General features: G+C 40.1%; 1 protein-coding gene, 3 long non-coding RNA genes and 1 pseudogene across 4 annotated transcripts; 3 read left to right on the top strand and 2 right to left on the bottom strand.

Annotated features, from left to right (window-relative positions):
* Positions 1 to 9,305: 9,305 nt before the first annotated feature.
* Positions 9,306 to 18,346, top strand: LOC132667210 (uncharacterized). Its single transcript, XR_009605045.3, has 4 exons — positions 9,306 to 9,516; positions 13,175 to 13,266; positions 14,826 to 14,909; positions 16,604 to 18,346. It is a non-coding gene; the product is annotated as an uncharacterized LOC132667210 (long non-coding RNA).
* A 5,440-nt stretch (positions 18,347 to 23,786) lies between these two features.
* On the top strand, positions 23,787 to 74,697 carry GCLC (glutamate-cysteine ligase catalytic subunit). Its single transcript, XM_060615760.3, has 16 exons — positions 23,787 to 24,421; positions 49,283 to 49,395; positions 50,256 to 50,438; positions 53,930 to 54,043; positions 55,672 to 55,730; positions 55,840 to 55,973; positions 60,250 to 60,324; positions 61,032 to 61,148; positions 62,171 to 62,309; positions 62,759 to 62,871; positions 63,596 to 63,688; positions 63,987 to 64,091; positions 71,165 to 71,246; positions 71,556 to 71,659; positions 71,736 to 71,856; positions 73,117 to 74,697. Exons 1-16 carry the CDS (start codon positions 24,272 to 24,274, stop codon positions 73,326 to 73,328), a joined length of 1,914 nt encoding a protein of 637 aa, XP_060471743.1. The 5' UTR covers positions 23,787 to 24,271; the 3' UTR covers positions 73,329 to 74,697.
* LOC132667208 (uncharacterized) lies at positions 45,966 to 47,983 on the top strand. The gene is made up of 4 exons (XR_013555656.2): positions 45,966 to 46,147; positions 46,501 to 46,612; positions 47,391 to 47,575; positions 47,789 to 47,983. It is a non-coding gene; the product is annotated as an uncharacterized LOC132667208 (long non-coding RNA).
* On the bottom strand, positions 61,142 to 91,855 carry LOC132667209 (uncharacterized). The gene is made up of 3 exons (XR_009605044.2): positions 91,771 to 91,855; positions 68,024 to 68,153; positions 61,142 to 61,843 (listed from the first exon to the last, which is right to left on the bottom strand). It is a non-coding gene; the product is annotated as an uncharacterized LOC132667209 (long non-coding RNA).
* Positions 89,273 to 91,123, bottom strand: LOC132667207 (tubulin alpha-1A chain-like; annotated as a pseudogene).
* Positions 91,856 to 121,896: the final 30,041 nt, after the last annotated feature.

The following is a 121,896-nucleotide window of genomic DNA, read 5'->3' as shown; positions in this document are numbered from 1 at the left end:
TCAGCTCTCCCATTCTCCTTCCTCCAAGCTTGCCCAACTGCCATTTTTCCCTTTAGAAAATGACTCCTTTCTTTCTCAGTCATATGCTCCTTTGGCCAAATTCATCCACTTCACAGCTCCACTGTCACCTCTAACCAGTCCAACTTCTCTGCTGGGATCCTGGACAACCTCTACAGTTCCCAAGAACTGCTTCCCGGGAAGAAGGGAGTGTGTTATGCTTTTCACCATCCCGTATGGTGGTTTCAAATCGAAAACTCTAAACTCATGTTTTATATAACAAACAGGGATACATACGTTTGTGTTTGCTCAAATAGTGTCCAGCTTACACTGCAAGTTTGGTAAACAAAACTATTCACTTGGATTCAACATGTGCTAAAAACCTAAAATGAACAAAACATTCTATTTGGTGGACATACAGGCAAAAGGACTGGTTTAGCTTAAAGAAAAGGCAAAGGAGTAGAAAGCAGTAAAGATTCAATAAATAATTTGGCACTGCTTTGAAACAACGCCAAAGTATGACCACAGAACATTGCACTGAAGGTTCTGGAAGTTACCCAGGCAGAAGGTTAACGAGCATAGGTTAAGAAGATGGTTTTGGAGATGATGGAAGGGAACCCAATTTGAGAACTGGTGTGCATAAAACAAGCGATGGGGTTTATGAAGCCCAGGATGTGAGGGATAAAGGACTAACTGAAGTCAAAACTTGGAAGATATGAGGGGGGGCCTGGGTGGCTCAGTCCGTTGAGCGTCTGAATTCAGCTCAGGTAAAGGATATCATAGTTTGTGGGTTCAAGCCCCACATTGGGCTCTGTGCTGACAACTCAGAGCCTGGAGCCTGCTTCTGATTCTATGTCTCCTCTCTCTCCCTCTCTCTCTTTCTCCCAAAAATAGATAAACATTAAAAAAAAAAAAAAAAACTTAGGAGATATGTTCCTTAGGAGGAACATCCATACCTTTGCCAGAAAAATGTGATTATGATTGAGGATTTTGGAATCGACTTTTGCTTTTTGCTTGATTATTGTTTGTTTGATTGTTTTAAGTAAATTATAAAAGATTATTCTTGGTAAGTAAAGTAGAACACCTAAACCATTCCTACATCTAACTAGGATCTAGGGAATATTTTTAAACCGGAAAATCATTATTCTAAAAGAAAAAGGTCTTATGAAAGGGCTTGTATGTGTTTTTATTTGGATAGTAAAACATTTGATGTAGCTTAACTATGCAGCATATTTTCAAAATTAGAGGTACTTCTTAATATACTAAATTTCTGATATTTTTTTCATCTTCACTCAATCATTTTATAATTCCCCAAACTACAACTTATCTTGACCATTTTTTTAAAGTTTTTATTTGCTTACTTTGAGAAAGAGAGAGAGAGAGAGTGAGCTGGGGAGGGGCAGAGAGAGAGGGGGGGAGAGAGAGAGAGTCCCAAGCAGGCTCCACACTGTCAGTGGAGAGCCTGATCCAGGACTGCAACTCACAAACCGTGAGATCATGACCTAAGTCGAAATCTAGAGTCGGACACTTAACTGACTGAGCCACCCAGGCGTCCATCAACCGTTTTTGTAAGTTTACAATCGATCATTGCTAACATGTCAGCCTCACAGATTTCGCAAGTCAGTTTATCTACTTATCTTCAAATTCGCCTCTGAGCTCAGGAGAGTACCACGCCCCATCCTCCAAGAACACCTTACCTTTATTCTGTAGTACTTTACTATTGTGAAAGCACTTTCACACACATTAAGTGATTTATTTCATCCTCACAACGACCCTGTGAGGAAAGGAAAAGAGACACTCCAATCCCCATTTTACAGGTAAGGAAATCGGGGCTCAGAAAAACTAAGCAAACGGTCTCAAGTCACAAGGCTATTAAGTCAAAAAATCCTTACTCTGAATTTTCTGATTTCTGGTCTTCTGCTGTTTTCACTGTCCCACTGTATCTGCTATCTTTCTGTGCACCCAATATCTGTACCTGGGCCAGAGTATGCCTGTCTCTATCAAATAATTATCAGCTGTGCCTTACCCATTCCCTTCAGGCTACTCTCATTTCCCATCATCGCCAGCCAAACTATCCAGACCTTATGCACACATAAAAAGTAGGAAAACAAAACACCATGAGCCAGTGACACAGAGATACTAAAAAATAGTCCAAAGTGTGTTCGTAGATAAATAAGTCAACATGTCTCCTTGCAACATCCCTGAACTTCCTCCCAACCGAGAATGATAGCTCTGGAGAGAACTGAATTTCAAGATCACTGTGCATTGTTTTATGCCTGATGAAAAGATGGGAAGCAATCTCCCTTTCCACACATCCCTTACTGAAGGAATGAAATAAATAGAAGGGACCCGCCCGCATGGGTCCCTGCCTCCCTATCCTGTGTTCCCTCTGCCCATAAAAATGTCCAAGGGTATGGGGTGCCTGGGTGGTTCAGTCAATAGACTGAGCATCTGACTCTTGATTTCAGCTCAGGTCATGATTTCATGGTTAGTGAGTTCAAGCCCTGTGTCTGGCTCTGTGCTGACAGCACGGAGCTTGCTTGGGATTCTCTCTCTTCCTCTCTCTCTGCCCCTCCCCTGCTTGTACTTGCTTGTTCTCTCTCTCTCTCTCTCTCTCTCTCAAAATAAATAAATAAACTTAAAAAAATAAAATAAAATAATTTTTTAAATGTCCAAGGGTATAAATATTTGTAATATTCTTAATACATATCGCAGAATCATGTTGTGAATCATGCTTTGATAGAAAGCTGATTCCTTGTATAAGGCCCATAACCTTTTTAAAAGGCATCTGAAACTTTTTCACTGTAAAACCCAAATATCTGAGAAAAACATAATAATAATGTTACCTATCTCTAGCTTAAGGATAAAATGTCAGGGGTAAAACTTTGAGGTATCTGGGTAAGGCAATTTAGGATGCCTAGGGCCATATATTACCCATTTCAGGTTTCTGTGTAGAAAGCCCCAAAGAGAGTCTCCTTTTATAATAGGTTACTTTTTCCTAAAAAAAAGAGAATCTGAGGGGTGCCTGGGTGGCTCAGTCAGTTAAGCATCTGACTCTTGATTTTGGTTCAGGTCATGATCTTATGGTTTGTGGGATGGAGCCTTACATCGGGCTCTGTGCTGACAGTGCAGAACCTGCTTGGGTTTCTCTCTCTCTGCCCCTTCCCTGCTCTCTCTCTCTCTCTCTGTCAAAATAAATAAATATTAAAAAAAAAAAAAAAGAATTTAAGTTCATTGAAATAGGCTTCTGAATTTCATTATTTCACATACTAGGTACACAAGTTCATCAATTTTATTGCATATAAGATTTTAAATAATGTAAGGTTTTATTTGCCGCTTTATCAGCAACATGTGCCCAGTTGTGTACCCACGTGCAGGGCCTTCCTCTAAAAAGAGGGAATTAAATCCTATTCTGGATAAGCTTCTTATGATTATGATGTTAGGTGGTTGACTATGGGCTGGAATGATGGAAGACAGTAATTCACAGATGGTGAGCTCTTCATGATGGCAAAGGCCCAAAGCATAACAGTGACATTGGATGGGAAGATAGGGTCAAGGAAAAGCTCATGGAAAATGAGGAGACCAAAGACTGAAGATGCCAGAGTGCCAGATGGTCATCCACGTGGATGCAGACGTCTCCTAGGGTGATGGCAGGGCGTAGGGTTGAAGCAAAGGCTGAGAGCCAGGTGCCCAAACTTTAGTGAATGAATAGAGAGACAAGGAGGTTGGTGGACAGCAATGTAAGAGGCAGATGGCATAGCCAGATAGCATTAACCTCAAAGGCACAAGAAATTTACATAAGGGTTGAGGAGTAAATGTCTGGAAGCTGCAGTGAAATGGGAAAAAGACTGCAAACTGGTGTCCAGATTCCAACACCCAGGGAATGTGGGAAAGCTAGCAGCCTGCATTTGAAAGGGCTGCAGGGAAGTACTGTCTTCAGAAACAAGTCAGTCTACAGGTAGGCAAGGAGACCAAGGGAAACAATGGTAGAAAGCCTGAGAGCATAGATGAAATTGTTAGTGAAGAACACTAGAGGAAACAACAGGAAAATGAGAGAGATGGAGGAGAGGAGAGAAGAGAAAGGGGAGATTGAACCAGAAGAGAGAATTCACAGCTGAACTAGTAAGAGTAAGGGAGAAGGTCAATAATGACTTGGGTTTTGCTGGTGACCAGAACCAATGAGCAAAACAATTTAAATGAAAATACCTTTATAAAACCTTAAGGTTAAAGGCTTGAATGGAAGTAGAACAGCAGCTATACGAGTTCCTCTGGATGCTGGTTGGAGAATGAGTATGTGGCAGTGCTTCTCAATGCTAAGGGTGCCTTAGAATCTCCCGAAGAAATTTATAAAACATAGATGTCCAGGCCCCACTCCCAACCAATTAAATCAAAATCCCTGAGAGTAGACCTCAACACTGGTATTTTTTGGCAGTAGTATTCCTTTTCTTGTTGTTTGTTAAGATTTTATTTTTAGGTAATCTCTACACCCAATGAGGGGCTCAAACTCTCAACCCCAAGACCAAGAGTCACCTGCTCTACCGACTGAGCCAGCCACGGCCCCTGGCAACAGTGTTCTTTTAAATATCTCCAGCTACATTACAGCCAGGATTGAGCTAATAGATGGCAGTGGTTCTTGAAGTTGGTCCTGGACTATAGGTGTCACTGTAACCTAGGAACTTGTTAAAAATGCAAGTTCTCAGGCATCACCCTAGACTTACTGAATCAGAATTCTGGGGTGGGGTCCAGCAATCCATGTTTTAACAAGCTGTCTGGGTGATTCTGATGCATGCTGAAGTTTAAGAGGCACTGGTATATGGGATGGGGTGGGGGTGGGGCTCTCCTGCTACACAGAGGCAGTTATAGCTATGTGTATAAGTATGGTCGGCAGTTACGTTCTCATCAGCATTTTATGAGACTTCTTACTGCCAAGATCTTTTTATATATAATTCTGGGGCAGTTTGATAGTCCAAAAACAAAAACAAAAACAAAACAAAAAATTGTTTGTCTGACTTAAAACTGAACATTTTTCATGTTTATCATTAACATAAATTTTTCATGCTGCTATTCAAACTAATTTCTTTTCTTTTCATCTAAAATAAAAATAGACCATTTTTTACTATTGAGTGGAAGGCCAAACACACTGAAAAGTTGCAAGGAGGTAAAAAATTCTCCATCTAGCCTGCTTTATGAAGAATCATAGCATAAAGATAGTGTCTTAATTGCTAACTTTCAACCCAAGAATATGAACATATACAATGACATCTGTTCATAGTCTCAATTTTTATGGAAAAAAAAAAAGGAAGGGAACGACTCTCAAAAAAAAAATTGAGGGAAAGAAAACTAAGAAGAGGAAATTCCTCAAATTAAACAAGTTTAAATATTGGCAGTGGGTGCAGTAAAACACACATAGAAATGTGGTATACGTTTCCTGAAAATGTTAGTTGTTAAATGGAAGGGATCGTGTTTCAGTATTTTCTTAAATAAAACTTAGCATATCCAGGGTGGTCCATAAGTTTTAAATAATAACAATTTGCTCTCCAATCTGGTCTCACTTAGCTTCCTTTTTCACTGTAACATCTTGAATTTCTCCCAGGGCTTAGTTTGCAATTCACTCAAATAAATAAATAAATAAATAAATAAATAAATAAATAAATAAAATGAAACAGCAGCTTCTTCAAGTTTGGGCTCAACTGACAAATCACTTACACAGAAAAAAATGTCTTTTCATTTCAACATACAAACTGTCAATTCAAACCTCATTACTGCTTACCTATACTAGTAATTGTTTGCTTCCTCCTTTTTTTTCACTTTGCTACCAGATTAATTTTCTTTTTTGTGTAAGTTTATTTATTTATTTTGAGAGAGAGAGAGAGAGAGTGTGTAGGGGGGGGGGAGGGGCAGAGAGAAGGAGAGAATCCCAAGTAGGCTCCTCACTGCCAGTGCGAAGCCGATGTGGGGTTCAAACCCACGAACTGTGAGATCATGACCTGAGCTGCAACCAAGAGCTGGATACTTAACCAATTGAGCCACCGGCATCCCAAGATTAATTTCCTTATAGCAAAATTCAAAATCTCTCAGGAACCTATCCCCCAGTGACAACCCATGAAATACAGACAAGATGTTTACCAGGCGCAGGCCACAGGGAATTAGCTCTGGGGAAACGACAGAAGAGACAGGAATGTATTGATCTTAAAAACTAAGAAATCCCTGGGGAGACTAAAGTCCATCATAAACCTTGGGTGAAGACGCATGCAGGTAAAGAGTAAAGAGAGCCCGGCCACATTCTGCTCTGCCTTTCTCTGATCCTTTGGATCCCTGCCTATCTCAGGACCGCCTTGAGTCAGAAGGCAGCAACAATAGCCCTCGTAAGGGTAAGGGGTGCGGGAGAGGCTGACCAGTGCCCTGAGCGCTCACTCACTCCTCACACATCCTCAGCAAGCCTGCCTAAGGGATAGTAGATCACATGTGAGATCATTGTCTTCTCCCTTTTAATACTTTAGAGGAGGATTCTGGCCAGAGGAATGCTTGTTGAAGGAGAACAGATGAGTGGTTAATCACAGTTCTGGTGTCCAGGGCTTTGTGCCTTGGGGCTCATCTTCTAACCACTCAAAATCACAAAAGAGCCTAAACTAAGGCCTGAGCCTTGGTAATACAGCTCACAGCCTGAAATACCTGAGGTTAGAACCACTACAGAGCGAAAAACCACAAACTGAACAATGTATATCGTATCAAGCAGAAAAACTGGAACAAGCAGAGTAAGAATGTAAAATAAGCACAACCAAAGTTAAGAAAAAGATATTGGTAATAAAGGGGCACCTAGGTGCCTCAGTCTGTTAAGCATCCAACTTCGGCTTATGTCCTGATCTTGTAGTTCGTAGGTTTGAGCCCCGCATCATGTTCTGCACTGACAGCCCAGAGCCTGGAGGCTGCTTCAGATTTCAGATTCTCTGTCTCCCTCTCTCTGCCTCTGCCTGCTTGCATTCTCTCTCAAAATAAATAAATAAACATTTAAAAAAAAAAAGATATTGGTAATATGAAGCAAGAAAAAGTCACAAAGAGATCCAAGTGAAAAGTACATATATATATATATACATATATATATATATATATATATATATATATATATATATATATCTTGAAAGAAAGAATAGTAGATGGAATAAATAGCAAGCTGAACATAGCCACAGAATAAATTGTAAAATTGCAAGAGCAGACTGAGGTAATCTCCCAGAAGGCAGACAAAAAATGGGATAAGAGATAATTATAGAAATAAATATAGAGATAAAAGTAGACAAGCTGACATATGGAAAATAGGAATCCAAAAGGAGAAAAAAATAAAGGGAGGGAAAAATGTTAAAGGAAATAAGAAAAATAAATATCCCTGAATTAAAGGGAGAAGAAAGAACTCAAATGCAAAGAATTGAGTGCCCAATAAGAAAAAGTAAGAACTCAGATACGGTCTTGGAAAATTTAAGCTCATGAAAGAGAAAGAGAAAATTCTGAAAACTTCCAGACAAAAAGAGCATATCTCCTACAAAGTTACAAAAATCAGACAGGCATCAGATTTTTTAACAGCAACACTGGATCCAAATATTTAAGGGTTTTCCAGATATCACTCTGTTACTGATTTCAAATTTAATTCCACTGTGGCCTGAAAACGCACTTTGTATGACTTGAATCCTTTTAAATTTATGGAGACTTGTCTTATGGCTCCAAATATGGTCTATCTTGAGCAGACACTTCACCAAAGAATATATATGGATGGCAAATAAGCACATGAAAAAGACGCTCAACACAATTAGTTATTAGGGAAATGCAAATTAAAACCATAATGAAATACCTCCAAACACTAACCATATGAAGTGTTGCCAAGAATTTAGAGGAACTAGAACTCCCCTATGCTTCTGATTGGGTTGTGAAGTGGTTCAACAACTTTGAGAACTAGCTTGGCTGTTTCTTTTTTTTTTTTTTTTAATTTTTTTTTTCAACGTTTTTTATTTATTTTTGGGACAGAGAGAGACAGAGCATGAATAGGGGAGGGGCAGAGAGAGAGGGAGACACAGAATCGGAAACAGGCTCCAGGCTCTGAGCCATCAGCCCAGAGCCCGACGCGGGGCTCGAACTCACGGACCGCGAGATCGTGACCTGGCTGAAGTCGGACGCTTAACCGACTGCGCCACCCAGGCGCCCCAGCTTGGCTGTTTCTTAAGAAGTTAAACATAAACCTACCATCTAACCAGCCATTCCACTCCAACACATTGTCCAAGGAAAAAGAAAGTTTACGTTCATTCAAAGACTTGTACCTGAGGGGCGCCTGGGTGGCTCAGTCGGTGAAGCATTGGACTCTTGACTTTGGTTCAGGTCATGATCTTGTGGTTTGTGAGTTCCAGCCCCACATCAGGCTCTGCTGTGACAGCCAGGAGCTTGCTTGGGATTCTCTGCCTCCTCTTTCTCTGCCCCTTCCTCACTGATGTGCACGCACCCCCATGCCCGCTCTCACTCTCTCTAAAAAACAAATAAACTTAAAAAACATTGCTCTTTATAAATAACAACAACAAAGACTTGTACTTGAACGTTCCTAGCAAATTTACTGGCAATAGCCCAAACTGGAAACAATCTAAATGTCCATTAACAGGTAAATGGATAAGTAAATTGCGGCACATTCATATAATGGAATACTAGTCAGACGCAATACAAAGGAATGAACTATTGATACATACAATAACATGAACAAGCTACAAACTAATAATGATAAACAAGACAAAATAAAAGAGTACATACTGTTTGACCCATTTATATAAAATTCTAGAAAGTGTAACTTATCTGTAGTGATAAGAAGCAGATCAGTGGTTGCCTAGAGATGGGGAAGAAAGGCAGGGAAGGGTGTGAGAGCATGATTACAAAAGAGCAAAAGAAAACTTTTGGAGGTGATAAATATGTTCATTATCTTCATTATAGTGGTGATTTCACAACTGTATGCATATACTAAAACTTATCAAAATGTACACTTTAAATATGTATAGTTTGTCATATGCCAGTGATACAGTGAGAAAGTTGTTAACTGAAAAAGTTGTCAAAAAAATTTTTTTGTCTGAAATAGATGAAATGCAGGTCCCCATTTTTTATTCAAAAAATAAACAGAGAAAAATTTAAAAATACAAATATATATATATATGTATATATATATATATATATATATATATATATATTTTGTTTAATAATGTAGAACTCAAACTCTAGATACTAACAACACAGTGGTGGAGAGAAGCCAGAAGGATAGGAAATGATGTGTATCAGTTGGAGTCCAGGCAAGAGGCAGAAACACACAGCTATTGTTGACAGAGAGGATTTAACATAATTAAGGAATAGCTAGCCAGGTTTTAAAGAACCGAAAAATTTAAAAGGGAAACATTACCAGCACACCAGCCCTCCTTTCTTCCAGTAGAAGCAGTCTGTTCCAGTGGCAACAGTTGATTCCAGTTTGCCATGTTCTGACATTCATGCAGCAGAAGAACTGTGGTAAGTTGGGTATTAAAATTGAATGGTATTTCATTTTGTATATAATCCAGATGGGTGAAGTCAAGACTTGCTTTTTGACATCAGTATGTATCTCACACTATATTTTGCCAGTTCTAAGATGCCATTAGTTGTAAGTTGCGCCATCGATTTAAATAAGTTTTCTTTTTTTCTTGGAAAAATACTTTTTTAACCCTACCTATAACATCGATCATATACAATGTGTAATAGGTCAACTTATAAGATATCAGAAAGCTTATTGTATATAAGTTCGGCTTAAACACACCTTTCATGAATAATTGAGACAAAAGCTTATGTAGTTCCCTATTAGGGTTATCGGAAATTACTAACTGCCCTATCTCACTTCTGTGACCTCGCCTGCTTACTAAACAGATAACTTAGGATGCAAAACGCTCCCCCACCCCCTCTACCAAGATCTGGGCTAGGCAAGACCAACATGTAAAAAGTCACGTACTCACTGCCCTACAGCATCTCAGGTGTCTAACTATGATTGGTCATTTTAAACCCTCTTAGGACAAAGACCTTTAAATTGATAGGTTCCCACCAAAACTAACGTCTTTATGTCACAATATAATTGGCTACCATGAAATGTTGTAAATTGTAATTGGTTAACTAAATAATGACGTATTCTGACTTGCTAAAATCCATATAAGCTCACTGCTACCTTTGTTCAGGGCCCTTCTCTGCACTTTTCTCCTTAAGATCAGGAGATCAGGTTTGGCCTGGCCGTGAATAAAATCTTGCCTCGCTTCTGTTCAGCGTCTGGTGGTTTTTTCGACAGCACCCTGTTTCAAATGATTATAAAATAAATCTTGAACTCAGAAATCATAAATTATAAAAAATAAGAATCAGAACTGAGGAAATTTGTTATTTATACTATTTAACAAACTTTCCTGTTACTCAGCAAGTAAATGCTTTTAATGCTTTGATGATGGTGAGATTCTTTACAAACATTACTTTTACATTTTGAAATAAACATGTATGGTTTTGCACAAAGTCGTTGCGTAGAGGTAAGGATGGATTGTAAAAGATTTTGATTAATAGTCTTTCCCACTAACTAAGATAACTTTTTTTTTTAACGTAAGCTATTTAAGCAGTAACTTTCAATAGAAAACAAGGCGAATAATTTATATCCCAAAAAGGGGGAAAATACATATTTTATTATATACTTTCTAAAAGCTTTCAAAGTGTTTTATTTGGTCACCATTAAAGGTTGCTAAAATTTCATCACTTTATTCTCTATGAAAATGTAGGTGTATCCTAAATAAGTATTTAAGTAACATTACACTGGGCACAAATCACTATGTGCTTACCTAAGACTTAAAAATGAGAGGTAGCCCACAAATTGTAGAATGTTAATATTAAAACAGACCTATTAAATGGAGAGAAAAGAATTTCTGTTACGTGTATAGAAAGGAGTAAACTTTGATTACTTGGGGGATATGAGGAAAAAAGAAATCCCTTCACAACACAATAGTTATTTTATCTGTAAAAATGGTGATTATTATGGTTTACTCCAGGAGATACAAAGACAATAATAGTTTGTGAAAATGTATAATTACGTCATAGTAGAAATACTTGCCACCAGCTGCAATTTACTTTTAAAAGTTGTAGACTGTACCTGGATGGCTCAGTTGGTTAAGTGTCCGACTTCAGCCTAGGTCATGACCTTGCTGATCCGGAGTTCCGGAGTTGAAGCCTCAAATCAGGCTCTGTGCTGACGGCTCAGAGCCTGGAGCCTGCTTCAGGTTCTGTGTCTCCCTTCTTTCTCTCTCTGCCCCGCCCGCACTTGTGCTCTCTCTCAAAAATAAATAAACATTTAAAATAAATAAATAAAAATAAATAAATAAAAGCTGTAGGAAAAGTTTGTGTGTGTAATAAAAGTAAAAGTATTCCCTACTATTACCTGTAACTTTCATCAGAGGTTAATAATTTTATTACTCTGAAATCCTCAACAATACAAGTATTTCAGTATTCAGTTGATAAACATGTTGTTTTAAATGTCACTTTCCCAGAGAGGCCTTTCCTGAAACAGCCACCCCCTGTCCCATCTAAACTATGTCCTCCTCCCCTTATTCTCTGTCATGACACTCTTTTACTGTCATAAAGCATAATAATTTTAAATTATGCATTAATTCATATGGCTCCTTATTTAACACCAGTCTCTTCCTACCCAGCATGGCTGTAAACTGTGAAGGAACTACCATGCCTTTTGCTCACCTTTTTGTCCAAGCACCTAGCACCATACCTGGCACCTAGTAGGCACTTAATAAATATTCATTAGATCTATTCATATTTCCTCAGTACCCTTACTTTACTACTTTACCTGCCTCTTTTTAGTGAACCCCCACCCTTCCCAGCTCCTCTGTTAATCCCCACAAAGTAGTCCCTGACTACCGGAACTAGACCATCACTGAGAAGCAGGAAACTGATGCAGAAACTGAAGCAACCAGATGGATGCCATCACCACAAGAAACGAGGAGGAAATGCCCACACTCTCCAGAAATGCTACAGAAAATGGGGAAGGGCTGGGGAAAGAAAGGTCCCTGACCTCAGTGTCCTCAGAACCAACAGCTGACTTTGCAGGAGGTCCCTGGGCCTGGGACCTCTGTTCTCCTACAGAATTGGGGAAGAGCAGGTGGCAGAGGGATGCCTAGAGAACTGAAAGGGAGAAGCAAGGTGGTGAACACCTGGATTTGAATTTAGATTCAGCCATTTACTAGCTATGTCACTTTACAAGTAGGCTTAAATCCTCAAATTTTTCAACTGGAGATACTGTCGCCCACCTCATATTGTTACAATTAAATGTTACAATTAAGGACACTTAAGAGTGTGCACATAGTGACCGACCCACACTATGGCCTCCGTCAGTGGAATGCAGCCTCCGTAATTATCTGATCCCGGCCTTGAGTTGGATGAATCAGCTGCCTTGATCTTTTCCTGTTTTGTAGAGTGAATCATCTACCCACTTTCTTCCCAAACAATAAGGTATCATATCTTAAATATGTAAAGCTATAGTGTGTTTTTTTTTTTAATTTTATTTTACCATAGGCCATTGAAGAGACATTGTTCTGTTCCTACCATACCCTCATACACTCAGCTTGAATATTGGACACTCTGCACGCTTTTCTCACAAGATAAAAGATGTCCACCTTACTGTCTGTACTTTGGGGCCTGAGTCCATCTGGAAGGCCACTTGCAAAACCTCCAACACAGTTTTAGATGGTGAATGGGCCTTTGCCTCTTATTAATAGTACCTATTGAGAATATTCTTCTATAGAGAATTTTTTCAAAGCACTTTCATATATGTTATATTGTTTACCCTCACAATGATGATGAACCAGGGCTGGAATTATGATCATTTCCACCAGTTTCTTCTCTTACTTTTTTTTTCTTTTAATGTTTATTTATTTATTTTTTTGAGAGAGAGACAGAGAGCATGAGCGGGAGAGAGGCAGAGAGAAAGAGGAGACAGAGAAAATCCCAAGCAGGCTCCACGCTCAGCGCAGAGCCCGGCACAGGGCTCATCCCGTGACTGTGAGATCATGACCTGAGCAGAAATCAAGAGTCGGAGGTTTAACCGAATGAGCCACCCAGGCACCCCCTCTTACTTTTTTTTCTTAATCTTTCTTTCTTCCAGAACCCAGGTGAAGAAATTAATTTATCTGCCCAAAGTAATATCACTATCACATGAATATTTGAAGGAATGAGTGAGTGAATCATAATGAGCTGGTACGTCAGGAATCTAAGACACTAACCCATGCTGTTCCTGTTTTCTTTCCTTTCCTTCTTATTATCATTTTCTTCTTTCTTTCATTTTTCCCTCTGTTCTTTCTTCCTCTCTCCCATTTTCTGGTAACTTCTCATAATCTGCATCAGCTTTTGTGTCCTTCCCCTGGGACTCGGGAATGCAATACTAATGACATTAATGAACTACAAGCCTCAGAGAAAATGAAACATAATAGCCATTGTTTTTTATTATTTCTGCAGTGTCCTAAGTACAATTAAAAGAAAGCCAGCTTTCATCAATCATGCAACAACACATTAGCTGAACTGAGCTGGTAACAGACTTTAAATGTTCAAGTAAATATTTGCTGGCTTACGTTGGCATGTTTTTGCCTTTTAAACAAACTACCATATAATCATCTGAATATAAAACAGCCAAAACTGTATAAACTAGCCATAACTTGAAAACTAAAACTTGGAAACCTCAAGTCATATTATTTTAGTTAAAATATTTTAGTTGAATCTCCTTTTTTACATCTAGAATTTTTTTTAAAGATTTTATTTTTTTAAGTAATTTCTACATCCAACATGGGGCTCAAGTTTACAACCCTGAGATCAAGAGTCAGGTGCTCTACTGACCGAGCCAGCCATGTGCCCCCCCCATCTAGAAAAATTTTAAATAGATAAAAGAGAGAAAACTCTTATTGAGGATGCCACCTTCAAGCAGAATTTATATTGTTTTCTTACAAGGAAAAAAAATAGGATTCATAAGCCACTTTGGATGTAATATACTGAGTATGGATTAGATTATTTATATCTTACAAATCTGACATTATCAAATGTACCAAATTTCTGAAAAATGTGATTATTTGCACTTTTCCTCTTTAGCTTTAAATACTAAAGCATTCCACCATCTGCACTAGGAACTTTTTATCAATATGGTCTGCCTGCAGAATAGTATCGTGTAATGTTAGCAAAGGCATGCTATCAATTATCATTTTCATCCCCAAGTAACGTTTGAAAAAATAAAACCCTAATCATGTAACAAGTCCAGTCAATTTAATTAACGTCAAATCAAATATTCCTTGACATTTTGACACAATTTTGACTTACTGAATAAATCCCATTATAAATCTCTCATAAACCCTTCAGATTTTACATACTGTTTTAAATATTATGCTTCTAAGGTCTGTAGATTCATAACAGAAACCAGAGACTATCAAAGGTTAACTAAAGCATCTATCTTTCAATAGCATTCCTCACTGATTACCTCATTTTGAAATCATCTAAGAAGTAAGCTGTATGCCCTACCTGAAGATAAAGGGGGAAAAATTCTTCAACTGAGAGATTTTATCCCCAGTCTGAGCAAAGGGAAATTCTCCAGGGCTGGTGTCTTTTTCAGGGTACAAATCACAGCACTCAGAGCTAAATCATTAGCAGAACTAACCAGTCTGACACACATAAATCATCACAAAAACAATAGGTGCTCTTTATTATTTTCTTCATAATGACACCTAAAATTACTGAGTTTATATTCTTGTTTATTGTCCGTCTTCTCACTCTAGAAAGAAAGCTCCATGAAAACAGAATGTTGCTCTTCCCTTTCACCCAGTATCTTCGGCACCAAGAACAGGACCCGTGCAGAGTGGGTACGTAGTACATATTTGTTAAATAAACACAAATTTAGTTCAACTGGCAGAGAATTGCCTTAGTTGTATAATCACAGAACTTTATATATTGTCCAAACTTCCAAAAGTTCTTTGTAGCCCAGATCAACACTGGTACTAATTTCACAGCTAGTTTATGGACATATTTCATCTGTGTTCTTAAGTATTAGAAGACATCTGTAAAAAACTGTCTTAGTTATTTGAAAACTAGAAGATAGTGCCTAACTCTAACTTCAATAATAATACTATCTCCAAGGACACGTTCTCACATTCAAGGTTTTAGCTGTTGTTTTGACCATTGCAATCTAATTACAACTTAGAAAACCTAGTGAATTTCCCCATCACACATTCCCTCAACTACAGGACTGTGCCCCTGACCTTGCTGAGGGCAAGGTGAACCCTGATTAGTTCCCTGTATGTGGAAACGATTCAGTATAGGTATAAGAGAAATGTTCATTCGTTTACCCCTCAACTCCCCATTTCTTCTGCCAAAGCACATCGCAAGCCATAAAGGCCTATTCAATCTGGAAAGCAGTGTGGAGGTTCCTCAGAAAATTAAAAATAGACCTACCCTATGACCCAGCAATAGCACTGCTAGGAATTTATCCAAGGGATACAGGAGTACTGATGCATAGGGGCACCTGTACCCCAATGTTTATAGCGGCACTCTCAACAATAGCCAAATTATGGAAAGAGCCTAAATGTCCATCAACTGATGAATGGATAAAGAAATTGTGGTTTATATACACAATGGAATACTACGTGGCAATGAGAAAAAATGAAATATGGCCTTTTGTAGCAACATGGATGGAACTGGAGAGTGTGATGCTAAGTGAAATAAGCCATACAGAGAAAGACAGATACCATATGGTTTCACTCTTATGTGGATCCTGAGAAACATAACAGAAACCCATGGGGGAGGGGAAGGAAAAAAAAAAAAAAAAAAAAAAAAAGAGGTTAGAGTGGGAGAGAGCCAAAGCATAAGAGACTGTTAAAAACTGAGAACAAACTGAGGGTTGATGGGGGGTGGGAGGGAGGGCAGGGTGGGTGATGGGAATTGAGGAGGGCACCTTTTGGGATGAGCACTGGGTGTTGTATGGAAACCAATTTGACAGTAAATTTCATATATTAAAAAAAAAAAAAAAAAAAAAAAAAAATTTAAGTATTACTGTTGATACATATGATTGAGTTTTGTTTTCAGCAGTGAGAGGGAAAGTGGAATGAATTTGGACTCTGAAGGCAAAGAGACCTGGAATCAAATCCAAGTTCTGCTGTTTACTTGCTATTTACAAGTCTCTGGCTAGCCTTTGAGTGTGCTTCCTAATCTGTGAGCCTCCACTTCCTCCTCTGTAAAATGGGCTAACACCTCATAGAAATCTTTCCTAACCTTTTTCACAACATTACACACCTTGAAACTGAGAATGTTTTTACTGTAAAGGATGTTGTTGTCCACAGTGAGATGTGACCAGACCAGAAGGCTCTGGCCACCCAAATCAGGTCCTGCTTTGCCATTGCAAGGGCTGAAGGGAATGTCATTTTGGTATCCCATTGCTAGTTAGGGCACATTAGTATTCCAAGCCATGCTTTTTGGGAAGCTCTGCCTTGTTTTGCAGGGGGGTGTGGGTGGGGGGATAAATGTGAATCTTCCTGATCACTAGTTCCCCTTCCTTCCCTAGATCAAGGATAAGCAAAACAACGTGTTTATCTGGTGCCCATCTCCCTGGCTGAACACTCCTCTGAAAGTGACCGTTGGACTGTGCCAGAGCAGAGCTGTCCACACCAAGTGATGCTTCATAGCAACTCTGTCTTTGGTGAACTTACTGGCATCCCCTTATATATAAGCTGTGGCCTGATAACCTTAAGCATAGTTCCATAAAGTTCCTACCCAAGGCCACGGAGTTGACTGCTGACTAGCAAGCTGTTCTCTACTTTGTACAGGTGTCTATTTGGGGAGGGAGAAGGTAGAAGAGCCAGTGAAGGTTTGCTTAAACTATTCTTACAGCGAAAACACTGGCTGTCATCACAAAATATTAAAAATTAAAGTGCCAGAGACGGTTTTTAGTGGCCCTGGCTTTTACAGGTGCTAAGCTTTTGAGTAATAGGGGAGTGTCTTTCCAGGAAACTGCAACCTTTTACCATTGCAACAGCGGAAAACATCTGTGGCAGGAAGATATTTTCTGAGCTTACTGCTACTTGAACGTAGTGATGTTGTGTCTCCTAAAATTCCTACCTTGCCTTAATTGATGAAAAAGAAGTACCATTCAGTGAGCCTCCCCCTCCTCACTATATGTGTCAGATATTCCGCATGTTATTTTCAGTCTTTACAAGCACTCATCAAAGTATCGCTTTCCCCCATTATACAAATGATGAAACTCAAGCACAGGAGTTTGCCCAAGGTCACAGAGCTAGAGGGGCCAGAGCTGGGATTCCAAATCAGTTCTAACACTCAAGCCAAGACTTTTCTGGTATGCCATATTCTCTGTCCAGTAGTAACAGAGCTTCTAAGACCTAATGAGTTTTTATTCTTTAAAACTGAATTTTTAAAAAATGTAAGCAGGGCACTAAGAACTCTGCAGCTTAATATTAATATTGGTGGGGCATCTGTGTGGCTCTGTTGGTTGAGCATCTGACTTCGGCTGAGGTCGTGATCTCATGGTTCGTGAGTTCAAGCCCCACACAGGGCTCTGCTCTGACAGCACCAGGCCTGCTTTGGATTCTCTCTCTCTCCCTCTCTGCCACCTCCCTGTTCATGGGCATGCACATGTGCATGTTTCTGTCTCTCTCTCTCACAAGTAAACATTAAAAAAATTTAATATTGATATTGATATATTACTGGTCTCACATGGACAAGAACTAAGACTAGGAGAGTAGACCAGGGCTAGATCAGGAAGTGGCCACAAGGAAAAGAGAAACAAGATAAAGAAGTGGTCTTACTCCCTCTTATCATGGGCCCCATCAACACACTGGAGACTAGTGGTATATTCAATAGCTACATATAAACAGTTATTTATTTTTGAGAAACAGAGTGTGAGCGGATGAGGGGCAGAGAGAGAAGAAGACACAGAATCCGAAAGTAGGTTCCACGCTCTGTCATTACAGAGCCTGATCGATGCGGGGCTCGAACCCACAAACCGTGAGATCATGACCTGAGCTGCTTAATCAACCGAGCCACCCAGGTGCCCGTTACAAATGTTTAAAGAAAGGCACCCATGTAATATTTAGAGTTAATCCTAATACATGTAGACCAAGGTTTCTCAACCTTCACACTGTTGACATTTTGAGTTGAATAGTTCTTTGTGTGGGGCTCTCCCGTGCATTGTAGGATAGGCAGTTTTTCCATGAGTTGATTTTTCCCTTCAAAATAACTATTAAATAACTAAGTACTAAAATAAGCAGCAGCAGGGGGTATCGTGTGTGAAAAATACCTCCCGGAAGTACAATTATGTTATTCCTTTGTTTTTGTTTTTGCTTTTTGGACATGTTTTATTGAAGCAAAATTGCTTGGTATCCAGTATAGTTGCCTTTCCACGTAGGTGTAATTATGATTGGCACTTTTTCACATTTCATCATCCACAAATTGCTGTGTGCCAAAGGTCAATTATTTGGTGTTATCTAATCTAGAATGAAGCTTACATCTATGTGAATAAAGGTGAGTGCAATGGGAAGAAAAAATAGGAATCTTCAAAAACATAAATACATGCCTTAAAGACCTTACTCATATTTGACAGTGGGCCTCCTTTGACAATAATAATTACCCATGCCAGCCACTGTGAAAGTTTATACCACATGTGACAAGTAGGGTTTTTTAGTTTTGTTTTCAAATGCAAGGTCACCCAATGTGGAACAATAGCTAGAAAAGTTGGAATAAAAACAATTGGATAACATCACCTGTCTCCAATTTTAGGATGAAGGAAATTGACTTCCAGTAAGGGATTAGCCTATTGCTTTCTCCTTTTCATCTTCCTGGATCATCCCTCAGTACCAATTGCTCAAATTGTCTTTTACATTTGTCACTTAAAGCTAACTACCTGAGATCAGATGCCAGTGAGATTTGCTTTAAATTAATGGGAGGGGGTGAATATCTGAGATGAGATTAGCTATGTGGTGATCCTGAAGATGGGTAATAGGTACATTACACTATGTCCTCTGTACTTTTCTGCTTGCTCGGAAATGTCTGCAATAAAAAATTGTGTTTCTTTAACCATACTCCAGTGAAGAGAGTGAATCTACTGGGCTGAGCTATTACCTTCCCTGTCCCAAACACATCAATCTTGGCCTCCTTATCTGCTTCCCTAGCATCTGATAAGATCGTGATACTGTTATGAAAAACCTCACCATTTCACATGTGTCCCGGATTCCATCATGTCTCCTGAGAGATCTTCTAAAGGCATCCTCTCTCATTCCCACATCTTTAATCTCACCCCATTGACTCCTATCCATCTTCTTTACACTCAAGCTTCCTCATCTTAATATAGGCCTCACTTGAGGGAGCAAACCTTTTGTGACTATATGAAAATAAGCACATTTTTATTTTTTAAAAATCCATATGAACTAAAAGTCGGCTTTAAAAATCAAGTTGATGGTGGTTCAGTGTTTTGTCGACTTAGAATGACAGTAACATATTTCAGCAACATGTGTTAGAAATACTACACAATACAAAAAAAAAAATTGCACTTTTTCAACTAACTTAGTGGTATTGACATCAGAGAATGTTTAGGCTGGGAGAGAAACCTCAGGTGAAGAAGGAAGTGTCCCTGATGATAACAAACACAACTTTGCTTAGAAGAACTGGGCACGCTCCCCTGAGCCAGGGTGAAGACCACAGTCTTTTGGGCACTGCTCTTCTGTGATAAAGCCCTGGGGTATTTCTTCAATGTAGTCAAATTCTAAGCACAATGCGATGGTAGGGAAAAAATCCTTCATGCATCTTTTGCATTTTGTACTGTATGCACTTGAGTTGAGAAACAACTAGTTGTTTCTACCAATAATTAAAACACAAAGCAAGAAAATCTTAAACACCTCACCGTCAGAACAGAGGTTTTTTGGGGGAAAGGGAATGTCAGAGGAGAGGAGGCCTTAGCGGAGGTGGCACCAAGAAGACAGGAGCCCCACAGAAGGAGGCCTTCAGCTCCACCCAGACTATGAGTTGTAATAGAAAGTGCACTGTAGTTCAGATCCCTGAGTAGCCACTACCTGTTACTATTACTGGATCTCAGTTGCCTTATCTATAAAACATGGCAACAACCAGGATTGTTCCATGGATTCTAGATCAAAGTGCTCGGCATAAAGCAGGTGCACCATGAAGAGTAAATTACTGCGACGGCCGGGATACCATCTAGAGGACGTTCAAGCCAAACAGAGCAGTAAGGGCTGGGGCGGGTGACCGCAAAGCGGCCTGAACCTGCAAATTTCTCCCTTAGAGACCCTTAGGCAAAAGTCCCTCTGCTTTCCTCGTTTGATCTTTGTGCGGTCAGCTCCAGGCTATCATCGGAAGCTGCTGACTCAGGGAAAATTGGAACTGGCATGACCACAGGGAAATAGACTTTTTTCCCTCCGTACTCAAGAGGCCCGAAAACCAATGAGTCTGAAATGGCTGCTGCAACACTTAGGAGCAGCAGCCGGGTGTGGGGGATGGGAGAGTGTCAGGAGTGGAGGGCCGAAACTTTGCCCCAAGCAGCATCCCGGCAGTGACCTCTAGCACAGAACAGGCACAAAGTGCTGAGTCACGGGGAGGCGGCACCGTGCGCCTGGAGGCGGGCCCGGCGCAGTCACGTGGCGAGGGCTGTATCACAACAACGACGCGGCGTGCAGCGCCGGCCGCCCGCGCCGCTTCCTCCCGCTATCCAGCCTCCCTCCGAGCATGCTCAGCTCGGCCCCGCGGTTGCTCCGGGTCCCCAGCTTCACTGCTCCGTGGTCCGAGTTTTCCAGGCGTCCCTGGAGGCGGGGCTTGCGACTGTCGGGGCTAGGAGGCGTGAAAGGTGAAAGCGTCGTCTTGATCGCCAGTAGCAACGGTTGGTTAGAGCCTACTGAGTCCGGGTTTTTTTCCGCGGAAGATGTGACCGGGAATCCGCTTTGAGCAAGGCCTGAAGAAGAGCTGACTATGGGCACCGTTTCCCGTTAGTGGTCATTAAAGCCCTGAACGATCTGTCTGGGGCTAGTCGCTGAAAACCTACTCGTAGAAGTACCGAAGAAGTAAACCTAAAAATGAAAAACACTGTCAAATAGAGGGGATTGACTGTTGACTGTAATTCCGTTGATCTGTGCTGGGGATTTTTTCTCCTTGTAACAGCAATTGATTAAGGCACTGTGGAGGCCACAGTTTACATTTGACATAACTGCCAAATAGTACCATCATGCTGCACCCCATTTGGGATCGTCCTGAGCCCAGGGGCTCTCGGGGGGGGGGGGGGGGGGGTGCTTGTTTAGAATTCGAATAAGAGAGGCCCCCTTCTGTGTCACCCGGAACCTGGGACTGAGTGACTCAAATTATAGCGCTCTCACTACATGCAGTGCTATCTAGAATTTTGGCTAGACTTGAACTTAAATCTCTTACTGAACCCCCCCCCCCCCCATACCTGTTTGTTCATTAAAATGAAACTGACACTCTCCCAAGAGTCCAGCTTCAGGTATTGTGAGGAAATGCAGCAGGTGTAGGAGAAGAGTGTGTGCTTTGCAAAGTGTAAATGTCTACACCTGTGCTGTTTCAATTAAGTGGAATGCGAGTCACAAAGATAATCTTAAATTTCCCATTAACCACCTTTAAAAACGGAAAAGAAACAGATGAATTAATTTAAGCACATACTGTATCTTAACATATTCAAAATACTGTTAGGGCAACATGTAATTGATATAAAATTATTAATGAGGTATCTACATGCTTATTTTTGTAAGGTCTTTGAATCTGGTATGTGTATTACACTCACAGTAGGTCTCTTAGGCCACTAAGTTTTCAATGGAAATACTTGATCTGTATTTCCATTTTATAAAATTAACAGGCAAAAAAGTAAATTCATATTCCCAACCTGCTCCAAATTTATGTAAAAGTTTTCCAGTAACCAAATGGAATTTCAAGTTTGAAATGTCTATTTCAGTGGATTAAAATAAAGCTGAAATTAGTTTTACAGTCAAATTAGCCATTCCTCAGATGCTCGGTAGCCACATGTAGTTGATGGCTATTGTATTGAACAATGCAGGCCCATGCAAATGCTAGATTTTGAGAATAAAAAATGATCTTTTAGATGTCTCACTTGCATGTGAAACATGAGCAACACTGCTCTCCTAGATCCCCACACTACCTGCCTTCCTTAGGAAGTAAGATACATAGGAAGCACTTTTCTAGAATCGAGGATATGAAAGGCATAAATTAACTCTATCCCAGAGGAAGTCAGTATAGAGATACTTTTAAAATTATTCTATCATAATGTAGAACTAGAGGCATGTACAAATGCAACCAAATTAAGGAGAGGCATAACTGGGACTGAGCAGATAAACAGGAATGTGTCAAGTGGAGATTTCCAAGCAGAAAAGTCAGTGGAAAGCCAGGACCAAACAAGCCTGGTGATGCTGGTGCAGAGGGTACAAAGAAGAGTAGATGCAGCAGCAGCTGAGGTCGAGTTGGCTGTGAACAAATTAGAATGAAGCTTGGTTTTTATCCTTGCTGTGTGCTGGGGATTGAAACCTCTCCTGAGCTTCAAACACCCCCACAAATCCACGCCCCCCCACACCCCACACACATACACACACTCCACTGTAGGATTATAACCAAACCTTGGGTTTCCATGTCCCCAAGCCCTAAGAGGGGCACATCCAATAGGATGGGTGTGGGAGAAGGGACTTCTGTCATATAGCCTCTCAGCAGTTAGTTAATAAGTGCTTAAGAAATGTTAACTTTGTAGTTCATGGAATACACTTTTGGCCTCATGTGTGTGATCTAGTTGCTGTCACTTTCTCCCTCGCTGACACATCAGCACTCTGTCAACACATATTTATTGAACAATAACTTGGGTCTGAGATACCGCCTTCCTTCTCTTTGCCACCAGGATAGGGTCAACCCCAGCTGCTTCTAAAATCCTCTACTCTTGTAAGCTCACATGAACATCATTTTAGTCACATAATGGATGAATATTAGGTTTGGATGAGGGATATGCTTTTGGAGAAGATTCCATCAATAAATCCATCTGTAGATGTTGACAGAGTCCCTCTTGTTGCAATGAATGGTGTCTGTGCAAAGAATATAGGTCAAATAATTACAGAATACAGAAATACTTGTCATATATATACATATGGTATAAATACACAAGCTTGTATTTCCTTAATAACCAGGTAATGTATTGGTCATCAACTCTATGCACGTCTGCATCGTGCACACTCTTACAACATAAAAGATAGAATTAATATAAGTTTACACGGGTGTAGAAATAACTTGCCCAAAGTCCCACAGTCAGTAAATAGTGGAAACGAGAATTGAGCAGGTGTTTTATCTGACTACCAAGCTACAGAGTCATTACCATACCTGGCTGCCCTCACCTGTTTTTTTTATAAGTGTGAGGGCTTTTCTCACCTCACAAAGAATATAGAGGGTTGTTCATTAATTCAAATGATCAAATTTCTTCTCCAACACCAAGTTTATCTCTTTGGATTAGAGAAAACGAGTTTCCACACGTTTCCTTTGCTTAAAGAGGGGCGAATCTCACTCTCCCGGCCCCCGGTGAGCTCCTCCCCTTCGACTCCGCCCCAACCACGCCTGCGCACGCCTCCTCCTCAGCCTCCTCAGTGTTTCTTTGGGCGCTTGGCCACGCTTCCTCTTCTGCACCGCCTTCTTTCCCCGCCCCTCGCCCGTAGTCTATAAAATCCGGAGCTACGGATCGCGCCTCGGAGCGGCGAGCGAGCAGATAGGAGGACTGGGCATGCTCGGTGGCGGCGCAGGTCTTGGTCACAAGTAGGAAGAAGCCAGTGCACGACACTGGCAAAGAGAAGCGGGAGCCGCTGCCGCACCGCGGCGGTGGGGTCTGTCGCCACCGCCTGGGAGCAGGAGCGGGGCGGGAGCCGGAGCGGGCGAGGCCGCCTGGCCGAGAGCCGCCCAGCCTGCCCTCCTGCCCTCTGCCTCTGTGCCCGTGCGGTGCGCCGGACCCCTGAGTCGGTCACCTGGGGGGCAAGGACCCGCGCGGGGGAGCGGGAGAGGAGCGGACCCTCCCTCTCTCCGCCGGCTGCGGCACGAGGGCGCCCCCGCGGGGCGGAGCAGCTGCTGCCTCCGGCGTCTTGTGCGGGCAGCTGAGTGTCCGTCTCGCGCCCAGCGCCCCGAGCGAGCGGCAGCCGTCAGCCCCGAGAAGGAGGAGGGGGCAGCCATGGGGCTGCTGTCCCAGGGCTCGCCGCTGAGCTGGGAGGAGACCAAGCGCCACGCCGACCACGTGCGGCGGCACGGGATCCTCCAGTTCCTGCACATCTACCACGCCGTCAAGGACCGGCACAAGGACGTGCTCAAGTGGGGCGACGAGGTGAGCGCCCACGGCCTCCGCCCCCGCCTGGCTCCCCTGTCAGGCCACCCCGCGCCTCCTTTGTTCTGCGAGGCGCGCCCCGGGGCCCCACGGTGGTCCGTGTCATCCGGTGTGCCTCTAGGGTCCTCGGACGAGCTGTCCCTGCCCTCGCCTGGCGCGCGTCCGGGGTGTGGGGCCCTGCCTGAGCCTTCTCACCAGACTTCTCCATCCCATTCATTCATTCTTAACGGGTTTCCCCCTTTATTCAAAAAAAACGGGGTAGGCGCTGGGAGGGCGCGAGCTTGAGCAGGTGTGACATTTGGTGCTTCTAGGAGTTCTCAGTCTGATACATGTGCCGGCCGCGTTTCGAGATCTACCGTCCCGTGTAAAAATGGGCTTTTGTGCTCAGTGAGAGAGGCACAAAGTTGTCCTAGAAGGCCCATTGCTGCTAGGAGTCAGGTTTTAAGGATGTTCGCTTCTGCCCCATCTCATGCAGATTACGTTTTAAACCTCCCAACTTCTCATCAGTCACCTCGCACCCTCTTCACCCTCCTCCCTCTTCTGCTGCACCACCTCTGTAGAAATTAAGGCTCGGGTTTCCTAAAGGGAAGGAAACTTCCTTGTCCTGTTTAATTCTAAATGGGAATTCTTGAAGCTTCACAGTTGGGATTTGTTAGTGGTTTTCCGTGGCCTGGATCCAATGTCTAAACTTTACAAATCAGTGCTTCAACATGTGTTCTGCCTAGAGGTGAAATGTTTTTGTATTCTCAGTATGTTGAACCATCGTTTATGGGAAAGATCTGGAAAGCATTGCCCCTTTGGATTTAGTTTTTTTTCTGCCAAAGCGTTTTGCGCTCTCCCTTCCGTTTTGAAAGTCGCATGTAGATACAATTCAAATAATTAAATGCTTTTTTTGAAAAGTGCGTCTGTTTTTACCATCTGTCTTCCATGGCTTGCTTAGGTGTAAGCTTATCTTTAGTCCATGTTATTACTCTTGACCTAAGCGTCAAGGTGCTGGTACGCCAATGCAGAATATCTGTGTCTCCTTGCAAAACTAGTTTGTCTGTTTCTAAGATTGGAAGATAATTCTGCTTTTTTACAGTTGAAGGAATTGTGCTGTTTTAAGTTAGAAAAGTATAATGATCAGTCATTCACATTTCTACTAGAAGGGGTTTGTCATACTTGGGACAGAAAAGGAGTGTACAGGATTGTGTTTACTGGTAATTCTTCAGTTTTATTCTGAAGTTCTTTGTTTCTTCACAGCATCTGATATTATACATGTTCATTTGTATATTGTGGGCATTTTACGATCTATCCTCTACTCTCCAGCCCCCTTGAAAATTCTGCTTCAATCATGTCTGGGCAGAGTATAGGGTTTTTAGGAAGAGTAAAATTCCTACCCTCAAGTTTTGACAGTCAAGTTAGAAATAGGCAGCCTGATGTAAGGAGAAGAAGTGAGATTGTGAAGAAGTGAGATTGTGAAGACTGCTCAGATGGTTAAGGTTGGGGGGGGACCCCACTCTTCTCCTGAAATGGCGCTTAAGTGAAACCTTAGTTCCCTGAAGTTGGTTCTCTCTTAGATCCTTGACCTGTGGTATTGCAGGCATGAATTCTCCATTGTGGTATCTCTGTTTGGGCAGATAGAGAGGGTGATGTTTTGAACGGGGGCGGGGAGGAGTCTCATGCCTAAACACTTGCTGGTGCTTCCTCCTAGTATCATGTCAAAGTAATTACTCATTTACGTTACAGAACATTACTACTTAAAAAATTTTTTTTTTAATGTTTATTTTTGAGAGCGAGCACGACAGAGTTCCAGCTGGGGAGTGACTGAGAGAGAGGGAGACACACAGTCTGAAGCAGGCTCTAGGCTCCAGGCTCTGAGCTGTCAGCACAGAGCCTGATGCAGGGCTTGAACTCAGGAACTGTGAGATCACGACCTGAGCCAAAGTTGGACGCTTAACTGACTGACCACCCAGGCGCCCCAGAACGTTACTATTACATGCAGGTCATGATCCATTAGTGGGTTGAGAAATAAATTTGGATTTCCCTAGATTTGTTTTCTTCTCTTCAGAACTTAAAAAAAAGAAAAAAATGGAATAAGATGAAGAGTACCAATTACCACAAACAGTATTAGGTCAAACTTTTGGGTTATTTGAGAGCATGTTGAGCAGGTATGTATTGAGTCACATGTAAATTATTTCTTAGTATGGTGGCCACTTAAGGAGTTTGAAAACCATACTGTCCTATTTATCACAGGAGGCTTCCTTGATGAGACGAGCCTTTGAAAAGAGCAGGAGAGCAGTCATCCACTCCAGTGTTAGCAGTTTTCCTTGCTCAGAGGGACTCACAGACCACATCCACCAAGTGAAGTCTGCAGTCAGGGTCAGACAGCAAGCAAGCCTGTTTGTATGCAGAAGCCTTGGGAATTAACAGAAACAGGCTGGGCAGATAAAAGTAGAGAAGGGTGTGGTGGGTGGTATGGCCCTGGAGATGAAGGATGGCCTTGCCAGACAGAAAATGGTGTTTGAGATGTGATATTTGGACTGTGTTGGTGTGATACCAAATTACTGCTCTTATTGGGAAATTTTGGTGTTGTACTCATAAGTCCTCTTCTCCACCCCACCCCCTCCAAAAAAAAAAAAAAAAAAGGCCTTCAAACCGTGGTTAGAAGGAGACCCTGCCGCTTTTGGAAATGCTCAGCCCTAGTTACTAGGACAGTATTTACACCTGACAGTGTTTATCAGAAGGAACCCTGGAGTTGTAGTTTCCTTATGTTGTAGTCCAAGGCCTGCCAAACTGCCTGTGTGATGGTGAGCCTCAGTTTTCTCTTTTGGAAAATGACAGGGTTGGAATCTCCCTTCTAACTTTTATAGTTTGAGTATAATTTGAATAAGATTTTTAAAAAGCAACGTACATAATTTCAAACCAGAATGTTATTCTTTGAAATTCACCTGGAGATAGATAATCTTCAGGCTGTTGAGGAAAGGAGAAGGCTGCCACCAGCCGCTGGGATAAAAATGGGTCGTACTGTAAAGGTGTGTGTATGCTGGCTTTTTGGAACTCCAAAGTATTCTCCTGTGACAACGTTATGCATGAGTAGATTCCCAGATCAGCTTACAGATGTATGTTTCACCTTTGGTTTAACCGGTCCTAACCCTAGCCACCATTTATTCTGTTTCTGTAGGAGATAGACGTTCTAACTCCTGGGTACCAGGAAAACACTTCATTTTGCCCCAGGATGGGGGCTTTGGGGGAGAGGTAAGATGGATGTTCCTGGGTGCTCTCCTGCCTGCTAAGCATTCTATGTATGCAAAAAAGAAAGCCCTTCCCTTTTCACAGCTGACACAACTTTTCAGGTACAGTTTTTGTTTATAACCAGAGTGTACTCATTAAAAGACCAACTTAGGAAATGTATGCTGCCAACGTGGCACTAAATACAACTTTTGATTTTTTCCTAATCACTCTCGTGTTAGTTACCTTCCTGGCCTTTCTGCTACTTAATAATGGCAGAGGCATTATCAGAGTTGAAATCTGTCTGACTCCAGGTCCATTTCTTAAACACCTTATACCAGGTTTTGGATTATTTACGATGTATGAGATTTCATCAAATCTCCTTTTACACAGTTCACACTACAGGTTGTAAAGGTGTCAGGAAACAACATTTGAAAGCAAACGTTTAATTTTTCTAATTTTTTTTAACCCAGTGTTGTGGCTGTCAAAGTTAAGAAGGTAATTGTCCTGTAGTATGCAGAAAAGTGCATGTGATCTTAGGAAAATATAATATGCCTTTAATACTTGAGTGTGTTCTTTGCATAAAGCCAGTAAAACTGGGGTGGGGTATATTCAGTGCTGATAGGTCTTTGAACTACAAATTTGCTTGTGTAGGGTAAGAATGCTTAAATGACTATTTAGAAAATGCATAGCTTGCTGATTAATAAGCTTATGATCCTGTAGGAAAAGTAACATAACCCTGAGCTATAAATCTAGAATGAATAAAAGCAGCCATTTGAGTGTAAATGAATGTGAAGCTTGGACAAATTGCTTAATCTCAACCTCAGTTTTATTATCTATAAAACAGGGATGATAATACCTCATAGGGTTATTAAGATTAAATAGGATAATGTTGATGAAATGGTGTACAAGGAAGTGCCTAACTTACTAAACAAAGACTCATAAATGGTAACTTAAAATGTTTACTTGGAAGAATTTTTTTTTTTTTTTTAATGTTTGAATGAGAGTATGTGAGCAAGAGCGTGAGTGGAAGAGGGGCAGAGAGAGGGAGAGAGAAGAGAGAATTGGAAGCAGGCTCCATGCTGTCAGTGCAGAGTGACACAACAGTGAGATCATGACCTGAGGGGAGATCAAGAGCCAGTCACTTAACCAACTGAGCTACCCAGGTGCCCCTACTTGGAAGTTTTAAAATATCTGCTATATCTCATCTAAATACTCATGGTCAAACTGATTCTCAGCTATAGAGAACAAACTGAGGGTTACTGGAGGGGAGGTGGACAGGGGGTGGATCAATAGGTGATGGCTATTAGGGCAATTGTGATGAGCACTGGGTATTGTATGTAAGTGATGAATCCCTAAATTCTACAACTAAAACTAATATTACACTGTATGGTAACTAGCTGGAATTTAAATATAAACTTGAAGAAAAAAAATAGCTATAGTCATTGGGGAATGAGGTAATCCCTGTATGTAGGGTTTATTTTTAAACTAACAAACTTATATTTGTTTATTCAGATATATATTTCATTAGCTTATTATTTTTGATGGTATTGATGGTAATTCTAGTATTTCTAAATTGCTTTTAACAATCTAAATTGTCTTAAAAATAATTACTAGACACTGATTTACTAGAATTAGATATTGAGCACAACTATTTCTTGATAGTCATTGTCAAGATTCAGGTTTCTTACATAGGTCATTGAGTGTTTTGTGACCTATAAAGCCAAGTTGTTTTATCTTTCTGCTGTCACTGTGTACATTGTTTTACAGCATTTATTCATATGTCTAAAGCACAGTGGTGAAATCAAGGAAAAAATGAATTTGTGCTTCTGAACATTTTATATACTCCAGCCATCTGAATGTGTTGTTAAATTTAGAAAACTGTATTTGGCGCATTACGGGTGCTGCTGGTATTGGATGGGAGTGTATTCTAATAAGCTTGCTAATCTCTGTTCGTTCATGATTGAACCAAGTTAGGTGGGTTTTTAAAAACATTTCAACACCTTTATTTAGATGTAACTGATATACATCAAACTGCACATATTTAAAATGTACAGTTTGATAAGTTTTGATATAGGTATACACCTGCGAAACTATCACTACAATCACAATAACATCCATCATTCTAAAAATGTTCTTGTGCCCCTTTGTAATACCCCCCTTTCCTCCCCACTTAACAGGCAACCAATGATCTCCTTTCTGTCACCATAGTAGAATTTGCATTTCCTAAGAGTTTTATATCTAGGAAACCTTATAGCATGTACTTTTTTGGTCTGGCTTTTTAAGCTGCATATACATTTTGAGGTTCATTCCTTTTGCTGCATGTATAAGTAGTTCATCCCTTTCATTGCTGAGTAGTATTCCATCGCATGGATATACTATGATTTGTTTATCCACTGTTTGGATTGTATCCAATTTTTAGCTTTTACAAACAAAATTTATATGAACATTATGTCTTTGTACTCAATGCTTTTATCTACCTTGATTATTCCCTAGGAGTGATGTGTTTAACTTTTTAAGGAAACTATAAAACTTTAAAAACATTTTCTTTTTAATGTTTATTTTGAGAGAAAGAGAAAGACTGTGAACAGGGAGGGGCAGAGAGAGAGAGGGAGACACAGAACCTGAAACAGGCTCCAGGGTCTGAGTTGCACAGAACCCGATGAGGGACTCGAACTCATGAACCGCGAGATCATGACCTGAGCCGAAGTTGGACGCTTAATCTACTGAGCCACTCAGGTGCCCCCTGAGTTGTTCTCTTGTTACCGAATTTGAGAATTCTTTATATATTTTGGATGTAATTCTTCCCAGATAATAGACATTCCCAGTCTTTTCATTGTCTCAAATGATGTCTTTTGAAGAACAGAGAAGTTGTTCATTTTAATGAAGTCCAGTTTGTCCACTTGTTCTTTTATACTTTTGGTGTGGTATCTAAGAAATCTTTCCTTAATCCAAGATCACAAAAGTTTGCTCCCTTATTTTCTTCTAGAAGTTTTATAATCTTAGGCTTTACATTTAGGTTTACGACCCATTTTGAGTTACTTTTGTCTGTGGTATAAGGTATGGATTGTTGCTTTTGGTTGCCCCAGCACAATTTGTTGAAAAGACTATCCTTTCTCCACTGCCAGAGGTACATGGCCTTTGTGGCTTGTCTAATACCAGTTGTCTGTGTGTGTGTGATTTTATTTCTGGATTCTTTGTATTTGATCTGTATGTCTATCTTTATGCCTGTACTACACTCTTTTTATTGCTGTAGCTTTATAATACATTGTGAGATCAGGCAGTGTTAGCTCTCCGGCTTTGTTCTTTTCCAGCAAAGTTTGGTTTGACTCTTCTGAGCCCTTTGAACTTCTACATGAATTTTAGAACCAGTTTGGCAATTTCTACCAAAAACAAACAAACCCTCCTGGGGTTTTGACTGCAATTGGATTGAATCCATAGATCAGTTTGGGAAGAATTGACATTTTAACCATAATGAGTCTTCTGACCCAAGAACAAGTACAGCTTTAATTTTTCTCATCATTGTTTTATAGTTTGTTTTTTTTTTTTAAGTTTATTTAGGGGGGGAGTGGAGAGAAAGAGGAATGGGGGAGGGGCAGACAGAGCAGGAGAGAGAATCCCAAGTAGGCTCCTGCACTGTCCCTGCAGAGCTTGATCTCAGGACCTGAGCCAAAATCAAGAGTTGAAGGCTTAACCTGAGCCACCCAGGCGCCCCAGTATTTCGTCATTCTTAATGTACAAGTCTTGCATATCTTTTGTTAGGTTTATCATGGTTTCATATTTTTTTCCTATTGTAAATGCTATTAAGTTTCAATTTCTGATTATTGATTGCTAATATATTGAAATAAAATTGGTTTTTGCATATTTATCTTATATTCTAACCTCATTTTTGAACATGTGGGGTACAGTTGTAATTAATAACTGTTTTAGTGTCTTTGCTAATACTTTCATCTTTGCTATTTAAGGTTAAGTTCAGTTTTAATTCTTTTAATTCTGAATATGCTTCACTGCTTCTTTGCATGCCTGGTAATCTTTTATTGGATTCTTTACCTTGTTGGGTGCTTGTTACTTGGGTTTTCCTGAGTATTCTTAAGCTTTGTTCTTGAATATAGTTAATTTGGAGATAGGTTAATCCTTTGAGGTCCTGATTTTGTAATTAGGCAGATCCAGAGAAGTCTCTAGTTTAGGGCTAATTCTTCTACTGAGGCAAGACCTTTATGAGCATTTTCCCCAGTGCCCCTGAATTAGAAGTTGTTCCTTTCTGACTTGTGGGAATACAATTCTGCCCTAGCTTTGGGTACTTGCCTCATGTATGGATTGACTTACTACTGAATTCCTAAGGAGGAGCCCTCTGCTGATCCTCTGGGTTTATCTGTGCACCTCTCTTTGGCACTTTGTGTCTTTGGCACCAGTGTCTTGAAAAAGCTGCTCTTTCATATACTCTGGTTTTGGTTGTTTCAGGAGGGAAGGTAAAATTGGTTGCTTTTACTCCATCTTGAGCAGAGGTCTTTTTCTCTTTATCTTTTTTTTTTTTTTTTTTTTTTTTTTTTTTAAGCTCTGCTCCTCCTTTGGAAACTTTGTCCAGAGGCTGTCTGCCCTTGTGGTTATAAAATACCTCCAGTAACCAAGATTTAGCCAACTTTTTAAAGTCAAGATTTTCTTTGCTTTTATGCTGTCATGTTCATCATTTTGCATCACTGTTGTCATCCTACAACTGGGTATTTGTTGAAAATACAGTCATTTTAAAAGTTTGCATACGTTTTATGAACGGACTTTAATTTGAAGATGCAAGTCTAAGCCTTGAATCTTCCTCCAAATAACTGTGTGATATTAGGTATAGAACTTAAGTTCTTTAGACCACAAATTTCTCATCTGTAAGACTAATAAAAAAAAGTCATATCATTTGGTTTTGAATTTCATGTTGACCTATATGTGTGTGTGTGTGTGTGTGTGTGTGTATAGTTTCTAATTGTGTCTTTTAACAATTTGTTTCAGAATACTTTAAATTCCATACAACTTACAAAAATCAGGAAATGTGTACAAGAAATGGTAGAATTTATTTCCTTACCCTGTCACCTTTTGGGTTTTAGCATTCATCTAAGATAAAGTACTTCACTGGCTACTGACAAAGTAATCTAATTATATAGTCATAGATATTAGGTTTCTAGAAATTTGTTTTTAACGTCTTAGGTGAGCCTATTTGAGCCTCACAACTTTTTTTAATTTTAGAGTGAGTGCAAGCGAGGGAGAGTGGCGGAAAGAGATACAAAATCTTAAGCAGGCTCCATGCTCAGGGCAGAGCCTGATGCAGGGTTGGATCCCATGACCCTGAGATCGTGACCTGAGCCGAAATCAAGATCTGGATGGACACTCAACCAGCTAAGCCACCCAGGCGTCCCACAACTTTTCTATTAAAATCACGATGGTATTGCAAAAATGTTTTCCTCAGAAAAGCTGATACTTAAGTTTTATTTACTTATGGCAAAACACTAAAGGCTATATTTCCATGATGGATAATTTTTTTAATTTATTTAAATTCAAGTTAGTTAACATAGAGTGGAATAATGGTTTCAGGAGTAGAACCCAGTGATTCATCACTTATTTATAACACCCAGTGTTCATCCCAACAAGTGCCCTCCTAATGCCCATCACCCATTTAGCCCATCCCCCCAACCACCTCCCCTCCAGCAACCCTTAGTTTGTTCTCTGTATTTAGTCTCTTATGGTTTGCCTTCCTCTGTTCTTATCTTACTTTTCCTTCCTTCCCTATGTTCATCTATTTTTGTTTCTTAAATTCCACATATGAGTGCAATCATATGATATTTGTCTTTCTCTGACTAATCTATTTGGCTTAGTATAATACAGTGTAGTTCCACATGATGGATAATTTTTTAAAAAATTTTTTAATGTTCATTTTTGAGAGAGAGCGCAAGTGGGGGAGGGACAGAGAGAGAGGGAGGGAGACACAGAATCTGAAGCAAGCTCCAAGTTATGAGTTGTCAGCACAGAACCCAATGCAGGGCTGGAACCTACGAACCGCAGTATCATGACCTGAGCTGAAGTTAGATGCTTAACCGACTAAGCCACCCAGGCGCCCCTGGATAATTTTTAAATTAAGTATTTGTTGTGTACTTCCTATATATCAAGGGCTTCCTGTGTTAGGTCATGGGGTTGAAGAGAGAAATCAAAAGCTGCTTTTGAACTCGAGTGGAAGGTGGGTGAACAAGGGGGAGGGAGGAGAGGAGGATATCTAGAGATCCTGGGGGTCTTAGGGATGGCGAGTGAACCTTTTGGTGGAACTCAAAGGGAGAAGGAGAAAGGCAAGGAAAGGGCATGTGCAAATGTGAGATTATGGAGGTGCCTGAAGTTGAGAGAGTACTGCTGTAACACAGGACCAAAGCAGAGGAAAAGGAATGGCTAGAAGTTGAGGCTAGAAAGGTGGGTTGGGTTCAATCTGTTGAAGGTCCTTGCTAGTAGGCCATGTCAGGAGACCTAATGTTGTAAGTCCAAGAATAGTACAAGGAAATGTCTTCTAGGTCCCTTTGGTCATAGTGTGACATAGGTTGGGAGGAATAACTGGAGACAAGGAGCCCACACTATGGAGGACATGTCATTGCTAGGAGACAGAAAAGAGTGTAGCCTAAGACTCAGGAGAGAAAGATTTTGTCTGTTAAAGGAGATACTTTAGAGAAGGAGTACAAGGACCTGGCATGTGAGCAGGTATGTCTCTCATCCTGGTTCCTAACTTAGATGACTAAGTGAATAAGATTCCCTGGAAGGATAGTTCCTCGGGGAACTGGTTTGGATATTCTGGTTTGGAACCCTTTAAGGGGCCTAGTACTCATTCAGTAGAAATACCAGGTAGACAGGAGAAAGCTGGAGCCACATCTGAGTTGCCCGAAGGGGGGGGGGGGGGGGAGACGCTCACCACAGGCCTAAAGATGGTGGTTAAAACCAAAGTGGAGAGCAAGATAGACCAGGGAGAGGAAACATTGGCAGCACCTCAGAACCCTGATGGATACACATTAAAAAAAAAAATTTTTTTTAATGTTTATTTTTGAAAGAGACCGAGCATGAACGGGGAAGGGGCAGAGAGAGAGGGAGACACAGAATCTGAAGCAGGCTCCAGGCTCTGAGCTGTCAGCACAGAGCCCCACGTGGGGCTCCAAGTCACCGTGAGATCATGACCTGAGCTTAAGTCAGACACTTAACTGACTGAGCCACCCCAGCGCCCCATGATGGATACACATTTTAAGGGACAGGGATAAAGTGTGGGATCCTAAGAGGGAACGGTGTGAGGGGTAGTAAGACTGCTGTGTGCAGGAAGAGGGCTCGCAGGCTTTTGAGAGGTGTGGAAGGATAAGAACTGAAAGGAAGCCACTGGATTTGCTGGTTAGGCAGGAACTGGAGGCTTTGGCAACAGCCTATCTCAGACATATTGAGAACTTGGGGGGAAAAAACAAAAATTGGTTTCTGGCCAAAATAAATGGCACAAAGCCCATGGATATCTTCACAGTTCATAGGGTCCTTGAAATCTTGATTATAATTTTAGCAAGAAACAGAATTGAACTATTTCAGTTGAACTGGATGGCGTGTGAGTTTGGGTATCACTTAATACCATTGTGGCTATTAAGTTGTCTCTGGAGTAGTATATTTAGAATGATTGTAATGGAGTGAGTATATTAGAATGATGATCCTGAATCTCCACTTAAAGGTTGGTGTTCTCAGACATTGTTTAAGAAGTTGGGGAAACATGATTAAGTCTCAGACTTCTGGCGAAAAGAACTCATTTTAGATACATGTTGATAGGTATTCAGAAAACTTGGTTATCTGGATTGGTATATCCTTAGAGAGTGTATGTGGCTACAGTTGTACTTTGTTGGACACTCTTCTGAAAGTTTCCTTATGCTTAGGTTTTTTTTGTGTCTGTCATGGTCAGAATTTGAGATATGGTAGTAGTTTCCAGAGTAAGATTACGAAAGAACCCAAACCAGATGTTCCTAATTACGTAAATGTTCACACAGACCCACTGGTCTTGTCTCCCCCCCCCCCCCCCCCCCCCCCCCCCCCCCGTCCTTTTTTTAGTCCATTGGATTTGGTTAGTGCCTTTTATTTTTTTTTAAACTGGATGTTGATTTAGCAGAGTTAAAACCCTTAGGCAAGAGACTTCCTGACCCTTTTCTTGGAAGCTAGTAAGAATCTAGGCTGTGACTGTGCCCCATTTGGATTACTTGCAGGGGTCATGGGCTCGATACACAGGGCTTCACATATTTTAATGCTCTGGAGAGATCATAAAGATCTTAAAGTACCTGTAAAAGTTGACCGGCACTTGTCTGAAGTGTTTTCAAGAGTTAGTGACCTTCAATCCTTAGAAAGTTAGCATTTTTTATTTTTAAAAAAGTTTTTGTTTGAAAGGATATACTCTGAAAACTTTAAACCTCAGACAAACCTAAGGAGGTTATTTGGGAGTGCTTCCTTCATTTCCCGCTGGAAATGTTCACATATTTACATAAGTCAGGTATTTGGAAGTTACTTTTTTTTTTTTTTTTAATGTTTTCTAGTGTTTATTTTTGAGAGAGAGACAGAGTGCAAGCTGAGGAGGGGCAGAGAGAGAGAGAGGGAAACACAGAATCTGAAGCAGGCTGCAGGCTCTGAGCTGTCAGCACAGACCCTGACATGGGGCTCGAACTCACAGAACTGCAAGATCATGACCTGAGCCAATGTCAGACACTTAAACGACTGAGCCACCCAGGCGCCCCGAAGGTACTTTTTTTTTTTTTTTTTAATCTTTCTTTATTTTTGGGAGAGAGAGAACCGTGTGAATGGGGGGAGGGGCAGAAAGGAGAGGAACAGAGGATCTGAAGCAGGCTCTGCACTGACAGCAGCAAGCCCAATGCAGGGCTTGAACCCACAAATCGTAAGATCATGACCTGACCCAAAGTCAGATGCTTATATGACTGAGCCACCCCGGTGCCCTAGAAGGTACCTTTTTATCTAACACACTTTCAGTAGTGCTGCCTGTGCTAAGTATGGTGGTCCTCTCTTCTTGGCCCCCAAGGCTGCCATTTCTGTATTAAGTTGTATCTAGGGGTCTTGCTCTGTGGGCTTTAGTACTCAAATACAGAGAGGACTAGGAAGTAAACAAAAGGCTTCTAAGTACAAAGTTTATGCATTTTACTCCTAGAAGTGTCTTAAGCCTTTACCCAGAGAGCACTCACTTTATACACAGTTGCTGCAAGCTTGGCATCTGGTTTCTTAGTTTACGATGAGCTACATACAAATCAATTGAGGCAGAAGCAAGAGAAAGCAATTCAGAGAGCAGCTGTGAAAAGCATATCTAGACACGGCAGCCCGGTGTTCCTCTAAGGATCTTCCTCTGCTGTAATTCTAGTTAGAGAAATAAAATAGCTAATGAATTCCAAAGCCTTAATAAAAAGTGACAGTGTGTTTAGGATCTTCCTATTGTGATGGCAGAAGAGGTTGTAATCACTTTTAGAAAGATAATATACATAAAAATGTTTAAGAGATCATGTGCTTGAAAGGAGTAAGCTTTGGGAAACAAGACAATGCATTTGAATAAAATTACCTTCCTGGCAACACCGAGTAAGTAATGTATTTGCACCAGTGAAAGAACAATGGATGGTCATATACTAAGAGTTTCTAGAAAAATTTAGTAGAAATACAGATTTCCCCCCACTCTCCGAGAGGGCATCCCTCTGAAATCTTTTCTAACCCAAAATCGTGTAAAGTGAAGAAGCAATTACCGTTATTTATATGGAAGAATTTTTTAGCATTCCCAGACCCCCAAATAACCTCTTTTAGACTTTTTTGATACCTTAGGACGTATCTTGCTAATGGGTGGCCAGAATAAATCGAGATCAAGCCCAGATGCTCACTGACCCAGTTCAGAGCTATGGTGACTAGAGGCTGACACGCTGGGTGTGGCTCCCAGGGAAGGGGCCTGGCGGGGCCCTCTAGCTGCTCCAGGTGCTCTCTGGTATAAGGGCTCGCTTCGGGGATGTTGTTTTCACCTTTTTTTTTTTTTTTAAATTATTTTGAGAGAGAAGGAGAGCATGAGCGGGGGAGGGGCAGAGAGAGAATCCCAAGCAGATCCCACAGTATCAGTGCAGAGCTGTGAGATCTTGACCTGAGCCGAAATCAAGAGTCAGATGCTTACCCGACTGAGCCACCCAGGTGACCCTTTGCCTTTTTGTAAAGGCAGAAAATCTCCTTCAGATTTCTTTCAATTAGCAAAAACAGGTACAGTTATCCCTCACTTTCTGAAACTTTGCATGACTTTGCGTTATAAGAGAAACTTTGCGTTTCTCTTATAAAAGACGTATATTAGATAAGTATGTGTTTCACTAAATGAAAGAAATCTAAAGAGAATTCTTGCTGCTATGAAAACAAAGTTACCATACTGAGGTAGGTCTTTTGTAACAGTGAGTGGCCTACCACTAATTTTTGGAAAACTGGAAATGCTCCTCGCCTTACACCATTTCTGCTTATGAAAGTTTTTATAGGAACACTTCACTTCCAGATAGATAGTGGGGAAACCCCTGCTGATGTAGCTCTTTCCTATCAACAAAGTAGCTTGGTTCAAATATTTGAAAAGCAGTGGATACCTTTACTCGTTTAGAGCTGGAAAGGACTTTTTTTTCCCCTCCTATTTTTCCAGATGATAAAACTAAGGCTCAGAGACTAAAACACATTCCAAATGCCCATAATTGTAATATTTGTAAGAAAAGAGGGAAAATTAAGGCTGTTCTGAGCAGGTTGGTGCCTCTTGGGGGTGGGGACAAGAAGGAGGTTGTGGTAGCGGGTGGTCAGCAAAGATTTCTCCGAAAAGGTGGCATTGAGACAGAAGCTAGCTGTTTGAAGGGCTGAGGTAAAATCTTTCTAAGCAGAGAGAATAGAAGGGCTGTCAAGGTCCTGACTTGGTTTTTGGAGAAAGAAGTGTGGCCAGTGTGGCCACAACACAATGGGGAGGAGGGAGGTGGGAAATAAAGGAGGCAGAGGTCGGAAGACTAGCCTTAATGTTCCTGGTGAGGGGTGTTGGGTCGTTTAGCCCAGTGGGAGCCACTTGAAAGTTTCAAGGAAGGGAATGACTGGATCTGCTTGGTGCAGGAACCCAGGACTGCCTGATTGCAGAATTAGGCCCCGTTCTACACTAGGAGCTTTCACTTTTGACTGAGACCGATAGTACTGGAAACAAATGCCAAATGAAACAAAACGTTGGTGAAATGGTATTTCCATTCCCATGAGTGACACATTCTGGTATTTTATTCTTGATTTGGAAAAAAAAAAAAAAAAGCTTTTTATTTTGAGAGAGCATGAGCAGGGGAGGGGCAGACAGAAGGTGGGGAGAGAATCCCAAGCAGGCTGCACACTGTCCTTGCAGAGCCTGACGTGGGGCTCAATTTCACGAACCGTGAGATCATGACCTGAGCCAAGACCAAGAGTCGGATGCTTAATGGACTGAGCCCCCCAGTACCCCTCAATTTCAAAATTTTTATGTGATGTTGATTACTGCCTACTTTGGCTCATTACAGGCTTGTAACTAGCATTTGAAAAACCCTTCTAAGACTCCTATTCTGCCTTAATAAATATACCTCTGCCCAAGAGGTAGAAAACAATAGCCAGTAGCATCTGAGTGGTGCTGTATACTTCTGGTTTAGGCACTTTTGCATGCAGGTGTTTTGTTTTGTTTTTGTTTTTGTTTTTAAGTTTCTTTGAGAGAGCATGAGAGAGTGCAAGCAAGGGAGGGACAGAGAGACTCCCAAGCACATTTTGAGCTGCCAGCCACAGCCTGATTTGGGGCTTGATCTCACAAACCATGAGATCATGTCCTGAGCTGAGATCAAGTCAGATACTTAACTGACTGAGCCACCCAGGCACCCCACATGCAGTTTTTATATGTAATCCTTCCCAGAAACTGATGGACACCGAAACATGAACTCCTAGCTCCCAAATGAGCAGGAGGAAAAGCTCTCTGTAACAGTTTTCATGGGCTCCAACACAAGATGAGATTTAAGGTGGACAGAAAAAGAAGAAAAAAATAAAGGTAGGGATGGTGGTGATGAAGGAAGTAGGCTCTTGTTTCTGAGTAAAAATACAAATGTCTTAGAGTCACAGATGTTTAAGTATTTTTCGTTACCAGATGGCCAGTGATTCCCTTCTAGAAGTGAAATGCCAACATTCTTTCAAAACTGTAATATTGAATATGCTTGGTAAATTTCTCGGTCTGCAGGATGAATGCTAGCAGGTTTAGTAACATGACTGCAGCCTTCCCAGCTAATCTTCTGCTGGCAACGGAGCCCGGTGAAAAGGCAGATGCGGATGAGCCCTTTATATGAAACCCAGGCTGATCTCAGTTGTTAGTTATGCAGCCTGCGTCAACCTCAGCCCAGGCCAGCAGGTATTGGGCCAAAATCAGGACCTTTGACTTACTCTTTAACAGGAATTTCAAATATGGCAGGAAAGGAGTTTATATTAACAAGGGTCTCCATCTTCCAAATCTGATCTTAAGGAGGTTAGCATTGCTCTCTTGGAGGGATCTGCCCAAACATCCAGGTGTCATTCCTGAGGTGGAGCCCTGATGCTGCCTTTATGAGATGTGATTATGAAAGAGCATCTGTGCTCAAATTCTTGTGATGGTGGAATATGGTGTTGAATCCATGCTCTCCCCAGCCCCCCATGACCCTGGCTCTGGGGGCCTAGATGGGCCTGAGCACAGCGGTCACTTGGGAGGTAGAATGTATCTGCTTTACAGTTGGCTGTCACTCAGTCTCTTTAGAAAGCACTTTTTTTTTTTTTTTTTTTTTAACCCCTTTGGTGGGTTAGTCTACCACTGGTTCCTAAAAACTAAAACTCCAAATTTCTATTTTTTTTTTTTTTTTGGCAGTCCTTGAATTTAAGCCCACTGAATTTATAAACACACCTTGAAAGATTATACTTGTTTTCTTAAATTTTTTTTTTAATGTTTTTATTTTTGCGACAGAGAGAGACAGAGCATGAGCAGGGGAGGGGCAGAGAGAGAGGGAAACACAGAATCGGAAACAGGCTCCAGGCTCTGAGCTGTCAGCACAGAGCCCGATGCGGGGCTCGAACCCACAGACTGCGAGATCATGACCTGAGCTGAAGTCGGACGCTTAACCGACTGAGCCACCCAGGCGCCCCTATACTTGTCTTCTTGATTGTCCAGTTCTAGGAGTGCATCAGGCAGAGCTGGGCACCACCATGGAGGGTGCATGTTCTCTTCAGCAACAGGCATGACCCTTGCTAAAGCCCTAAGCTTCCCCACACGTGGTAGGAGCCACCTCAGAGGTTCTTGACACACACCTCCCCATACTGAGCACTACGCAATAGTTGATCAAAAGCAGCCTTTATCTGGATGGGGACCAGGATACCTTTTTTCTTGTCAGCCCTGTGGTGACATATTCCTCTGGCAGAGGAGCCCTGACCCCTGCAGACAGCCTGGCCCATGTCAACCCAGTTTTCACTCCTGGCCCATCCCTGACCTGGCCTACCCTCCCCTCCCAGCCACCCCATCTGGGACTCTACACTCACCCAATTTTCTGGCTCAGCACCTGGCTCCAGCTACCTGGGGCTGCACACAGGTCAACTGCCCATGTCACGCCTGAGCACACACAGGAAGGTGTAGTGGTCAGTTGCACCTACCTCCCCAACCCCGAGCCCTGCAAAGTTCACCCCTCTCCCACATCTATCCATGCCCAGCTCCTTTCAAGCGCCTGTCCCTCTTCCTACCTGTCCCCTGCCCCACAGACTCTCCACGTCAGCCCACCTACCACAGGAAGCTCCACAGACATGGCCCAGTTGTCCATTCCCTTTGCCCACCCCATCCCCCCGTGACTCGCCCGCCAGGTGGGCCTGTCATATTCCTCTGGCAGAGGAATATGTTTGCAGGAAAGAGCCAAGGAATTGACTTGTCCTTAAAACTCAGAAGCTACAGATCTAAGAGATGTTTTGAGGTAAATAAAAACTATACTTACAGTATTGTTTTTTGAGGAGCAATGGTCTGCGGTTTAGGTTTAGGGTTTGTTTTTGTGGGTGGTTTTTTTTTTTCTTTTTTTCTTTTTTTCTTTTTTTTTTTTTTTTTTTGGTTGAGTGCCTGTGTAAAATTGGTGGCCATGGGAAACATGACCTTTGGTAACTTTACTTGATGAATTACTTTTTGTGAGGTTAATTTGTGTGAGAAGACTGGCTGGGTTCTGCTAGGTTTGATTCAGAAAGAAGGTAGGAATGCCTTAATGTGGTCTTTATAACCATCAGAAAATTAAAACTGAAATATGCTTGAAGTGTAGTGGTATGGTTAAAAAAAAAATCTGACAAACATAAATTCAGAGGCCCAGAAAATAAATGTCTCCTGCTGTTAATAGAGCATGAAAGAGCAGATGTACTTTTAGGGATTTCCTATGTAGTGAGTTAATAGGCCCGTGTACAATTCCAGGACTGTGGTTTCTTTTAGGTTTTAGTCCAGTGAGGTTCAATGTTACTCTCTGTAGTAATAGAAATATTTGCTCTATTCAGTAGGGTAGCCAGTAGCCCTATGTGGCCAGTGGGACTTGGGAACTGAATTTTTAACTTTATTTTAAATCTAAATTGGAATAGCTACATATGCTTACTATCTACTATAATGGACAATGTGAATTTGTTTTTCTTTTAGTGAAAGGTGTCATTCTCTCTCATAATCTTCCCAACAGCTCCCATTTAGTCTCTTTTAAAGTCTTAAATTTCTTCACTTAGACTTCATATTACTAATCTTGGCATGTGAAGAATTTTTGTCTGTGTGGGCCAAGATAATGATTCAAGGAAGTTACTTCACCTAATCATACAGGAAATTCACAGATGTTATGCATTGTTAAGATTGAGATTAACATGTTATAAATAAAAAGCAACCTACTCTGTCAGCTTAAGTTCTAATCTAGGATGGCAACAGAAGACCAGGTCAGGGCAAGGCCACATTTATTTTGGTTTCTAAAAGTGTAAAGTTCCCTAGAGTACACCCTGTGTAATTCTGTGGTATGAAATGACATTTCACAGTAGGAGAGAAAGTCAAAATACATCAAATATTATAAGAAATTGACATAACTGTAGACTAAACTACTAAAACATTTCTTTAGGGAACATAGGGCAGTTTAACATATCAACAGTTTAGAACATCACCATATACATGAATCTATAAAAGCACATGTATTCCAGTTTCTACTTCCTAGTTACTGGTCCCCCCAAATGCTCAGACATTACCACATAAAACACTGGTTTTGATATTCGTAATGTTAGATGTGTCTAACCTGGGAGTCCACCTTAAAACCAGATTCTGAGTCATACCAATTTCATTACATTCATGTAAGAATTTCTTATGTAAGTTTATTCACTATCTTAAGCACAGCTATTCTTTTGGTCTTATCATTTGGCTCTTCCCCATTTAAGTACTGGGGTTGAAAAAAAAAGCATCACTGTGGCTGACACCTCTTGGGGTGCTCTAAGTTTAGGTATTATGCTGGTACCCATCATATGGAAATGGATGCCATCCAACTGAATGGTTGAGAGTGCTCAAAAATATTGGTCCTTTTATTTTGCCATGTGAGAAAACTGCCTTCTGGATAGAAGGCATGGCCACTAGCTTTAAAATAGTTTATAATCTAGAGAAGGACTGTCATGGCATGATCTCTTTGGGGAGGGCCCACTTTATCTGCATCTCTGACCAGCCAGAGAGGCGATGATGCTGCAGTCAGAAAGGTGGTTGGGGAAAGCATGGGAATCCTGTGGGAAGTTATTGAGACATCAATAGACCCTCCCCTTTGGCCAGTCCCTTTCCTCCAGGAAGCCTTCTGAACTAGACTGGATCAGCTCCTCCTATTACACAAGCACAGCTCTGTTTGGTTATCTCCAGTGCTCACCCAGACCCTTCTGTGTTATTGGCTGTGGCTCTAGCAGCAACGGAGGAAGCTTGAGAAAAAGGAGCCACGCCTGCCTGACTCTTCACAGTATTGTCAGCACCTACCCAACACTGGGCCTTGTTGAGCGGGTGAAAGGACAAAGGGGGGCGGGGAGGGTGGAGCAGCAAGACCATGGGTTTTGGCACTGATTGGTCATCAACTCTAACTGGGGCCTTAACCCTCAAAGTGGCTGTGGGCTTGTTTTGGAGTTAGTGTAAGGAGAAAACTGCGTCTCAGAAGCAGGTTATTCTAGCAAGAGTCAAGACTACTGCTTGGGCCATTGGAAGAGAGCCAACAGTGGAGTTGAGGACCTGGCCCTGAATTTTGAATTTCAAGAGGATGGCTGGAGACAAAAGAATTTCTTAGAGTATCATCTCTCTAAATAGGGAACTGCCTGTAACTGCTTCTGAGCCTTATAGAACTAAATTGCTTTCCTAATTAAGTACTGTTTTTACTTCCAGGGAGTAGAAATTTTAAAATTCGTGTTTTATAAAATGTCTAGCTTTTTCTCAAATTCCAAGCTCTCTGAAACACTTACCTTCATGGTAGAGTATCAAAAGTTTTTTTTACAAAGGAGATTTAATTTAAACTAGTGGTAAATGTCATTTAAAGACCACATAAATCCAATAAATAAAAAACGTTGAAAAAAAAAATTTAAAAGGGGCGCCTGGGTGGCGCAGTCGGTTAAGCGTCCGACTTCAGCCAGGTCACGATCTCGCGGTCCGTGAGTTCGAGCCCCGCGTCAGGCTCTGGGCTGATGGCTCGGAGCCTGGAGCCTGTTTCCGATTCTGTGTCTCCCTCTCTCTCTGCCCCTCCCCCGTTCATGCTCTGTCTCTCTCTGTCCTAAAAAATAAATAAAAAACGTTAAAGACCACATAAATCCTACAAAACTTGAATATATTTATATTAACAGTTACTATTGTTATCTTGAACTCTGATGCCACGATCGCTTAACGGTCGACTATATATTCAGCATTGTCCTGAGAACTTACATCACCCTCAATTAAGATTCTTTACTTTTCTTGGCCTAATTTCAGATGAACATAAAGCACCTCGTGCTTGTGCAAACCTGCACTGAATAACTAGTGGATTATTGTATTCAGGTCATTCCTAGCAACACTATATAACACATAAACTACACAATAGTCTTTTGAATGTGCCTTTGTCTTTGATTCAACAGCTCAGAGATATTAGTGGTTTTTATTCTAGTGGGATAAAATTTAGCCTTTTTCACAATGAAATTAAAAAATTTTTAATGTATAGAAAAAGTGCACATTTTAAAATAAGCATCTTACATACTGGTTGGTTATTTTTATTGTGTCTCTTCTCACCCCATTTAAAAAGATAACTAATGGGTACCAAGTAGCAGTGTCCCTAAGTTACATTTAGGGAGTTGTAATCTGTGTACTGAGAATAGAGCCCAATGGCTGTTTTTGCTACTTCCAAATATGTTGATTACACAAATTTGAATTAGTTACTCTGCAGTCCACTTAAAATATCTTGGAATTGTGTATGTATGCAATGTACATAGATGTTGCTGTAACTCTGAATACACAGCCTAGATGCTACTCAAAGTTAGGAAGTTGGTACAGTTTAATCCTTGGAATCTGTTGTATTCAGAAGGGCTTCTGTATCCTGTTTTGTTATTTTCTCTTTGATTTTGTCTTTTACTCTCATTCTTTGTTTGCAGAAAGGATTTAAGATGGGGACAAAGTCCAGACAATAATAAAGTCACTGTGGCTTTAGGTATTTTACATTGGGAAAGCATTGCCTTACTGTTTGACTTTATTATCACTGAACAGCTAGCTCACTGAACCAAACTCCATTTTGGCTCTAGTTTGGCTGTTAGGAGAGACTGAGTTAATTATTTGACTGCTTGTGTGATCTAGAATTACAAATAAACTTAAGTGTATTGAGGTGGGTCGAGGAAGATTTTAACGTTTATTTATTTTTGAGACAGAAAGAGACAGAGCATGAACAGGGGAGGAACAGAGAGAGAGGGAGACACAAAATCTGAAACAGGCTCCAGGCTCTGAGCTGTCAGCACAGAGCCCGATGTGGGGCTTGAACTCACGGACTGTGAGATCATGACCTGAGCTGAAGTCGGACGCTTAACCGACCAAGCACCCAGGCGCCCCTCGAGGAAGATTTTAAAAAAGATAAAACTAGGAGCTGAAGGAACCATTCTGAGCACTGACGCAGGAAAATCAAAGCCACTATACGGGGTGATTGCTTCAGAACACCCTAAATTTGAGTTTGAAAAACATTTAGAAAATTCTTCAGGCTTCTAACTGATCTTTGATTTTTATCCAAAAGTATGTTTGTTTGTTTTTTCTCATTTGGTAAATGTTCTTTTTTTTTTTTTATGTTTATTTTTGAGAGACAGACAGAGCGAGCGAGCTGGGGAGGGGCAGAGAGAGAGAGGGAAACACAGAATCTGAAGCAGGTTCCAAGCGGTCAGCACAGAGCCGGACAGGGAGCTTGAACTGTGAGATCATGACCTGAGCTGAAGTCGGATGCTTAATTGACTGAGCCACCCAGGCGCCCCCATTTGGTAAATATTCTGATGTGTTTGTTTCATTCACTTAATGAGATCATGGATGATTATTTTTTTAATTAAGGAGCATTTCTTTTGTAAGCATTTTAAATGTCATCCATTTGGCTGATATTTAAAACTCAGACCAAGTTTGAGCTTTTTGCTCTTCAGTGTCATTCCCATGCTTTAAACTTAGGGCCTCAGAGTGATTTTGAAAACTAAGGATTTCAATTATTTCAAACCTAGGAAACCAACCAGAGTTTATTCTACTTTAGCTTGTATCATAGATACAAAAGTTTTTACTCACTTTGGTAATAGATAAATGATGGGAACCCAGTAAGCTAGGAAGTATCTCTTCATCTGTCCCACAGGAAACATTTTATCTGGTTAAGAAGATAACCCAGATAGCAGATGATGCCTTGCAGACGTGTTGCAGCCAGTGATCAAAGGAGGAAGTACTGAAGTAGGAAGACTCCTGAGAGAGTTAGTAAGGCATTATAGAGCCAGAAGCTCTGTCCTGGGCCTAAGAGATTGGCTGAGGCATTTATTTAAATCTGTAACTGTACCTGTGATGTTTCAGCTTTTATGGTAGAATGTCAGGTCCACTTCATAAAACTGAGTCATAATCCATTTTTTATATTTTCAGCCAGTGTTCTATCCTGTCCCTGCCTCATATAGCTTATAACGATTCTTTAAAAAGCTTCTCATCACTAACCAAGATTGGCATCCTCTATAGTCCTAGCAGCAAGGTGTGCTGAGCCTGGAGGCCAGGCAGGCTGGGTTCACATCTGCTCTGACATTTGTGGCCTAGGGCAAGCTTACTCAGCCTCTGTGCACATCTTAGCACATCTGTAAAATAGGTGATGATGCCTACTTTGAATGATGGTTTGGAGGTTGGATCTGCATAGGAAAATTTGTGGCATATCCTTTCTCATTATGCTCATTTAAAGGTAAATTTGTGTCTTTTACTTAGGATATTTTCATGTATCTATCCTGAGACTTAGTTTCCTGCTCCATCAGCTCTTTGCTGATGAGGAAGGAGAAACTATCTGAAAACCTGTGCTTAAATATGGGAGCAGTTTCAGATTCTGCCGCCCACAGTTTTCAGGAATTTGACATTGAGTGATCGTACAAGTGCAGATTTCACATTTCTGTTTCATGTAGCTAAGCCAAGTAGTCTTACCTATTTCTTGAACTAAAAATGTTCTAATACAAAAACAAGAATGGGAACTTAAACTCATCAATAAAACTGCTATCTTAGTTCAGGCTACTGTACCACACGCCACAGACTGGGTGACTTAAACAACAGACTTCTGTTTCTCATGGTCCTGGAAGTTGGGAAGTCCACTGTGAAAGGTTGTGACAGATTCATTTTGGGATGAGGGCCCTCTTCCTGGCTTCTGAATAGCTGCCTTCTTGCGGTGTCCTCACATGGTGGCAAGAGAGGTGATCTTTTCCATTTCTTTTAATAAGGGCACTAATCCTATCCCATTGGGGATTAAGGGCTTCAACATATGAATTTGGTAGGGGTTGGGTGGAGCACATTCAGTCCCTAGTAACAACTAATAAAAGTTGGTTCAAAAGTGTGTTGTTTAAACCTGCTAGGCTATTTCCTATGGTTACTAACATTCTTTCCTCCTTTATAATTATATCTCTTAGCTGAGGTGCAAAACAGTCTCCGGTTGAACATTACTGTGTCTGTGATGGGGCGCCTGATTGAAATGCCTTCCAAAGCCAGGCAGGTACACATAATAAGTAAAGAGAATAGGCCACTGCAGACCAGAGCATGGCCCTCCGAGGAGAGCAGCTCATACCCTGCCCTTCAAAAGGGCAATACTGGGCTTTTGGGCATTTGTGGAGTTTTTGTTTTTTTAAATTAAAAAAAATTTTTGAGCTTATTTGGGGGGGGTGGGGCGGAGAGAGAGAGAGCACGCACACGCACACACATGCATGCGTGAAAGGGGCCCCAGGGTGTGAGTGGGGGGTTAGGGAGAATCCCAAGCAGGCTCTGCATTGTCAGCGTGGACCCAGGAACCCTGAGATCACTCAAGACCTGAGCTGAAGTGTTTAACCGACTGAGCCACCTAGGTGCCCCTGGACATTTGTTTTTAAGGCTGGAAATCTGGATTTGCATGTCAAATGTCAGGTAGATAGTGGAGATAGTGGATGTATTGTTGCTTCCTTTTTTTTTTTTTTTTAATAAGTCAAACAAAATACATCTGCTGACTGAGTATGCTTTGTGGGCACCAGTTTCCTACCTTTTCTCTGTTCTGGTATCTTGTGCAGAGGGTATTCTCAAGTGTTTGCCTATATGATCTGATTCCATACCTTTTCACTTATATACAGATAATGTTTTATTTCAACCATAAATCGTGATTCATAGTCTTCACTATTTATACTAACTATCATAATTTAAAGCATGTGTTTTCAGGAAAACAAAAGCATGTTCTATTTGTACTCCACCCAGAAAAGACCTACTTTGGTATTTAACTCCTGATTTTTATCAGAATTCCACCAGGTGGTGTTATCAATGCAGTAGTGCACCTTACACTGTAAATTTTGTATGGTTTCAGAGTGGGCAAGTTGTCTTAAGTTACTCATGAGAAACCAAAAGCAAATTGTTGAAACTCCTAAAATAACCTCTCCATATTGGTGTGTTTATGATTATGAATTAACTCTCCAATAGTGGGGCTTACAGTTCCATTTATCCTTATCCACTGGCAGGTTATTAATCTACCATGATTAGAATGCCCAGGTAGCTACTTACCTTCAGTAAGCCATTTGAGGAAATAAATTTTAAAATGCAGCTTCTTTGTGTAACTGAGATTTACAGAATCTTAGCTTTGAAATACTTCTTTTGAAGTGCAGTCTGTGAAAATGGGCATCTTGACCTTTGTTTAGCATATTAAATAGAGCAGGAGAAAGAAATAATTAGGGAAAAAGTTCTTGTCCTCAAACAGTGCCACTGTTGACTGACGAGTTTCTCCAGGTTTTCATATTATGCAAAAGAACACTCATTGTGTGCAGTGTAAGCAGATGTGACGGTCTCTAGTTACTGTGGGCCCTTTCCAACCTTGATTTTCCTGCCTTCTCCTAAAGGTCACACTGAACCTGAATCTGGAAGAAGGTTAATCTCTCTTTTACTTTCAATAGGTGGAATACATGTTGGTGTCTTTTGATCATGAAAATAAGAGAGTCCAGTTGGTCCTGTCTGGAGAAGAAGTTCTTGAAACTCTACAAGAAAAGGGGGAAAGGACAAACCCAAAGTAAGCTGATAAACTGAAGGATTGTTACAGTGTTTCTGAAACTGATAGAACTATTAAAATAGAATCTTTCCTCAGATGTATAGGAGACAGGGTGGCATAGTAGTTGAGGGCACAGGTTCTGGTCCTCCCAAGTTGTCTGGATTCAAATCCTGGCTCCCCTACTTCATAGCTGGGTGCAACCTTGCACAAGTTATTTCTCTGTGCCTTAGTTTCCTCACCTGTAAAGTAGGGATAATAATACTTTCCATGTAGGGTGTGGACATTAATATCTTAACGTATTATAAAGCACTTAGAACTATGAGCTCAATATAAAACCTGTTTAATATTAATAAAGGTAAAAGAAAAAACAAAAACAACAAACCATTGACAAAGCGTTACTGAGATCACGAACCATGGTGCCAGATTGAGCTTACAGAGGAGGGTGTTTGGCTGGCGGGATGTTTTTACAGTATTTCCTTAAGTAGGCAAAGAGGTGAAGGGGCATGTACTTTCCAGTTCAGTTTTCTGCTCACTCGATTTTGGGAGGCAGCATTTGAGTTTGGAGTCTAGCATTGAACTGAAAGAGCCCTTAAGGCCAAAGGCTTCCTCTCCTTTGTCACAAAGTGGACTAGCTTGTCTTGGACAGTGATTGCCCTGTGTGTGGTTCTCAGTTACTTAAAAATATTTTGGGTCCAATACTTATAACCCTTACATGGTTAAAGAGCTCTGGAGAATTACCAGCCTTTGGGAACTGTGAAGGAGTTCTTAGCTTCATTTATACTGAATGGTTTCTAAGTTTTTTGAATTGACTTTTTAAAAACTTCTAAAAATTGAGTAGACAGCAGTAAAATATGATGGAATGGAATTTCCCTCCTCTGTAGCCATCCTACCCTGTGGAGACCAGAGTATGGCAGTTACATGATTGAAGGCACACCTGGACAACCGTACGGAGGAACAATGTCCGAGTTCAACACAGTTGAAGACAACATGAGAAAACGCCGGAAGGAGGCAACCTCTTTATTAGGAGAAAATCAGGCTCTTTGCACAATAACTTCATTTCCCAGGTTAGTTCCTATATTAACATGCCCCAGCAGATAGTTAGTTCAGAGCTTCAGGTTATAAAAAGCAAATCATGACCCAAGCATTTGACTGTACAGTTCTCATACTTTACAGACAGTTCATACTTTGATAGAGTCTGTAACGTGAGAGGTGCAGGCAAAAATTGCATGCCAGTTCCAGTTGGTGGGTGGTGGCCCAGAGCATTGTGGTGAGAGCATTGGTCTGGCCTCAGTGGGCATGACTGTGGGGACCACCGTGACTGATAGCCTTGTGGCAGAGTCCAGCCCTGGCCAGGCTGGTAGGAGCAGCGTGTCTGCCACGCAGTTCTGACCCCGTAAAGAGTAGCAGAGTCTCTGATGATTATCATGTGCCCTTCTCACTCGACTCTGACAGTCGCTTCCCCAAACCTGTGTACCCACTAGCGAATGGTGGTATTGGTGGTGATTGGAGGGTCACCTGTTGGAGGGCTGGCATCAGTGCTTCTGGTCCACTATTGATCCATCTTAACTATGAATGAGGGGGTCATCAGGCCATGTTTGAGTGTTGTGATGAAAAGGCAATTTACAGTTTGTCTTCAAATCTAGTTGTGGCTGAAAGCTCATAAAAGTAAATATCGAGTAAAGTGAATAATAAACGGTGAAGCTATATTCCTAGCATAGAAGGAGGTGTATAAATATCGTAAAATTAAACCCAGGAGTTCTGCATAGGAATGCAGTTCTACCAAATTGTCAATCTGGTTCATCTATGCTAGATATCTGTCAGGTTGTGGCAAAGTGTGCTTACCTCCTCAAAGTTCAAAAGAGCTTTGTTTGGGGATTGGTTTCCTTGGACTGGAACACTTAGAACTATCTTTATACCCTCCCTTTTTTTCCTGATAAAAGTATAACGAACATAGGCATTCTGAATCTTATCACTGGTCTCGGAAGGATGCTGAATAGGAATTTTCTTTGTAAAAAATCTCCATCTTAACATAGAAATAGTTGAAACTCTATTTAAACAACTTGGACGTCTTGTTTTCTGTGATTCCTTCGTGCCATTATGCAGGCCACTCCTCTTTCCCTGCCAAAAGAAAATCCCCAGCTGAAGGAGGGTGGACGGGTTTGCTTGGAAGAGAGTTGGCATGGTCCTTTGCCCTAGATTTTTGAGGAGGTGAAAAATCATGACTGTGCCCGTCACTCAGATACTTGAGTGCCTGCTCCGTGCCAGACCCATGCAGTGTGGGGATGCAGTCATAAATGCAAACAGCAGAGTCTTTACCTGTGTGGAGACTGAGTGATCAAATCCCTACAGATCCACTGAACATAAAGTCGAGGCAGTGCCGTGAGGAAAAGACACAGAACAGAGACTGGGAGGAGGTTGTTGGGTGGACTCTGCTGGGGGCGGGGGTTGCTGATGATTGGAATGAAGTCCAAAGCCCTGTTGGGAATTGGGAGTACGGAGGGGCAGGATGGCCTAGGAAGAGGGAGCAGAGTGGGTAGACGTCTCAGGATGAATGGGGAAAGCACGGAGCCTTGAGAGAACCAAAAGAAGGCTAGCCGGTGGGACCGGGGTGCTGCAGGTGAAGGGGAGCCTGGGCACGTAGTTGGCGGGGCCAGATGAGGTTAACTGAGAATTTGAGTTGTTATCCCAAAAGCAGTAGGAGTTATAAACGGAGAGTTGGGACAGAAGAATAAGTTTTCTTCCAAAAATGGATTTTTTTTAAAAAAAGCTTCATCATACATTTTTTGATAGGGCATTTTTGGATTTGTAAACGAAACAATTATTATTTAGTTGTAGAAGGATCACCTTATATCCGTAGTGAATGATAAGGAAAGTTTTCTTTTGGGGTCAAGAGAGAAAGGAGTACTTGGTTTCTTAAGTGTAAATAGTGTGATTTTTCTTTCTGTAAAGAGGCAAAATCTCATGGATCTCGAAGCCCAAACAGTGGCCAAGTGAATTTTTAAATTTAAGCCAACTTAAATGGAAAATTTAGTTCCTCAGTCACACTAGCTTCAAGTCAGGTGCTCACTAGCCACATGCGTGGGACACACGGGTATTGGACAGTGCAGACATACATTAAACATTCCTATTGTGGCATAGAGTTTTCATGGATGGAGCTGGTCTGGAAGAAAAGCAGTGCTATAGGAGTCTGAAGATCTGAGTTCTGATTGCCTTGTCCTGCCAGACACATTCTCCTTGTCCTTTCCATTCAGCCTAATTCTGGTTGGCTAAGAATCCCCAAGATTGAAGTTTGCCACTCTTACAGGAGTTTTCCTGAGTTTGCAGGCTCATAGTAGAGAATGCACATAGGTGCAAGAATTCTCAGGAACCCTCATGAAAGCTGGAAACTGTTTCCCAGATAAGATCAGCAAATTCAATTGTTGTTCACAAGGCGGATGTGGGCAGCCAATAGGTACTTTATTTTATAAAAGGTAGGGGCTGAAAATAAGGCATGGGCTAGTCTTGGCTCTAAGGCCAAAAGTTTCCTACCACTGATCTAAAGCCCTGACAAGAGCCTGCCTTGTTTTGCCTTTACGAACTGTCAGTCTTTGTCCTCTCTCAGAGCAGCACACTTAACTATGACCTTAAATTTCTTAACCTGAGGAACTGGTGGCGTCACTGCAGTTGATGTGGAATTTGAGCTTTACCTCTAGGGATAAATACAGAGCTTCATTTTTGCGTTGGAATTAAAGCTCTTCTTTGGGTCAAGTAAGATAATAAGGTTGGGTTTCAGACATCAGAGGGAGATCTCAGGGGTGGATGGGGGCACCTGTAGAGACACTACCTAATCTTTTTTTTTTTTTTTTTTTTTAATTTTTTAATGTTTATTTTTGAGAGACACAGAGTGTGAGCAGGACAGGAGCAGAGAGACAGACAAATAGAATCTGAAGCAGGCTCCAGGCTCCGAGCTGTCAGCACAGAGCCCGACGCGGGGCTCAAACCCATGAACCGTGAGATCATGACCTGAGCCACAAAGGCTCCCCTAGACACTACCTAATCTTGATGGACTTGTGAGGTGACCTGGAGAGGCAAAAAACATGAGAGCCCTACGATATTTGAACAAAGCTTATCAACAGGTTGGGGGTGGTGGTGGTGTGCAGGGGTCAAAAGACAATCCGAGACATAAGAGCTAGTAAAGTAAGACATCTCAGAAACTGTGTAGGGGGAACCCATAACCCATGACAGTTGATATGATGTAGCCTAGGGACTTCTGTGCTGTTGGTCCTTGCTATTAAGTGAAGAGATGGGTGGAGGTGAATAAGCTCTGTAGAGATCACAGGTGGATGAAAGGTCTCTAATACAGTCACTAAAGGGCTGCAATCACAAAAGATGATGCTGAAGAAGACCAAGTGCCAAGGGGGTGTTTGTAAAGCACAGTATTTACATGGTGTCCGTGTGCTGACTTTCCTTAGTGGGGAACATGGAGAGGTGTGGTTCTTAACAGGTGCGGTGATGGTGAGATACCGTTAACTTTTGAAGACAAATCCTGCCTACTTAGTTCTTTGATTTGTTGTAGATTAGGCTGTCCTGGGTTCACGCTGCCAGAGTTTAAACCCAATCCGCTCGAAGGAGGAGCTTCCAAGTCCCTCTTCTTTCCTGATGAAGCCATAAACAAGCATCCCCGCTTCAGGTGAGTATGGCTCTGCGAATGAATGCAGATGTGCCTCACTCTTACCACTGCCTTCTAGGAGTAAGGTGCTCCTTCCCAGAATCCTTGTCGCAGTTAAGAGTTCAGGCTCCTCTTGTAACTAACCAGAGAAGCCAGCGGGCATATGTGCATTTGGTTGGTTGTTTGATGCTGCTCAGAACCCGGCTGACTTGCCCATTTTCCAAGTCATCTTAAAGCGATTCGCTTCTTTAGTGTGTGACAGCATTCTCGAGCAAGAGGCAGAGGAAGTGGTGTTACTGCAGAGCCTGCTGAGAGAACATTCCATCAGAATATCTTGATCCACATTAAAGTCACTGTCTTCTTTAATGTGCAGGTTCTTTTCAATCCTAGTTCCTTAAATGCCTGTTGGGGGAAGTTTTCTCTTAGAGAGGGACAGAAAAGGTAGAAATAACTAAGTGATCTACTCTCACTCAGTATACCTTCAGAATGAGGCAAAATATGTACAACTCTGTACCTTCTGCTCTATTAACTTGTAGGTCTGTTTGTAGTTTCATTCCTGGGTTTTAAGTTGCTTCAGGGCCCACACTCGTCAGATCTTGCTTTGTACCTTGAGTTTCCTCTGACAGCCTAAACCTAGGCTCCTCACCTATAGGCAGGAACCACGGGACTTGTCAGCATTCACTCCTTTAACAGGTCTGCACATCTGCTATATGCAGAGATTTTGGGGAAAACATATTTATAGACATAATTCCCAATTTCAAGTGTTATGTTGTGCCAAGGGGAAAATAGAGATACTCGGCTGCAAGAAAAGGTAGATGCACCAGAGACCCTCCTTGGAGAAAAGAGGATGCTTCTGACTGAGGGGATCACAGCAGGCACGTGAAAGAGGCGGCCTGCATGCTGAGGCTATATCACCACTGTCTGCTAGAATCATACTGTCAGCCCCAGATATAATTTTAAATGTTCTAATAGCCACGTGAAAAAAGTAAAAAAGATGGACTTTATTTTTTCTTTAATTATCCAAAATTATTTCAACATGTAACCAATATTTTAAAGTTATTGGTAAGACCTCTTTATTTTTATAGTAAGTCTTCCAAATTCGGTGTGTATATTATCTTTACACCATATTTTACTTAGGACTAGCCACATTTCAAGTGCACAGTAGCCACAGTGGACCAGGTGGCTTCTGGATTAGACACTCTGGGTCTAGAGGAGAAGTATTAATGTTGCAGTTTGGGTAGGGCAGTACCAAGGTATTGGGGCTCCAGAGATGCCTAGGGATAGTGAGTACTAAAGTTTGGCGTCTTTGTAGTTAACACGGGGAACGGTAACATACAGTGAGACCAGACCATGGCATACCCCAGACACTTGAATTTGATCTGGTAAGTTACAGGGAACTGGGGAACCCAGGGTTGAACAGGGAAGAGAACGGCATTCTCGAGCAAGAGGCGGAAAAAGTGGTGTGACCGCAGAGCCTTCTTACAGAACATTCCCTTCGAGTATCTTGATCCACATAAATATTCAGTAGGATTGCCTCAGAGAATTAGTTTGAGGGAGGGTTTCGTTCTGTTTATTTGTATAGGATCAAATTCTTCTTGTACATGATGTTCTTAGGTAACCGATTCTTGACGTTTGGTTGTCTGTTTTAGTACCCTGACAAGAAATATCCGACACAGGAGAGGAGAAAAGGTTGTCATCAATGTACCAAGTAAGTCCAGAGTGAGGCGATAGCGTGGGAGAGAGACAGCTGTGGAATTGTTGTTTCATCCTGGAATCTCACCCATTTCCCTTTTTTTATTTTTAATTTAATAATACAGTATTTAAGGACAAGAATACACCATCTCCATTTATGGAAACATTTCCTGAGGATGAGGAGGCAGCAAGGGCTTCCAAGCCTGATCATATTTACATGGATGCCATGGGATTTGGGATGGGTAATTGCTGTCTTCAGGTATGGCTTCAAGTATACAGAGAGGCAGTGTGCCCTTGTCCCTTTCTGTTTACTAACTTTTTTTTTTTTTTTATAAATGTGCATTTAAAAATGTTAACATTTTAATCAAGTTGAACTGAAAGCCAAGTGTGCCTTTCTGAAGACTAGTGATTTTAGTAAATTCATTAGTAGCTATCTTGATGGAGAATTGACAGAATCTCCAGTTTACAGCAAATATAATTAATTGTTAATTAATTTACAGTGTGAAGTATTCCATGATGAGTCTCTAATCTTTTCTAGTGATGGATGGTCTGGCTTAGAGCTTGTAACATCATTCAGATCTGTTTGTGAAAATGAACTCTGGATGCACTCCAGAGATTTTGTGATCCAAGGGAAGGACTGTCTGGACTTGAAATTTTCATATTCGGGCAAGGCCATCTAGTGGCGTAAAAAAGAACTGTTTAGCCACCTGTGTGTGTCTTGCCCCGGGCTAAGTCACACGGGGTAGGGTAGCCTTTCTGTGTTTACTTGATTAAAACTTTCTGTGGATCTAATGAGATGGTGGATGCCCTTGGCACAGGCATTGTGCCCAAGGACCTGGGCGGGAGGGCACAGAACCTATCAGGCAGCATGTGGGCCTGCACTAGGGTCTCAGTTGTTACTCCTCAGGTATTTGGGGAGCTCCCTTCACTTCTTTTGGTCTTGGTTTTCTTATCCGTTAACAGGAAGATTTATATTAAGGCCCCTTCTGGGTCTGACTCTAAGCTAGTATTTACTTCATTGTTTTTGTCAACAGAAGTGCTGGTTTTAATCACCCTTCATTTGCTTAAAATCATGTTAGAACAGGAGTTAGGAGTTGCACAAATTGAAAATTTCAAATAAAAATAGAGGCTACTTGTTACTGTCTAAGGAGATTGTATCCAGTTCTGATTACTTGAAGATTAGAAATGGTGTCCTTAGAGGCCTGGAAGGGTGCAAAGCCCGGCCCCCTTCTGAGGTCACTGGGCCTCCACTCTGCCTGCTTAGCACCCAGAGGCCAAAAGCACAGAATTCCCATCATCTTGAACAGCTGCAGCATAGCCATGCACCTTCTTGCACATATAGCTCCGATGTGCTTATTTTTACAACTATGGATAATGAAAATTGAATGCCAGAGTCCCATTGTTCTATGCTAAATGTGTCTACATGACCATAATTTTTTTTTTCTGATTTTCCTGGCTTACATAGGTAGTATAAAGTGTGTCTTCCAAACAAATATAGGCCAGTAGGTTTCTTTACAAATGGTTACATTTCATAAAGGGAGCTTTTGACTTTGGCCTGTGTACCTGCTTTCCTGTCTTAATTACCAGTATTTTTTTTTTTTTTTTTTTTTTTTAAGAGCACCATTAAGATCTAGGGTTTAGTGCATGGCTTTAAAGTTGTGTCAGTGCAATGGGAGTACTGATTGCCTTTTCTTGGTTTAATATGAAACCAAGGAGCCTTGCCAGGCATAGCACAATTACTTCTTTCCACCAGGATGGTCTTTCCCTTGTACTACTATACAAGTAAATGTGCTCTAATGGTGGGTAGTAACATTTTTATTGCCTGCAGATGCACTTTTCCGTCCAATTTAAGCTTTGTTGTGGATTTAGGATTAAGGTTTCTTTTTTCTCGATGGCATGTCCAAAACCGTACTTTGAATACTCCACTTAAAAAGTCGTTAGCACAGGTCATGTATGGTGTATGGGAAATAAGATGAATTCCATACCTCCCCACAGAAAACCCTGTTTTGTATCTCTGAAGTGGAAAAGTAGAAACAACTTAGCAAAGTAAAGCAGAAAAAGTTTTAAAGTAATTTTTAAAGGTTAATGACGACTTAATTGTACAAAACAAAAAAATCATTTAACCACATTCAGATTCTTGACTCTTTGGGAGTCAAGATTTTTCAGGAATCATTTAATAAGTTGGTGTACATTGTGCTAGGTTTTCCCCCTCTAAGAAAATCAGGTGGCTTCAAAACTGGGTTCTAGATAAATTTTAGAGATTCAGGTTTCCAACATCTGTTTTTCATACTTTCTCTTTTTTACCCCTCTGTTTCCTAGTGACATTTCTCCTCCTCCTATATGATGCTTTAAAAGGACACCAGAAGCCAAAACTGAATATTCATACTTTAAGGCATAAGAACTCTTTGTTTTCCTTTCCCCACTAAAGCCATTAACCATAGTCCTGTTTGATTTGAAGATAGCTCTAGAGTACTGAAGCCAGTTACTAAATAGATTTAGAATAACTAAGTCACTTCACTGTTGTAACTTAACTATTGATTTCCAGGTGCTAATTTTCTTAAGGATACTTTACCCCTAGATTTCCCTATGAGTTGCCTAGTATATACCAGGCTGTCTAAGAGAAGCCAGTCAAAAAACTGGAGAGAAAACACTTAGATTGTATCTATTTAAAGATAGAAATAACAGACACACACACTACTGTACCTCAAGAGTAACAAAAAAGGAGCTAAACAAACTAAGGGATGCATATTCAGAAGAATTCAGCAGTCAAAACACTTGGGGAACATTGAGGTATTTTTAATCTCCGTCCATCTGAATGTGGCCTCTAGAGTCCCTATTTTTTAAGTATCTCAGCATTTTATGAAAATAAAACTTCTTTACTCCCCCGTAGTCTCCTCTTTAGCACCCTCTTTCCTTCAAGATACACGAATTCATTTAACAAATGCTTATTAAGCACCAGGTAAGTGTCACTTTACTTCACATTTGGAATAGAGAACAGCAAGGCCCATCCCTGCCCTCAGAGAACTCACATTTTCGTGGGGATTCCCAGCTCAGAAGTGTCTAAATACTCAGCTTACTGTCTTCTGTTTTCTCACTTGCCATTTTATACTTCCCTTGCACAAGGTGATTCCTGAGTTCCCACCACATTGCAGAAACTGCCCTTGTTTTGGTTAAGAGTGACCTAATTACCAGTCCCTCTTAATCTTTATTTTAACCTTTGATACGCTTATTCCTTGATGTCTATGATGAATTAGTTTGTAGTGACTGATTAATTGCCAGTACATTTGAATTAAAATACAGCATTGAATCATTAACAGAAATTACAGCAAGTTGTCTAAATAATTATTTTCTGTAATTAGTTACCACCCTGACGTGAATAGAATTCTGCAGGTAGGCTGTGAGTCTCGAACAGAAGTTCCTCTGAGACCTGGCTAGAACTATGGGAAATACCTGGTTGGGATTATAACAATAAACATATTCACTCAGCTGCTTCCTCAAGGATTAAGCTCATAAATCACCTCCTGTACCAACACGAAATTCAAATTTTTCATTGTTAAATAACAGAGGACATGAAAGCTGTTCCCATTTGGCAGTTTATACGGATGTGCTAACACAGTCATGATTTGTGTTCCCGGTCCCTTCCTTCCACTGCTCCTCACCCCAAGGCAGGCAGAACCTTTTTGGTTTCTTTCGGGTAATTGTTTTTAGATTTGTGCTGATCAGTCATGTGATGTTTTTTTCTCTGCCTTACTCTTAAGTGTTCTGCTTGCCCCTCTTACGTGGGCTCCCTCTCCATCTTCAGAACTTGACCTGAGCCTTCTCCCTGTTTCTCCACCCCCAGACTTTTCTTCTGGGCATCAGCCCTGGGAGACCCCACCTCTTTAAAGGGCTTCTTTATCTGCTCCTGGCCTTTTACGCCCATCGTGTCTTGGTGCCTCTGCTCACTGTCTGTCGTAGGAACACCCAAGCCAAAACTCGAGTTACACTTTTGTTATCTGTACCCCACCGGCCCCCAGGGGCTGCTTGGACTTGGGTGTGCCCCTTGCACCAGCCGTGCTTGGTTCTTCCGGGTTAGTTGCAGTATTTTAACTAACTCTCTCTTCCTCTAGTTATGTCCTGTTCCAAGCTGTACTTTATACTGCTGCCAGGGAACTTTGAAACCCACCCTTTTGTACCCAAATTTATATAACCCTTCAGCTATAACTGAAGTGAATGGGAAGCTATAGAGGGAAATGAGCCAGCACAAGAGGAAATGCCTTGCTGAACTCATTATTTCTCGAGTGTCTTACTTTTTTTCCCTGACATTTTAATCTTACTTAACTTAGGAAATGGTTGTTTATATTAGTTGTGAACATGATGAAATACCATATTTTGGCAAAATTCAACCATGACAACTTTTTAAAAACATTCTGTATTAAATGTTATTAGCAATGGAGTAACTGTGGTCCCTTCTCCAGCCATCTTCCTTGTCAGAGTAATCTTTGGGAAGGATGTTCATGATTTGTTGTTGTTAATAACTTGCAATTCTTAAACAGGTAACGTTCCAAGCCTGCAGCATATCTGAGGCTAGATACCTTTATGATCAGCTGGCCACCATCTGTCCAATTGTCGTAAGTAGAAATGACATTTTACTTTAAACGCTTCTTTGTCTAGAGGGTGCTTGTGCAGAATTTGCTGACCATGTGCTATTGAAGTTCACGTAAGACTTCATTCAGAAATGAACTGACATAAATAATATACATTCAGAGCTAATGGACTAAGACTCTAAGCTGTAAGAGTTTACTGTTGCTAGTAAGACATTTGAGGGTTAAAGTGTTAAGTTTGATTGCAGCCGTTTCCCCCTCCCATCCTTCACATTCTCATGTGAGAGAGGGGATGATTTAAAATGCATCAAATCCGGAGCGCCTGGGTGGCTCAGTCGGTTAGGGTTCCGACTTCGGCTCAGGTCATGGTCTCACGGTCAGTGAGTTTGAGCCCCGCATCAGGCTCTGTGCTGACAGTTCAGAGCCTGGAGCCTGCTTCGGATTCTGTGTCTCCCTCTCTCTCTCTGCCCCTCCTCTGCTCATGCTCTGTCTCTCTCTGTCTCAAAAATAAATAAAAACATTTTAAAAAAATTAAAATAAAATGCATCAAATCCAAGAACTTGAGTCTCTTTTGGTGTCTTTGACTGTGAGAAGGCAGGTACAGACAGATGGAGTATAACTCCATAGGGGGTGCATAAACTGATTGTTCTAGACCAGAGATAACTGCATGGTGCTTTTCTCAGCTTGTATGTGACACTTTGAACCTGCAGGTGCTGACTCTTGTTTGTTTTTAGATGGCTTTGAGTGCTGCGTCTCCTTTTTACCGAGGCTATGTGTCAGACATTGATTGTCGCTGGGGAGTGATTTCTGCATCTGTAGATGATAGAACTCGGGAGGAGAGAGGACTGGAGGTGGGAGTGATTTTCCTTAATAGCCTTTTAAATCAAGCAGGTAAAATGGGGTTATTGTAACTACTTGCCATTTTGAAAGTCTCCCTTAAATTTTTGTCTTGAGTGGGTTAGTCACATATGGGAAGAAATTGACAGGTTATCAACCTGTCTTTGATGTCCTAGTGTTTGTGTTGGGTGAATACGTGGGAAACACGATTTGGTTTGGGTGAGGAGGTTTCATCACTTGTTGAAATCTGTATTTGTTTCATCCTCTTCTAAAACTAGTAGTGCTATTTTTCTATATTTTGGAAGTCCGTGCTGATGGGCTGCTACTACCAGAAGGCTTTTTGGTGCTACATGAATGTTTTGTATATGAAGATTTCTGCCGTGGAATCTGTTGTCAAAGATTATTTTGCCACATTGAAAGGGGTTAGGTTTGCCTAATAAGCGTAGGTTAGTGCCTCTTGTTTTATATGACTGTGCACCTCTCCCAAGCTGGAGTGTGCATCAGAACCACCTATGGACATGATTAAAACTAGTCCCCCAGGCCCATTTTCGATCTAATACACCAGTATCTCCAGAACTGGGACCGGGGCATGATTTGTAAAGCCGTCTCGAGCACCCTGGATGTTCTCCACCAGGACTGCAATACCACTGCTCTCGTCTTGCTGTGAGCGTTCGTACATTGTTCAGCAGGTTGCCGAAGGAGAGAGAAACTGTAAAGGAGAAATGATCTTAATAGCTTCGTTTTACATTAATGGGTTTGCTTCTAAACTTTGCATTTATTTTCTTAGGAAGAATTAAAAGAAAAAAAAGTATATTTAAATCCTATCAGAACAGCTACTTAAATTACTTCCAAAGTTGTTAAAAACGTAATTTTCCGTAATAACTTCTCAGGATTAACTTATTTGAGGATCTTAAGGTTGGACATTTGTATGTAACTGTTATATATAAAAAATCATTTTAGTAGAACTATTTGGGGCATTAGTTTATTTCCAGAGGTTATTTTCTATGGCATTCATTTATATTTTTTTCAATTTTAGCCACTGAAGAACAATAGCTATAGGATCAGTAAATCCCGATATGATTCAATAGACAGTTACTTATCTGAGTGTGGGGAGAAATACAATGACATTGACTTGACAATTGATAAAGAAATCTACGAACAGCTGCTGCAGGAAGGTGAGTAGCCACTCGTGTTCTCCAGATTTGATTGTACACCTTTAGTTCTTCAAAATTCTTTACAACTCTTTGCCGACCCCTGGTCTGGTTTCTGTTCCTGGTGTGAAGTCTAGAACTTGTCTTATTTGGCTGCCTGTTCCTAAAGTTTCAAGTTTCTAATTCTGAGATCTTCTTAGCTTTTAGCAAATTAACTTACTTTGGAGGTCTGTATCTAGGTCCACACCAGTGCCCCAACCAGGTATTGTGTAAGTAGCAAATAAAACTCTGGCATGTGCTCAGGGTCTGTAGAATAAAACCGTGGGTGACATACAGAGACCGAACTAACCAGCCATTTCCTAAGCTTCTCAATGCCCTCTCTTCACACCTGCTGAGCTGTCCTGTCTCCTGACTAGACTTAGACACGGTGGAGCCTACAGCTTTGATGGGAGTCCTGTGTAATCTCTTGACAGGCATTGATCATCTCCTGGCCCAGCATGTCGCTCATCTCTTCATCAGAGACCCACTGACTCTATTCGAAGAGAAAATACACTTGGATGATGCCAATGAATCGGACCATTTTGAGGTATCTCCTCTAATTTTGTTTTTTAATGTTTGTTTTTGGGAGAGAGACAGAGTGTGAGCAGGTGAGGGGCAGAGAGAGAGACACACACACATGCACACGCACAGAATCTGAAGCAGGCTCTAGGATCTGAGCTGTCAGCACAGAGCCTGACATGGGGCTCGAACTATTGAACCACGAGATCATGACCTGAGCCGAAGTCAGATGCTTAACTGAACGAGCCATCCAGGCACCCCATCTCCTCTGTTTTAAATGCATTTCACTTCACTAACCAAGATGGAGGACATTTTCTGTACCTGTGTACAGCTAGTAATAGGAGAAATGTCCTATGCCTTTCATTATCTAGTGCAGTAAAGAATTAAGAAATTTTAAATTGGTTTAAAGTACCCTATTTTAGGATTCTGACTGGTTATATCTCTGGTTCTGCATTTTTTTCAATATTTTCTCTTGCTTGCATAAACGTGAAAAATTCAAACATGACACATGAAAAGATGGCTTCAGTTATTTCTGTGCTGCCAGCATATCACCCAACTTTTGTTAAATGTTTGTTTACCTAACAGGTCACACACCAAGAAAATCTCAAATGGTATCTTTTTGTATTTGTAAATTAAAGAGTACTTGCTATTAACAGTGAATAATCATCCCTTAATAAAGACCAAACCATCTTAATATTTTACTGGACATATGGAAAATTGGTTTTATTTTCCGTTTGTTTGATTTTATATAGAACATTCAGTCCACAAATTGGCAGACAATGAGATTTAAGCCCCCTCCTCCAAACTCTGACATTGGATGGAGAGTAGAATTCCGACCCATGGAGGTAAGATACACATGGGCAGGAAGTGACTTAAATATACCCGTCCTCTGCCCATCACCCTTCTGATGCTCTTCTCAAAGGTTCTTGGAAGGACATTCAAATCAAGTTTGTGCTTGATAAAAGCAGGTCTAAAAGCTAAGGTGGATTGATTTCTGAGAAGAGATTGTGGGCAGAGGGCTTCAAGCCCTGGGTGGGGGAAGTCGGAGCTGGCTTGGGAATGACATGATCTGAGGAGGGGCCTGTAGGGAAGAGCATGTTTGTGTGGTTGGTCCATAACTTTTCTGGGTTCCTGCTTGTCTAGGTTCAGTTAACAGACTTTGAGAACTCTGCATATGTGGTATTTGTGGTGCTGCTTACAAGAGTGATCCTTTCATACAAACTGGATTTTCTCATTCCACTATCAAAGGTAAGAATGTGTTTGAGGGTAGTGATCAGTCTAGGTATCTATGGATTATTATCTATGGCTCGTTTACATATAATATTTTAAATCTGACCTTATTTCGAATTTTCACCATTTAGAATAAGATGCTTCTCCCTCCACCCTATTCTCTTTTCCTTTTAAACCTAAGCTTAGGCTGTAGATTTTGGTACTGCACTGGTGGAGATTCCTTGAAAACGAAGTGCTAACACTAGCTCCTTTGCCAATTTGAAAGAGATTTGGGGTTGCTTTTGAATAACCACTTTTATAGAGGCTTTCAATTCAGGGTGATGGTTAGAATCCACATATTGATTTCATTTTCCCCCAAATGCCACTTTGGTGACCATATTAAAACTGAGAGGGGAATGTATAACTGCAGGGAAGGGTCACGTCGGTGGAATCACTCTGGAGGTGTTTCTGGACAATGTAGATGGGACTATCAGAAAAACAACTAATAGTTAATCAGCTTCAGCCCAACAAAACCAAAAAAGGAGCTCTCTGGAAGCAGTTTCCCAGCAAAGCCTTGGAACAATTTCAGGCCATGAGGCAGCAGCTAACTAACTAGAGACCTTTGGTTCTGGGGCCACTTGGTCTCTGGCCACAGAAAGTGTCTGGGAAAGGTGGTTGGGCCCAATGAGGGGTCTGCTGAGGTTTTATTTCCAGAGAAAGGAGAAGGATAGCAGCCCTGTCAGAGCAAGCATGGAAGGAAGAAATAAATGCCTAACTCAGCATCTGCTCCCACCTCACTGCCTACTCCCTCCATCAGGTGGGACTTGTCCCGCCCACACACCCTGAGGGAAGTTTGGCCATCAGCCTATCTCTGCCTGCTCTTAATGCCCAGGCCAAAAGTAAGCCACAGAATTGTGTGAGTCCATTTGCCCATATGGGTGTCCCTGCCAAGAGGGATCAGCCCATATAAGGAAAATTCCCTGTAAGCTACCCGCCTAAGCCTTTGTTAACAAGTATGAATAGATGTCTGAAAGTCCATAGAAAATGGGTAACTTTTAATAGCCTTAAAGGGCCCAGCTGGGTTTACAGAATGCCTTCTCCTCAGTGAACTAGTTAATTAAAGAAAAACGGAAGAATTCTTAAATGCTAATTAGTGCCCTTGAAAAAATTCTAGAGAAGAGTCATATGTGTAAAATAAACAAGAGTATGGACCAGAGAGCATTTGGAGAAGAGTTCTTAAAAAAAGCTACACTTTTAAAACTTCATATATTCACCAGTAGAGCCCATGTTACTGAAGATCCAAGTTAATGATTTGGGAAACCAAATTGAGATTTATCTCAGAATGACAGAGAAACGGAAATTATGGAAAAACTGAAACATGGAGAATTGATCTGGAAAGTTGAATGTTTGTAATACTTTAGGAGAGATGATCTGTATAAAAAATGGGATCCAGTAATCAGAGAAATAGAAATTTCTCTGACTGAAAGAGTCCATTAAGGGTGAAACAACTATTTAAAGAACCCAAATCTAGGAATTTCTGAATCCTAAAGAAGGACATCAACCATTTGAACAGGAGAGAGAATTCAGATTGGATAGCTACCAAGAGGAAAAGAAACTAGTTGATCTCCTTCCTCATCTACAACATCAAATGCTAAGAGATGGAGAAAAGTTCACAGAATCCATAGAGGTAAAGAAAACAGTTCTCTTCCCAAACTTCAAAATCCAGGCTATTCCTCAATAGATTATTAGAGCTAAAAGCATGCCAGAACTCTTACCAACTGAGGGGAAAGTGGAAGGAGATTTATAGTAGGTATCCTTTAATGCTTGATATTTAGAGAATTTCATAACAAAGCAAGAAAAACTAATAGTATAGAAGATTTTTTACTTCTAACCTGTTAGTTTAAAAGGATGGGAGAACGAAGAACTTCCCAGTGCTAATGAACAAAAATTTGGGGTGGGACTAACCACCTTGAGAGTGGTAAGACAGTATAGCCCAGAGAACATAAAATGATGAAAGTAAGATAAAAACAAATTTGAATAGACTATTCTACTAAAAAGCTAAAACAGATGATAGAAGGTAACAGCATAATGGTGTAGGGTGTTTGCCTACCTAAAACAAGGACAAGTGTGGAAAACAAAGGGCTAGGTAGTGACCTTTAAAGAGATAGCAGAAATAAGAAACTAATAACAAAATTTGAGAAGTATTAAATGAAATAGAGAAAGCAGTTTTCTGTATTCTTCCAAGATAATGTTAGATTTTTGTTGTTGTTGTTGTTGTTGTTATTCCTTTAACTATAGCAGACATTTCTTAAGGAGCATAAAAGAATTTAAAGGCACTGTAGTGTGGTGTCTCTGATATGGCTGCATTATGAGCATTAAATTCATAAATCACTTGTATTCCTTACTGGCTTTTTAAGCTGAGCAAAGGTGCTACCATCACCGTGCCTCCATTTGCATGTGTAGAAGTGGGCTACATGTGTTGTAAGAACATGTGGGATTCATGGAGGTAAATCACTTAGAGTGCCTTGTCTGTTACTCAATAACTGACAGGCCATATGATCAGAGAATGAGAATAAAAGACTAAAGTAAACCTAAGCAGTCAAACTGAGAATCTGAGGTGCAGTAGTACAGTATACTTGTAAGAGAAATTCAGAAAAGCAAAAATTAAAATAGTCCTTTGTGAACTTTGATCAAGGCTAAGAAAAAATTTTAGAAAAGAAAACCCATTCGTAGCCATGATGGAATTTTAGACTGTTATTTGGATATGTTTCTAGAAGTGTCTAGATTATTCAGAAGGTCATGTGTCTTAAACATGACAATGGAAATTGAGTGTGGGAGACAGGCTCAGTAATCAAAGACTTGGCACTATCCATCCTAGTTCAACAAGACCCTTTAACTTGTACATGTTAAGATTCTCCTAAAATTTCATTATGGGAAATAAAGTACTACTTTAAAAGCTCTACTTTAAGGGTCTTAAAAAGTCATTGGAAAAATAAAGAATTGACAATAAAGATGTTTTTGTACGTGGAGACAAATGAAAATGAAATTACACAATGGTCCAAATTTGGGGGACAGAGTGAAAAAGCAGTTCTAAGAAGGAAATTCACAGCAATGCAGGCAGACCTACCTCAAGAAACAAAAATTTCAAAGAGCCTTACATCTAAGTGGCCTAGAAAAAAGGAGAACAAAGCCCAAAGTTAGAAGGAGGAAGGAGCAGAGCAGAAATAAATGGACACTAAAAAAATAGAAAAGATCAATGAAACAAGAACTGGTTCTTCGAAAAAAAAATGAAATTTAAACACCTTTAGATTCCTCAAGAAAAAGGACACAAGTAAGTAAAATAGAAAATGAGAAGTAACAGCTGACATCACAGAAAGGACTATGAGAGACTACTACAGAAAATTACATGCCAACAAATTGGACAACCAAGAAGAAATGGGATACATTCCTAGAAACAGAATCTTCCAAAACTCTATCAGGAAGAGCTAGAAAATGTGAACAGACCAAATACTACTAATGACGTTGAATTGGTAATACAAAAACTCAGAAGTCCAGGACCAGATGGATTTACAGGTGAATTCTACCAAACATTTAAGGAAGAGTTCATACTTGTTCTCCTCAAACTGTTCCAAAAAATAGAAGAGGAAGGAGAGCTTCCAAATACATTATACTATCAAAACCAGGTGAAGATACTGTAGGCTCATACCTTTTGATGAACAAAATCCGAAAGTTCTCAACAAAATATTAGCAAATTATATTCAACAATGTATTGAAAGGATCATTCACCACAGTCAAGTGAGATTTATTCTGGGGATGCAGGCTGGTTCAGTAGTTGCAAATTAATGTGATAGGCCACATTAACAGAGAACAATAAAAATCATTATTTTAGTAGATGCAGGAAAAAAACATTGGACAAAATTCAACATCCATTCATGAACACTCCCAGTAAAGTGGGTTGAGGGCGAACATACCTCAACATAGTAAAGGCCATGTATGGAAAATCTACAGCTAATATCTTGGTTGGTGATGAAAAATTGAGAGCTTTTCTTCTAAGATCAGGAACAAGACCTAGTTAACATAGTCCTGGAAGTCCTCCTAGTCCTAATAGTTGACAAGAAAAAGAAATCAAAGGCATTTGAATTGGTAATGAATAAGTAAAACTCATTATTTGCAGATGACATGATACTATGTAGAAAACTCTAAAGAGCCCACCAGAAAAACCTATATGAAATAATAAATGATTTCAGTAAAGCTGCAGGATACAAAGTCTGTTGCATTTCTATACACTAATAACCAAGTAGCAGAAAGAAAACAATTTTATATTCAGTTAAACCAAAAAAAAAAAAAAAAAATACCTAGAAATAAACTTAGCCAAGGAGGTGAAAAACCTACACTCTTGATGGAAGAAATTGAAGATGACACTAAGAAATGGAAAGACATACCAGGCTTATGGACTGGAAGAATATTGTTAAAATATCTCTACTACCCATAGCAACCTGCAGATTCAATAAACCCCTATCAAAATACCAACAGTATTTTTCATAGAACTAGAATAACCCTAGAATTGTATGGAACCAAACCAAACCAAAAAAAAAAAAAAACAAAAACAAAACAAGTTCCCCCAAATAGCCAAAGCAGTCTTGAGAAAGCAAAGCTGGAGGTAACACAATCCCAGATTCCAAGATGACATACTACAAAGCTAGTGTAATTGAAACAGTAAGGTATACTGGCCCAAAAATAGACATATAGGTGAATGGAACAGAATAGAGAGGTCCAAAATAAACCCATTCTTATGCAATCTATGACAAAAAAGGAGACAAGAATATACAGGAAAAGGCAGTCTTCTCAACAAACGGTGTTGGGAAAACTGGACTTTCTTACCCCATACACAAAAATCAGCTCAACAAGGATTAAAGACCTAAATGTGAGACCTGAAACCATAAAACTCAGAAGAAAGCATAAGTATCAATCTTTGACATGTACTGTTAGCAATATTTGTCTAGATTTGTCTCCTCTGGCAAAGAAAAGCCAAAGACAATTATTGGGACTACCTCAAAATAAAAAGCTTTTGCATAGAAAAAAAAAAAATCATCAGCAAAACAAAAAGGCAACCTACTGAATAGGGGAATATATCTGCAAATGATATATGTGATAAGGGTTTAATATCCAAAATATATTTAAAAATCTCACCAAAAGAGGGGTGCCTGGGTGGCTCAGTTGGTTAAGTGTCTGACTCTTGATTTTTTGCTTAGGTTGTGATCTCACAGTTCATGGGATCGAGCCCCACATCAGGCTCTGTGCTGACAGTGCAGAGCCTGCTTGGGATTCTCTCTCTCTCCCTCTCACCCTGCCTCTCCTGCTTGCGTGCGCTCTTCCTTGCTCTCTTTCAAGATAAATAAACTTAAAAAGAAAAAAAAAAAAAAACTTCACCAAAAAGAAAAAAAAAAAACACCCACTTCAAATCTATCTGATTAAAAAATGGACAGAGGACCTGAATAGACATCTTTCCAAAGAAGACATACAGATGGCCAACAGACATGAAAAATTCTTCAGCATCACTAATTATCAGGGAAATACAGCTCAAAACCACAATGAGATACCACTTTACACCTGTCAAATGGCTAGAATTAAAAAGACAAGAAATAACAATGTTGGCAAGGATGTGGAGAAAAAGGAACCCTTGTGCACTCTTGGTGGGAATGCAAATTGGTGCAGCCACTATGGAAAACAGTATGGAGGTTCCTCAAAAAATTAAAAATAGAATTACCATATGATTCAGTTAATTCAACTGTTGGGTATTTACCCAAAGAACATGAAAATATTAATTCAAAAAGATACGTACCCCTACTATGTTTATTGCAGTATTATTTACAGTAGCCAAGATACAGATGCAATTCAAGTGCCCGTCAATAGATGGATTAAAGATGTGGTATATACATATACAATGGAATATTGCTCAGCCATAAAAAAGAATGAGGTCTTGCCATTTGCAACAATGTGGATGGACCTAGAGAGTATTATCCCTAAATCAGAGAAAGACAAATACCTTATGATTTCACTTCTGTGTGGAATCTAAAAAAGAAAAATGAACAAAAAACAGACCCATAAATACAGAGAACAAACTGATGGTTGCCAAAGGGGAGGGAGTGGGGAAGTGAGTAAATGGGGAAGGACAGGGGGAGGTATAGGCTCCAGTTATGGGATAAGTCACCGGGATGAAAGATAGAAGCATAGGGAATATAGTCAATGATACTGTAATAGTATCATATGGTGACAGACGGGAGCCATACTTGCAGTGAACACAGCACAACAGTTGTTGAATCACTGTGTTGTACACTGGAAACTAACATAACATTATGTGTCACCGATGCTTTGATAGAAAATAAAGACACTAATACTCGGGACCCATAGTCAAAAGCTCCGATTTAACAGGTCGTGTGTGTGGCCTGGGCATACCACATGACCTAGCAGTCTTCTGGGTATGTACTTCTTAAAAAAAATATTGGGGCTCATGAATAGTTGATGTGGCCAGAACTACCGGATTGGACCCTCTCTTCTTAGAGAGGTTCTAAACATACTGGTGACCCTCTGTTCTTAGAGGACTAATCTTATTCCAGATCTGACTACCTATCAACTCTTTTCCTTTCCTCACCAGTCAGGAAAGCAAAACCCTAGTGGTAGGGAAGGCATAGCACTGAGCCAGAAGTTCTCTGGGTTCTTTGCTTTTTGTAACCCTGGCATCTTGTGTGAGTCACTGTGCTGGGTGAAGAGAACCCACCACCTGCCCTCCACAGATTTCTTACAAGGTTCAGTCACAAAGGTATTTTGAAATGCAGACAGCCTATGTGAATGTAAGTTTTTGTTGTGATTTTTTTTTTAAAGTAAACTTCTCTTAAAGTTTTCTCATTCTTACTAAAAAGCACATACTAATCTGTGTTGGAATGACCCAGGCCCTACAAAAAAGTGAAGTCTCTTGTTCCAACCAGTAAGCATTGAAGTGAAAGTAGAATTCTGAGGGGGTGAGTCTTAATTGCAAAAGCAAGGAAGGCACCACACCTTCTCTGTTGGATGGAGAATGTTCTGATGTAGCCATGATTATTTTTCTCCCTTAGGTTGATGAAAACATGAAAGTTGCACAGAAACGAGATGCTGTCTTGCGGGGAATGTTTTATTTCAGGAAAGATATTTGCAAAGGTATTCATTCTCTTGGATTTCTAGGGTCACTCATTTTATTTTTATTTTCTAAGTGTTTATCTTGAGAGAAGTGGTGTAGGCACATGCCAGCCAGGGAGGGGCAAACAGGGGGAGAGAGAATCCCAAGCTGGCCCTGGGCTGTTAGCACAGAGTCCCAACACGGGGCTCGATCCCATGAACCCTGAGATCATGACCTGCGCTAAAATCAAGAGTCGGATGTTGACCCTACTGAGCCAGCCAGGCACCCCAGGGTCACTCACTCTAGGCTTTCACAAGCCCCTAAAGCTCCTCCATCCTTTCATCTGGCAGGTGGGAACACTGTGGTGGATGGCTACGGGAAGGCCCAGAACACCTCGGAACTGACCACGGAGGACTACACCCTGATGAGCATAGACACCATCATCAACGGGAAGGTAGAGGCCCTGCCCATTGCACCTCACCACCTGCACCAGTGGACTGGGCACTAATTATGTGTCCCGCTTCTCCTAGGAGGGTGTGTTTCCTGGGCTGATCCCGATTCTGAACTCTTACCTTGAAAACATGGAGGTGGATGTGGACACTAGATGTAGTATTCTGAACTACTTAAAGCTAATTAAGAAGAGAGCATCTGGTATGGTATCCTTTGCTTTTGTTTGAAATCTTAATGGAGGCAGAATCTCACAATCTTACAATATTGTTTCTTAATGTAGTCTTTTCAAATATACCATATTTTATCAGTGTATTTTTCACATTGAGGTCTCTGCAGTAGGAGACACCTTATAATCATTGACATTTTAATTATAAGAACTTTTTTGTCTTACCAGTTCATAAAGCAGTGGTGCATCTTTAAGTTGATGGCATCTTGGACAATGAAATACAGTATCTAAATTGCCTTTTAGTCATTTATGGGAAGCTGTATTTGTTGGACATCATCATCAACAGCTCTATAGGGCTAAGTAACTCTAGGTTAAATAAGTGACAGCCACGATGTCTGCTTCTTCAGCCACCTTGCATACAGTGAGCACCCCAGAATCCTCTTTTTTGTTTTGAGATCACATTGACCAACCATGCCTACCAAGGGCCCAGCACAAGGGAACTGTCAGCTGTGAATAAGAGTAACAATGTCATCTACATTTCACTTGAGGCTTCCATAAACTTCCTGGAGTCTCAAAGGATACACCCTCCAAAGATGGTGTATCTGCCAATCTCTCCCTTCATTCTTAACTATTCCTTATTTTTTTCACCTCTTTGATCAAAGATCAAAGTTCTGGGAACTCCATACCCTACAGTGCCTGCATCAGTCGCAGCTCTTCAGCTCAACAGGAGGACATGTGCTCCAGTACATGTGTTCGTTCCCTTTTTTGATTTCTTTCCAGTTTTTTTTTGAGGAATAATGGACATGGATCCCTGTGTGAGTTTAAGGTACACAGCATGACGGCTTGATTTACATATATTGTGAAATGATTACCACCCTAGTTAAGACCATCTTCTCGTATAGACAGAATAAAAAGGAAATGTCCCCTTGCCTGAGAACTTCGATCTGCTCACTCCCCAGCTTGTCTGTCACACAGCAGGCAGCGTTAGCTCTAGTCCTCGTCTTTGTGACATGCTAGTGGCTCCCCATTTCTGAAGAGGTGGCTGTGTCCCCAACTGGGTGCGTCTAACCTTGGGACACATGTGTTTCTAGTTACCTGCCTGCAACCTAAAATTCTTCCCCTGGAGTAATTCTTCTGGAAAACCTTTCTCCCCACCCTCTGGTGGGTACACCAGGAGGTCATACTGATTTTTCTTCAGGATTGTGTTTATGCTGGTCACTAAGTGGCAAGTTACAAAACAAAACAAAACAAACACACTTCTCTTAACTTCTGTTGTCTTAATTTTTTTCCCCTAGGAGAACTAATGACAGTTGCCAGATGGATGAGAGAGTTTATCTCCAACCATCCTGACTATAAGCGAGACAGTGTAATCACTGATGAAATGAACTATAGCCTCATCTTAAAGTGTAACCAAATTGCAGACGAATTGTGTGAGTGCCCGGAGTTACTTGGACCAGCGTTTAGGAAAGTGAAATACAGTGGAAGTAAAACGGACCCTTCCAACTGACATTCTGTAGAAGGAAAAACACATTGTTTTATTGAAAAATGACCGCGTGATGCTCTGCCTGTGAGTGGTATGAAGACCAAGTTCCAGAACAGCCCTGTGTCTTGGGCTGCTCGGCCCGAAATGGATTTAGAGGCTTCCCTTCAGTAGGTAAATCTAGAGTTTATACAGTGTACGTGTACATAGTAAAGTATTTTTATGATTAACAACGTATTTTAATAACCTTGTATCTAAAGTCACTGTGAACTGGCTTGTACATTTTCTTACTCTGGAACACCTACTGACTAAACAGTTTTGTAAATGTAACGTACTGGTGACTGTACTATACCTGCATTCCAGAGTTGAAGGCGTTTACTGTAAATTTTTGGTTTTTTTAAAGCCTTTACCAGGGACCTGATTCACTGAAATTTATCACTTCATTTTAAAAACAGGTGGCCTTGTGAATTCTCTGAGTCGTCTCCTTTGTTGTATAGTTAAAATCACTATCGAATCCATTGAAATGCTTCAAGGGTAATCTATGTTGTTTCTTTTATAATTGGAATAGTTAACAGGTTGGTCACCCTCCCTCAAGCTTTCACCTCTAAATAAAGTCCATTGAACTGAAGGTACTTTTTTTTCTTTAAATTTTCTGATTTAGGCATTAGGAGACTGGTATCCCTAGTTCACCTGTGGTGATTAGGGAAAGTGATTTTGTTTGTTTTTTAAAGGGCAGAATTGTTTGTCCTCCTGTACACACCAAGAGTAATGTCAGCAATGGCACCAGCCCTTGTGTTGTGGCCCATGGGGATTCAGATTGCTGCTATCTACTTAAATTTTCAAACCAAATGCAGTTTCTGAAGTTTTTGTTCTGTTACTCTTTCTCTGGTTTCCAGTAAGCATATTGACATTCTTCCAAAAACCATTCTAGATTTTACCAAGGGAATATTCTACATAATGCTTATCTTCTCTGTGAAAATCATAAATGAATCATGATGTGCACTAAGTTTTGTGAATCAGGACCCTACATGTTTAATTGTAAATAATTTAAGTTTACACAATTGTCATTAGTGCATTCTGTTAAAGGTTTTTTTCCCCAATTAGTTAAGTCCTAACTGCTTCTGAAATAACTATGTATAGTAGATGATGCAAACCTTTATAGGCCTAAACACTTAAACTGTAATGCTAATTTTAACAAATCGCGATAAAGCTGCTTCAGCTAAGCCTGTGTATGTATAAATACTAGGATTTGTGCTATGTTTCATACGTGTATTTTGGAGGATTAAAGAATGCCTGTTTTTTCATTTGCAGTTTGCTTGTGTAAATCAGGATGTAAAAAGGCAGATGAACTAAATGTGGTATGAGGAAATAAAACATGGAATTAGCATTCTGAAAACTCTTGAATGTGTGAGTTCCACAACTAACTGCAGCATGATGGGGATCAGAATTAGCCCAGATCTTCTGTGACGGTTACTTGTTTCAGTCCTCAGATGTCTTTAGAAAGAAGCCTGCTCTCAAAGCATGTGCCTTCTCTCCCTTAGTGGCTGTCAGCCCCTAGGGGCAGGGGAGGGACTTGCTCAATGGCTGAAAGAACCACTGGAAGCGGCTTTCAGGCTGGTCACACGGAGCAATACTGGGTCACCTAGGTGCTGTGGGCACTCGAAGCTGGAGACCAAGGACTGAGTCAGTAAGCCCGACCGGGAGCTGTAGTCAACTCGTATCTTTGGATCAGCATCTCTCTCCTACCCCAGCCCCTTGTAATGTAATAATGTCCTTCATCTGGTCAGTTCACTTTTCTCACTGATGACTTTATCTGAATGACTCTAGGGCAGGACTCGTCAGACTAATCTGCATACAGATGTGTAGGGGTCTTAGCAAAGTGCACATTCTGGCTCAGCGGGCCTGGGGTGGGGCCCATGTTCCCCTACTTCTAGCAAACTCCCAGGAAACATGGCTACTGCCCTGTGGGCCACATTGAGTAAAAAGGACTTCGATCACGTTCTGGACCTCAGTTATAGACATGTCTGTTTAGGTCTCAAATGACACTTGTTTCTAATTCTAATGTGTTGTACCTAGATTTTTCTCTTACTGAAACCCAGAACATAGAAAGTAACACCACCCTTCCTGAGCTTTACCCTCCCTGGACGCAACAGACAACTCAGGATTTGGGGCACAGGATGATAAGCATTGAGAAGAGCAAAAAGGGCTTTCTCCCTATTTGGGCTCATCCACAGCTGTTTCTGACTCTCAGATCCTCACTTAAGAGTATAACTGGATTTACTTAACCCAAAGTCTAGTTTCCTGCCCATGAGGTTTCCTGGATCACTAAGAGGCCTGCTTCTAGTCCCAGGTTGCCCCTGCCATCTGGCTTATTCCTGAGGCTGTTGGTGAGCCTTTCCATTAAAAACGGAGAAAGCCTGCCTTGGCCGCTTCTTTCTAAACCACCTCCACAAACATTAATCATGAGACACGTGGACATCCAGGATGGGGTGTGGGTTTAAATAAGGGGCCCTTTTCAGAACAATGAAAAGGCTGCCTAATTGCAAGATTTTTATAGATGCTAACAAGCTTTTCATTTAAGTTAAAGCTTCCTTCCCTTTCCTTGTTAAACCATCTCAGTTTTACCAGCTGCTCTCTTCTATTATGCTTTTGTGTAAATTCCCTATAAACACTTCTGAACATACGTGCCAAGAGATACTTAGGAAATGTGAATTAGAAGAGAAACTGATGAGGTCTGGTTTGGAAACATGGAGACTGTGGTAGGCAACCTTGACTGGGAAAAATACACTCTTCAGACTATTCATGTTTTCTTGGTAAGATTGAAACTAGCTGGATAATTCCTAAAGCCCCATTCTCTCTTAACATTACAAAGGTAAGTATGGAAGATGTATTAACATATAGCAATGGTGCATCCAGCTTTGTTCTGATTTCAAACTATATTACAAAGCTGTAGTAATCCAAATAGTATGATATTTGGCATAAAAGCACAGACTGATGAAACAGACTAACCCTGCCCCCACCAAAAAAACCCATGCATATATGGTTAATTTATGGCAAAAAAGCCAAGAATATACCATGGGAAAAGGACCATCTCTTTGATAAATAGTGTTGGGAATACTGGCTAGCCACATGCAAAAGAAAAAACTAGACTACCGTTTTGCACCAAACACAAAAATTAACTCAATGAGTGAAAGACTAGACTTTCTGGTCCAAGACGACATGGTGATGGAAAACCCTGAATTCACCTTCCAGGGACACATCAAATTTATGCCTATATATACAGAACAATGCTCCCTGAAGACCCGGGTTGACTGAGCAGCTGTAGCACAAAAGACCACAGAGAGAACAGTGAGGGAGAGACACCCAGTAATGAAAGGCACCCCCACCCCCTATGCTGGGAGCTGCAGTGGGGAGAGAGAGTACTGAGGAGCAGGGACTGGGTTCGTCTTCCTGGGGGCAGAAAAAAGCTGTGGTTTGAAAAGGCAACCAGAATATAAAAGCTCTCTCCCTCGAACTCTGCCAAATGGTGGGGCTGCTGCTGGAACTCTGGGTTGGAGCCTGGTGAGCACCACAGTTGGCATTCCCCTTCCACATCAGTAACATGGACAGGAGCAGGTCCAGACATCCTAGCCAGCCCACTACCTCAGAGTCCCAACCCCAAGCTCACACCACACCCAGCCATTGCACCAAAGTGGCCCCAGTGAGGCACACACCAGGATACTCACAATGAACACACACACAGCTCTAGCCATCTCACCAAGGTGACCCAGGCACAAAGCATCTCGAAACATTTCAAAACATCCCAGCTCTGCACTCTTTTCAGCTCCCCATACCTTGCCAGGGCACCTAACCTGCACTCACCTTGGCTCCAGCCACCCTGCCAGGACACCCACTGTGTGGAGTGCTCTGTGATCTCCCTTCCCCCACAGCATGTACCCTACCTGGACTCCAGCCACTCACCAAAACACCTCCTGAGAGCAACACCTGGAGACACCCCAGCTTGCACCCACTTCAACTGTCCTGCCAGGGGACACTCTGTACAGAGAGCCTTGAAACTGCTCCAGCCTATGCCCATTTCAGCTCTGGGCATACCACTAGAGCAGACCCAACCCAGAATGCCCTGGGACCCCCTACCCATGCCAGCCACACCTCCAGCCAGCCAAAGTCACCAGGCACACATAACCTACACAGGAGACAACCGTTCACAAGAACACTCCTTCAAGTTTAGAAGCACCTATTCTACCTAGTTCACAGAAACACAAAAAGTCAAGCAAAATGAGACGTAGGAATATGCTTCAAATGAAAAAACAAGACAAAAATCTCAGAAAAAGAAATGAAACAGAGATAACCAACCTACTTGATAAGGACTTCAAAGTAATGATCATAAAGATGCTCACTGGACTGGAGAGAAGAGTGGATGAATTCAGAATGTTAACAAGAGATAGTAAATATTAAAAAAAGAATCAGAGCTGAATAATAAAATAACTGAAATAAAAAATATTATGGAAAATCCTCATAGATTAGAGCATGCAGAAAAAAGGATCAGCGAACTGGAAGACGGTAACAGAAAGCACCTACACTGAACAGCAAAAAGAAACAAGATGTTTTTAAAATGAGGACATGTTAACAGATCCTTTGAACTGCAAACACACAAACACTTGCATTATAGGGGTCCAAGAAGGAGAAGAGAGGAACGGGCAGAAGAATCATTTTAATAATAGCTGGGGAATTGTTTAATCTGGGGAAGAAAATATACATCCAGGTTGAGGAAGCACAGAGTTCCAAACAAGATGAACCCAAACAGGTCCACACCACAATACCTAATAATTAAAATGTCAAAGATCAAAGAGAAAGCAAGATTTTGAGAAGCAACTAGTTACATACGTAAGGAAATGCCATAAGCCTATCAGCTGAGTTTTCAGCAGAAACTGCAGGCCAGAAGAGATTGGAACAATATATTTAAAGTGCTGAAGGAGGGACACCCGGGTGGCTCAGTTGGGTAAGCATCTGACTTTGGCTCAGGTCATGACCTCATGGTTTGTGAGTTCAAGCCCTGCATCAGGCTTTGTGCCGACAGCTCAGAGCCTGGAGCCTGCTTCAGATTCTGTGTCTTCCTCTCTCTCTCTGCCCCTCCCCTGCTCACACTCTGTCAAAAATAAATACACATTAAAAAAATAAATATAAAGTGCTGAAGGAAAAAATTTACAACCAAGAATACTCCACCTGACAATGTTACCATTCAAAATCGAAGGACAGGATAGAGTTCCCCAAGCCAAAAAGAAAAAAGTTTTAAAAGGTTCATCGCTACAAAATGAACCTTATAAAAAAATATTAAAGGGACTTCTTTAAGTGGATAAGAAAAGGTCATGATTGGAAGAAAATTATGAAAAGAAAAAATTTCATGAGTAAAAGCAAACATACAGTACAGGTAGTAAGCAAACACAAAGCTAGTATGAAGGTTAAAAGACAAAGTAGTGAAATCAATTATATCTAAAAATCAGTTGGGATTTTTTAAAGATGTAAGATATGACAACATACATAAAATGTGAAAGGCAGGGAGTAAAAATTTAGTGATTTTAATGAACTTAAGTGACAATCTACATAGACTGCTATATTCTTAGGATGTTATATATGAACCTCATGCTAACCATGCCAAAAACCTAAATAGACAAAAAAAAAAAAAAAAAGCTTTAAAGAATAAAAGCACAACACTAAAAGTCATCAATCATAAGGAAAGAGGAAAGAGAGAAACAGAAGTAGAAAGGAACAGGGAAAAACTGCAAAAATAACCAAAAAGTAATGAACAAAATGGCAATAAGTACATACTTACCAATAATTACTTTAAATGTAAATGCCCTTTATCCACAGGATACAGGTGTGCTGTTTCGAAGGGACACATGCACCCCCATGTTTATAGCAGCACTATCAACAATAGCCAAAGTAGTATGGAAAGAGCCCAAATGTCCAACAATGGATGAATGGATAAAGAAAATGTGTGTGTGTGTGTGTGTGTGTGTGTGTGTGTGTGTGTGTGTGTATATACATATATATATAATGGAGTATTACTTGGCGATCAAAAAGAATGAAATCTTGCCACTTGCAACTACGTGGATGGAACTGGAGGGTATTATGCTAAGTGAAATTAGTCTGTCAGGGAAAGACAAAAATCATATAACTTCACTCATATTAAGACTTTAAGAGACAAAACAGATGAATAAAAGGGAAGGGAAATAAAAATAATATAAAAACAGGGAAGGGGACAAAACAGAAGAGACTCATAAATATGGAAAACAAACTGAGGGTTACTGGAAGGGTTGTAGGAGGGGTGATGGGCTAAATGGGTAAGGGGCACTAAGGAATCTACTCCTGAAATCACTGTTTCACTATATGCTAATTTGGATGTAATTTAAAAAAAATAAAAAAGAAAATTAAAAAAAGAAAAAAATAATAAAATAAATGTAAATGCCCTAATTGCTCCAATCAAAAGACATAGGATGACTAAGTTGATGATGATGATGATGATGATGATGATGATAATAATAATACCCGTTTTTGTTTTTGTTTTTGTTTGAGTACGAGAAACTCCAGATCTAAAGACAGATACAGGCTGAAAGTTAAGGGGATGGAAAAGATATTCCATGCCAATGGAAGGGGGCAAAGAAGAGAAAAAGCTGGTTAGCAATACTTATATCAGGTAAAATTGACTTAAAAAAACAATAATTGTAACAAGATACAAATAAGGGCATTACTAATGATAAAGAGATTGATCAGAGAAGAGGATAAAACGATTCTAAGTATCTATGCACATAACATAGGCTCACCTAAATACATAAACCAAATATTAACAGACATAAACAGAGAAACTGACAGTAAAACAATGATATTAGGGGACTTTAACATCCCACTTACTTCAGTGAATAGATCAGCCAGCCAGAAAATAAATAAGGAAGCAGTATTTTTGAACAACACATTAGGCCAGATAGACTTAACAAATATATATGGAACATTCCATCTAAAAATGACAGAATATACATTCTTTTCAAGTGTACATGGAACATTCTCCAGGAGGGATCACACGTTAGGCCACAAAATAAGTCTCAATAAATTTAAGGAGATTAAAATCATATCAAGCATCATTTTATGGCACAGTGATATGAAACGACATCAATTACAAGAAACAAACTGGAAAGAAAAAAAATGTGGAGGTGAAACAATATGCTACTAAACAATGAAAGAGTCAACCAATAAATCAAAGAGGAAATTTAGAAATTCATGGAAACAAAGGAAAATGAACACCCAACAACAGTCCAAAATCTTTAGGATCCAGTGAAAGCAGTCCTAAGAGGAAAACTTATAGAGATAGGTCCACCTTGAGAAACAAGAAAAATCTCAAACAATCTAAACTTAAAGGAACTAGAAAAAGAACAAATCCCAGGGTTAGTAGAAGGAAGGTAATAACAAAGAACAGAGCAGAAATTAATGACATAGAGACTTTCGAAAGAAATAGAAAAGATCCCTGAAACCAAGGGCTACTTCTTTGAAAAGATAAATAAAAATGATAAAACTTTAGCTGACTCATCAAGGAAAAAAGAGAAAGGACCCATATAAATAAATAAAATCAGAAATGAAAGAGGAGAAGTAATGATTGACACCACAGAAATACAAAGGATAAGAGACTACTACAAAAAATTATATGCCACCAAATTGGACAACCAAGAAGAAATGGATGAATTCCTCAAAACATACAATCTTCCAAAACTAAATCAGGAGAAATAGAAAATCTAAACAAACCAATTACTAAAAACAAAATTGAATTGGTAATCAAAAAACTTCCAACAAACAAAAGTCCAGGACTAGATGGCTTTATAGGTGAATTCTACCAAACGTGTACAGAAGAGTTAATACCTATTCTTCTCAAACTGTTCCAAAAACAGAAGAGGAAGGAAAAGTTCCAAATACATTCTATAGGCCAGCATTACCCTATACAAAAACCAAAAAAAAAGCTACAGGCCAATATCCTTGATAAACATAGATGAAAAAATTCTCAACAAAATATTAGCAAACCACACTCAACAATACATTAAAAGGATTATTCACCATAATCAAGTGGTATTTACTCCAGGAATGCAAGAATGGTTCAATATTTGCAAATCAATTAAGGTGATATACCACATTAACAAAACAAAAAATAAAAATCATGTGATCATCTCAATAGATGCTGAAAAAGCATTCGACAAAATTCAACATTTGTTAATGATGAAAATCCTTAACAAATCCTAGACCTCAAAAATAATAAGGCCATACATGAAAAACCCTCAGCTAATATCATATAATATCATACTCAATGATGAGACTCTTGATTTTGGCTTTCAAACTGAAAGCTTTTCCTCTAAGGTCAGAAACAAGACCAGGATATTCACTCACACCACTTTTATTGTAGACAGTACTGGAAATACTAGCCACAACAATCAGACAAGTAAAAGAAATATAAACCATCCAAATTGGTAAGGAAGAAGTAAATCTGTCACTATTTGCAGATGGCAAGATACCATACATACAAAATGCTAAAGATTCCACACACAAAAAAACTATTCAAAGTAATAAATGAATTTAGTAAAGTTGTAGGATACAAAATACCATAAATTGGTTCCATTTTATACATGAATAAGGAAGTAGCAGAAAAAAATTAACAAACAATTCCATTTACAACTGCATGAAAAACAATAAAATACCCAGGAATAAATTTCACCAAAGCGGTGAAAGCTCTGTATTCTGAAAACTATAAAACACTGATGTAAGAAATTGAAGATAACAGAAACAAATGGAAAGACATACCATGATTACAGATTGGAAAAATTAATTAAATGTCTGTGCTATCCAAAGCAATCAGTAGATTCAAAATACCAATAGAATTTTTCGTAGAAATAGAACAAAAAATACTAAAATTTGTCTGGAACTACAAAATATGTCAAATAACCAAAGAAACCTGAAGAAAGAAGAACAAAGCTGGAGGTATCACAACACCAGATTTCCAGATATACTACAAAGCTATATTACTCAAAACAGTATGGTATAAATACAGACCTATAAGTCAATGGAACAAAATAAAAAGCCCAAAAATAAGCCCATTTTTTTATTGGAAGACTGTCATGAGGTCTCCATCCATTTATTATTTATTTTTAATGTTTATTTATTTGAGAGAAAGAGTGCACACAAGCGAGGAGGGGTAGAGAGTGAGGGAAAGTGAGGGAGGCAGAGAGCAGGCTCCTTGCTATCAGCGTAGAGCCCGATGCAGAGCTCAAACTCATGAGTAGCAAGACCACGACCTGAGCCAAAATCAAGAGTCTGTTGCTTAACCATCTGAGACACCCAGGTGCTCCTAAAATCACTCTTATATAGTTAATTAATCTATGACAAAGGAGGCAAGAATATACAATTGGGGAAAAAACTGTATTTTCTTCGATAAATGCTGCTGGGAAAACTGGACACCTACATGCAAATGAATGAAACTGGACCACTTTCTTATACACAAAAATAAACTCAAAATGGATTAAAGAACTAAATGTGAGACCTGAAACCATAAAACTCCTATAAGAAAACATAATAATCTATTTAACATCAGCCTTGGCAACATATTCATCGGTATATCTCCTCAGCAAGGAAACAAAAGCAAAAATAAACCAGTGGGATTACACCAAAATAAAAAGCTTTCACATAATGAAGGAAACAATTAACAAAACAAAAGGCAACCTACCAAATGGTAGAAGATATCTGCAAAAGACATATCTGATAAGGGTTTAATGTCTAAAATATATAAAGAACTTATACAACTATACAACTCAACACCAAAATAAACAAACAGTCTGATTAAAAAATGGTCAGAAGACCTGAATAGACACTTTTCCAAAGAAGACACACAGGTGGCAAACAGAAACAAGAAGGAGGCTCAACATCCTTAATCATCAAGGAAATGCAAATGAAAACCACAATGAGGTATGACCTTAATCATATTCAAATGGCTAGAATAAAAAAGACAAGAAATAACAAGTGTCAGAATGTGCAGAAAAGGGAACCCTTGTGCACTGTTGATGGGAATGCAAATTGGTATAGTCACAGTGGAAAACAGTATGGGTTTCCTCAAAAAATGTTAAAAATAGAAATGTCATATAATCCAGTAATTCCACTACTGAGTATTTACCCAAAGAAAATGAAAACATTAATTTGAAAAGACATAAGCACCCCCATGTTTATTGCAACATTATTTACAATAGCCAAGATATGTAAACAACCTATGTGTCCATTGATACAGGAACAGATGATGAAATGGACACACACACACACACACACACACTGAAATATTACTCAGCCATCAGAAAAAATGAGATCTTGACATTAGCAACAATATGTATGGACTTACAGGGTATTATGCTAAATGATGCTAAGTGACCTATTGGTCAGGCAAAGAAAAACAAATACCATGATTTCACTTATATGTGGAATCTAATGAACAAGCAAGCAAACCAATATGCAGAAACAGACATAAAAGACAAACATGGTTGCTAGAGGAGAAGGGGCTGGGGGATGGGAAAAATTGGTGAAGATTAAGTGGGAGGTATAGGCTTCCACTTAGAGAATGAATAAATCATGGGGATCAAAGGTATAGAATAGGAATACAGTCAATTATATTGTATGGTGACAGAGGGGAGCTCCATTTGTGGTCAGCACAGCATAATGTACAGAGTGGTCAAATCACTATGTTGTACACTTGAAACTAATGTAACATTTGTATGTCAATTCCAGTTTTAAAAATGACTTACAGGGGCACCTGGGTGGCTCAGTCAATTGAACATCCAACTCTTGATTTTGGCTCAGGACATGGTCCCAGGGTCGTGGGGCTGAGCCCCTCATCGGGCTCCACACAATGCGTGGCACCTGTTTAGATTCTCTCTCTCTCTGTCTCTCTCTCTCTCTCTGCCTCTCCCTCTCCCTCAGCCCTTCTCCCATGCTCATGTGCTTTCTCTCTCTAAAAAACAAAAACAAAAGACAAAAACAACTTACATATTTGAATGTTAAACCTGATAGCATAAATCTCTTAGAAAAAAAGGTGGTAATCTTCTTGACATTAATCTTGGTGATGATTTTTTGGATTCAACCTCAAAAGCAAAGGCAGAAAAAGCAAAAATAAACAACTAGGACTACATCAAACTAAAAAACTTCTGCACAGCAAAGTAACCATCAGCAAAATGAGAACGCAACTTACTGAGAGAAACTATTTGCAAATCTTCTGATGAAATGTTAACATCCAAACTATACAACTCAATACCGTAAAAGCCATCTGACTGAAAAATGGGCAGAGGATCTGCATGGACATTTTGCCAAAGGAAATATACAAATGGCCAATAGATACATGAAAATGTGCTCAACATCATTAATCATCAGGGAAATGCAAATCAAAACCACAGTGAGATATCACCTCACACCTGTTAAAATGACTCTTGCCAAAAAGAAAGAAGTATTGGCAAGAGTGTGGAGAGGAGATATTGCTAGTGTGCTATTGGTGGAAGCATACATTTTTGCATCCACTACTGAAAACAGTATGGGGAGGTCACCCGAAAAATTAAAACTAGTACTACCATATGATCAAGAAATTCTATGGGTATTAACTGAAGAAAGTTAAAGCAAAAAGATCTGCATCCCCTTACCATCACGTTCACTGCAGCATTATCACAATAGCCAAGATAGGAAAGCAACCTAAGTGCCCATCAGTGGATGCATGAATAAACCAAGTGTGGTATATACATACACAATGGAATACTATTCTGCCATCAAAAGAAGAAAATACAGTAAAACCTTGGTTTGCAAGCATGATTTGCTCCAGAAACATGCCTGTAATCCAAAGCACTTGTATATCAACTCGAATTTCAAGAACCATTGGCTCAGCTGTGATTATGTGATATTCAGCATCATGTACTACTCGTATTGCAAGTTAACATCACTCGTTTATCAAGTTAAAATTTATTAGAAATGTTTGCTTGTCTTGTGGAAAACTCACAGAACAAGTTACTCGTAATCCAAGGATTTACTGTACTGCCATTTGTGACAACACGGATGGACCTTGAAGGCATTATACTGAAATAAGTCAGAGAAAGACAAAATACAGTATGACCTCACTTACATGGAGGGTCTTAAATACACACAGTCACAAACTCATGGATACAGAGAACAGACTGGTGGTTTCCAGAAGTAGGGGGTGAAGGCTGGGAGAAATGGGTGAAGGGGGTCAAAAGGTACAAACTTCCAGTTATGAAATAACTGAGGATGTAATGGTGATACAGCATGGTGATAGTTGATAATACTATTTTGCCTGTTTGCAAGTTGCTAAGAGAAGAGACTTAAAAGTTCTTGTTACAAGAAAAAAAAATGTCATTAGGTTTAGTGGCAGATTTAACTAGACTCATTGTGGTAATCATTTTGCAGTATTTATATGAAATGATACACCTGGAACTAGTATAATGTTGCATGTCATTATACCTCAGTTTAAAAAAAGAGCAATGTACAAGGATAGAAAAGAAAGAACCATTACTCACAAAAGGAATGAATCTTACAAATCTCATGTTGAGTAAAAAAGTCAGATTAATAATAATAATTAAAAAAAGACCAGATACTGTATGACTCAATTTATAAGTTCAAGAACAGACAACACTAAGTAACCATTATCCAGCCGCACCAGTGGTTGCCGCTGGGCAGGAGTGGACTAGCACCAAATGGAAAGGCATGAAAGAAACTTCGACAGTGTTAGACATGTTCTGCATCTTAATCTGATTCATGGTTATTAATATGTTAAAGTGACCAAGATGTGCACTTAAGATGAGCTCTCTTTATACATTTTATGTATGTTATACCTAAAACAGGGGGAAAAAAGTGGGTAAAAATTATTTAGAGAGGAACTTTTGAGCAAAAACTGGCTCTCAAACTGTGGTTATCTACTGAATAACTGCATTTTTTTAATACCTTTTGAATACATTATGCTATCACTGTGTCCTTTTTTTTTCACTTAAGACAGGGAATACTTGTATTCAAACCCATCAGAGAAATGGACAGCTTGAATCTGTAACAGAGTGCTGTGTTTTAAAGCATAGGTCAGTAATTATATACAAGAGTATATATTGCTACATACAAATTAACTGATCAGAGCTCAACCTTTATTCTTTTTTTTAAGTATTATTTATTGTCAAATTGGCTAACATATAGGGTGTAAAGTGTGCTCTTGGTTTTGGGGGTAGATTCCTGTGGTTGATCGCTTACATACAACACCCAGTGCTCATCCCAAGTTCCCTCCTCAATGCCCATCACCCATTTCCCCCTCTCTCCCATCCCCCGACCCACCCTCAGATTGTTCTTTGTATTTAAGAGTCTCTTATGGTTTTCCTCCCTCCCTCTCTGTTTGTAATCTTTTTCCCCCTTTCCTTCCCCCAGGGGTCTTAAGTTTCTCAAGATCCACATATGAGTGAAAACATAGGATATCTGTTTTTCTCTGACTTATTTCACTTAGCATAATACCCTCCAGTTCCATCCACATTGTTGCAAATGGCAAGATTTCATTCTTTCTCATTGCCAAGAAGTATTCCTTATTTTCTTTATTCAGTTATCAGTTGGACATTTGGGCTCTTTCCATAATTTGGCTATTGTTGAAAGTGCTGCTGTAAACATTGGGGTACCTGTGCCCCTATGAATCAGCACTCCTGTATCCTTTGGATAAATACCTAGTAGTGCTATTGCTGGGTCATAAAGTAGTTCTATTTTTAATTTTTTGAGGAATCTCCATACTGTTTTCCATAGTGGCTGCACCAGTTTGCATTCCCACCAACAGTGCAAGAGGTTTCCCATTTCTCCACATCCTCACCAGCATCTGTTGTTTCTTGAGTTAATTTTAGCGACTCTGATCGGTGTGAGGCATTACCTCAGTGTGGGTTCAATTTGTATTTCCCTGATGAGTGACACTGAACATCTTTTCATGCGTCTGTTGGCCATCTGGATGTCTTCTTTGGAAAAGTGTCTATTCATGTGTTCTGCCCATTTCTTCACTGGATTGTTTTTCTGGTGTTGAGTTTGGTAAATTCTTTATAGATTTTGGACACTAACCCTTTATCCGATATGTCATTTGAAAACATCTTTTCCCATTCTGTCAGTTGCCTTTGTTTTGTTGATTGTTTCTTTTGCAGTGCAGAAGCTTTTTATCCTGATGAGGTCCCAGCAGTTCATTTTTGCTTTTGATTCGCTTGCCCTTGGAGACATGTTGAGCAAGAAATTTCTGTGGCTGAGATCAAAGAGGTTGTTGCCTGCTTTCTCCTCCAGGGTTTTGATGGTTTCCTGTCTCGCATTCAGGTCTTTCATCCATTTTGAGTTTATTTTTGTGTATGGTGTAAGAAAGTGGTCCAGGTTCATTCTTCTGCATGTCACTGTCCGGTTCTCCCAGCACCACTTGCTAAAGAGACTTTTTTTCTCATGGATACTCTGTCCTGCTTTGTCAAAGATTAGTTGGCCATACATTTGTGGGTACAATTCTGGGTTCTCTATTCTATTCCATTGGTCTATGTGTCTGTTTTTGTGCCAATGCCATACTGTCTTGATGATTACAGCTTTGTAGTAGAGGCTAAAGTCTGGGATTGTGATGCTTCCTGCTTTGGTTTTCTTCCTGAATATTACTTTGGCTATTCTGGGTCTTTTGTGGTTCCATACAAATTTTAGGATTGCTTATTCTAGCTTCGAGAAGAATGCTGGTGCAATTTTGATTGGGATTGCACTGAATGTGTAGATAGCTTTGGATAGTATTGACATTTTAACAATATTTGTTCCTCCAATCCACGAGCATGGAAAGTTTTTCCATTTCTTTGTCTTCTTAAATTTCCTTCATAAGTTTTCTATAGTTTTCAATATACATATCTTTTATAACTTTGGTTAGGTTTATTCATAGGTATTTTATGGTTCTTGGTGCAACTATAAATGGGATCTATTTCTTTATTTCTCTTTCTGTTGCTTCATTATTGGTGTATAGAAATGCAACCGATTTCTGTACATTGATTTTGCACCCTGCAACTTTGCTGAATTCATGTATCTGTTCTAGCAGCCTTTTGGTGGAGTCTTTTGGGTTTTCCATGTAAAGTATCATGTCATCTGCAAAAACTTAAAGTTTGACTTCTTCTTTGCCAATTTTAATGCCTTTTATTTCGTTCTGTTGTCTGATTGCTGACACTAGGACTTCCATCAATATGTTAAACAACAGTGGTGAGAATGGACATCCCTGTCGTGTTCCTGATCTCAGGGGGAAAGCTCTCAGTTTTTCCCCATTGAGGATGATATTAGCTGTGGGCTTTTCATATATGGCTTTTATGATGTCTAGGTATGTTCCTTCTACCATGACTTTCTTGAAGGTTTTTATTAAGAAACGATGCTGTGTTTTGTCAAATGCTTTTTCTGCATCTATTGACAGGATCATATGGTTCTTATCCTTTCTTTTATTGATGTGATGTATCACATTGATTGATTTGTGAATTTTGAACCAGCTCTGCAGCCTAGGAATGAATCCCACTTGATCATGGTGAATAATTCTTTTTATATGCTTTGAATTCGATTTGCTAGTATCTTGTTGAGAATTTTTGCATCCATATTCATCAGGGATATTGGTCTGTAGTTCTCCTTTTTTTTGTGAGGTCTCTGGTGGCTTCATAGAATGAGTCTGGAATTTTCCCTTTTATTTCTATTTTTTGGAATAGCTTGAGAAGGATGGGTATTATCTCTGCTTTAAATGTCTGGTAGAATTCCCCTGGGAAGACATCTGGCCCAGGACTCTTATTTGTTTGGAAGATTTTTGGTAACTGATTCAATTTCTTCACCAGTTATGAGTGCAACCTTTATTCTTAAAACAGAAGAAGCTTCCCTGTAAAAGCAGTATCTTTATAACATTTTTAACTTTAGTATTCCTCTCCATCTTCACCCTTTCCTTCATCAGAATCCACACCAACCTCCTCATAATCCTTCTCAGGGCAGCCATGTCCTCACAAGCCTCAGAAGACTCTCCTTCCTCCATTCCCTCATCCACATACTGGTGAACAAAGGCACGCTTGGTATATATCAGGTCAAACTTGTGGTCCAGGGCATCCCAGGCCTCAGCAATGACTGTGGTGTTGGTCAGCATGCACACAGCTCACTGTACTTTGGCCGGGTCTCCACCAGGTACCACGGTGGGAGGCTGGTAATTAATGTCAACTTTGAATCCAGTGGGCACCGGTCCACAAACTGGATGGTGCGCTTGGTCTTGATGGTGGCATTGACAATAGTGACATCTTTGGGAACCACATCACCACAGTACAACAGGCAGCAAGCCATGTATTTACCATTTCACCATCTGGTTGGCTGGCTCAAAGCATGCCTTGGTGATCTCTGCTACAGAAAACTGCTCATGGTTGGCTTTCTCAGCAGAGATGACAGGGGCATGTGTGGCCAGAAAGAAGTGGGTGTGGGGTCCAGAATTCTGTCAGATCAACATTCAGGACTCCATCAAATCTGAGGGAAGCAGTGATCGAGGACACAATTTGACCTATCAAACTATTCAGGTTAGTGTATGTTGGGCATTCAATATCCAGGTTTAAAAACAAACACACACACACACAACTTTTTTTAATGTTTATTTTTGACAGAGAGACAGAGCATGAGTGGGGGAGGGGAAGAGGGGGAGACACAGAATCTGGAGCAGGCTTGAGACTCTGAGCTGTCAGCACAGAGCCTGACATGGGGCTCAAACTCACGAACCATGAGATCATGACCTGAGCTGACATCAGATGCTTAACTGACTGAGCCACCCAGATGCCCCAATATCGAGGTTTATTTGACAGATGTCATAGATGGCCTCATCGTCTACCATGAAGGCACAATCAGAATGCTCCAGGGTGGTGTGTGTAGTGAAGATAGAGTTGTAGGGCTCAACTACAGCAACGGAAACCTGGAGGGCTGGGTAAATAGAGAACTCCAGCTTGGACTTCTTGCCATAATTGACAGAAAGATGTTTCATCAGCAGGGAGGTAAACCTGGAACCAGTTCCCCTTCCAAAGCTATGGGAAACCAAGAAGCCCTGAAGACCTGTGCACTGGTTGGCCAGTTTCCAAATTCGGTTCAAGACAAGGTCACTGATCTCCTTGCCAACGGTGTAGTGCCCTCGGGTTGGCAGCATCTTCCTTGCCTGTGATGAGCTTCTCAGGGTAGAAAAGCTGGAGGTAGGGGCCAGCGTGAACTTCATCAATGGCTGTGGGTTCCAGGTCTACAAACACCACCCTGGGAACGTGCTTGCCAGCACCTGTCTCACTGAAGAAGGCATTTAAGGGTCATCTCCTCCCCTAGTGGTCTTGTCACCTGGCATCTGGTCATTGGACTGGATGCCATATTCCAGGCAATAGAACTCCTAACAGGCATTGCCAATCTTAACACCAGCCTGGCCAATATGAATGGGGATAAATTCGTGCACGGTTGCTGCTTTATGGCTGCTGAGCAGGTGGCAGACAGGAAAAGGAGAGGTTGTTGCTTCTTACAGCAGGCCTCTTAGGGGGTCAATGTAAGAGAACACGCTTCATCATGCCCTCTTAATGAAAGATGATTAACAGCTAACATCTCAATCAGAAGTATCATGTTCTGAAGTTCCTAGGAAATTTGTGAGGTCTGGGTTCAGATGGGATACAAGCACATCTAGCATAAAGCAAGAGCACAGACTTGAGTTCAAGTCCTAATATTTATACATACTAACTGGATGACGTTAGACAGTTCATAACTTCTTTGTCTCTATTGCATCTGTAAAAGAGACATGAGATTTCTTTGCAGAGTTGCTACGGGGTGGAAGTGAGATAATCCACGTAAAGCAAAGTACATCAACTGTTCGGTATTTTTACTCCCTACTCTTTACCCATAGAGAGTCAGGGGACACTATTGTATTAAAGATCACAAAGCATGCATCTACCTTCTACCAGCATATTTTATTAATGGTCTTTGAAATAGTTTACCTTCCAAGAATGTAACCTAGAATTCAGCAGAGGAAAAAAAAAAAAACAATTGTATCCACAACTTAGGAACTAACATTTCTGGGGGAAAATGAAACATGAGAATGTCCTCATATGTTTTTCTATCCTTAGTTATCACTTTGCAAATCCAGTCCTGGTGTTACCTAGAACCTTTTTTTTCTCTCTTTCCAAAATAAATCACATGTTCTGAATTCCATTGACCCTCTGACAAAGCAGAAGAGCTTCCCATATTCAAGATTCTTGGTTGCAAGTGACAGAAAACCCTGTACCAACTGGCTTTAAATAGAAAGGAATTACACAGGTTTGCATAACCAAAACATCCAAGAAGTGGCACTATTTCAAGCACAGTTTATTGGGCGCTCAAATGCCACCAGGTCCTGGTCTCTCCATCCCTCTTTGCCTACCTTTCCTGACAGCAGTTTCAGCAACTTCAGGTGTACATCTCATAGCAGGGAAATCCCAGTGGAAAAGAGCTTGTTAGCATATGCCCATAGGGAAGTCTAGGTCTATCTCTGATGTCACAAAGAATCATGATGTGCTGTAAGTCAGGAGACTAGTGCCTAGTTCTGACATTAGTCCTAAAGTTTGTATGATGTTGGGCAAGTCATTTGCTTCCCCTGCACCTCAATTGTCTCATTCTCAAAATAAAGGGATAAAATCTCAATGCTATCTCGGGTCTGTTGCAGAGCTAATACTTCTTCCTTGTTCCAGAGTAAAGGCTTTTCCTCTGGAGTTAGAGAGTAGTGCCCTCTGATGGGCTATTCTATAGTTGCCTTTTTATTTCATTTCACTGATTTACAGTTTCCAATTCACAAAGAGAAAATAGTCTGAACAAAGGTACTGTAAAATGAAATTCAATATTGACATCTATTTCATTTCTATTCTCATTTTAAGATGTAAATAGGCTTGTGTCCTAACATGAGCAGTTAAAGCTATGGATTTCATATTGCTGTTTTTGCTGTGTCCATTTTCTCATGTGGTATTTTCAGTGTTGTTCAGTTATAAGTATTTGTAATCCCTTATGATTTTTTTGACCCATGTGTCATTGAGTTACTTCATTTCCAAACCTTTGGAAATTTTCTAGATGTCTTTTTATTATTAATGTCTAACAATTTCATTGCGGTCATACAATATTCTGTGTGATTTAAAGCTTTAAGTTTTAGACTGCTCTTATGTCTCAACATATTGTCTCTCTCGAGGAATATCCCATGTTCACTTGAAAAGTGTATTTGATGTGTGCAGTGTGTGTTCTTTACTACGTTGAGTTCTTTGTAATATTCAACTCTTCTGTATCCTTCATACTTCCCTTTGTTTTACAGTCATTTACTGAGAGTGGTGTATTGAATCTCAAAATATGATTGTGGATTTGTCTATTTCTCCATCTAGTTTTGTCAGTTTTTTCCCACGTATACTTTGAAACTCTGTCAGCAGTTACCTTTGCATATAGGATGTGTAGGTCTCCTTAATAAATTGACCTATATAACATTATGTCTCTTTTTATCCTGGCAATACTCCTTGTTTTGAAGTTTATTGTGTCCAATATTAATATAGCCACACCACCTAATAATCTGTGCTTGTATAATAAATATTTTCTATCATTTTACTTATAACTTATCTATGATTTTATACTCATGTGTGTCCCTTGTAAACATCTCAACAGTTGGGCCTTTTAAAAGTTCTTTTTAAATTGAAGGTCATAGTCCACTAACATTTACTGTGATATAATAATTGATATGGCTAGGTTGATGTGTGTCATTTTGTTATTCATTTCCTAGTTGTTTCAGCTGTACTTTGTTCCCTCAGTCCTCCTTTCTTGCCATCTTTTGGTAGTCCACCTGATCTCTTCTACTGACTTATATTTCTTTCTTTTAACGATTCCCCTTGATACATCTTTTACGTGGTTACAATATGCATCTCTAACTTCTCATGGTTTGGCACGGATTACCACTGTCAGTTCATATAGAACGTAAGAACCATACCACAGTATACTTTCATTTACCTCCTCTCATTCTTTGTGCAACTATTGTCACATATTTTACTAGTACATATGTTATGCTACTCATAATCCAATATTGATATTTTACTCTAAAAGTAAAATGTATTATAAGGCCTTATATCCTTATACCTAAAATATATAAAGAACTCTCCAAGCTCAACAGTAAAGAGCAATAATCCAATTATAAAAAGGGCAAAATATATGAAGAGATGTTTCACTGATGAGGAGAGAGGCAGAGGGCCAAAAAGCACATGATAATATGTTTAACATCATTAGTCACTGGGGACATGCAAATTAAAGCCACAATGAGTTATTACTACACACCTAGTAGAAAAGCTAAAATTAAAAAAAAAAAAATAGCGATAATACTAAATGCTGGTAAGAATGCCAAAAAACTGGATCACTTATACCTTGCTGTAAAATGGGGCACTCTGGAAAACAGCTCAGCAATGTCTTATGAAACTAAACATGTAATTACCATTCTTACCCAGAAGTCGCTGTCTTGGGCATTTACCCCAGAGAAACGAAAACGTATATTTACACAAAACCCATACACAAATATTCATCACAGCTTTATTTCTAGTAGCGAAGCACAGCAAACAATCCAGATGTCCTTTGAGGGGTGAATGGTTTAACAGGGGTATACATATATCATCAAATACTACTCAGCAGTACATAGGAACAAACGAACGATATAAACAACAATCTAGTTGAATGGCCATGAATTACTCTGAATGAGAAAAGCCCAATATCAATTAGTGGTTGCCAGAGTTTAGGGAGAGAGGTGGGGAGACTGCAGGAGAGAAGTGGGTATGGTTATAAACGTATAGCACAAGGGGTCTTTGTGATGGATCTGTTCTGTATCTAGACTGTGATGTTAGATATACGGATCTGCATGTGTGATACAATTATATAGAACTAAACACACATACATATAAATGAGTACAAGTAAAACTGAGGAAATCTGAAGAAGATCTCTGAATTTTATCAACGTCAGTATCTTGGTTGTGATACTGTACTATAGTTCTGTGAACTGTTTACCCTGGAGAGAATTGGGTAATAGGTACGTGGGATCCCTCTATATTATTTCTTACGACTGTACATGAATCTATAATTATCTCAAAATAAAAAGTTTAATTAAAATAAAAAGGTTTTGGGGAGGCTGTGTGGCTCAGTCAGTTAAGCGTCCAACTTCAGCTCAGGTCATAATCTCATTGTTCATGAGTTCAAACCCCACGTGAGGCTCTGTGCTGACAGCTCAGGGCCTGGAGCCTGCTTCGGATTCTGTGTCTCCCTCTCTCTCTGCCCCTCCCCCACTTGTGCATGCTATCTCTCTCTCAAAAAAATGAATAAACATTTAAAAAATTAAAAACAAAAAAGTTTTCTTTTATTAAAATTTTTATTTTATTAAATATTGTAGTATTTTTATTTTATTAAAATAAAAACAAATTGTGCCAGGAGGTATAAAGAGATGACAAATGTTTTTATTATGGAGACACAGAGTTAGGAAGCCAATGGTTTTAGAGATGACAAAACCTGACTGGTTATGCCCAGGAAACACTTCAGTTGTGAGAGGTGAACTTTGTTGTCCGATAATCATACCTGTTAACATTTATTGCCCAGTTCTAAATGCTTGATATGCAGCATTTCTTTGGATCTTTATTATAACTTTCTGAAGTAGGATTTTTTATTATGCCCATTTTGCTCATGAAAAATCAAAGCATAGTCAGATTAAATAACTTTGCAAGTCATTTTTTTTTTTTAACTCAGGGCAGTCCTGTTTTGGCCAATCTTGAGTAATATTTCAGCATTAACAAAGGACACTAGATAATTTGTCAAAATCTTGGGTTCTAAGGCCAGCATGCTACTGATTCACATTTTAACTTGCAAAGTGATTCGACCACCCAGTTACCCCATTTGAAAAAAGAAATTGGAGTACATTCCTAGAATCCTCATCACATTAGCATTCTATATTTTTATGATACCCCAATTCTAGAATGGATGGTAGAAAAGAATGTTTTCCATTCCCATTTTGATAGCTAGAACATCTCCAGAGACATCATTCCTTTTCCCTCTTTTCTTGAACCATTTAAGTATTTATCGAACATCCACTATAGGCTGTATGTTGAGTATTTGGTTTTATTTGGGTTCCTGATGCCTCCCTTCCCCCAACCTTTCTCTACCTCTTCCTGTAGAAGGCTTACCTAATGCCTTCAGTCATAGCAAATTTCAGATGATAACAATATCAGTCATTTACTGAGTGCTTTCCAAGTGCTAAAGATTGACACAGGTGGTGTTATTTAGCCAAGAGGAAACCCAGGGAAATGGTACTATCATCACTTTTTTCTACTTGTGGCTTACAAAATGTAAATGTCTGTGTTAAGGACAGTCACTGATAGTGGAAGGCTGAGAGAGGTCTCAGACCCTAACCTACCTAATTCAGACATATCTGGAAACGTTGTCTATCCCTTGAAACCTTCCAGAAGGTCATTTTTTAGGAGGGGATTACTCCATTATGGTTTTTTTTTTTTTTTTTTTTTTTTTTTAACTTTCTCACTTTCCTTTCTGAAACTTTACATTTGATAACAAATCATTTTGACGCAAAGCACCTCGGAATTCCAGAAGCTCCCATAAGGTGGCGGTATAAGTACAATCCGTGTGCACGCAGCCTTCAGCATCCAGGAGTCAACCTCCAAGTCATGCACTTCAATCAGCTTTGGGTCAGTTCTGGAGTTACGTAAAATGTAAACATTAGGGCACCCTGAACGGGGAAAAAAAGTTTGGAGCATCCAGGGTATTGACCCCAGAGAGATTCAACCAACTTGCAAAAGAAAGAACGTAACTTCCTATGGGGAAAAAACAAAGCACTTACTTGTAGCTGCCCACTCATTTGATAACTGGCCTTATCGTAGTCGTCCAGCAGCAAACAAAGAGCCCTAGCCACAGATGTTTGCCCATTTCCTCTGTCTTCTTGCAACCAAACATTTGAGAATAAATAGCCTATTTCTTCCTTCTTGACTTGCTCCAGTGGTTGTAAATAAGGGGATGACTGGCATACAGAAATGACACATATTTTTCTTTAGCACATATGAATCCCTTCCTCGGGACTAAATGCAAGAACTGAATAATTCAGCCAAGGTTCTCAAAGTCAGGACAAAAACAACCAGGAAATAAACATTTATTCAGTTATATCCAAGTATAACCGATTATCTTTGGGCTGTCTGCCCAGCACTTGACTGTGCCTTGTGGATAAATGTCTTATCCATCCACAAAATTAGTCCCCAGGAGCCATGTTTTTACTTCATGAAGCTTGGTCAGAGCTTATTGTATTAGAGGTAAACACCTGACTCCAGAAGAGGTAACTCACAGGCTGGCCAGAGGTCAACTGCATTCTCTCTTGGGGACTCCAGCTAACAGACAGAGGTGCACCTTACTAAGTCCCCTCATGGATGAAGCATTAGGGAGGAAGCCCAAGGACTCTTGCTGATGAGCGCCCGGCTGTTCAACCTTCCTCAAATCCTAGATGGTATCTAGTTGGCTTTTGCTTAAGCTTATTTTGAATGGGTTTCTGTTACGTGCATTTCCTATGAAAGATACCAAAGGCCAGTGCAAAGGCCAGTGAGAATATGAGAAGGAATTTATGACTTATTCCCTGCCCCCAGGGGGGAATGGGTAATCTTCCTTGCTAGAGAAGAGAACTAGGTTTCTGGAATTCAACACAGATTCATAGCCTTGAGAATGTCCTTTGTTTCTCTCAGAGCCTCAGCTTTGTTCTCAGTAAGCATGGAAATGATACCATCTACCTAACAAAGTCATCTCCAGCAGGCAGTGCCCATCTGGCTAGGTACCTGGCTCATAGAAGATGCTCAACACACATCAGCCTCCACTCTGCCTTGCAAGCAGGTCCTTCGGCTGGTCTCAAATGCAAGTCAAACAACACCATGGGAGTTTTTAATAGGAAACACATTTATCATTCTTACAAAGAAAAAAAAAAATATATATATATATATATAGCCATAACAACAGCTGTTTAGCCAGGGATAGATTCTCTGTTTGGACCTTGCTGGGGGCCGGGGAGCATTGCTCCAAGAAATAGGCTTATGGACAATAAGACTGAAGCCTGATTCTGGAAAGAAAGATGTGAGTAGCTCCTAAATTTAAGCCAGTGTTGAAGGTTGAGTAGGAAAGTCTAGAGGAACCTTTGAGCCCCCATGCTTGGGAATACTGGAACACAGAGGGTGTAATCCTCCTAACTGGACAGCATCCCACTCCTGCTAATGGTCTCTTTTGTGAAGAAAATTTTCGCACAATCAACTCATTCTCATGAAAGAGCCCAATATGGGTACCCTTCTCTAGGTATTTTCAAAGAAGTTAGTGAAGATAACACAAACAGAAAAAAATCTATTCACGGAATTTCAGGCATCATTGGTGAAACCTTTCTTCCTAGGGTGGCTTTCAGAGTGTCTTTAAATCACCCCCTTAGAGATGGGATGTTAGATCACCTGCTGTACCTAGAGAAGATTCCCAGGGCCTGGGGCTTGGGTTCTCACCGTCCTGTTACTGAGAAAGCATCACCAATGCAGTGGGCAAGCCACAGCTGGCAGCCAACAAATGTTCCCCAAATGTCCACTCAATGTCAGGGACTACTGAACAGGAAATGCAGCATGACCTTGACAGACACTTCCTCCCCTCAAAACATCCTGCATGAGTACACACCAAGTGTATACACAGGGCTTCCGACTCAGATTTTTTTTCATAGTCCGGTCTCCCTGGATTCATTTCTGAGTTCTATGGAGAACACGGAAGAGCTGTTTCCTGAAAGCCCTTTAGAATTGTGGGGCACCAGTATCTCTCCTTATTAAAAAAATAAAACACAGAAAGCAGAGGACATTTTTACCCATTTTGCTGCTGAAGTTTGAATAGCTTTGCCACGCCAAGAGTTCCAACATCACTGCTGCCACTCACCGGGCATTATATCCCTAGGTGGGCCCAGAGTCTGGCTGCCCAGGTTGGACAAGTTCAGAGGTGACACATTTGCCTGTGAGCGCGCATGAGACAGCCCCTAGGAACATACTGAAATATTACTGGAACAGGCCATGAAGCAAAGGTCAACAAAAGAGTGCCTACACAAGTGAAGAGAGAAAAGCAAATTTTTCAAAATTAAAAGACTATGTGTAAATAAGATTCCCTCTGAAAAAGTAAACAAGATATGAAATAAGGATCCAAGTTTGCTTTGGTATTAATTACAATGCTCATCAGAATGGTATCTAAAATCTTTTAACTGTTTTCTCCCCCTTTTTAATATATGCCCCCCCAAAAAAGCAAGTCTGAGCTTGGTCAAGAGAGCTTAGGGTGCACTCTTTGTTTTGTTTTGTTTTTAATTTTTTTTCAATATATGAAATTTATTGTCAAATTGGTTTCCATACAACACCCAGTGCTCATCCCAAAAGGTGCCCTCCTCAATACCCATCACCTACCCTCCCCTCCCTCCTACCCCCCATCAACCCTCAGTTTGTTCTCAGTTTTTAAGAGTGTCTTGTGCTTTGGTTCTCTCCCACTCTAACCTCTTTTTTTTTTCTTCCCCTCCCCCATGGGTTTCTGTTAAGTTTCTCAGGATCCACATAAGAGTGAAAACATATGGTATCTGTCTTTCTCTGTATGGCTTATTTCACTTAGCATCACACTCTCCAGTTCCATCCACGTTGCTACAAATGGCCATATTTCATTCTTTCTCATTGTCACGTAGTACTCCATTGTATATATAAACCACAATTTCTTTATCCATTCATCAGTTGATGGACATTTAGGCTCTTTCCATAATTTGGCTATTGTTGAGAGTGCTGCTATAAACATTGGGGTACAAGTGCCCCTATGCATCAGTACTCCTGTATCCCGTGGGTAAATTCCTAGCAGTGCTATTGCTGGGTCATAGGGTAGGTCTATTTTTAATTTTTTGAGGAACCTCCACACTGTTTCCCAGAGTGGCTGCACCAATTTGCATTCCCACCAACAGTGCAAAAGGGTTCCCGTTTCTCCACATCCTCTCCAGCATCTATAGTCTTCTGATTTGTTCATTTTGGCCACTCTGAGTGGTGTGAGGTGATATCTGAGTGTGGTTTTGATTTGTATTTCCCTGATAAGGAGCGACGCCGAGCATGCTTTCATGTGCCTTTTGGCCATCCGGATGTCTTCTTTAGAGAAGTGTCTATTCATGTCTTCTGCCCATTTCTTCACTGGGTTATTTGTTTTTCGGGTGTGGAGTTTGGTGAGCTCTTTATAGATTTTGGATACTAGCCCTTTGTCCGATATGTCATTTGCAATTATCTTTTCCCATTCCATTGGTTGCCTTTTAGTTTTGTTGGTTGTTTCCTTTGCTGTGCAGAAGCTTTTTATCTTCATAAGGTCCCAGTAGTTCATTTTGCTTTTAATTCCCTAGGGTGCACTCTTTGATAGATGAAGAAGAGATGAGTTTAACACACTGATTAGCTTTAAAACAAAACAAAACAAAACAAGACAGATTCTCTCTTCTTGTTTTCTGTCTCAAAAAAGCCCCTGATAAGAGGAAGTTACTATTAGTGAAGTGAATATTTAGTATTATCAGAATCACTTAAAATAAATGAGTGTTTGTGAAAAGCACACTAGCTTAAGAAATCATTTACCTGAGACTTATTGAAATAGTAATATATAAACAATTGATTAAAACATATTTTGTGTGTTATGTGTATACTGTATTCTTAATGTAAGCTAGAAAAAAATGTTATTAAGAAAATCATAAGGAAGAGAAAATATGTTTATAGGACCGTACTGTATTTACTGGGAAAAAAATCCACATATAAATGAACTCATGCAGTTAAAACCCATGTGGTTCAAGGCCAACTATATATACAAATATCAAATCATTATGTTGTATACCTAATATAATGCGATATGTCAATTTTAAAGATTTTTTTTTCATTGTTTATTTATTTTTGGGACAGAGAGAGACAGAGCATGAACGGGGGAGGGACAGAGAGAGAGGAAGACACAGAATCGGAAACAGGCTCCAGGCTCTGAGCCATCAGCCCAGAGCCTGATGCGGGGCTCGAACTCACGGACCGCGAGATCGTGACCTGGCCGAAGTCGGACGCTTAACCGACTGCACCACCCAGGCGCCCCGCGATATGTCAATTTTATATCAATAACTAAAAACTATCCTAAATGGAAAACAGAGATATTCAGGAGACTATAAATTTTAATTTGATATAAAACTTATATCAAAACATCATCAAAAAGGTGGAAAGATGAATAACTGGGAAGAATATTTGCCACAATATGACAAAAGGTAAATGTCCTTAATATATCAAGAGTTTATAAACACTGAAAACTAAAGATACTAAGGGTGCCTACAAAATGTAAAGGATATGAAAAACTATTCACAAAAAATATAAGGCTTGGAAAGATATTCTGTGTTCATGAATTGGAAGACTTAAAATCATTAATCATTAATATGTCAATTGTACCCAAGTGATCTACAAGTTAGCGAAAGTCCTCTTGAAATCACATGGAATACCAGGACACCCTCAATGGTCAAAACAATCCTGAAGAAAAGAAACAAATTTAGAAGTCTTATATTTCATTATTTCAAAACTTATTACAAAGCTACAGTATCTAAAATGGTGTGATACTGGCATGAAAATGAATATAGAGGCCAATGGAAGAGAATAGAGATCCTAGGAATAATCCCTCACATGTGAAAGGAATGGTGAAAGGAATTTTTATAAGGGTGCCAAACCTATTCAAAGGAGAAAGGGTGCCAAACCTATTCAAAGGAGAAAAGAGTAGGTGCCAAACCTATTCAAAGCGAGTAGTGCCGGGAAAACTGGATGGTCACATGTAAAAGAATGATGTTGGACTCTTGCCTTACACCATATGCAAAAATCAACACAAAAGGGATCAAAGACCTAAATGTAAGACTTAAAACTACAAAACTCTTAGAAGAAAACAAAAGGAAATCTTCATGACCTTGGCTTTGGCAATGACATCTTGTCTATGACACCAAAAGTAAAGCAAACAAAAGCAAAAATAGTCAAACGGGACCATACCTCACTTAAAAACTTCTGTGCATCAAGCTGCAGGCAGGTTTCATAACCAAGAAGGCCAGAGATACCTATGCTCACCAGAATGCCCGAAGAGTCATACTGAAACTTGCAACCGCAGGGCCTGGGGCCCCTTTGCTCACTAGTATGCCCAAGCACTTGCAACCAGGCTTTGCAGTTGGAAAGGTTTTGCAGCCAGGTAGGCCAAGGCCACCCTGCCCACCAGTGTCCCTATAGCAGTCCTGGTCAGTCCTCACAGCCAGCTCACATGCCACTAGGCCCAGAGCAGTTGAAGTTATACTACAATAGGAGGGCTCACACAACCCATAGAAGGGAAGTCCTAGAGCACCTGACTCTAATAGCTAGAAAGGCTTCTGGGTCCCTCAGGACCTCTATATAGGGCCATTCTTTTAAGACCAGGAGACATAGCTAAACTACCTAATACACAGAAACAAACACAGAGAGTCAGGTAAAATGAAGAAACAGAAGAATATTTTCCAAACCAACAAACAAGACAAAACCTCAGAAAAAGAACTAAATGAAGCAAATATAAGCAGTTAAAAGTAATGATAAAGAGTTAAAAGTAATGGTCAGGGGGCCTGGGTGGCTCAGTTGGTTAAGCATTCAACTTTGACTCAGGTCATGATGTCACGGTTTGTGAGTTCAAGCCCCACTTCTGGTTCTGTGCTGATCAGAGCCTGGAGCCTGCTTTGGATTCTGTCTCTCCCTTTATTTGCCTTTCCCCCACTTGCTTTCTGTTTCTCTCACTCTCTCTCTCAAAAAATAAATAAACTTAAAATTTTTAATTAAAAAAAAAAAAGTATGGATAAACACAGTAAGAACTTCAACTAAGAGAAGACATTAAAATTTACCAGTCAGAACTGAAGTATATAACAGAAGTGAAAAATATACTACAGAAAATAAAGAGTACATTAGAGGATACAGAAAATGGATCAACAGTTTGGAACTCAGGGTAGTAGAAATCACCTAAACTGAACAGCAAAGAGAAAAAATAATTTTTAAAAGTTAAACTACTTTAAGGGACCTCTGGGACAACATCAAGCATACTAATATTTGCATTATAGGGGTCTTGGAAAGAGGAAAGAGAGAGAAAGTGTCAAAAAAATTATTTAAAGAAATGTATCTTAAAACTTTCCTATCTGAGGAAGGAAACAGACATCTAAGCTCAAAAAGCACAGTGGGTTCCAAACAAAATGAACCCAAAGAGATGCACACCAACACACATTATAAATAAAATGTCAAAAATTAGAGGTAATCTTAAAAGCAACAAAAGAAAAGCAATCAGCTACATACAACCCCCCACCCCCCCACCCCCCCGCATAGGATTTAATCTGATTTTTCAGCAGAAACGTTGCAGATCAGAAGGGGGAGACATGATATATTCAAAGTGAAGAAATGAAAAACCTAACAACCAAAAATATTCTACCCAGTAAGATTATTCAGATTGAAGGGGAGATCGTTCCCCAAAGAAGCAAAAGCCAAAGGGGTTAATCATCCTAAATAAGTTTACAAGAAATATTACAGGGACCTTTTTAAGTGGAAAAGAAAAGACCACAACCAGAAATAAGAAAAGAGAAGAAAGAAAAAAACATATAAAGAAAATGCAGTGGATCAACCACTGAAAAGCTAGTATGAGGATTAAAAGACAAAAGTAGCAAAATCAACTATAGCTACAATAGTGAGTGAAGGAACACACAAAATAAAAAGATGTAAAACGTAATATCAAAATCAAAACACATGGGTGGGGTAAGAAAAACTTAGTGCTTTTAGAAATGCCTTCAAATTTAAATGACCACCAACTTAAAATAGACTGCTGTATACATGGGTTGTTGACATATGAACTTCATGGTAGGCACAAACCCAAAACCTATAATAGATACACAAAACATAAAGATAAAGGAATACAAGCATAACATAAAGAAAATCATCAAGTCACAAGGGAGGAAAATAAGGAAGAAACAGGAAAAAACTACAAAAAGCACCAGAAAACAATGAACAAATTGTTTGCAATGAACAAATAGGTCTGCAAAAAATACATACCTATTAGTAAGTGCTTTAAATTTAAATGGACTAAATGCTCCAATCAAAAGACATAGAGTGGCTGAAGAGATTAAAAAAAAAACAATATCCATCTATATGCTGCCCATTAGAGACTCACTTCAGATATAAAGACACATACAAACTGAAAGTGAAGAAATAGAAAAACATTTCATGCAAAGGGAAATGGAAAGAAAGCTGAGATAGCAATACGTGTATCAAATAAAAGAGACTTTAAAACAAAGGCTATAACAAGAGACAAAGGTATTACATAATGATAAATCAATCCAATAAGAATATATTAATAAATATGTATGGATAGGAATACCTAAACATGAAGCAAATATTAACAGAAGCAGAAAGAGAAATTGACAGTAATACAATAATAGTAGGAAGACTTTTAATACCCCCTTATATTAATGGAGAGATTGTCCCATCAGAACATAAGGAAACAGTGTCTTTGAATGACACATTAGACCAGATAGACATAAGAGAAATATACAAAACACTCCATCACAAAAAAAAAGAAAAAAAAAAAAAAAAAAAGGAATACACATTCTTTCAAGTGCACATGGAACATTCTCCTGGACAGATCACATGTTAGGCCACAAAAAAATCTCAATAAATTTAAGAAGACTGAAATCACATTGGGCATCTTTTCTGACCACAGCAATATGAAAGTGAAAAATCAATCTCACACACACACAAACAAAAACAAACTAGAAAACCACAAACACATGGAGGCTAAACAATATGCTACCAAATAGCTAATGGATCAATGAATAAATGAAAGATGAAATCAAAAGATATGTGGAGACAAACGAAAATGAAAATACAACAGACAAAATCTTTGGGATGCAGTGAAAGCAGTTCTAAAGGATATTCGTAGTGATATAGGCATACCTCAGTAACAAGAAAAATCTCAGCATAACTTTACACCTAAAGGAACTAGAAAAAGAACAAAGCCCAACATGAGTAGAAGGAAAAAAGTAACAAACATCAGAGGGGAAATAAATAAAATGGAGACAAAAAAATAGAAAAGATCAATGAAACCTACAGTTGGTTCTTTGAAAAGATAAACAAAATTAATAAACCTCAGCCAGAAAAAAAGAGAACGGACATAAATAAATAAAATTATTTTGAAAAGAGAAGGAGTGGGGCACCTGGGTGGCTCAGTCAAACATCTGACTCTTGATTTTGGTTCAGATTATGATCTCACAGTTTGTGAGACTGAGCTCCACATTGGGCTCTGCACTAGCAGTGTGGAGGCTGCTTCAGATTCTCTCTCTTTCCCTCTCTCTCTGTCCCTCCCCCACTCATGCTGTGTCTTTGTCTCTCAAAATAAATAAACTTAAAAAAAAATTTTAAATAAAAAGAGAGGAAGTTAATAGACACCATGGAAATACAAAGGATTGTAAGAAACTACAATTATACATTGACAAATTAGATCTTAGAAAAAATAGATAAATTCTAGAAACATACAATATCCCAAGACTTAATCAACAAGAAATAGAACATTTAAGCAGACCAATTACTAGTAATGAAACTAAATTGGCAATCAAAAAACTCCCAACAAAGAAAAGTCCAAGACCAGATAGTTTTACAGGTGAATTCTACCATTTAAAGATGACTTATACCCACCCTTCTCCAACTCTTCCAGAAAATGGAAGAAGAATCATTTCCAAATTCATTTGGCAAGTTCACCAGAACAAGCCGAAGACACTACAAAAACAAAACAAAACAAAAAACTATGGGCCAATATCCCTAATGAACATAGATGCAAAAATCCTCAAAAAATATTAGCAAGCCACATTCAAAACCACATTGAAAGGATCACTCATCACCATCAAGTGGGATTCATTGTAAGCATGCAAGGACGGTTCAATATTTGCCACTCAAACAATATGATACACCATTTTACCAAAATAAAAATCAGCAATCATATGATCATCTTAATAAAAGAAAAAGCATTTGACAGAAATAAGTTGTTCATGCTAAACCTCTCAACAAAATGGGTTTTATTTTTTTTTAATGTTTATTTTTGAGAGAGAGAGAGACAGAGTATGAGCAGAAGAGGAGCAGAGAGAGAGAGACGCAGAATCTGAAGCTGGCTCCAGGCTCCAAGCTGTCAGCACAGAGCCCAACGTGGGGCTTGAACTCACAGACCACAAGATCATGACCTGAGCCAAAGTCGGATACTTAACTGACCAAGCCAGCCAGGTGCCCCTCAACAAAATGGGTTTAAAGAGAGCATATCTCAACATAATAAAGGCCATATATAAAAAACTCAGAGCCAATCTCATATTCAATGGTGAAAAATTGGAAGTTTTTCTCTAAGATCAAGAACAAGACAAGGATACCCACCTCACCACTTTAATTCATCACAGTAATGGAAGTCTTAGCAGTAGCAATCAGACAAGAAAAATAAATAGAAGACATACAAATTGGTAAGGAGGAAGTGAAACTGTCACTGTTTGCAGATGACATGATACTATTCATAGAAAACCCTAACAACAACACCAAAAAACTGTTAGAATTGATAAATAAACTCAGTAAAGTTGCAAATACAAAATCAGTGTACAAAAATCGGTTGCATTTATCTACATTAATAACAAACTATCAGAAAGAGAAGTTAAGAAAACAATTCCATAATCAATTGTATCAAATAGAGTAAGATACCTAGGAATAAATTTAACCAAAGAGATGAAAGACCCATACTCTGAAAACCATAAGATATTGATGAAGGAAACTGAAAATGATGAAAAAAATGGAAAGATATGCCATGCTCATGAATTGGAAGAATTGATATTGTTAAAATGTTTATACTACCAAAGCAATCTATAGTCTCAATGCAATTCCCATCAAGGTACTAACAGCATTTGTCACAGAACTATAACAAATAATACTAAAATTCATATGGAACCCCAAAAGACCCCAAATAGCCAAGGAAATCTTGAGAAGGAATAACAAAACTGGAGGTTATCACATCCCCAATTTTAAGATCTACTATAAAACTATAGTAATCAAAACCATATGTTACTGGCTCAAACATAGATTCATAGAAAAATGAAATCAGGATAGGGAGGCCAGAAATAAACCCACACTTATACGGTCAATTAATCTACAACAAAGAGGCAAGAATATACAATGGGGAAAATAATTTTCTTCAGTAAATGGTGTTGAAAACTGGACATCTATGTGCCTAAGAATGAAATGGAACCACTTTCTTACACCATACACAAAAATAAACTCAAAATGAATGAAAGACATAAATGTGATACCTTAAATCATAAAACTTTTAAGAGAAAACATAATCAGTAGACTTTTGGACACTGATTGTAGTAGTATTTTTTTGCATATGTCTCATCAGTGATGGGCAACAAAAGCAAAAATAAACAGGAATATATCAAACTAAAAGCTTTTGCACAGTGAAGTAACTATCAACAAAATGAAAAGGCAACCTACTGAATGGGAGTAGATGTTTGCAAATGATACACCTCATAAGGGATTAATGGCTGAAATATATAAAGAATTCCTACAACTGAACAAGAAAAAAACCGATCTGATTAAAAGATGTGTGGAGGATCTGAATAGACATTTTTCCAAAGACATGCAGATGGCTAACAATCACATGAAAAGATGTTCAACATCACTAATCTATAAGATAAATGCAAATCAAAACCACAAAGTGGTACCACCTCAGATCTGTCAGAATGGCTACTATCAAGAAGACAAGAGATAACAAGTGATCACAAGGATGTGGAGAAAAGAGAACCTGAACTGTTGGTGGGAATGTAAATTGGTGCAGCCACTGTGGAAAATGGTATGGACATTCCAGAAAAAATTAAGAATAAAAATACCATACAATTCAGCAATTCTACTTCTGGGTATTTTTCTGAAGAATATGAAAACACTAACTTGAAAAAACATATGCACTCTTATATTCATTGTAGCATTATTTTTGATAGCCAAGTTATAGAAGCAACCAGAGTATCCACTGATACATGAACGCAAGAAGATGTGATATACATATAAAATGGATTACTCATCCATACAAAAGAATGAGATTTTCCCATTTGTGAAAACATGTATGGCTCTACAGCATATTATGCTAAATGAAGAATTTAGAAAAAGACCAATACTGTGTGATTTCACTTACATGTGACATCAAAAAACAAAACAAATGCCACAAAACATTCTCATAAATACAGAGAATTGGTGACTGCCAGAAAGGAGAAGGGTGGGGGGTGTGAAAAATAGGTGAAAGGCATTAAGATATACAAACTTCCAGTTACAAAATATTTAAGTCATGCTGGATGTAAAGTACAGCACAGGGTAAGGGTCAATAATATTGTAATAACTTGTATGGTAACAGATGGCAACTAGATTTATTCTGCGGATCATTTTGGAATGTACATAAACACTGAATGACTATGTTGTACACCTGAAACTAACACGTTATCGTATGCCAAGTATACTTCAAGAAAATCAAAAACAAAACCAAAAAACCCCCAAAACGCTGCATTGCTGTTATGCCTTCCCTGGCCAAGTTCCGGGTGACCTTCTCTGCATTACCTCCAACACTTAAATTTTGGACAATTTCAGTGCCAAGTAAATAAAACTATAGGCTAATAAACACAACTTAAAAAACAAGCCCTGGGAATCAAAGGAAACGATAAAATGAATGATAAGCAACCTATAAAATGAGAGAAGGTATTTGCAAATCTCGTATCTGGCTATAGATATTCAGGAGATTTTACTACTCTGTAATAATAGCATAAAGAAAAAAAAGCAAATAATGATTTACAAAATGGGCAAAGGACTTGAATACACAATTTTTCAAAGAAGACATACAAATGACCACAAAACATGAAAAGATGCTCAATATGACTAATCATTAGAGAAATGCAAATCAAAACCACAATGAGATACCATCTCACACCCCTTAAAATGACTACTATTTAAAAAAACAAAACAAAACAGAAAACAAGTGTTGGCAAGGATGTGGAGAAACTTGTAGCCTCATGCACTATTGCCTGGATTGTGAAATGGTACAGCTGCTATGGAAAACATTGCGACAGTTCTGCAAAAAAAATTTAAAAATAAAATTACCACGGGATTCAGTCACTCCACTCCCAGGTGTATACCCCAAAGTATTGCAAGCAAAGCCTCAAAGAGATATTTTTACATCCATGCTTATTGCAGCAGAATTCACAACGCCCTAAAAGTGGGAACAACCCAAATATCCATCAACAGACGAATGGAAAAGCAGAAGCTAGTGTATACATACACTGGAATATTATTCAGTCTTAAAAAGGAAAGGAATTCTGGGGCGCCTGGGTGGCTCAGTTGTTTAAGCGTCTGACTTCAGCTCAGGTCATGATCTCACGGTTTGTGAGTTCGAGCCCTGCATTGGGCTCTCTGCTGTCAGCGCGGAGCTCATTCAGGTCCTCTGTCTCCCTCTCTTTCTGCCCCTCCCCACTCATGCTCTCTCTCTCTCAAAAATAAACAAACATTAAAAATTTAAAAATTGAGAAAAAAAAGGAAAGGAGTTCTGACACATATTACAACACAGGTGAACCTTAAGGACACTGTGCTAAGTGAAATAAGCCAGTCAGAAAAAGACAAATACTGTATTATGGCACTTATATGAGATATTTAGAACAGTCAAATTTGTAGAGACAGTAAGTAAATTGTTGTTGCCAGGGGTAAGAGGAATGGTTAGTCATTGTTTAATGAACACAGAGTTTAGTTTTGCAAGATGAAAGATGTCTGCATATTGGTTGTACAACAATCTGAATATATTTCACACTACTGGGCTTTACCCTTAAACATGCTTAAGATGGTAACTTTTACATTGTATGTACTTTGTCACAGTTAAAAATTTTTAATTATTTCAAAATAAAAAATAATAAAAAGGAAAAGCTATTGAGTATATGGAAAACTATCCAGACTCATTTGTAATAAGGACATGAAAATTAAAATGGGATCAATTTTTACTGATCGAATTAGCAGAGATTTTTTTTGAGGTGTCATACTTGACACTGGCATAGATGCAGCAAAAATGGTCACCTTCTCGGGACACCTGGGTGGCTCAGTCGGTTGAGCGTCCGACTTCGGCTCAGGTCATGATCTCGCGGTCTGTGAGTTCGAGCCCTGCATCGGTCTCTGTGCTGTCAGCTCAGAGCCTGGAGCCTGCTTCAGATTGTGTGTCTCCCTCTCTCCCTGCCCCTCCCCTGCTCATGCTCTGTCTCTCTGTCTGTCAAAAATAAATAAACATTAAAAAAAAAGTTTAAAAATGGTCACCTTCTCATCTTCAATAGTACTGAGCCTACGAGCCATAAAATAGTCATATCTTTACCCAAGAAGTCTATTTTTAGGAATCCATTCTGAGAAATACAGAATGTATACATAATATGTATTTGTTTAGATTAATATAAAGGTATTTATTCACAATGTTTTTTATAATAAAGAAAATTAGGGGTGCCTGGGTGGTCTGACAATGTGGAGCCTGCTTGGGATTCTCTTTCTCCCTCTCTCTGCCCTCTTCCTCTTGCACTCTCTCACTCAAAATAAATAAAATTTTAAAAAAAGAAAAGAAAATTAGACTACCCGAAGCCCATCAACAAGGAAATGATTTCAAATGTTAATCTATGGAATAAATTGTATGTAGTATTTTGCAACCATTACAACTGATATTTATGAACAATTTCTAATGGCATGAGAAAATGGTTAGGATGCAATTTTAGTACATGAAACAGGAGGTAGAACTTAATATGTGATATATCAATTATGCAATAAATACAAGTGAGCAGAGAGAAAAGAACGGAAGCAAATTGAGATGTGTACAAAGATTTCTTCTAGTTGGTCAAACTTAGGGTACTTGTATTCTTTTTTTTTTTTTTTTTGAGAGAGAGAGAGAGGGCATGCACAAGCAGGGGAGAGGGACAGAGGCAGAGAGAGAGAGAGAGAGAAAATGAATCTTAAGCAGACTCAGTGCTCAGTGTGGAGCCCAATGCAGAGCTCCACCCCACAACCCTGGGATCATGACCTGAGCCAAAATCAAAAGTTAGACATTCAACTGACTGAGCCATCCAGGCATCCCTATTTTATTCTTTATATATTTTTTTCTTTTTTCTTTTATTTTTTTTAGTGGATCAAAGGTCATTGAAAGCCCTCAGTGGAACATGCCATCTTGACCTTCAGTTACCTGCCAGCTCTGTCAGCCAGTGGTTTTTCATTAGCTGACATCAGGGTTGATTATCAATTAGCTCCTCATATTTTCATAACATGAACACAAGTTCATATTTGTGTCCTACACTCGAATCACAAATGGCTATCTACAATATTACTACCTGGTTTTATCTTTTTGTTGTTTTGTAGTAAAATACATACACAAGAATATTGTTAATTTTTAATGGCAAATAGCATCATTTTGGTTTTTTAAAGAGCAATTAAATATATTCGTAACAATACCTCCGCAGTTTTTACATTGCCATACATCAGCTTTTTTCAGCTTTGTTATATAGAAGCACTGTTCTGAAAAGCGTTATCAAGTAAATCATTGAAAAAGGGGGTCCATAATAAAATGAGTTTGGGAATCTTGATACTTTTTGCTCTAAACCTCATTTCACTATGAACTTCTGTAACCAAGTAATGGCTGTGAAACTGTGTTTCCTAGGAACCCATTTGTGAAATGCTATAGTAATAAGTGTGATAACAGAATGCTGGTAAACATGAGAATGTGTTTCTTAGAAAAAGTAGGAGTTTTGTTTCAACCATAATATGACCTAATATATTTAATAGATGAATTCACTGGAATTATGGGCTATATTATGTCCCACCACCCTGCCTCCCCAAATCATATGCAGCAGTCCTAATTCCCAGTATCTTACAACATGACTCTATTTGGATGTAAGGTCTTTAAAGAGCTGATTAAGTTCAAATGAGGTCATTAGGATGAGCTCTAATCCAACATGATTGGTGTCCTTCTAAGAAGCGGAAATGTAAATACTGACACACACAGAAGACAACATTGTGGAGACAGAGAGAATGACCATCTACAAGCCAAGGAGAGAAGCCTCTGAAGAAACCAACTCTGCCAACACCTTGATCTTGGACTTCTTTCCTCTAGAACTGTGAGGAATTTTATGTTTGTGGTTTAAATCACCCAGTCTGTGGAACTTTTTATTACTGGCAGCCTTAGTAAACAAATATGATGTACATCCCTATTAAGGTAGGAGTAGGAGGAGTGTGGTGGCAATGGTAGGAGGTCCCATGGTGGGGAGGAATATTTACCACTCATGTTGTTCACAACTCTGGGAGCATGGTGATAATTACAAAGACTGAGTTTTAAAGCTACTTTTGGGGCGCCTGGGTGGCTCGGTCAGTTGGGCGTCCGACTTCGGCTCAGGTCACGATCTCGCGGTCCGTGAGTTTGAGCCCTGCGTCGGGCTCTGTGCTGACAGCTCAGAGCCTGGAGCCTGTTTCGGATTCTGTGTCTCCCTCTCTCTCTGACCCTCCCCCATTCATGCTCTGTCTCTCTCTGTCTCAAAAATAAATAAACGTTAAAAAAAATTTTTTTAAAGCTACTTTTAAGCTCTGTATGGATAATGTAGCCATTATTGCCTGCATCTGGGTGGGTTGCTCCCTTCACCTTCCCTCTTGGTATCCCTTGACTTAACTGTGTTGTGGTTTGAACTGTGCTCCCCAAAAAGATAGGTTGATGCCCTAATCCCCAATACCTGTGAATGTTACCTTATTTGGAAATAACTCCTTGAAGATATAATTAAGATAAGGTCATATTGGATGAAGGCAGGTGTTAAATCCAATGATTGGTGTCCTTATAAGAGAAGATCTAAAAACACACAGGGAAAAAGGACTTGTGAAGATGAATGCAGAGAACTGAAGTTGTTTTGCCACAAACCAAGGAATGCTCAGGACTGCTGGCAAGGAAGGGTTCCTTCCCAGAGCCTCCAGAGAGAGCATACCCCTGACAACACCTTCGTCTAAGATTTCTGGTATTTAATGAATAGGCACTTTTCCAAAGAGGCATCCGGATGGCCAACAGACACACGAAAAGATACTCAACATCACTCATCATCAGGGAAATGCAAATCAAAACCACAATGAGATCACAGAGCTAGAACAAACAATCCTAAAATGTGTATGGAACCACAAAAGACCCCAAATAGCCAAAACAATCTGGAAAAAGAAAACCAAAGCAGGAGGCATCACAATCCCGGACTTCAAGCTGTATTACAAAGCTGTATTCATCAAGAAGTATGGTACTGGCACAAGAACAGACACTCAGATCAATGGAACAGAATAGAGAACCCAGAAATGGACCCACAAGCGGATGGCCAACTAATCTTTGACAAAGCAGGAAAGAATATCCAATGGAATAAAGACAGTCTCTTCAGCAAATGGTACTAGGAAAACTGGACAGCAACAATGCAGAAGAATGAACCTGGACCACTTTCTTACACCATACCCAAAAATAAACTCAAAGTGGATGAAAGACCTAAATGTAAGACAGGAAGCCATCAAAATCCTCGAGGAGAAAGCAGGCAAAAACCTCTTTGACCTCGGCCGTACCAACTTCTTACTCAACACGTCTCCAGAGGCAAGAGAAACCAAAACAAAAATGAACTATTGGGACCTCGTCAAAATAAAAACCTTCTTCACAGTGAAGGAAATAATCAGCAAAACTAAAAGGCAACTGACAGAATGGGAGAAGATATTTGCAAATGACATATCAGATAAAGGGTTAGTATCTAAAATCTATAAAGAACTTATCTAACTCAACACCCAAAAAACAAATAATCCAGTGAATAAATAGGCAAAAGACATGAATAGACACTTCTCCAAAGACATCCAGATGGCCAACCGACACACGAAAAAATACTCAACATCACTCATCACCAGGGAAATACAAATCAAAACCACAATGAGATATCATCTCACACCTTTCATTATGGCTAACATTAACAATTCAGGCAACAACAAATGTTGGCGACGATGTGGAGAAAGAGGATCTCTCTTTCACTGTTGGCAGGAATTCAAACTGGTGCAGCCACTCTGGAAAACAGTATGGAGTTTCCTCAAAAAATTAAACATATAACTACCCCACGACCCAGCAATTGCACTACTAGGCATTTATCCTTGGGATACAGGTGTGCTGTTTTGAAGGGACACATGCACCCCCATGTTTATAGCAGCACTATCAACAATAGCCAAAGTATGGAAAGAGCCCAAATGTCCATCGATGGATGAATGGATAAAGAAGATGTGGTATATATATATACAATGGAGTATTACTTGGCAATCAAAAAGAATGCAATCTTGCCATTTGCAATTACGTAGATGGAACTAGAGGGTATTATGCTAAATGAAATTAGAGAAAGACAAATATCATATGATTTCACTCATGTGGGAATTTTAATATAGAAAACAGATGAACATATGGGAAGGGAAACAAAAATAATATAAAAACAGGGAGGGGGACAAAACATAAGAGACTCTTAAATATACAGAACAGAGGGTTGCTGGAGGGATTATGGGAGGGGAGATGGGCTAAATGGTCAAAGGGAATTCAAGAATCTACTCCTGAAATCATTGTTGCACTATATGCTAGCTAACTTGGATGTAAATTTTTTAAAAATAAAAATAAATTTAAAAAAAAGAAAGAGAAAAAAACCACAATGAGATAGCACCTGTCAGAATGGATAAAATCAACAACACAAGCAACAATAGGTGTTGGTGAGGATGTGGAGAAAGGGGAAATCTCTTACGCTGGTGGTGGGAATGCAAACTGGTGCAGCCACTCTGGAGAACAGTAAGGAGGTTTCTCAAGAAACGAAAAGTAGAACAGCCCTATGATCCAGTAATTGCACTATTAGGTATTTACCCAAAGGATACAAAAATACAGATTTGAAGGGGTACATACACCCTGATATTTACAGCAGCATTATCAACAATAGTGGAATTATGGAGAGAGCCCAAATGTCCATTGACTGATGAATAAAGAAGATATGGTAGACATATACAATGGAATATTACTTAGCCATCACATCAAAACGAATGAAATCTTGCCATTTGCAATGACATGGACGGAGCTAGAATGTGCTATGCTAAGTGAAGTAAGTCAATCAGAGAAAGACAAATACTATATGATTTCACTCATATGTGGAGTTTAAAACAGACGAACTTGTGGGAAGGGGGGAAGAGAAGAGAGGGAATCAAACCACAAGAGACTCTTAATGATAGGGAACAAACTATGGGTTGACAGAGGGAGGTGGGTGGGAGTTGGACTAGATTGATTATGGGCACTAAGGAGGACCCTCCTTAGTTGTGATGAGCACTCGGTTGTATGTAAATGATGAATCACTGAATTCTACTCCCAAAACCAATACTGTACTGTATGTTAACTAAAATTTAAATTAAAAAAAGATATCTAGTCTTCAGAACTGTGACAGAATAAATTTCGATTGCTTTAAGCCTACCAACTTTTTGTGCTTTGTTACAGCAGCCCTGGAAAACTAATACAACCAGGAGAAGTTGAAACTTGTTGATTACTGGATTAAACAATTTACTCCATGTTTCAAAGTTAACCTACTATTTGGAATACCAATCACTTACCTATATCCTCCTAGTCTGAGCTCCTAGTTGCCTGACCTGTCAGAAAAGGTGGACATGTCCTGAGCTCACTGAATGATCTAGGCAGGCTACCAGCCCCTCTATTGCTCTAGAATGCCCTGTGATGACTCATTAGTAAGAAATACCAAGAAAGAGAAAGGACCCTTCCCAATATCCTTTGATTCTGTTCTTACTCCATATAATATTTAAAATACGAAACAGCAGGATACATGTTTACTGCCATAACTGTGTCACCTTGAATAATGCCAGGCACACAGAAGGCACTCACATTTTGGTCAAAGAAATGAACGAACACATAATCCCTACAATGTAAGATGAACACTATCCATTCACAGTTCTATGTTGCCCATCACTCCAGAAACTTTCTTCAGTCAAATCAAGCACTCTTCTGAAATCACTCTTCTTTTATAGGCAAAGAAAACTGAGATGCAGTTTCTAGTTTTTAGGCTGAGGAGTAAGGCAGATCTTTACCTGTCCCACCCAATCCCCCAGCCCTCTAAGGTGGCCTTTAGAAATGAGTGCCAAGTTGCCTCCCAGAAGCCTCCAAACACCCTGTATGGCAGTGGCACCTGAAGCCTAATCAGTTGACATCCTTGCTGAGACCAAAACAAACCCTGGGCTGCAGGCAGATGTGGGAAGCAGTGAATGTCAGCCTCAACTGTTGCACAATTTTGTCAGGAGTCATCTTGGTTCAGAACATGGAGAGATTTCTCTGTCCTATACTTGGGAGGTTGATCTGTGACTCCTAGCTTGTGTTGTTTTGTGCAGTGCTGATGTGAAAACAGCAATGAGATAATTTAGCAGAAATAAGGTTGCATCCGGCCAGTGGGAACAGGCTCTCCTCAGAGAGAAGACTATGGCATTTGTCAGAGACTCCCCTGGGTTCGAGCCTTGCTCCCCTGCAAGAAGCCTAGCATTTTGGAGTGTTTCCTCTCTTTCATCCATAGTTTCTGAACCAAACTCCTCTTTTGTTCATAAGCTTTTTTCCTCTTCCTTCAACCTCCTCCCTCTGAGGGTGCAGGCCCTCATCCTAGTGTATAAGTCCTTTCATCTCAGGGAGTAGTAGCTTCCTGGGCCTCTGCTTCTGAGTTCAGGAAAGACAACAAATGGCCATAAAGACATCATTCGGGGCCTGGACTAACTGGTCTTTTTGCCAGTGATGGTGGATCTGAGCTGACCCCTCCTGTCAAAACCTGCTGTCACACCATGCTCACATCTTGCCCAGAAGAAAATTTGTGGCCACACTACAAGGGAGGCTGGTGGACAAGTGGACCTTCACACAGTGAGCACACTGCGGCCTGGCCCTGACATCCCTCACAGACTCATCTCTCATAACGTTGGACTCCACCAGGATCAACCCTCAGAAACTCTCCCAAAGACGTAAGACCAGCCCCTCTGCACCACTGTACATGCTGTTTCCTCTGCCTGGAATTTTTCTTCCTCCTTATCTGTTAGATGACTCTTCATTTTTCAAAACTGAAGTCAGTGTCTCTTAAAGTCTAAATTCTTACTTTGGCTTACAAAGTCACAGTGACCTATCCAAGTTTCCTATCTGATCTCATTCTCCTAACACTCTCTCATCTCATTGTACTCAGATCACACTGGGCTCCTTCCTGTCCCTTGAGCTACCAAGCACAAGCTGCCCCAGGACCTTTGGACATGCTATTTCCCCTGCCTAATATGCTCTTCTCCGCATCATTTGCACAACTCACTCCTCATTTCAGTTCTCTTCCTACACAGATGCAGCCCCCTCAGAAGGCCTTTGCTGACCACTATGTAACATAGTGTGTGCCCCCTCCTACACACACATCATCATGCTCTGTCCAAACCCCCATATTTCTTCATTGCATGTATCACAGTCCTATTTTATGATACACGTATATGCATTCTGTTCATGGTCTTATTCCTGCAGGAGGATGTAAATGCGATGGCTGCAGGGACATTTGTGTTCGCCAGTGCATTGTACGCCCCCTTAGGACACCACCTGGCCTACAGTACGCCCCAGTAAACAGCAGCTGAATAGAGATTGTTTCGAACTTGATATTCTGGTGGCTCTAGGCATACCTGTGAATAAAGACAGGACTCTAGGTAAGGCTCATGTCAATGTGACTCAAATGACACATGCACAGGCACATGGGTGTGCATATTATTGGTTCAAAGCAGCAATGTGGAAGATTTAGTCCATGTTCTATATGAAGGGCATAATATGATTATAAGAGTTTCCTTCACCATTCCCTCTGGGAAAGAGGGTTTGTATTCATCAGATAGAAGGTTCTTGATGGGGACCATTCATGTTTATACCTGTTTTTTTAGTGTAATTATTAATGGCATTTCTTTCACTCTCCAAAGTGTCTTTGTTTGGCCCCTCTAGTTGCTGGTGAATTTCGAAAGAAATAGTTTCAGATTAAGGGTTGGCATCAAGGGCCAGATTTCCCTGGGTTAAGGAGATAGATGACAATGTGGAGGCAGGACCTTCCTTCACCACATTCAGCTGTTCCCCAATGGCAACAGCTTGACAGTGAATAGAATAGAGAAAGGGGAACGCAACTAGGCTTACAGAGAGGTGTTTACTCTTTGGTTTACTTGTTTCATTTCAATTAAGGTAAAGACAAAAACAAAGAAGCCATCTGTCCTCATATTAACTGAAAGTAAGCCGGCACATTCCCCCCTGCTTCCCGCTGAGTGCTTTGCTGGAAATTCGCACACATCCAGACTGCAGGAGAGTTGGAAGCCCTCCCCCTGCTGCAGAACTGCTCTTCAGAAAGCCTCGTGTAGCTAATATTTGGTTTGTATTACAAACCACTCATTGGTTAGTAGTGTTTGACAGGGAAGAATGGAGCTCAGAGCAATCAGAAGGGGACTGCAATGGCTTTTAATTTAATGACAGTGTGGGATGTGTGTGTGTGTGTTCTTTATCTCCTTGATTTTTTTGAGTTTTTAAAAAAAATTTTTAATGTTTATTTATTTTTGAGGGAGAGAGAGACAGTGTGTAAGCGGGGGATGGGCAGAGAGCGAGGGAGACGCAGAATCCAAAGCAGGCTGCAGGCTCTGAGCAAGCTGTTGGCACAGAGACTGACACGGGGCTTGAACCCACAAACCGCGAGACCATGACCTGAGCCGAAGTCAGACGCTTATCTGAGCCACCCAGGCATCCCTCTGCTTGATTTTTTTTGAGTGTGAAATGCTGGGTACATTTTTTAAATCATGATTTATTTACTGAAATGAACTTTTCTTTCTCTGAGATGCATGAAGATGTGAAACAACAGAGAAAATGGACTTGAAAGAGGAGATTTTAGGGTTGAAGGAACTAGAAAAAAGAACTATGCTAGGAAAGAGAAAACAGTGTAGTAAGAGGGGGCTGCTTCATTTGTTTGAAAGGTACACCCAGAAGGAAAAGTTATATAAAGAATACGGTGATTATTCAAATAAAGGGAAAAGAGGACATTAGTGGCTCCTGTTAACTCAGTGCTTTTCTCAAGAAAAATTGTCTTATTGATCCTTTTCTTCTGTGTGACCCAATGATCTGGCTCAGAGATGGTGTGAGCTAACAGCAAGCATGTGGCAGGTTTGGTGACCACCTACAGATATCATGGGGGACTTTTCTAGGGAACAGCAACTTGTGTGTCTTTCAGATGAGCAACAATGAATATTGAACGCTGGTAACAGATGCGAAAGTCAGAGCAGTTCTCTCAGGAGAGTGTCAAAAAACTGCAGTGATTTGACTTCTGGGGAAGGTGGCAGAGTAGGACCCAAGTCTCACCTCATCCCATCAATACACCCAGATAATGCTCACATCAGTGTAAATAACCAGAAAACAATCCAAAGACTGGCAGAATAAACTCCTCAACTAAATGTACACACGAGGTGACATCAAAGAAGGTAGGAAGGGTGGAGACACAGTTGGGAAATAAATGGACTCATAAGACTGTCCGCAGGAGGGAGGGACCCTGCAGGCATGGAGAGAAGAGAGAAATAGACTATCACACTGGGGAACCTGCACAGGGTAAATTACTATAACGTTTGGCTTTGAAAACCAGAGGGACCAAATTTTGAGAGTTCTTATAAGCAGCAAAACTTAAAACCTGGAATTAAAAAAAAAACAAACAATGATTTTGGTTCTGAGAGAACCAGGAGGGGGAGGGGGAGAGGAAACTAAGTCCTTGCCCTGAAAGAGACAGCACAACAGCCCATGGAAGTAGAGCATAGGAACAGCAGTTTTAAAAATGCCTGGGGTATACTAAAGAATTATTTACTCATCTCAGAACATGAGCCAGAGGGGCAGAATTCTCTGGAGAACTCCTCTAGGAACAAAAGAACTTGCAGGCACCATTTCATACCCCCCCCCCCCCAAAAGGTAAACACGTGGCCACCTACGGGACTCCCTATCTAACTTGCCAGCACTGCTGCCCATGCTGTCCAGACAGACCACCTCAGTGTAGGCACTGCAGGGCCCCTCCCACAGAGGTCAAGGTGGGGCGGCCCACAAAACTTGCTAGCACTGTGACCCCACTATCCCCCCACCCCCGCTATGCATCTGCAGGAAACATAGGAAGGCTGTTTCAATCCTAATTCTGCGGGGCCTATCCGGAAAAGGACTGGGAGGCACAAAGCCACTAGCACGGCCACTCCACCACCCTCCCCACACTGTGCTTTGGCAGATCCACACTTTCCAATGTACTCTTGGCCAGAGCCCAGACAGGGCAGGGCCACAGGCCTGGCAGTGTGAAAACAACCCTTACAGTGATCAGCAACTCTCCAAAGTGACGCTTGCCCTAGAGACAGGGAAAGATAACCACACATGTTAGTCAGACTGAAGACCCAGCAATGGGCTGGAGGTGGACAACTGGTCTGACTGCAGACTCTACTTACCAATGAAAGCTTCTCAGAGGACAACATATGGAAAATACCCTGAAGTTTGGTGCTACTTCATCTCTGGCAAACACTGGGTCTGACTCAAGTGCAACGCATCCCCAATTTGGCCTACTAACACCACAGGTACCAAAGACTGTACATAACAGGCAAAAAGAGCCATTACAGATAACTGAAGGAAAAATTGGCTCAGTCACAATATCAGGGTATGTGCATCACACATAGAAGACACCTCTGAAGCACAAGGTTCTGGGCACTACAGGACCTCTTCTTCATAAGGCCATTACTCCCAAGTGCAGGAGACATAGCTGTCTTTCCAGAGATACAGAGAGTTAGACAAAATGAGTAGAGAGGTATATGTCCCAAATTAAAGCATAGGACAAAATCACAGCAAGAGACCTAAGCAAAATGGAGATATGTAATATGTCTGATAGAGAATTTAAAGTAATGATCATAAAGGTACTAAGTGGACTTGAGAAAAGTATGGAGGACCTAAGTGAGACCCTTAACTATGAGATTAAAAAAATAACCAATCAGAGATGAAGAACACAATAAATGAAATTAAAATTACACAAATGGACTAAATAGTAGACTAGGTGAAGAAGAAGAGTGAATCAGTGACATGGAAGACAGGTAATGGAAAGTACTCAAGCTGAGCAGGTGAGAGAAAAAATATGCAAACTGAGAATAAACTTAGGGAACTCAGTGGCTCTATCAAATATAATAACATTTGCATTAGAGGGACCCAAGAAGGAGAAGAGAGAGAAAAGGGGAAGAAAATTTATTTGGAGAAATAATAACTGAAAGCTTCCTGAATCTGGGGAAGAAAACACAAATCTAGATGCAGAAGGCACAGAGATTCCCAACAAAAGCAACCCCAAGAGGTCCACACCAAGACACATAGTAATTAAGATAGCAATAAGTCATGATAAAGAGATAATTTTAAAAGCAGCAAGAGAAAAGAAGACAGTTACATACAAGGGAAATGCTGTAAGTCTATCAGTGAATTTTTTATCAAAGATTTTGCAGGCCAGAAGGGAGTGGCATAAAATATTCAAAGTACTGAAAGGGAAAAATCTACAGTCAAGAATACTCTATCCACAAGACCATCACTCAGAATAGAAGGAGAGATAAAGAGTTTCTCACACCACCAAAAGTTAAAGGAATTCATAAACACTAAACCAGCCCTACAAGAAATGTTAAAGAGGATTCTCTGAGGGATGCCCGGGTGGCTCAGTAGATTGAACATTTAACTCTTGATTTCAGTTCCAGTCATGATCTCACAGTAAATGGGATGGAGCCCAGCCTCAGGCTGTATGCTGACAGCACGAAACCTACTTAGGATTCTCTCTTTTCCTCTCTCTTTGCCCTTCCCTTGTTTGTTTTCTTTCTCTCTTTCTCTTTCTCTCAAAATAAATAAAATAAAATTTTAAAAAAGAGGATTCTTTGAATGGGAAACAAAGACTATAAGCAAGAGTAAGGAAAGTAGGAAGCACAAAAAGAGTAAAAATAAATATATCTGTAAAAATCAGTCAAGGGATTCACAAAATAAAATGATGTAAAGTATGACACCATATAACTAAAACTGGAGAAGGGAGGAGTAAAGAATGAGTTCAAACTTAAGCAACCATCAACTTAATATAGACTGCTATATACAGAAGCTGTTATATATAAGCTGAATGGTAACCACAAATCAAAAGCCAGTAATAGATATGCAAAAAATAAAGAGAAAGGAATCCAAGTATATCACTAAAGAAAGCCAACTTATTGTGAGAGAAGACAGAAGGGGAATAAAGAAATGAGAAGAACTACAAAAACCATAAAACAAGTAACAAAACAGCAATAAATACATATACCTATCAATAATTACTTTG

Source organism: Panthera onca, chromosome B2, assembly GCF_046562875.1.
Source record: "Panthera onca isolate mPanOnc1 chromosome B2, mPanOnc1 haplotype 2, whole genome shotgun sequence".
NCBI lineage: Eukaryota > Metazoa > Chordata > Mammalia > Carnivora > Felidae > Panthera > Panthera onca.
The sequence above is the reverse complement of the archived record's forward strand: the minus strand, read 5'-3'. Positions and strand labels throughout refer to the sequence as shown.

Coding starts and splice junctions, on each gene's coding strand:
- GCLC (XM_060615760.3), top strand. CDS start 24,272: ATGGGGCTGCTGTCCCAGGGCTCGCCGCTGAGCTGGGAGGAGACCAAG. Junction 55,731..55,839: donor GGTTGTCATCAATGTACCAA/GTAAGTCCAGAG, acceptor TTAATAATACAG/TATTTAAGGACAAGAATACA. Junction 63,689..63,986: donor TAGAATTCCGACCCATGGAG/GTAAGATACACA, acceptor CTGCTTGTCTAG/GTTCAGTTAACAGACTTTGA.